At 43.9% G+C, this 144,179-nt stretch overlaps 1 protein-coding gene across 3 annotated transcripts; it reads left to right on the top strand.

The window, feature by feature from the left end:
• Positions 1–1,508: 1,508 nt before the first annotated feature.
• On the top strand, positions 1,509–116,924 carry SHISAL1 (shisa like 1). Of its 3 annotated transcripts, none has more exons than XM_033148299.1 (5): positions 1,509–1,562; positions 50,395–50,497; positions 62,580–62,793; positions 76,587–76,886; positions 116,521–116,924. In XM_033148299.1, coding segments are annotated over exons 1-5 (657 nt in total). In that variant the 5' UTR covers positions 1,509–1,523; the 3' UTR covers positions 116,522–116,924. The 3 variants fall into 3 exon arrangements, with proteins under 3 accessions (XP_033004190.1, XP_033004191.1, XP_033004193.1); XM_033148300.1 differs by lacking the exon at positions 1,509–1,562 and adding an exon at positions 43,084–43,175 and having other exon boundaries at positions 50,398–50,497; XM_033148302.1 differs by lacking the exon at positions 1,509–1,562 and adding an exon at positions 43,105–43,175.
• Positions 116,925–144,179: the final 27,255 nt, after the last annotated feature.

A 144,179-nucleotide genomic window follows, 5' to 3' on the forward strand; every position in this document is an offset into this window, starting at 1 on the left:
GTCGCTTCGAGAACACTGTCCAACCATCTCATCCTCTGTCGTCCCCTTCTCCTTGTGCCCTCCATCTTTCCCAACATCAGGGTCTTTTCTAGGGAGTCTTCTCTTCTCATGAGGTGGCCAAAGTACTGGAGCTTCAACTTCAGGATCTGTCCTTCTAGTGAGCACTCAGGGCTGATTTCCTTGAGAATGGATAGGTTTCATCTTCTTGCAGTCCATGGGACTCTCAAGAGTCTCCTCCAGCACCATAATTCAAAAGCATCCATTCTTCGGCGATCAGCCTACTTTATGGTCCAGCTCTCACTTCCGTACTGGGAAAACCATAGCTTTAACTAAACGGACCTTTGTCGGCAAGGTGATGTCTTTGCTTTTTAAGATGCTGTCTAGGTTTGTCATTGCTTTTCTAGGTTTGTACTTCTGTTCATGCTTCTGACTCAGCGGGTTTTTGAAGATTCCAAGTCCAGGATTATATCTACCTGATGGTTGCCATGCTGTGGTCCTCTAGCCAGCTTTCTTAACTGGGTTATTGCTACCAGATACCAGTCTCTCTCTCTCGCTCCTGGAGGACTCTTTGGAATATACCTCACTTAATCTTGCAGACTGCAGTGCATTCAAAACTGAGAGAGCAAATTTGCTGGCTCATTGTTGGATGTAAAATTTCTTGGTGGCTTCACCTGATAGCCAGTTTCAGTAAGACTTAGGTTTGAAAATGGTTATGGAACCAGATCTGTCTTTGTTGTTGCCTCTTGTTAGATTTGGTGGAGGTTTTTGTTTGTGAGTTGTAAGGGCTACACTATTTGATTAGAGTAGTGAGACGGAGAGTTCAACCCTTGTCTCCATGCCTTGACCGCAATCTACCTTCAAGCTGCTGTTAACTCTGGTGCATAAAATAGCGTGCTTTCTACTGTGAGGCTAATAGTAACTTCAGTGGGATGATTGATAACTATGGCAGAAGAATTGAACATCTGATAAAAGAGAGTTTTTCTCCACCTGTTTCTTTCTCCGGGGCATTGCTACCAGTTCTGTCTATTGAGCATTTATTCTGATGTGTTTGCAGCAAGGTTATACAGTGTTGTATCAAACAATTGCTATACCACACTTTCCAGAGGATTTCCCTTTGCTTTCCTTATTGCAAAAAAAAAAAAATATCCCGTCCCTTTTTAGAAGTAGGTTTGTTGTGCAAGAGTGAACAAATCTACTTTAATTGCACAACCTCAGTATGATTGCATCCCACTTGCAAATTGGCAACAATCTGGAAGCGGCCTAAGTTTAAAACAGGGAAGAAAATGTCAAGGAGAACAGAGTATGTGTTTCGCCACATTTTGCCTGTTTTGGTCCTAAAACAAATTTTGGCAGAAATAGATAAGGAGTGTCTCTTCTCTCTTCTTCTGTTAGAAAGAACCACTGAGTAGAAAACAAGGCGCTAGAGAAGATTTGTTCTGTATTTCTGGACATCGGTTTTTTCGGCTGTCCTAGGAAACTTTTTGTGTCACTTTACCTGCCTCATTCTTGGGTGTGGGGAGAGCATGCTGCTGAAGAAACTAAAAAAGAAGGAAGTGAGCCAGGTATGTTGCTGTATTTATTAATTATTATTATTATTATTATTATTATTCTAGGGGAAAGGTTAGCATGCTTGTTTGCAATCTTTAAAACATTTTTGACTGCTCCTTGTACGTTTGTGTTATGAGTCAATGTTTGCCGTTTTTAATCACTGGTTTCTTGGAGAGCTCATTAGTGGAAACTTGTTTCCATGACAATGTGACCCCTAAGATTGTTCTGGTTATCATTCTGGCTAGGCTCAGTATTCATAGTTGCACAGAAGAATGGGTGACCATTATTATCCTGCTTAGAAGCAACTGTCCCTTCCTGTCTCTGACACACCTCCTGTGTATCTTTTTTTCCTTCCATCTGTATAGAGAGAAGAAAGGTTAGGGTTGAACTTGCCAGTACTGTGCATACATTTTAATCTGTGTGGGTGAAATGAAGATGTGTTAGGCTGTTTAGTGATCTTGCACAGAGTTGAGAAGAGAAATTAAAAAAAACCTTTTGTCCGTTTGCCATTTGCTCTGCTGTGCATCTTGGAGCAGGGGGGGTGAAAGTGAAGGGGACACCTATGAATTTGCACCTGAGTCTACCTGGAGGGCACTGTGGGGCACTATTTGGGCTAGGCAGGGTGGGAAAGGGTCTTCTCCAACACTATGTCAAAGAGAAAACCAACTACCAGACTTTTAGGAGACATCTGAAAGCAGCCCTGTTTAGGGAAGCTTTTAATGTTTAATAGATTATTGTATTTTAACATTCTGTTGGAAGCAGCCCAGAGTGGCTGGGGAAACCCAGCCAGATGGATGGGGTATAAATAATAAATTATTATTATTATTATTATTATTATTATTATTATTATTATTATTATTAACAGAAGGGAGAGGGGGGCTTCAAATAATTGGGCAGAACATCCGTTGTAGATGGTGGCAATGCAGGTTAACTGATTTGGGCATGGGGAGTCCTGAATGCTATTAAAGAACTTAAATGGACACATTTGATTTTTGCCTCACTTTGCAGTTGAACGACAGAGTGAATTTGCGAGTGGAGCAACAGAGTGGGTGTGTGGAACAGGGTGGATTTGCAACAGAGGAAAAGAACTCATTTGCTTGTATCTCTCAATTCCTGGTGGGGATTCAGACCAGAATATCCTCTCAGTGTCCATTCTGACACGGAAGGCCTTGTTTCTCTCCCACCCTTGCACCAACCCTGTGAGGTAGATAAGGCTGAGAGAAGGCAGCTGACCCAAGATTACCCATTGAACTTTGTGGCTGAGTAGGGATTTTGACTCATGGCAGGGGCGTACCCAGGATCAAAACTAGGGGGGGGGGGGGCAAGCCATGGTCATTCAGGTTGTGACATTTCAGCACGGAAAGACGAATGAAACCAAAATTTTAGGAAAATTATATATAATTATAGCAGTGCTTTATTAACGGTAGTTATTACAATTATTTGCTTGATTTTTTTTTTAATTTTTATTCTAGTTACATGTCTTATACCAGGGATGGGCAAAACTCCCAAGAGACTGTGATCTACTTTCAGCCGTGATCTACCCCCATTTCTTGGGGTTCAGCTCAAAGTTGTTGACCTTTTTTGGGAATGAGAAATGCCCCGTTTTTTAGGGGTTTGTTTAGTTTTTAGATTACTGAGCATATTATGTAGACAGCAAACAAAAACAGCTTCAAAAAACAGAAAAACTCCCCCCCCAACAGAAAGCCCCCAAATGGCTGAAAAACTCAGTTTCCTAGGATCCTCAGCCATCGCAACTCGCCATGCAAGGGAACTGTTTCCAAAGCTGCTTTGCAATGATCAGCCGGCGCAACACACACACACACACACACACACACACATACACACACACGCAGTGGCCGGCTGCCGGTCGGCAGAGCTCAATTGTTATTTAGATTTTGGGAGGGGGAGAAAGACCGGTAGTTGAGCTTTTTAGGAGAGCTTTTTTTCCTTTCAGGCTGCCGATAACCATTTAATTATTATTATTATTTGCTTTTGGGGGGGCAGGTGTCCCCTCCTGCCCCCCCTTGGGTACGCCCATGAGTCATGGTCTTCCAGGTCCTAGTGTCAGTTACAGGTAGGTAGCCGTGTTGGTCTGCCATAGTCAAAACAAAACAAAATAAAAAATTCCTTGCAGTAGCACCTTAGAGACCAACTAAGTTTGTTCTTGGTATGAGCTTTCGTGTGCATGCACACTTCTTCAGATCCAGGTCTGACATTCTTACCACTACACCACACTGGCTTAAGAATAGCCTTGCTGCTGGATCAGCCAAGATTAATCTTTCCAGCAGAGGTCAGCCACCTGCCTCTGGAAGGCCACCAGCAGCTCATGAAGAAGGAAGGCCATTGCCTGCAGTTGGCATTTAGGCTTAAAATGAAACAGGGTGGGGTTCTGTTTAGTTATCATGACTATTTGGCCATAATGTAATCGTAAATATAGTTGGAGTTCTTATTACAAAATACACTGAAATAAATATAATTAAGAACTCTGGCCGGAAGTTTCAACCAAAAAGATGCGTTTATACTCGTGTGTAAATACAAATATAGTATCAATCCTGTTAAGAATTACAGTCTTAAATGAAGAAATAGTTTCACATTGAAAAATCCCTTGAAAGTCTTTTAAAAGTTGATGTAAGGGCTTTCTTTATAGAAAGAAGATCTTTTCTGTCTTTTAGTTCCGCTCTTCTTTGAGCCGCATAGAGTCCGTGGTGTACATCCTCGCCTTAGTAAGGACTGTGTAAGTTGATTGGCCGCTGTTTCGTAGTCTTGTTGGAGGTATACGAGGTAAGGAACCAAATACTATGAAAAGCTACTTTGGTATATTTATCAGAATGATACTTTAAAACATTTGTAATTCTTTTGATGTTGCTGAATGATGACCTTTATTAAATCTTATTTAGTGAATGATACTTTAAAACCTTGATACAATTCGCTTGATGCTGTTTTGTCGGAATACACTTCGTGGATCCATAAAGATCCGCGGTCGTTTGTTTGTATTAATGCTTTATTTAAGTACTATTTTTAGTGTCCTTCCGTTCTAAAGTGAAAGTAAAAGTAAACTCAGTGAGCACTTTGCCACTGAAGATCACTCCGTTCAAAAAGTATAGTTCCAGAGGTTTTTGAAGTTATCAATGGACGTTTATTCTGCTTCCCGCCTTTTTGGAGGGCAGCAACAGTGGTTTTATTGGTTAAAATATTGGTTATGATGTCACTCCTGGTAATCAATAAAAGGCTGAGGCTCCCCGCTTTAGGCAGTTAAGTTTTTCTTAGTCAATCTCAGTTTAAGGTCAGTTCCTTTAGGTCAGTTATTGTTCTTCTTTAGTTCTTTCAGTTCAGTCAAGTTTAGTTTAAGGGTTTTTGGGAGCGGGCTGGATGGGTTGGATGGGTTTGATGGTTTTACTTTAGTTAGGGTATAGTTTGCGGAAGATCTTTCGGTAAGGTTTTAGTTAGGCTTCTAGATCTAGCTTAGGGTTAGATCGTTGAAGATTTATCGGTTTAGTTTTATTTAGTTTAGTATCGCGGAAGATTTGGCGGCGCAGGGACTGAGAGTTTAGGGAACCTTAGCATAGGGCTAGGTACAGCAAAAGTAAAGAGCCTATGCGGGTCAGCCAAAGCCATGAAGGGTATCTCGGTGTCTGTCTTTATTGGGGAAAGGGTAAAAGGTTTTTATTTGATTTTTACAAAAAAACGTCAGGGGTTTCATCTTAGTGCTTTAACTTTGCCCTTAGTTCATTTGTTTTCACGCCAGTAACAGTACAGGAGGTCACAAGTAACTTCAAGTTAGATCGAGGCATCCATTTATTTCCGAGGCATCCATTTATTTCCGAGGCATCCATTCATTTTCGAGGCATCCATTCATTTTCGAGGCGTCATCGTTTCCGACTTACTCACGCAACTTCAGGTTATGAGGCTTGGCCGGCGCCCGTGCCGATACGCACGTGGAACGCTGGCCGCATTTCCCCTGCAACTGGTATCCCGTGTGTGGGTGGCCTAGACTCACACACGGGAAGCTCCAGCACCGAACCCCTACACTGTTTAATAATGATCTAATATTATTTGATATTGCCAGCTGAGGAAGGCGTCTACGCCGAAACGGGGCCCTGTCCTGGTCTCCAGTTGTCTCATTATACATCTGACACGCATCGTAGAAGCCCTTACGTCAACTTCTAAAAGACTTTCAAGGGATTTTTCAATGTGAAACTATTTCTTCATTTAAGACTGTAACTCTTAACAGGATTGATACTATATTTGTATTTACACACGAGTATAAACACATCTTTTTGGTTGAAACTTCCGGCCAGAGTTCTTAATTATATTTATTTTAGTTATCATGACTGGCAGCTTACTTACCTTCAATGATCCTGCCTTCGTTGTTCTGCATAACACCTTAGGGTATCACTGACAGCTAAATGTATAATGAGGTAGAAATTAGGGTTGCCTTTTCCTTTCCGGATGTTGCTGCTGTGGCTTTATAATAGAAGCTTGACGCACATGGATTCTGTGGGTGTAAGTTTCCTCTACAAATCTCTCTGCCAGGAAAAGCTTTACACGTTTGATTTCAATATCACGCTGATGTTAAAGACAGAGGAGGAGGAGAAAAATGTAGTAACCCAATCCACTTAAGTGTCATCACCATCATTCTTTATTCGACCGTCAGTCAGGAAAAAAAATACATTTATCCATAAAAAATTAAAACATCTAGACATTTAAGTGTCAAAACCGTTCATGTCCAGTCTGGTTCTACAAGGGGGTGGACTAAGTCTGCTCCATCCCATTTCCACGTGGATCCAGTGTTTACATGGAGGCAGCTGTGTTTTTGCTGTACAATTTCCACTGACAGTTGGAGATTTTAGAAAGGAAATTTAGCAGCAAAAGTGCAGCCCTCAGACTCTCGCATAAGGAAATCCACTTTACTGTGGATTCAGAACTCCTATCCAATCCTGGTCATGATCTGCCCAGATAGGATCAGTTGGGTCTACATTAAAGTTTGCAGTATTCCATAAAACACAATTTGGAAAGATGGAGTAGATTACAATTATCGCTATTGGGGAGAGTATCAATAGTGAAGATGAATGTGTTACCAAAAATGTTGTATTTGTTTCAGACTATACCAATCATAAATAAGGAAAATTGTTTTGAAGAATGGCGAAGAGATATTATTAAATTTATATGGCAAGGAAAGAAGCCCAGGGTAAGGTACAAATTGATGACAGATAGGAAAGACAGAGGAGGATTGGCGCTACCAAATCTGCAGCTATATTACGAGGCGGAATGCCTGGTCCGGATAAGGGAATGGATAAGGTTGGAGAAAACTAGATTGCTGGATTTGGAAAGTTTTAACTGCAGATTTGGATGGCATGCATATTTGAATTATGATAAAGTTAAGGTAAATAAAGAATTTACGCATCATATTATAAGAGGAGCCCTATTTAAAGTATGGAACAAATATAAAAGATATATAGAATGTCAAACACCACTATGGATTTCACCAGTAGAAGCCCTAGTAAGGAAAAAATTGAATACAAGGAAGAATTGGCCAAATTATAAAGTTTGCAGTATTCCTTCCTCATCCCTATGAATAAATCAGAGCAGTATGCCTTGGGTTTGAAAATTACTCTTCCAGTAAACTCAGGTTCATACAAACATGCAGTGAAGGCAATATGTCAGTTCCTGGATTTGAATTGTGACGCTTGAATTCTGCAACATGGCTTACCAAACCATAGTGGAGAGTTCAGAATGGGACTGAGGGGATGCATAGTGAACTGAGACTGGTGTACTTGACAACTCATTTCTAGCACTTCCACGTGCAAATCTCTTTTGGACCCCTTGAGTCTGACTATAGTTGCAATAATCGGAGGACTGATGCAAATGAAACCAAACATCCATATAAGTTCAAAAAAGTTCCTTGCTGCTGAACAGGTTTCATAGTTTGCCTGCCCACACACCTTTGTTGTTGATGGTGTATTGTGGCTCTGAAGGCCCCATACCCCACCAATCCCACCCATTTCTCTTCTGGTAAATGGCCTGATTCAGATGTAACATTATACCATGGTTTTCTTTCGTTTATTTTTTTAAAAAAATCTTCATTCATAAATGATTTAGCAGTATATGCAGACCTGGCCCAGTAATAGTAGTAGTAGTAATAATAATAATAATAATAATAATAATTTATACCCCGCCCATCTGGCTGGGTTTCCCCAGCCACTCTGGGCAGCTTCCAACAGAACATTAAAATGCAATAATCTATTAAACATTAAAAGCCTCCCTAAACAGGGCTGCCTTCAGATGTCTTCTAAAGGTCTGGTAGTTGTTTTTTCCTTTGACATCTGGTTGGAGGGCGTTCCACAGGGCGGGTGCCACTACCGAGAAGGCCCTCTGCCTGGTTCCCTGTAACTTGGCTTCTCGTAGTGAGGGAACCACCAGAAGGCCCCTGGCACTGGACCTCAGTGTCCGGGCAGAATGATGGGGGTGGAGATGCTCCTTCAGGTATCTTCAGCATCTTTGTTGGAAAAATAAGCCATGGTTGTTTGTTGTCTTTCTGATCTTAGCCATGCCGTAGTTTCATGTGTGAGCCTGGAATATGAAAGTTTCATGGCCTTGTTGCTGGAAGATATTAGGGCATGACATAGGTGAGTCTCATGCAAACTCTGCCTTGGCTTGTCTTTAAAATCAGTTTTAAAAAGTACTCCCTTCTGCTTTTGGTCATGCATGTTCATAGAACATCCATACATTTGCAAGTGATCTGTGAAGATGCTCTTAGACAACCACTTTGCATGGATATAAAATGTTTGTGGTTTGTCCGGCAGTCAACCTCTTTCCACTCCAAAACAGTCTACGTTTTGAGTGGCTTGAGAGTTGCAGGTTTTAGTGAAGCTTAAAGCAATGGCACTGAAGAAAATATATCTTTTGGATTTCTAAATGGAACAAATTTGCTAATGAAATCATTAGACAAGTGAGCATAAAAGTCTTGTTGTTTGCACAGAATTACTTTTCAGAACATAATTGCATTCCGATATAAAAGCAATTAAAATGTTAATTTACATTACAAAAGATATTTGGCTTTCAGGTAGCGGCAAAAGAAAAATCTTCCTCCTTGCAAAGCCTGGAAGAAAAATGCTTTAAATCCTGTTGGTGTGGTGTGTCTGTGTGTGTTTAGCGGAGGAGGGGGTTGTTGGTTGGCCATGCCACCGTATTCATTTGTACACCTTTCTGTTATGTGATGTCCCCACCTTAAGACCCAGGTGTGCTTTGGTCAGCCGGAAAGTTTCATTTGCTAATTAAGTAGTGAGTGAAGCCCTAGGCAAGGCCAGGATCCAGCGGGATGGGTAATAAATCGACACCTGGAGCCTGTGAACATCCCAACTGGCTTTTCCTGGGGAAATGGGTGCTAATTGAGGAAAGATTTTTATGTGGAATTTAGGCATAGCATCTCTTTTTCTAGCTCTTTCTGTGTTTTTGCAGCAGCCTGCAAGAGAGAAGGCACGATGTACACAACTGACAAAACAAAATAAAATAAAAAATTCCTTCCAGTAGCACCTTAGAGACCAACTAAGTTTGTTCTTGGTATGAGCTTTTGTGTGCATGCACACTTCTTCAGATACGTGCATGCACACAAAAGCTCATACCAAGAACAAACTTAGTTGGTCTCTAAGGTGCTACTGGAAGGAATTTTTTTATTTTTTATTTTGTTTTGACTATGGCAGACCAACACGGCTACCTACCTGTAACTACAACTGACAAAAAGCGTTGTCCTACAAAGTACTCTAGGAATCTGTAGTTCATTAAGACCCAAAGCATTTCTACCAAAGACTCTTCTTCATCAGGAGCACTACTCTTTTATAAATGTCCACTTGAATAATTTTAGTGATAACAGAAAGCCATGTTATGTAACAAATGTAAGCTAAAAGTGGTGTACAAATGACACAAACACTGCAATCCTAACCCCACTTACCCAAGAGTAAGTGCCGTTGAATTCTGCCTTCTGAGTAGACATGTTTAAGATAAATTAATAATAATAATAATAATAATAATAATAATAATAATAATAATAATAATAATAATTTTATTATTTATACCTCGCCCATCTGGCTTGGTTTCCCCAGCCACTCTGGGCAGCTTCCAACAAAATATTAAAATACAATAATCTATTAAACATTAAAAACTTCCCTAAACAGGGCTGCCTTCAGATGTCTTCTAAAAGTACAGGATTGTCCTGTGCATTCTACTTTAGGTTGCAATCGTATTCACATTTACCTAGGAGTAAACTCTACTGCAAATAGAAAGACCAACTTCTGGTTGTAAATGCGTTGAATGTTCTGTGTTAATACTATTTTTTTTCTTTGAAGTTTGTTCCATTCTATAGGTTTCTTGTTGTTTAGAATCACAATGATTTGAGGTGTGTGGGTTGTTGTTGTTGTTTTTCAGAGTTCTTTTCACTGAAATTATTCAGATGCATATATAGAATTTCATTTTTCATAGTGCTCCATTCTTCCTTAAAAAGATGCTGGGCCAAATAAAACACACATTTTTTCGTGTGCACCCTGGCTTAGAAGCCGCTTCTTTCATTATTTCCTGAATAGCACCCTTGGCATATAGACATTTTTAGGTGAATCTTTTCCCATTATGTGTCACATCAGGAGCTTTTTCTGGTTTTGTATAAGTCTTCTGCAAAGCAATAGAAAAGGGGTCAGTAAAATAGGTGCCACAATGCAAACACAGTCTCTAAGGCAGAGTTTCCAAACTGTGTTCCATGCAGATTGTCTGCAGTGTGCCTCTCATTTGCTGCAGGAGACGGCATATCTAAATATTTCTGTTTCCAGTGCAAGTCTTCGGCACTGGCACTTGCAACACTCTTGAGAAGCAGAGTAGTTCCCCCCCCCCCAATCTCTCCCCACTAAATCTTTTCCTTTTCCTTTCTTTTCTTGCTGGTGTTGCAAGAAGGAAAGACCCATTTGTCCAACTGAACTAGAACTGTCAATACCTACAAACATAATGTATTGCTTCAAAAATGCCTCGGGGGCATTGCGCAATCTTCCCTCAAAGCTCATTCACCCTCTCAGATGAGATCCGAAATGCAATGAATCCGTACAGGATTATGCAAGTTTCTAATATAGTGCTGATCTTTGCTAGCATGTCACATTGGCCCATTTCAAACTAACAGGAAACTATGGCTTAAAGGTAAAGGTAAAGGGACACCTGACTGTTAGGTCCAGTCGTGTCTGACTCTGGGGTTGCGGCGCTCATCTCGCTCTATAGGCCGAGGGAGCCGGCGTTTGTCCGCAGACAGCTTCCGGGTCTTGTCGCCAGCATGACAAAGCCGCTTCTGGCGAACCAGAGCAGCGCACGGAAACGCCGTTTACCTTCCTGCCGGAGCGGTACCTATTTATCTACTTGCACTTTGATGTGCTTTCGAACTGCTAGGTGGAACCGATAAACGGGAGATTTGAACCGCCGACCTTCCGATCGGCAAGCCCTAGGCTCAGTGGTTTAAGACCACAACTCCACCCGCATCCCATGTATATATATATATGAACCTCGGGCTCAAACACTCTGATTCTCCCCACATCAGAGAAGGAGATTGAAAGCTTCCACTTTAAAAAAACTCACCATGGTTCACCATGACATCTGAACCCTGAGCCCCATCTCCTGTTTCAGCCAAAGTTAGTGAGAACAAGCCTGCATCAAACCATGGCTTCAGATCCTGGCTTGTTCTCAAACCATAATTTAAACATGCCAGAAGTCAACAGGATCAGAATTTGGTTTGAAATCTATAACGATTGCCTCCAGCCTTCTCTGGCCCAGGAAAGATGGAAGAAAGCATTGCCTCTGGATTTAAGTCAGGGGTCAGCAAACCTTTTCAGCAGGGGGCCGATCCACTGTCCCTCAGACCTTGTGGGGGGGCCGGACTATTTTTTTTGGGGGGGGGTTAACAAATTCCTATGCCCCACAAGTAACCCAGAGATGCATTTTAAATAAAAGCACACATTCTACTCATGTAAAAACATGCTGATTCCCGGACCGTCCGCAGGCCGGATTGAGAAGGCGATTGGGCCGCATCCGGCCCCCGGGCCTTAGGTTGCCTACCCCTGCCCCAAACTATTATATATCATTAAAACAGAGGTATAGGAGTCTGATGAATTGTCACCTGCAGACTTTTTATAAAAATAAAAACTCCAAATCTCTCTCGTGCACACCTCTATCTTTGTACAAACCTGTTATGAGATGGAGCAGTTACTATTTTTTTAGTCTTCTTTTCTTCCAGCTCTTCTGATGAGTGATAAATAGGGTCGTCTTGACTGAACGTATCAGAGTCTGGCTCCACATTTCTCTCATCTCATCCAAAATAGCCGTGTGCAAGCCAGACTCCATTGAGAATTCTGAAAGCTTTTCCAGAGGCAGCCAGAGTTGTTTATTCCCACTTATCTTCCCTCTCCTTTAACACCTAATTTTCCCTACTCCTCCCCCTACCAGCCCCTAGAGAAAATTAGCTGCTAAAGGGGATGGAAGATGAGCAGAAATAAACAGCTCTGCTTGTTCTAGGAGAACAGGATTCTTTATTAGTCCAAACCTTGCTTGCCTGTGTGGCAAGGTTCTTAAATCACTTGCTTCTTCGCTTTGGGCAGCTTCATAAGTTAGCTCCTTAAAATGTTGTTGTATGTCTAAAATGTGCAAGTGTGCAAACACCTGTTTGGAAATGTGTATGATGCAAGTGACATTATTGAGACTGCAGCCTTTCTCAATCTCAGGTCTCCAGGTGTCGGGCTACAACTCTCATCATCCCTGATCACTGGTCCTGCTAGTTAGGGGTGATGGGAGTTTATGATATTGAATTTTTAATAATGGCTCATCTAATATTGCCAGCTACAGTACTTTGTATCAAGGGACCCAAGGTTGAGAAAGGACAGAGGTTAGATTAGCAACTGCCCCCTGGCTGCACTCCAGTGTAACATGTGAGATGCCTCTTTAAGGCAAATGTAACATCACTAGGACAAGGGTGGCATGATGGAGCAGGGGAGTAGCAAGGGGGGCGGGGGGCAGTTCGCCCCATTTTCCATAATGGAGGGGGAGACAAATTATCAAGGAACAATTGTTTTTTGGGGGAAAAAATTGTTTTTGTTTTTTGTTTTGAAAATGCCTTCTCCGAAGGTCTTATCTTACTGTACTAGGGGTTATATAGCTATACAGTGGTGCCCCGCTAGACGAAAATAATTCGTTCTGCGAAAATTTTCGTCTAGCGGGTTTTTCGTCTTGCGGAGCGGCAATGACAGCCGCGCTCTGCAAAACGGAAAAAAAAGACGAAAATTTTTCGTCTTGCGAGGCAGCCCCATAGACTTTTTCGTCTAGCGGGGCAGCCTTCCGCTAGACGAATGCCTTCGTCTAGCGAGTTTTTCGTCTAGCAAGGCATTCGTCTAGCGGGGCACCACTGTATATGAAATTTCATGCATATCGGTTAATATCTTGTCCCTCCTCCACCAAAATAGCTGTTCGCTTGGCTGTTTTCCTGTGTCATGAAGGCTGGAATTTCAGTTCAGAGAACACTTACTGTTCCCAACCCTAACCCCGTGGAAAGCCCTCTAATTAGACTTTAATTTGATTTTGAGATTTTTTAGGAGGTAATTTAATTATTGTTTGATTTTATACCAATGTTATGTATCTGCTGTTAGCCACCCTGAGCCCGACTTTGGCCAGGGAGGGCGGGATATAAATAAAAGTTTTTTATTATTACTTGTTATTATTACTTTGTAAGAAAATATGAAATAACGTAAAACCATTTGGGGGGGTCAATGGGGGGGTGGACAGGAAATTTTCCGCACCGGGTACCACCTGACCTTCCTATGCCTCGGGGGGGGGGGCTGACAATTTTTTTTTTTGCCCCCGGGTACCAATTTACCTTGCTACGCCCCTGCGATGGGGTGAGCTCCCGTTGCTTGGTCCCTGCTCCTGCCCACCTAGCAGTTCAAAAGCACGTCAGAGTGCAAGTAGATAAATAGGTACCACTCCAGCGGGAAGGTAAACGGCATTTCTGTGCTCTGCTCTGGTTTGCCAGAAGCGGCTTTGTCATGCTGGCCACATGACCCAGAAGCTGTACGCCGGCTCCCTTGGCCAATAAAGTGAGATGAACGCCGCAACCCAAGAGTCGGACATGACTGGATCTAACGGTCAGGGGTCCCTTTACCTTTATCTTTTAACATTACTGCAATGTAGAAATGTTTTTCTAGTCATTTTTCAGCAATTAGTCTCTTAATTTCCAATGCTTTCCAAAATATTCAGGAAGGTATTAAATCTGAATTCCCTACTGCCTTTCATCTTTCCCTGCTAACTTCCACTTCTAAAAAAACAAAACAAAACAAAAAAACCACTCTTTTGTCTTTCAAATTCCTCTGGCATTTTGCTGAAGCCTTAGGCAAAATCAAGAACAAATTCTAGTGCTGAATTGCAAATTGCAATTACAATTGCATGTAATTTCTCACAAACTTTTATTAAAATAAAGAACCGCTATGGGAGGCTACCACTTCACTCTGTAATGTTGTGTAACAAATTTTCTGTGATCTGTACGTAGAAGATTACACACTTCTGATTAAATTTTAAAGATGAAAGTCTTTCCAAATTGCCTTGCTGTGACTCTAACCAACAAGTTCTATCTTGTGTTGGAAACACTGAGTCAGTGTTGGTTTATAAATCTGTATGAAAGTCAGAGACAGGTTAGATGCTGCCTAAATTAAATTGCCTGGTTATTAGAAACAAAGCAAATGCAATCAAGAAAGCCATCTGTTCTATCTGATTTGCTATAATCCCTTTTTACAGTGTAAATGTTATTGATGTTTTTAATCTAAATGTGATATCGCTATTGGCAACAACAACAACAGGCACACAATACAGATGCAGAATTCTGTGGCCCCACAGTGTGTTCAGCATTTGTGTTGGAAATACAAGGAACTATGGATGGTCCCCCCCCCCAACCCCTCTGTATTAGGATATCAAGTCCAATCCAGCTAAGGCCTGTGTTTTTTTGTGGGGCTGCTCCAGTGGTTGGAAAGTTCAGCTGCTATAATTTTGATGGTGTCAGGTCGTTCAGTGGTTGCTCATGAGAAATCAGCCGAACGCAGAACTTCTAAAAACTAAGTTCTTTATTGTGCAGATATTTAAAGTGGAGCAAAAGTTCAAACGTCCATCTCATCCCTCCGCAGCAGTCCGGGAATGAACCCTTCCGGTTCTTGGTCCAGCAAAAAAGGCGCGGGATTCTAAACCCCCGCCTCCCCCTTCCACGTCTTTCCTGTCTGCGAACTCAGGGCGCGGGAAGCTGTCCCCGTTCCCCGCTTTCCCCTTGGTGCTCAGGCTCTGCGATCCCTTCACAGCCCCTGCACCGACTTCCTGCCTCCAACTCCCCCTCCCCACTGGAGGAATGATCGCTTCCTCCTGAGGAGGGGGATGACGAACTGGTGAACAAAGGGGGTGGTTCCCTGTACTGCAAACGGTCCTGGGATGCTACCTGCCGTGGGGAGGGGGGTTTGCTGACAGTTGGGTATAGCTTGGCTTGATATTTTACCTCTTTTGAAAGATCTGTTTTGTCTGCCCTTTTGATTCTGAGCACAGCTTTAGGTGCCGGTGCTTGACAATGAAAGCTCCAGATGGATTGGGGCCCAAATGCCCGGGGGAAGTGAGTCTTCTCATACCAGCCTGTCTTGTGTCTTAAGAGCTTCTACAGAAGCCCTGCTCCAAGCACCCTCTTAATAACAGGCCTTTTCTGTGGCGCTCCCCATACCTTTCGAAACTTGCTCCTCCATGGAGGCACGTCTGGAACTGACCAAGGCATTTTGGATTTTAGCTGCTTTTTAAAACTTTGCCCTGCCGGATCAGACCAAAGTCCACTAACCTGTTTTCACAGTGCTCAGCCAGACGCCTACCTGAGTATAGCAGCACTCTTACACTTCTAATTCCCAGCAAATGGTCTTCTAAGCGAACTGCCTCTCACGCTGCAGGTGGAACATAGGTAGTCCTTATGGCTAGCAGCCATTGACAGCATTATTATTATTATTATTATTATTATCATCATCATCATCATTATTAGCCAACACGAATGTGCCTAAACCTCTTCTAAAGCTATCCAAATTGGTGCCCATCATCGCCTCTTGTAAGAGTAAATTTCATAGTTTAACATCTCGTCTTCTCCCATAACTACTAAGTTTAAGATTTTTTAAAATAAAGAGTTATTCTATCAAAAGCTTTTTGGAAGTTGGAAGTTCATGTTGTCTGTCTATATCAGGGGTCGGCAACCTAAGGCCCATGGGCCACAAGCAGCCCATGGGGGTCGTTTAACCGGCCCATGGGCCCCCGCCATCCACTCGGTCGGCTCCCGTGCACCGCGCTAAACTGGCGGGGAGCAGAGCAGGGACTGCCTTCTGCGACGCTGGCCGGCTTCCCATTGGCTGCAGGAAGCTGTGCACACCCCCTCCTCACCGGAAGGAGTGCCGGAAATAGCGTTTGCGCATGACTGTGCATACGCACTCTGGCCCACCGCGGCGTCTGCGGGAACGTGAACTGGCCCGAGCCACAAAAACTTTGCCGACCCCTGGTCTATATGCTTGTTGACATTCTCAAAGAACTCTAAAAAGCTTTGTGAGAAGCCATGCCTATTCTGTCCCTCCACCCCCTGAGGTTTGGGGCTTTTTATTTGTATCTTGTGTGTTTGTTGGTTGGTTTTAAGTTCAATTTATATGTTAAGCGGATTTGTACGCCACCTTGAAATCTTTTGATGAACACCTGGAATGCCTTTGGTGCAAGAAATCTTTTTTAAAAAAATGTTTCTCCTAATTTCCACAAGGGTAGTGGACATATTAGGATGGATTACCTCTGCAGGTTGATTGATCTACATGTTGGGCTTTAGAGGATTGTTTGACTGACACTGCAGCTTCTGGGGGGGGAGGTTTGGGGGGGGAATAAAAGGAGCACTTTCCGAGGCAGTTTTTAGATAGGGATTAGGATAGGGTTTCGTTTGGCAGATAGGGCTTGATTTGAAATGAGAGATAGGGATTAGGATAGGGTTCGTCTGAGGGAGAATTGGTTCTGATTTGAGTTGAACATCTGCTCTGAGGGGACTATAGAAAGAGGAAAGAGAGCCTTGCAGCTTAGATACGATGACCAGGTTGAGTGTCTAGGGAAGGTGGACAGACCAGAGTTACCTGGAGGGCTGAGTCTCAGCCAGGAGAGGGAGAACCTGTGGGAAGACAGACTCCCTGGGTCTGTTATACTACCATATTTTTCGCTCCATAGGGCGCACCTCATTTTTAGAGGAGGAAACATGAAAAAAAAATATTTTTCTGGTTTTCCTCCTCTAAAAGCCCTTGGTTTTTTTGAGGATCAGCTAAAAGTTTTGCAGCTTTTTTTGCAAAGGGAAAAGCCCTGGTTTTTTGAGGATCAGCTAAAAGTTTTGCAGCTTTTTTGCAAAGGGGGAAAAGCAAAGAGGAAAAGCCCCGTTTTTATGGGGTTCAAGTCACATTTCTGAAAAATCTTAAGGAAAGGGAGCCATTTCTACAGTTTCCAGACAGATAATCTAATCAGCCAGTCACATGTCGCTGGAGAAACCAACAACCTCCCTCTGCAGCACGTTCAACAATGGAGGCCTGGGCAAGGGGGCGGGGCTGAAAGGGAGGAACAGGGGACTCTTATCTCTCTCCCGATCTCCTGCTGAGCGGAGTCCTTTCAACACCCCCATTTCTCTTTGTAAAATAAAAGGCATGATCCTATTTTGGCCCCTGGGCAATTCAGCTCCAGGGACCACTATTCGCCCCATAAGACGCACAGATATTTCCCCTTACTTTTTAGGAGGAAAAAAGTGCGTCTTATGGGGCGAAAAATACGGTAATTGGAATACCTCAGGAGTGGGATTGTTAAGAGAGTGGGTAACTAAGTAAAGGAATAAAAACAAAATAAAAAAATAAAATAAATCCTTCCAGTAGCACCTTAGAGAACAACTAAGTTTGTTCTTGGTATGAGCTTTCGTGTGCATGCACACTTCTTCAGATACCAAGTAAAGGAATGAGAGTGAAGTAATAGAAACCAAGTTAAGCATTTTACCACCTATTCTAGAAACCTGGACACCTACTGAAGTGCACCAGTAGATTTTTTTAGCAACTGAAGTTTAAGAAAAGCTGTGGCATCTTTATATTTAGTTTAAGTAATAAGTTACCTTCTATCTGAAAGAACGCATCTCCTGACACAACTTGGTTTCACCAACCTCTTTTTGTAAATAAAAGTTTTCTTGTTTGATCAATTCCTGCCTGACACCACCGGATTGAAGTTTCCTTTACACAAGACCCCCGCAAGATAGCTTGTGGTAAATTGTAGAAATTCATTTTATTGGCGTACCATGCGGTGGGTCTGCTATATTCAATTGGGGGAGATTAGTGGGCTGAGTCTCTACAGAAGACAATTTGGGTGTAGACATAGAAGCTCCTAGAGTAGCTACCTTTTGCGGCTGAGTGAAAATTCCTTCTCGGTATGTTAGGATTACCTGGTAAGGCAGGTCTGGGAATAAGGGCCAGAGAGCAAGTGGAAGAAGCCCTATAATGAATTCGACCAAACATGACGCAGAGTGTAATTGAAGGCCTATGTCAGTGGTGGCACAGATTATTCCTCTGCATCACCATTGTACCCATGCAGGCTTTTTTCTCCAGAAGAGCTCCCTGAGTTGTGAAATAACTGCTTTGGCCTTATCCTCATAGTTTTGGGTTTTTTAAATCCCCGGCCCACAAATTGGAAAAATACTGTGGCCATTTTAGGAAGTGCTTTGTAGGTAAAATTCCTCACAACCGTACCAAATTGGAGTGCTAAATTGGGATACCAAATCCTCAGTGGTCCAGACCCTCTTAATCTTGCTACATCCGATGAGCTTCAGCTATTGACACTAGAAGAGGCAGACAAATGTGCTTGAGATTGTTCATCCTCAATCTGCCCAATCGTTATTTATCATGACTGATGAAGGTTTGCCCGGGGAATTTATTGAGTGGACTACTGCTAGCGGGTAGCTCTGTGGGTTAAACCGGACTGGATGGCCCTTGAGGTCTCTTCCAACTCTATGATTCTATGATTCTAGGGCTTGCCGATCAGAAGGTTGGCGGTTTGAATCCCCACGACGGGGTGAGCTCCCGTTGCTTAGTCCCAGCTCCTGCCCACCTAGCAGTTTGAAAGCACGTCAAAGTGCAAGTAGATAAATAGGTACCGCTCCGGTGGGAAGGTAAACGGCATTTCCATGCGCTGCTCTGGTTCACCAGAAGCAGCTTAGTCATGCTGGCCACATGACCCGGAAGCTGTACGCCGGCTCCCTCGGCCAGTAACGCAGATGAGCGCCGCAACCCCAGAGTCGGACACGACTGGACCTAATGGTCAGGGGTCCCTTTACCTTTACCTTACTGCTAGTTATCTGTGAATTTGAGAAGGAGAGAGGGAGACCAATACCAATACTGGTATGAGACCACCTTTGAAAGAACCCCACATTGATCCTTTGTGCTGTTAGGTATCAGAGCAAGGAAAAGCCGTTGCACAAAACAAGTTGAAATAGGTCCAAACTGCTTAGTTCTTTCTATGCTCTGACCCAGTATATAAGGAAGGGTAATATGTATTATGTGGTATCATTTCAATTGTTGCAACAAACCTCCGGTCGTCTGAGAAATGATGACTTTCTGCCTTACCTGTCATTACTAATGAGAGAGCTCTGAAGAATGACTGAATGTAATCAGCTGCAACCATTCTCCTGCAACCTAAATTTGAAAAAATAAATAAATCTTTCTGTATACTAATGCAGTCATTCAGCTTGAATTAAGCCTCAGTGTGTGTGTTTTGCATTAAGGCTTTCATTACACTTGATTTCATTATTTGTTCCCTTTTCATGGCTGAAGCACATTAATCAACAGCTTGGCTGTTTCTCTTCCTATTCTTGTTAACTTTCTACCTCTGTGTTTCAATCAGTTGATGTTATTTATGCTACGAACCACCATGAGAACTTCAGATCAAGGGTGGTATACAAATTTAATGATTAATAAATAATAATGACATTCCCTCCCCTCATTTGTGTTTTGCCGCAATATTTAACCTTCCTACAATTATAAAAATCACTTGACTAATCCAATATTAAGGCCAAATGGGCTACAGTTATGTCACGTGTTGTGTAAATGAGGAGTATTTGGTGCTGACTCTAATGTAGTATAAAAATATGATACTGTGTTAAGGCTGTTTGCAGCCTAAGTAGCACAGCAGGATCTTGTGTCTCAAGGACCTGCAGTACAACAACCTCATCAAGGCTCAACATATATTTTGTTCTTTGTTGTTGTTGTTGTTGTTCAGTCGTTCAGTCGTGTCCGACTCTTCGTGACCCCATGGACCAGAGCACGCCAGGCACGCCTATCCTTCACTGCCTCTCGCAGTTTGGCCAAACTCATGTTAGTAGCTTCGAGAACACTGTCCAACCATCTCATCCTCTGTCGTCCCCTTCTCCTTGTGCCCTCCATCTTTCCCAACATCAGGGTCTTTTCCAGGGAGTCTTCTCTTCTCATGAGGTGGCCAAAGTACTGGAGCCTCAACTTCAGGATCTGTCCTTCTAGTGAGCACTCAGGGCTGATTTCTTTGAGAATGGATAGGTTCCAGGCATATCCGCAACCAAGCGTCCTTTCGGCTTTGGCCCAGCCGCTTCATCAGCTCTGGATCTACTTGTACTTGTCCTCCGCTCTTCCCCAGTAGCATGTTGGACGCCTTCCGACCTGAGGGGCTCATCTTCCAGCGTCATATCTTTTATATGCCTGTTGTCTTTGTCCATGGAGTTTTCTTGGCAGGGATACTGGAGTGGGTTGCCAGTTCCTACTCCAGGTGGATCACGTTTGGTCCAAACTCTCTACTATGACCTGTCCATCTTGACCTGTCCATAGCTTCCCTGAGTAATTCAAGCCCCTTCGCCACGACAAGGCAGTGATCCATGAAGGGGTTTTGTTCTATAAAAATAATAATACATGTGACTCAGGATCTCAGTACCCGAAGGACCACCTCTTCTGACATGAACCAGCCCTGACCCTGCCGTCTTCATCAAAGGACCTTCTCTGTGTGCCAAGGGAGTGGTGCATAAGAATGGGCTTCTCAGTGGTGGCTCCCTGTCTGTGAAACACGCCTTGTGCCACCACTGTCAAGTTTTAGGTGCCAGGCTGAGCCATTTTTATTTACCCAGGCTTTTGATGGTTAAGCCAGTCTTCACTGTAGCGCTAACCTTTAATAGGACGGGGAATAACTTTTCCTCCGTGTCGAATAGCTGGGTGAACATTTTTTTTAGGAATCTTTACATGACTTCTTGGTGGTGACCATAACCAGGAAGGCTTCCATTCATGGTCTTGAATGCAATTGCAATCTTGTGCTACTTTGTGTGTGCACTGAGTCTAAGAAATTGAAATAAGAGCTGCTGCTATAGAGATCTAATTGTTGCCTTCTAACACTATCGCACTGTGTTCCTTTTCTGTTCTTGGTGGAATGTAATATCTCTTGCTCCCTGCCCCCTTTTTTAAAGTCAGGTTGTGCTGCTACCATGTGGTGTTAACCAAACAACTTGGTGTCCTAGATTGAGTGTGGGGATAACCAGCATCTGGGACGACCAGTAATTCCCGGAGTTCCTGCTCCCACTGGCCGTGAAAGGGTCCGCTGGTTATGAACCTGAAGGTCCTGAGATTGTTGTTGGGAGTTCTGAAGGTTTCCGAAGGTTCCGGAAGGTTCCGGAAGTTTCCGGATAGGAAAGATAGGCAGAACTAAAGAAGCGGCCAAAACTAAGAAGGCCAAATAAACTTTTTGAAATAAAAGAAATAAAGACTAAGAGACTGCAGTCAATGGTGAAGTTGCGCTCTACTGCTCTGTGCGGCTTGGTTTCTCTTTCGGTTTCTCTCTTGGCTTGTCTCGCGCACTCTCCACACCGCTACAGAGAGCAGGGGCTATTTATTAGGAAGTTGAACATTGTCATAACATTGTCAATAACCAATCACAACGTTGTATCTAGGTGAGTTTCTGGGCGGGAAACTCTTAACTGACCGTTAATGAAGCTTGTCTTGGCGCGATTTGCCCCAAGCGCGGAGGGATCCAGGCAGCAACCTCTGCCGGATCTCCTTGCCTTCCGTGCAATGCACGGAAGGTTACCTTAAAGTGAACAGGTGCAGGAGCACCTTAAAACGTATTCCCACAATTGAGATTTTGCAATCTAGCATAGCAATTAACCTTATTAGGAACTGCTAGTAGACACTCACAGCCAGTGTGCTGTAGTGGTTAAGAGTGGTAGACTCGTAATCTGGTGAACCGGGTTCGCGTCTCTGCTCCTCCACATGCAACTGCTGGGTGACCTTGGGCTAGTCACACTTCTCTGAAGTCTCTCAGCCCCACTCACCTCACAGAGTGTTTGTTGTGGGGGAGGAAGGGAAAGGAGAATGTGAGCCGCTTTGAGACTCCTTCAGGTAGTGAAAAGCGGGATATCAAATCCAAACTCTTCTTCTTCTTCTTCTTCTTCTTCTTCTTCTTCTTCTTCTTCTTCTCCTCCTCCAGGAGTTCCCTGGAAGTTCCACCCTTTTGTTCCCTGAGGCAGGAATTTCCCTCACCACCACAACAACAATTTATTGCTTATAACCCATCCATCTGGGTTGCCCCAGCCACTGTGGGTGGCTCCCAACAGAATATAAGAAACACAGTGAAACGTCAAACACTAAAAATAGTAAGCATATGCTGGTTCATAGGAGCCCAGTTGAGATTGAGTCCGAATTACGGTACATTTTCAGACATCCAGCATTTTGATCCACTTTTCAGAATATTCCCAAAGCAGAGGCTGTGGCGGTTCACTTCACCTGCACAGAACCCCCAGATGTTTGACGGTCCGTCAGTACCTGCACCAACCACTTGTTAATTACACGCTGCCACCAACCAGTATGGTAATTGCTTCACTCACTTCAGTCAGGGATAATGTTGGAACAAACTGTGTTTATTGAAGTTCAGTACATAAGCATGTGGTTTCCGAATGAATAGTTCTTTTTTAAAAAAATCTTTAATAACAGTTCCTATACCGGCCTATACCTACAGCTTCTAATCCATTACAGTTCCCAACTATCTCTCCCTTCCTTTGACCTCACTACCTCTATCTTACCCTCAGGCTATCTCCACTGCCCCCTCTCAGGACTCCCAGTGTGGTGTAGTGGTTAAGAGCGGCAGACTCGTAATCTGGTGAACCGGGTTCGCGTCTCCACTCCTCCACATGCAGCTGCTGGGTGACCTTGGGCTAGTCACACTTCTCTGGAGTCTCTCAGCCCCACTCACCTCACAGAGTGTTTGTTGTGGGGGTGGAAGGGAAAGGAGAATGTGAGCCGCTTTGAGACTCCTTTGGGTAGTGAAAAGCGGGATATCAAATCCAAACTCTTCCTCCTCTTCTTCTTCTTCTTCTCCTCCTTCTTCTTCTCTCAGGACTCCCTCTCAGAACTCTCCCTCCTCTTCCCCCGGGGTGGGTTTATATAGTCCTCCTAACTCCGCCCCCTAAGGTTTTAACTGGCTAATTCCCTTTAACTCCTCCTATGCGGTCCCTAAGTTTGGGTGATTGCCACATAGGCACCAGGATTTGCTTGTCCCTCCTTTTAGACCTCCAAATCAGCAATCTTGTGCTTGGTGAATTTCTTGTCGTAGTGCTGCTGAATTTCTTTTGTGTGTGTGTGGTGTTTTTTGTTGTTGTTGTTTTTTTGAAAAACCAACTCAAGTTTTCATTAACGCTCTTGTTCCCTTTTGTAAAGAAAGTCATTCTCTAGAGGCTAGAATTTATTGTGCTTTTCACATGTGTGCTGACATTTTTGCGATGGCTTTGCAGTATGTTTATATTGTGGTGCGGTTTATGAAAGAGAGAAAGCCAATATTGTGTTTCATATTGAAGAGCAGCAGGGTAAATTCACATCACAGATTATTTGTAGGGCTTTTGTTCAGAAGCATCACGATATGTAGTGCTGCTGGCTGTAACGGTATCAAAATGTAAGTTATGCAGTACCAAGAAATACATTTCCCTTAATTTTGCACGTTCTGTACCTGATGAGAAACTTATTTCATGTTGGGAGCAAAATGTTTAATTCAAATGGCCCAATAGGCATGTGTCTCCACTTCAGACAATGCGCAAATCCAGAATCTTAAGTGGGCTGCTTCAGAATGTGTAAGGTCCTCTGTTCGTTGCTCATGAGTAAGCAGGCAAAACTCCAAGTTTCCTTTAAGAGTTTTAAGAGAGCCAGTGTGGTGTAGTGGTTAAGAGCGGTGGACTTGTAATCTGGGGAACCGGGTTCGTGTCTCCGCTCCTCCACATGCAGCTGCTGGGTGACCTTGGGCTAGTCACACTTCTCTGAAGTCTCTCAGCCCACTCACCTCACAGAGTGTTTGTTGTGGGGGAGGAAGGGAAAGGAGAATGTGAGCTGCTTTGAGACTCCTTCGGGTAGTGATAAAGCAGGATATCAAATCCAAACTCTTCTTATTATTATTATTGTGCAAACTATGTACAGTACAGCGCAGAGCTAATAAGTTCATGTCTGTACCAAGCATCGTCAGAATCCAGGAATGGCCCCTTCCGGTTCTGACCCCAACAAAAGAGCTTCGGTATACGGAAACCCCGCCTCCCATCCTTTCGTTTCACCCCTCAACGCCTTTGGGGCGCCAGAAACTGCGTGTCTCCTTCCTCGCCCCTTGAGTGGGGGGAGTGCAGGGTCTCTCCAGCATCCTCAGAGACTTTTCCCTCCATACCCTGAAAAGCCTGCCCCTCCCCAGTGGATGCCTTGCTGCACCCCTCTGCTGCAAGAGGAGGTGCTCTGTAGCATCCCGAGAGCCCTTCCACCACCTTGCGCTGCGCCAGGGACAGTTCCCTGACAGAATGATTTGGAGTCTGTCCAGTGCAGGGTGGATTTGATTTAAATCACGATTTAAATCACTAGTCAGTAAGGCTTGATTTAAATCACAGTTTTCTACATAAAGAGTAATTCTTGCTGGTATATGCAAGTAGATGAAGATTTTTAGAACAACAACTTTTCATATTAGTTTTTTTTTAATCCCCAGTTTAATAGGTTAATCATTCATATTTGGACAACTTTTCTGTTGTACTTAGGAAGGAGAAAAATAATCATTACCTTAATAATAATAATTTAAATAGATTTATTAGATCCATTCTACTCCAAACAATCAGAAAAATATTGTTTCTATTCTATTCACTGAACTTCTTGAAACTTAACACTGAAGGGGTTGATTCTGTATTCATAGGTTTGTAGAACAATAGGATTAAGGTCTTTTTCTCAACTCTGTTCATGTTATAACATTTTTGCTGTGAAGAAGAGGCATGTGATCTCTGCTGAGTCAAATTCAGTTTTGAGAACTGCAAAAGTGAACCAAGCATCTGTGATAATATCTTGTAGGCCGAGAAACTGCCCAATAATCTTACAAAAACCTCTGGAAGAGCATAAATGACATTGTGAATGGATTAATGGAATTTATTTACCAAAAAAATTAAACATATACAGTCTTATTCTACATAATTAAAAAAACCTAATCTTTATTTCATGATTGAATAACCTTTGGATGGTAATATATTTTCCCCAAAAAGCATTTTATTTTTAAAAATCCGATTTAAATAATAAAAAAATCTGATTTTTTTGATTATTTTTTTAAAAAATCATTGATTTTTATCCACCCTGGTCCAGTGCAAAGCAGGGCTTCCCTGAAACCAGGCTGCTCCAAACGTTTCTGCTCTTCGGAAGACTTATAACATTCAGAGAGGTGGTTTCAGTCTGTCTGTTTAGAAATAGTTAACATTTCACCTCCAAGCTCTTTATTTTTTTAAAAAAACAACAGTGGAAAAGGAAGACTATGGAGGTTGTCTTGTGATTGACAGCTCTAGCTTCCAGCCAGGAAATAACCATGGTTGTGTCTCTTTTTTTTGCTTCCAAACAGTGCTTTTGGCAGACCCTTCTGAATACCTTACTTGTATAACGGACTATTAGGGGAAAGTGGCCGGGGGTTGCAAGTTCTTATTGATGTTCATTAATAAATATTATGGTGCTGGAGGAGACTCTTGAGAATCCCATGGACTGCAAGAAGATCAAACCTATCCATTCTCAAGGAAATCGGCCCTGAGTGCTCACTAGAAGGACAGATCCTGAAGTTGAGGCTCCAGTGCTTTGGCCACCTCATGAGAAGAGAAGACTCCCTAGAAAAGACCCTGATGTTGGGAAAGATGGAGGGCACAAGGAGAAGGGGACGACAGAGGATGAGATGGTTGGACAGTGTTCTCGAAGCTACTAACATGAGTTTGGCCAAACTGCGAGAGGCAGTGAAGGATAGGCGTGCCTGGCGTGCTCTGGTCCATGGGGTCACGAAGAGTCGGACACGACTGAACGACTGAACAACAACAAAATAAATATTAAGAGAAAACACCCTGTTCTGCATAATTCAGCAAATGTAGTTGGCTTAATGGTGCATGTCTAAAAATGTGACACCAACATGAAAAGCTTGGAAAGTTCTGCCCTAAAGTAAGAAACCTGTCTTAGAGAACGGTTCAAGAGTGCATGACTTTTAAAGCTGAGCAGGTCAAGTCTCAGGTGGGCAATAGCTTGAGAGCTGCATGTAAGCTGCTATAATGATCTGGCTATAAGTGCAATACATAAAATTGGCGAGATATGACATATTATTAAAACATTAAACATGTTACACTTTCTCCTGAATATCCTATGGTGTTGGTAGTTCCATAAATATTAGAAATATTCGCTGACTTTCAGCCATATACCCTGAATTTCAGAGACTACATAATTTGGCAGTCAAGAAGAAAGGAAGGTTAAAATTATGTTTCACATATTGGATGGCATGACCTTCCTGTCACTTGAGTTTCCACATTGATATTGGCTATTTTTAGGAATAATAATATCCCATGTTGGTTAATTCACAGATGAATACATATTCAGAGCTTAGTCAGTCTGCTTGAGCTAGAGGCTCTGTCTGTTTTCATGAGCAATGAGCATTGCCTGGATTTCTGAATGACCCTGTTTCATTCATGCAGTGAGCAGCAAATATCCAGTAAGGGAAATCTTATTTGTGCATCGGTAGTTCTTGCCTGTATGTTCTCAGCTGTTTTGTTCTTTGGGGAGCGTGAATTGTTGTGTTCTATAATTGTCAAGAGGATGTGGCAAGGGGGAAAAAAGAAAATTGCAGATGTTCCAATTTGGATTACTTCTTGACTTCCTTGTAAAGGAGTTTATTAGCTCTCCAAAAGTCCTTCAGCCTTGTTTCTTTGTCGGAGCGCAGCTCATACGAGTTTTCATTTGAAGTGGTCCCTTGGAATAAGGTTTTAAGACAGAGAAGTTGATGCAGACATTCTGCCACTTTTCATAAAGGCAACAGCAACAGTAATATAAAAACCGTTAGTAGATAACAGCTTCTTTGTGGCTATCCTGGGAGTCTTGGAGCTGGACCTCACTCATAACTGAAGATCTCTCCTAACTTATGATAGCTCTATCAATTTATTTTCCTTCCAAGTCAGAGCTTTAGTCGTTTACAAAAAACATTCCAAAACCTATTGTTTTTCCTCTTTCTTTCTTTTTTTTGCCAAATCATTTTTATTAGAGTTTCCAATATAACAAAATCACATTGAAACATTCCAAATTACATTCCAAATTATTTATCCAATTATCAATTTAAAAAAAGTTCCAAATCTACCAAATTATTATTTAAATTTATTTCAATCTGATACACCTTCTTCAAGTGAGACTTCTTTTCCATAGTTCAAAACCATGCTGAAGGCAGCTTACAACATGACACGATTTACATAACTAGTTGTAAACAATAAATGAAACACATCAAAAAGTACACAACCAAATTGAAACAATGTTCACATAAATCATAATTAGATCTTTTTTTAAAAGATACAAAATAATAACAAGCACCACCAAACAAAACAACCTAAACGATGCCCCAGCCCAAGAGTGTCTTTCATAGCTTTTGTAGCTGGAGTCAGTCAGGGCCAAAGCTGTCAACCCTCCCTGCTGTTTCCCAATGCTATAATAAGGGAATTTCCCACACAAAAAGGGAAAGGTTGACAGCTATGGCAGGGTCGTGATCCAGCACAGCAGATTTGTGTGTGAAAGCCACTTCAACATACTTGTGTTGCCTTGATGCAACCGCACGTAGTTGGCACATACACCCACATTTCAAATTGCATGCAGATGCAAGACATCAGTTTGCACTATATGCTGTGGCTGAGAGCGCACAATTGCCTCCCCACTGCAATGTATATCCATGGCTGCCATCTTGAGCAATCTGTTGTTAAAACCCTGGTTCAAGTCCAACATGCCACCCATTACGGTGCCACCTTGTCTCTTGTGCAGGAGACCTTCCAGCAGGCTGCACCCAGGACTCAGAGCCCACCATCTGCCCCGAATGCCACCACACATTGCCTCTTGTAGAACGGGGTGCCTGGCCAATACTCACACATGCAAGATGTCCTCCGTCACGCCCAGTTCCTTGCTGATCCCTTCTTTGCGGGGCTCAGGGTCAGGGGCCAGGGAGCCCAGTGCAATCTCGGCCAATGATGATGATGGGAAAGGGATCCTCAGCTCACAGATGTTGGGGGTAGTGATAAGGAGCATAAAATGTACAAGAATGTATATTTAGGTTACTGCCTAAACAACGCAAAATTAAGATGCAGTCCTATATATATAAAAGAAGTAAGTTTTTTGTTCCCTATGGCAAGGAGTGCTAGGATGGGAAGCATCCATGTTATCCACCTTGTCTTAGACACACACCAGTGACCTTGCTTCATTTAGCTCTTAAGGGGGAGAGGGAGAGAGAGAGAGAGAGAGAGAGAGAGAGAGAGAGAGGTTGCGTTGGAAGTAAGCAGGGACACCGCAGGGGCTTGAACCCCGTCCTGGAAACCAGGAGCGCCGACCACCAGCGTCTTTTGCTTTTTTTGGGCCAATGCAACAAGGTGAAAAGCAAAACCTGAGAGAACACTCTGAATACAGAATGTTCTCTCAGGAAAAAAGAAAACCCTTAAGAGTTATGAAGCTGCAGACAGAACACAATCAAGGTTTTATCCCTTGCCAAGCAAGGGATATTCACCTAGATGTGTTTAAGTCACCGAGTGCCATGTTGACTGCCATTAATTTGCAGGGCAGAACAGAGAGACTGGTCCCAGTCTTCAAACTCTGCCTTTATGCTCACCTTTTTGTTCATCCCTCTGAAGTGTGAATCCATGGGCCTGGAAGTTCCTTCTGCTGGTCTGTGAAAAGCAATCTGGACTCATTAGTTTGTCCCCGGCCCTTTCCCACCAATTCCAGAGAAATGTTTTTTGAATACAGCTGTTCTTACTGACCTGACTTCTGCAGGAAGAGGTGGCTTCACCTGAGGGTGGTGGGCTCTTGGACAGAACTGTGAAGAGATCAAGCGGGGGGAAATGGAGAGGCCAGCACAAAAGGATTGTACTGAAAAAGATGACTGAATTGTGGAGTGTGAAGTTCACTTGCCGTCAAGTTTCCTGAAGGCTTGCAAAATTCTATTTCTCGTGTCCCTGAGATGCACCTGGAAGAGACTAGGGTCTTCAGCAGCCCTCCCCTCCAGACACAGGAGCAAAAACAGTCGGTTACCTAAAGCAGCGCAGTCAAGACGCAGGTGTCTCTCAATCCTACACTGCAGATGTTCACTTGATGTATCAAGAGCTCTGACACTGCCTCTTACTTGGCAATGGAGCAGATCTGCTTCCGGCACAGGTAGCTCTGTGAGGTCTGTAAAAAAAGAGATGCTGCAACAAAACAAGGAAGGCTGTCCCACCAAAAGATGTACCTTATTGTGTGGTGGTGGCGGCGGCACAGGATAGGGCCTCCCCTGCAGTGGTGTCCCGACAAGAGAAGTCCCTCCAGGTTGAAGCACGGAGAGCGACTGCATTAGGCTTTTGAGTTCGCAGCTCTTCTGAAAAAGTGATTGAAGAACCAACATGGCTCAATACAAGCTCTTTGGAATATTTAGTTTGCATATTTGATGTATTATTCCATTTAGAGCCTACCTTTTCTCCAACTGGCTCCGGGTGCTTGAATGGTCCCCCTCACTGTGACCTGAAAGAATCTTTGTACAAAGAGTTGCAGGCAGAACACAACAGAGATTTTCTCCTCAGCCAAGCACAAGATACTCACCTATTGGACCTTCAGCCAGAAGACACACAACTGTATTGCTGCTATAATTACGATAGAGCTTTTAGAGATTACTTGTTAGTTATTAGTGCCTATCGCCACTTTTTTTAAATAAAAGCTACGATTGCAGTTGAAGGTAACCCAATGAGAGGAAGCAGTTTGCTACAACAGGTTTTTAAATATATTGCCTTAGGAACAGAAGTACTGGCAAGGATCCAAATTTTAGTATTTCTCTTCCCGTTAAACCTCATAACGGGAAGAGAAATTCAGTAAATGGAAATAGAACGGAAAGGTAATTAGTAGATGTTTGGGAAAAGGAAACAATCTGTGTATATTTTGTGAACATTAGATGTATAAGTTTGAGAGATCAGTTAATATATTATGGAAATTGGATAAGAATGTGAAATTTAAAGATTGATTTAAAGAAGACAGAATATGGAAGATTGGAAGTCAATATTAGATACAGAATATAAATTACTTTATGTAACTACCAGATGTAATTATATGTAATTATATGTGTATATTAAAATCAATAAAAACTATTGGTGAAAAAAAAAAGAAACCGAGCAACTCTCAACCCTATCATGAAAGTTTTCACCAAAAAGCCAATTTGGGTCAAATGAAATTTCTAATAAAGTCTCAGCATTTATGGATCATGTTCCCTGCATTAAACAGACATACCTGTCTGAACCCCAGGCAAAGAAAATTGGGAGCTACATGCCTCCTTTATCTACAGAATTTAAGGGTACAGACCTCTGTTCTAAAATGTTTCACAAATGTGGGTTGTTATCATTATTTTGTGTGGCCCTGCTCTGGTCATTAGTGGAACAATCAGCCACCCCCTTATGTATGAGTCAAAATGGCCAGAGAGTTGGGATTCATAAGATTTCAAATATTTTCTCAGTCATTTCAGCCTTACCATTAGCAGACAAAATTTTCTGCCCTTTATGTACAGGAAAAAATGGTCAAGGCTCATCCTTCCTAATTCTGAATATGTTTGTGCTTAAACGTTTGCTGGACTTTCCCCCCTTCAAAATGGCCGGCAAAATGGTGAAAACCTATACTCACTCCAAGGCCTCTACCAGGCCACCTCTAACCATTGCCATCAGTAGACTCACCCTCAAAATGCCTTATTTGCTTTTTCACACTGAAATCAGCAAGGCAGCTGTTGCAGACAAAGGAAGCAGTTTGATGCATCAGCTTTTAAAGTGGGTATTCTAAATACCCTTAGGAACAGAATTACTGGCGAGGATCCAAAATGCTGGCATGTTTGAAACCTTCTGGATTTATACACATCTGAAGGAACAAAAACTCAACAATATTTTGGTGACCCTCTTCTAGTGAAGGAGCTTATCTCTAGTCCCCAAGAAGCTATCACAAAATGGCTGCAAAGCATTTTTGTCAACAAGGCAACCTGAGCTAACATGGAATTAAATGGAACTTATGTTGTCTTCTGACCCTCTGCTTTGCTCTTTATCACATGCACAGCTTTCTTTCCCCCTGGATCCCCCTACCCTTCTCACTTCTAAGTCTTACCTGTGTTAAAATCTTACCAGTCTTGGTTTTTCCAACTTCTGGAGCGAGGTTCTGGAGCGAGTGGTCCCAGACCAGATCCAGGTGCTCTTTTCTGGATCCATTTCAATCAGGGTTTAGGGCTGCTTTTGGCGCAGAAACTGCCTTGGTCGCCCTGTACGGTGACCTCTGTCGAGAGACAAGGGAAGCCGCTCAGTGACCCGGAGTGCCTTCCATCAGCTTCGGCTGGTGCACCTATCTGGATACGCCCCTCTGGACAGGGATAGCCTGACTACTGTTGTCTATGCTCTGGTGACCCGTTATTAGGTTGTTCTTTTTGCTTTTATTTTGCGTATTTGATATTTTATGTGAACCGCCCTTAGACCTTCGGGTATAGGGCGCTACAGAAATTAAATAAATAATAACAGTAATAATGATAATAATAACTTTAGCAAAAGAAACGGCAGCCTTCTTTTTATAAAATGGCTTCTCTAGTTACCTTTTAAAAGAAAAGCCTTCTATTTTCTGCAATTATTCTTCACTCTGCTTGAAGCAGACTTCATATCCACCTACCCTTTGCTCTGCTCCTTTGTACATCCAAAGACTTGTTGGTCGAAAGGTAAATAAACTTGATTTCGCCCCTCACTCACGTTCCTTCATTTGCCTTAGTTTTCCCTTGCCTTTTCTAGTCATCAGGTGTATCTGCTTTTCTTGATTCTCTTTAAAATCTTCATCTTGGTATTTTTATAAGTTTTCAGTTTAAATTTGGCTAAGCTTTCTTTGAGGGGCTTTCTCAAAGTCCATCATCTGTCCACAATCTACAGTCCCTGTTTTATTATGATTAATTCTTTGTTGGACTTCTATTTTCTTTCAGTTTCCTTTTAATTTAAAATGTATTGCCTCTCCTAACACTTTTTAGGGAGTTACTGAATTAAGCTATCTATCTATCTCTTTATCTATCTATCTATCTATCTATCTATCTATCTAATCTATCTGTCTGTCTGTCTGTCTATCTATCTACAAGCAACATTTACAATTGCCAACTGTGGCGATCACAAGTGAAAATTTGTTGTATCTCTTTTTAAAGTTGTAAATAACAACTTCAGCTCTGACCAGTGAGAGGACTAAAACCAGTATTACAGCCAGGGACAGTCTCACTCACTAGACTCTGGCTCGCTCCTTCCACCACCTGTCAGTCATAATGACACATAAAAAAGTCCCTCGGCGCATTGATACAGTGGATGCAAATGTGTTTGTTTTCAACATAGGATCATTGCGCATGGGTGAGAAATTAGTACCGGCACCACTCCCTAATAACAGGGTTGCTGCGGTGCCAACTTGAATAAAATATGGGGGCGGGGGGGGCAGTAAGCCCTGCCTTACATAGTCACATGACATGGCATACACCATTAAATGGCAATGCCCATCAACATTAGGGGGCAAGGTTCCCAGCCCCCCCAAAAAATTTTGGGGGTGGGGGGGCTTAAGAGGAGTTCGCTCCTAAGCTGGGTTGTGTGTCATTCCTTGATCCATGTCTTTGCTTACTTGGCTATGTGTAGCACCTGCTGTGCCTTTTAATGGCATTTTGCCCATGTATCGCACTGATCTGAGCATTAAAGATTTGGGTAGACACTGCAGCCTGAGTTTGAATTCTTCTTTGAGAGGGAGCCAGGAAACTCTCCTCCTCCACAGTGTGCTTTTTTGGAGGTATTCCTTGTGGGAGGGGCCCCAGGGCCCCAAAATGGATAGCCTATCACTTTAAGAATATGCTAAGAAACTGTTAAAGCTATCTATCTATCTATCTATCTATCTACATACAAGCAACATTAGTCTACTATGGAATAGTACATTTTAGTAGCTAGGCTTAAGCCCTCAGTCATTTTTTTTTCCCTTGGCCATGAACTCACTAGCTGACCTGACGTCAGACACTAGATCCAAGAGATCCACCCTGCAAGCCTATTGTAAGGCTTATAGGTTGAAAGCCGCTTTCTCAGAATGAGAGGACAGAGCCTCCCTGTACTGATCTGAGTGGGGGGATGCGCTCATCATTATTCATTTGCATTTATTTTATTGAAAATCTTTTGGCTCCTCCATCCAAAACGGCTTAGGTTCAAAACGGAAGACACAAAATAGCACAAAATTTAAAACGTAATAAAAACTTAACATTACGTTTCCCCCCCCTTTTTAAAAAATAAGATTTTGTTAAAGCTTTTTCATAGTATAGTAAGATAAAAGAGACTAATCTGAATAAAATCTGAATAAAAACCAAAATAGAGAGAGAAGGGGGAAGGGGAACACAGTCTCTCTCAAAGGGTAGTTCTTAACCCTTGTCTCTCACAGGAAGTGGTGAGCCCTTCCAGCTCTCACCTGGGAGCTTTCCTTTCTTCTACCAGCCTCTCACTCTAGATTCCAATTCTTTTCCAGAACCAGAGAGAACATGGAAGTTCCAGAGCCATGGGTCCTCCCACTCATGACTACCCACCTTAACTGGCCAAGAGGGTGGGCGCATCGGAAGAGCCTGTGGAGCACATCTTATGGTGCAGACTGGATGATATGTTTGACCCAAACTGTTTATAAACACTTCATTTGTGTTATTAGTGACATAATTCATTTATTGAATAATTGAATTAATTCCAGTGAATTAATAATTCATTGGGAACTGGACGGGAACTGGGTCACATTGCTGCTTGGGCAGGCAAAAGAGTCTAAAGTCCAAAAAATGGCACTCGGGTGTGAGGGGGTTGTACCAGCTCAGTCAACCTTCTGTCACCAGCGTTCTCTTTATTCCCTCCCTGCATTTTCCCCTTTTGCCTGTCAACTTTTGAGAGCGCCCATCCTCCTCGCTAACTTTCCCCTTTGTATAGTTTTAGGTTCTGTTGGAAAGTTCTAATCTGTCATTACATGGAACTTCTGCCTTGTCTTGCTTGACAAAAGAATGCAGGTTTTAATTTGTAGTGTCTGGTCCCCTGGTGGCATGCAGTAATTAGTTTTTTTTGTTCTGGAATCGGAGGTGGAAATTTGAAGTCAAGCTAGGAGCTTATTAATTGAAAACTTTGCCTGCTATGCATGTAAGTCAGGGTTGCCACACACAAAGCCTAGCAAGGAGGGGCTGGTTATCTGCATGGATTATTGTTTTTTTTTTTTTAATAAGAATTTATTGGTTTTACAACAAACAACATACAAATATAACACCCACATTAACCCACCCCCAACTAGAAATAAACAAATACACAAATACCAATAATTCTTCTTCTTATGCTGTAAAAAAAAAAAATTCTTGGTCGAATCTTGGTACAGACTTCCCCTGCCTTTTCACCTTCGGTTCCAATCCCAAATATTACTTTAATAACATCTTGTACCATCTTGATCTTAAAAAATCCAAATATCTAAAAATTAAAATCAAAAGCTTCTTTTTAACAAATCTTGTTTCATAATAAACAATATTTTCCCATTCTTAACTTAACATAGATCAGATCCTGTTATAACTTCATATTAATTCCACACAAGATTCTGGTTCTTATCCCCTTATTTTCAATATAAATCATAACAAATATCTTCATTCACTATAACTGCTGTTAGTAACAAAAATTTAGAGTACCTCTTTTCTTTCTCTAAAAACTTAAAGTCTTGACACACCGGTTTCAGGTTACCATAATACATTCTTTTCCTTTATACCTTAATATCGTTCACCCTATCCCCCTTCTGTCCATTTTCTTTGGTCGTCTTGCTCCAGAGCTGCTCCTCAAAGTATCCTTTTTCTTAACATAACCACAGATCCAGACTAAGTCCAAAGTAGTCCTTGCATAGAACATCAGGGTGCGCACCTTTTCCCCCAGCCTCTCCGGTTCATCATCACATTCTTCTTTTATTTGTAGATATAAACATAAAGTTCTCACCTTCACTCCCAAGCTCTCACCTCGGGAGTTAGTTATAACAATTTTCTCCGTCCTGGGTCTGCCACCCCCAAGGGACGATCCATTACTCCGGAGTAGCCATACCTTTTCATCCTGTTGTTCAATCAGCCCCTTCAGTTCTGTGCCAAGGCTCTCCTCCAATGCGGCCATTTCCTGTACAGTCTCCTCTGTGGGATATAACTTTTTTGACATATGACAGTTCAATATTTCCAATTTTCGGTTGAGCAGTTCCAGTCTCAATAAAATAATCCTTTCTTCATGGGTCATTTCACAGTTCGTAACCAAGTCAAAAACAAAGCCGAGCATGGCAGAAGCGGGCATAGGTGTCAAATTGCAGTTTCGGTTCTCAGACTTCTCCATCTTGGCAGTAACTTTCCATTCAGTCAAAGTCTTTCACGGCCATTTTCCCTGAATCCAGGGCGCAAGAACCAAAAATTTTAAAAAGAGATACTGTCCACCAGTTTAGTCCCCAAAGGGGGAATCCATAAGTCTCACTTATCAAATTTTAAATACTTTGTTGCCATCGCTGTAACAGCAGTCTCTTAAGCTGGTTATTTTCTATCTCCCGAAGGGAAAGAGGCAGGCTCCCTTTCCAAATGTCCCCCAGGTCGTCAACAAGGCACAAAAACAGATCCAATCCAATACTCACGACACCGGGATTCTTAAACTCCAACTTTGACAGGTAGAACGTTAACGCACATCGCGGGGGCAACCGCCGCTTCGCGTCCCGGTTGGGGCTTGTCCCCTGAAGCCCGGCTCCGTTTTCCCTTCACCCCCACTCCCCCTTTACAGGGGGAGCGAGGGAAGGGTTCGGAGCCATAGTGGGCATAGCCGGGGAGCCCAGGGTGCGGGACGCTCTTCCCGCACCCCATCGGAGCCCCGCTTAGCGGTAGCGGGGCTCCAACCCTCGGGACGGGCTGGGTCGCCTCGCAGCCGAGGCAACCCACGACCGCTCCGCCATTGCGTCGCCGCCGGAAGTCATCTGCATGGATTATTGAACCATCTTCAAGGCTAGGAACAGCAAGGCTAGGAGAGCCAGTGTGGTGTAGTGGTTAAGAGTGGTAGACTTGTAATCTGGTGAACCGGGTTCGCGTCTCCGCTCCTCCACATGCAGCTGTTGAGTGACCTTGGGCTAGTCACACTTCTTTGAAGTCTCTCAGCCCCACTCACCTCACAGAGTGTTTGTTGTGGGGGAGGAAGGGAAAGGAGAATGTGAGCCGCTTTGAGACTCCTCCGGGTAGTGATAAACCGGGATATCAAATCCATACTCCTCCTCCTCCTCCTCCTCCCCCTCTTCTTCTTCTCCTTCTTCTGGGCTGATTCGCCAGTAGCTGCTACAACAGCAAAGACTGTTCCTTTTGCATTTTGAGGAGTGTCTAGGAATATGGAAGTGATGCGGGTGGCTCTGTGGGTTAAACCACAGAACCTAGGACTTGCCGATCAGAAGGTCGGCGGTTCGAAACCCCGTGATGGGGTGAGCTCCTGTTGCTCGGTCCCTGCTCCTGCCAACCTAGCAGTTCAAAAGCACGTCAAAGTGCAAGTAGATAAATAGGTACCGCTCTGGCGGGAAGGTAAACAGTGTTTCCGTGCGCTGCTCTGGTTCACCAGAAGTGGCTTTGTCATGCTGGGCACATGACCCGGAAGCTGTACGCCGGCTCCCTCAGCCAGTAAAGCAAGATGAGCGCTACAACCCAAGAGTCGTCTGCAACTGGACCTAATGGTCAGGGGTCCCTTTACCTTTACCTTTAAACTTATATCCTTGACGGCTCAGGCAGGAGTTGAACCAATAAAGAAAGTTTTATTTTACAGAACGAAGTGTCAGGAGATAATGTTCTTTCAGGAAACAGTTAACTTATTAATAATTATACTTAATCCAGTGGATGATACAGGCTTCTTAACAAGGTAATATATGCACAGCTTCTTTTAAATGTCAGCTGTTTAATTCAGTTATTAATCCTCAGTTACGGTAGATGTTACAGGTTTCTAGACTAGATGGTAAATGCTCAGTTTATGTCCACTTATTTCACTTCAGTTCCTTAACTTAGTTGTTGTTTAGGTGTTACAGCGTAATACTTTGGTTCTTAAACAAGGAGCTGGTCCTTTCTGTCTGTTTCCCAGCCTTTGATTAGTCGTACTCCTGAGATACCTCTGGCAGTCTAACAGACCCCCACGGCCCCCTTTTTCCTGGTTTGGGAGTCTTCTCTTTCTGGAAGATCTCTCCCCTCCTGACTGGAAGGAGACCCAAGGAGACCGTATCCTCACAGCATCTCCTTCTCCTGGCTCAAACTCAGCCTTCCGGTTAACTCCTGTCTGAATGCTCTACAGCATCTTCCTATCTAAGCTCAGAGACTCCTTTCTCTAGCTGTAGATATTTTCCCACACCGACCAGGACCAACTCTCTTTCTCTCCCTCCTGCTCTCTCTTAAACCATCTCCCCATCAAAATCCTCTCCCAGAAACGGCTCCTTTTATTCTCCTTCCCAAAGTACTAGCTCCGCCCACCCCTATCTGTCTGTCTAGGTAGCCAGTCAGAGAGAGGCTACATCCCAGCTGCATAAAATGAGATGTTTCTACACCCACATCTGTCTCCCCTTCACATAGTCAATCCAGAGGCCTTATCACACATGGAGGGTACATCCAGGCCCTACAAGAACATGGAGCAGGGCCAGGGAAGCGGGTGGTGTAGGGAGAATTCTCAGGGTTGGAGGGCCACATTTGGCTCCCCATCCCTGGTTTCAGGAAATGAGCCAACTTCAGGTTGTGAAATAGAAACACTAACCAGAGTTTTCAGTTCAGACATATCAAGTAACCACAGTTAGCTGAAAAAGGAAGTGAAAAATGTCCATTCTACTCTTCACATGGGACGCGGGTGGGGCTGTGGGTTAAACCACAGAGCCTAGGGCTTGCCGATCAGAAGGTCGGCGGTTCGAATCCCTGCGATGGGGTGAGCTCCCGTTGCTCGGTCCCAGCTCCTGCCCACCTAGCAGTTTGAAAGCACGTCAAAGTGAAAGTAGATAAATAGGTACCATTCCGGCGGGAAGGTAAACAGCGTTTCCGTGCGCTGGTCTGGTTCACCAGAAGCAGCTTAGTCATGCTGGCCACATGAACCAGAAGTTGTACGCCAGCTCCTTCAGCCAATAAAGCGAGATGAGCACCACAACCCCAGAGTCGTCCGCGACTGGACCTAATGGTCAGGGATCCCTTTACCTTTACCTACTCTTCACGCCTGTGGCAGCGGCAGACTGGGAGTGGGGGGTGCCAAGTTCAAGACTCACCCAGGCTCATTCCTTCAGCAATTTACATTTATGCCTGAGCAAAGTCATTTATCTTCATTAAGGCTCAATTCTAACATTACAGGAATGGTGTGGTTTGCTCTTTTCCTCGTGGCTCCATTCTATGCTGCTCCATGTAATTTAATACTATAGTATCTGGTTTTAGTTGTGCTGGTGGGTTTTTTTTCCATTTGATCCCGCACCTCTCCTGTTTTTGCTGTGTATTCTCCATCAGCTCACAAAGTGAGTATGTCAGGGTGTGTGGAGAATATTATTTTCAAACTAGACAGTACCTATTCTGAGGAATAGCCTCCTCAGTTATTCTTCTGTAGAAGTACTGCCTAATTTGAGAAGGATCCCTTCTACTCTTTGACATATTTTGCTTCATGAGTCAATGGAGAATACGCCAGGCCACCCGTCAGTCTGCGTTCTGCCAGCTGCTTAAGACCTTCCAGCTTACTAACTTTGAATGCAACTGATCCTTCCTCTTCTTTTAGAAACCAGATAGAAAATTCTTTCCAGTAGCACCTTAGAGACCAACTGAGTTTGTTCTTGGTGTGAGCTTTCGTGTGCATGCACACTTCTTCAGATACACTGAAACGGAAGTCACCAGACCCTTAAATATAGTGAGGGAGTGGGGAGGGGTATTACTCAGAAGGGTGGTGGGAATGGGTGATCAGCTGATAGGTGTGGAAAACCTGTTGATGACTCTTAACGGCTGCAATTAGTCTTGCAGGGAAAGGCAAGGGGTGAGATGGCTAAAGATAGCTTTGTTAGGTATAATGAGATAATAATCCAATGTCTTTGTTCAGACCAGGTTTCTCCATGGTTTTAAGTTTGGTGATTAGTTTAGAAACCAGTACTGTATCTATTTTTTGTTCTTTTGTGTTTAAATGTCACTCACCCGGCAGATTGTGTGCCACTTGGAGCAATTTTGTTTTAGAAAAGTGTGGCATGAATTTGCCTTAACACTGTCACCATTAGCAGACCCCTATCAGGCACTTTAAGAAGTTCAAACAGTTCAGAACACTTGAGATACATGAACTTGCAAATAATATTATGTTTGCTTGAGCAGCACTTACATTCTATTTCCTAGCTGCAAGTACATTAAAAAAGAAAACACCAGGTGATTACCTCCCAGTACACCTGGTTTGTCTCTGGTGGCAGTGCATGAAACACTTAAACATACTTGTCAGGGAACTGCCCTCGGCACCGTGAGAGGTCTCGCTGATGTACAGAGAGCCCCGACACCTCCTCAGCAGCGATACATCTCCCAGCGGGCACAGCGACTCCTCCTCTGGTGGGGAAGGGCAGGGAACCAGCAGTCCGGAGAGGCAGCAGCTTGAGGATGTTGCTGAGAGCCCCAGCGCCCCCCGCGACATTCGTTTAGAGGGGAGCATGCCACTTCCCTCGCCCCAGTTGCGCAGGGGGGTCAAAAGGAGACAGGGGAGGATAGATAGATATCTTTATTCGGCTATAAGCCCACAACAGGAGTAAAATAAAATAAAATAAAATAAAATAAAATAAAATAAAATAAAATAAAATATATTCAGATTACAAAAACAAACACATTATGAACATCGACACAGCAATTAAAAGACTAATACACCCAGTCATCTCAGTTTTACAGGTAAAATGATGACAATAATATTACAAGGCCATTTAAGCTGGAATTATTGAATAATATATATCAATATTCTTGGAGTGTTCCATGGTGTCTTTTATATGAGATAACTGAAATCAAGAATCTAGCAACCTGTAATGTTCTTTGGGGGATCCCATCTTGCAACAAGCAAGCCAATTGTGTTTCAGAAGGATTAAGACAGGGGAGGAGGCGCCTGGGGATGCCGAAATTCCTTTGTTGGGGTCACAGCCGGAAACCGGCACTCCCGGATTCTGCTAGTGACTAGGACGGTCATGTTTTTCTGTTTCTCCACACTGTAAATAGTCTGAACCAATAAACTGTTGGGACACAGGTGGCGCTGTGGGTCAAACCACAGAGCCTAGGGCTTGCTGATCAGAAGGTCGGCTGTTCGAATCCCCGTGACAGGGTGAGCTCCTGTTGTTCGGTCCCAGCTCCTGCCCACCTAGCAGTTCGAAAGCACGTCAAAGTGCAAGTAGATAAATAGGTACCGCTCCAGTGGGAAGGTAAACGGCGTTTCTGTGCGCTGCTCTGGTTCGCCAGAAGCGGCTTTGTCATGCTGGCCACATGACCTGGAAGCTGTACGCCGGCTCCCTCGGCCAGTAAAGCAAGATGAGTGCCGCAACCCCAGAGTCGGACATGACTGGACTTAATGGTCAGGGCTCCCTTTACCTTTTACAAACTGTTAAAAGACAGTTGGGACTCATGCTTGGTTACTCGTGAGCAACTGCCAGGCAGATCTGACAATACTGTACTAATAAGCATTTCATTAAACTAATGAATGATATCATAGGCTATGAATATATAGACCTTATAATCATTCTGTGATCTGAAAGGAAAGATGAAGAGACATGACCTCAAGGTCACACTCCATCTTGTGTGCATTTTCAGACTGAATCTTGCAGTCAGCGGTAAGGAGTGGATATTTTCATGTTTATGGTTACCGTAAAAAAAACAACTGCCAGATAACTGACTAATTATAAAAGGTCACAGATGAATATCAATTGGATATAAATTTAAGAAAAATTTGCCCTAGTTTATTATTTAAAGCAATTTAATGAGAATCTTTAGTCATATCACTTGTTTTCTTTGCAGTAAACTTTGCTGCCAAAGCCAATAACCTCTCTTGTTGGTCTGATCATGGGATGTCCCTCATTAAATCCATACACTAATAGATTTGTTGTGCTTTAGAAATAAATGTCTTACTAATAGTTGGCAAAAAATAAAACTCTCCAGTCCTCCTCTCTGGTTGCCTTTGGTTGCCTTACTTGGGCCCTCATACTGAGCACACAGCTCCCAAAATGTTGAATCTCTCCCATCACTTTGATCATCCTTTCCTTAAACAACTATATTGGTTTCCTGTTTGCTCCCAGATCCCAACACACTCTACATTTTTAACCTCAACGCCCACCATGGCCTTGCCCCCATGTCTCCCCACTGCATTTGCTTCTCCAGCTCCTCCACTCTCGGCTGAGCAAATGTCTCCTATTCCCCAAAGCTATTCCCCTTGCCACTCCTTTGTACTTGGAACTACCTAGCAGAACAACTTTGTGATGTCAGAGCCACACAAAGTTTATTAAATTTGTGAGGTCCATGCCTTTACACAAAATACCATAAAACATTATTAAAAAGATAAACAATAAAATTATTAAAATAAGTTAAAATTCATGCCGCACTGTCCCAGCAAAGGAGACTACCCAAAAACCCCCACCATTCAGGAAAGAAGATACAACAACAGGTTAGGAGAGCGATGGGAGGGCCCTCACTACATCACCCGTGAACCCTACCCTAGTTTTCATAGCCTTCACCACAAAGACCGCTACCACGTGGGAAATCCGTGGGTCAGCGTCCACCAGCAAAAACCAGCAAAAACTTTACCAGTGTGGTGTAGTGGTTAAGAGCGGTAGACTCGTAATCTGGGGAACCGGGTTCGCGTCTCCGCTCCTCCGCATGCAGCTGCTGGGTGACCTTGGGCTAGTCACACTTCTCTGAAGTCTCTCAGCCCCACTCACCTCACAGAGTGTTTGTTGCGGGGGGAGGAAGGGAAAGGAGAATGTGAGCCGCTTGGAGACTCCTTCGGGTAGTGATAAAGCGGGATATCAAATCCAAACTCTTCTTCTTCTTTACTTGGTCCTCAGAGTTGACTATTGATTTGGGAATAGTTTGTAACATCACATCCCTGAAGGCCGAATAGATGGGACAATACAACATGTAATGTGTGAGATCCTCTTTGGTTCTCATATGACAAGGACATATACGGTGCTCTACCGGGATTTTTGCAAATCTGCCTGACGGATAGGCCGTAGGAATAGTTTGAAACGGGCCATGGTGAAAGCTCTCCGAAGGGTGGGATCGGTGATATTCGCCAAATAATTGGCGCAGGTTTCGACTGTTTTCAGTTGGGGAAACCAGTGGAAGGACCCTGGGTTCTGTATTTTTGTGATGTCTTAACAGGGCGTCTCTCTCCAGGATCCATTCCCGAACTTTGTCCGGGCTCCACAGTAATATTTAGCAATATTTAGCAGAAATGTGTTTTTTAGACCTGCAGATGTTTGTTTATTTATATAAAAAATACATACCACCATATCATAAGAAATATCAAAGTGGTTGTCTATCTATCTATCTATCTATCTATCTATCTATCTATCATCTACCTACCTACAAAATGGCCACAAAAATTAAAATCAGAGACCAACAACTAACAAAAATGTTTTCCAGTAGCACCTAAGAGACCAACTAAGTTGTTCTTGGTATGAGCTTTCGTGTGCATGCACACTTCTTCAGATACACTGAAACAGAAGTCACCAGACCCTTATATATAGTGAGAGGGTGGGGAGGGGTATTACTCAGAAGGGGGGTGGGAATGGGGGATTGGCTGATGGGTGTGGAAAACCTGTTGACGACTTTTAACGACTGCAATTGGTCTTACAGGAAAAAGCAAGGGGTGAGTTGGCCATTAACCATTTGCTGTTGAGTTATTCATTCCCCCCCCCCTTTATTTCATCTCAGGACATTTTTGACCCAGAAATCTGCGGTGTAATTTTTACGGAAGATGCCAAGATGGACTTTGAATACATGAAGAATTCCGAGTCCTCAGTTTGGTACGTTAAAATTAAATCATCTGTAAAAGTGCTGCGTATCTGTAGGAATTAACTTCTTTTCCTGCTAGACACACATTTACTCAGCTTAGATTTCAAACTACACCCAGAACAATACATTCAGGAAGTTTTTAATGTTTATTTTTTCATCATCCTTTTATTAGGTTGGAAACCACCCAGAGTGGCTGGGACAACCCATTCAGATGAGTGGCGTTGAAATAATTGTTATTATTATTATTACTGTTGTTGTTGTTGTTGTTACTATTACTATTATTTCACCAGTAAATTTTTTATTGGTCTGACTGGTAAAAAATTTAAATAGGTCAACAAATGATTGTCTGTGTATGCAGATTGTCTTCAATTTGGCCTAATGTGCCCTATATTCTGTAATTCACCAAGGGATAGATTTCTTTGTTCATTTCAGAGTTTTCTAGAAGTCCAGTCAGATGATTTTAAAATTAAATGGTTGCTGGCCAATTTAGACAGGTTTGTTATCTGAAGAGTTACTTTGTATGAACTTTGGATATGAACATATTTATATGAATATGTTTGGGTCATATTCCAAAACTGTGTTGTTTGTAAAAACAAAATAAAAAAATTCCTTCCAGTAGCACCTTAGAGACCAACTAAGTTTGTTCTTGGTATTAGCTTTCGTGTGCATGCACACTTCTGAAGAAGTTTCTAAGATGCTACTGGAAGGATATATATATATATATATATATATATATATATATATATATATATATATATATATGAATGTCTGAAATTTGGCAGATGTCTGAAAAACTATCCACTATTTGGAATATACCAATGAATCTTGACAGTCAGGTTTAGAAAAAAAAGATGTATCTTAAACATTTAACAAATGTTAATGCAGAGAAGCTTTTGTAACCCAAAACTCATTTAGCCAGATGCAAGAAGTATACACCTCGCTGCATAAATTGGTGTTTATGTGTGCCCATGAGCACATACACACCTTTTTGTTGTTTATGCTTAGACTACCCTTACATGAGAGGGATGCGGGTGGCGCGTGGGTTAAACCACAGAGCCTAGGGCTTGCTGATCAGAAGGTCGACGGTTCAACTCCCTGCGGCGGGGTGAGCTCCCGTTGCTTGGTCCCAGCTCCTGCCCACCTAGCAGTTCGAAAGCACATCAAAGTGCAAGTAGATAAATAGGTACCACTCCGGCGGGAAGGTAAACGGCGTTTCCATGGCCGTGCGCTGCTCTGGTTCGCCAGAAACGGCTTAGTCATGCTGGCCACATGACCTGGAAGCTGTACGCCGGCTCCCTCGGCCAGTAACGCGAGATGAGCGCCGCAACCCCAGAGTCGGACACGACTGGACCTAATGGTCAGGGGTCCCTTTACCTTTACCTTTACCCTTACATGGACTCAGGATGCCTCTAGGAAGGATACATTAATGCAGTGGTGAAGCTGCATGCTCCGGCACCAGGGGCGGAGATCAGGAGGGGGTGTGGCACACTGCCCCGCAGGGCAGGACGCGCATCCCAGTGGCGTGGCACATCACCTGCCGTGGCATGATGTGCGTCCCAGGAGCATGGCATGCCACCCATGGGGTATGGGGTGTGCCCGGGGGCACGGTGCACCGCCTGCGGGGGTGTGGCGCCCGGTGTGGTGGGGGGGGGTGCGTGGCACGTGTCGGGGCGGCCACAATGGTACCCACCTCCCCGATGCCCCCCCCCGTTACTCCACCAGTGCATTGATGGGGGTTTCTTTTAACCCCTTTCTTTCCTGCTGTTTTCCACCCCAAAAAAATAAATCAGTCCAGAGAATATGGGCAAATAAGATTTTAGTGACAAGAAATTCCTGGCCAGGCAGTTTCTAGTTCCTGTGTAAAGACAGAGTTCAATACGTGCCAAAGCACGTTGGAATATCTGCAAAGGAGCACACTAGGGATACAGACATAGCTAACTGTGCAAAGCACATACCCCCCTCTCCTTCAATACAGGTGTTTAGTCAGAAACCCAAGTAGCCTATAGATTGTATATAGATCCTAATATGCCTATAATGAATGATGGAAGGAGAAAGGAGGTGAGCACAGACCCACACGCTAGTCATTTTCTCACCATAACATGAATAAGTGCCATTCCATTTTGTTCTTTAGGAACCGGACCAAAAGTTTCCCTCTTGTTCATTCAGACAATGTCTTTTAATCGTGGCTGCTTGTTCATAGACGCAGCTAACAAGGAGGCCGAACTTATGTAACTAGAGTTGTACCAGTGCTTCCACAGACAGCTAATACAAACTAGCTAATAGGGATTTTTATTCCAGTGTTCTTCAGCCTCAACAGCTGAAATCAAATGACTGATTGATGTTCCTATTTGTTCTAATAGCCATCCCATTCTATGTGGCTTAAAGGCTACAAGCCAATTTCTATAACACTGAAACAAAACAAAGTTGTGTAACACTGAAACTGTAAGCAAAGCTGTGTGGTGCTATATACTTTCATACCCTTTCCCACAAAAAAATAATATGGATTTATATTGATCAAATCTTGTACTTTGTTGTTCCAATAAAGAACAAACAGAATCCATTTTTCAGAAACGTATTATTTTGCTGCCTGCCTACCTCTTACCCTGGTAATAGTTACCAATTTCATCAACTATAAATCAGTAGAAAGTGAAAAAGCATTTTTTCTCAATTTTGGTATGTTGCCATTTTAGCTTCAGCCTGTACATGAACTATCAGTTCAAAACCATCATTTAATACTGTACCCTTAAGATGGCAAATCTACGTTGCAACAGGATCTCTGGGGAGATCTTGACCCATAACATTTTATTTCTGTCAGTGCAGTTTCTCAAAATGTCTTAATCTATAGACAAGCCCATATAATATGAAATGTATTTGTTCCAGATGCCTCGCATCTCCAAAACTGACCACTAAGCCTTGGACAGAACTTGTTTAATCCGGCTGGTATCAAATACCACCTATCTAATATTGTAGAAATGTTTCTTTGAGATTCCCAAACCATGCGTATTTATCCAGTGATACATATCGAATTCCTGTTTTACTTAATAGTTTCCAGATGGTCCTAAATTTGCAATTATTTTATAAATCAGGCGTTATGCGCTATGCAGTTTGGTTATCAGTTGAAATTAATATTTCAAAACTTGGGTGATTCCTTAATGAAACATGAAGCCTTCGTAATATGCCCATTTGGAAATATTGAAGAAGGAGCAGCTGCTCTTGACTCAGGATCCCATTTCACCTGATAAAAGATCTTTACCAATCCTTCCTTTATTATTATCCTAATTTGAGCATTCCATCTCTCTCCTTAAAGCTTCATGTCACCCAATAATAAGACTTTCTTATCACATTCAACATTGTAGTAAATTGTAGTAAGTGGTGATAAACCCAGGCTTTTGCCAGTAGCGGGGGGGGGGGGAATCTGCTGATAGATCATTTTGCTCTTTATCTGGTAAAAATAGTCTTTAACCCATATTTTAGGTGCCCAAGCATGACCATGTTGTAACACTGTTTTATATTCAGGAATGCCAACCACCTATTTTTAATTGCTGATGAAGTATGTTAGATATAATTCCGGATTAATCAATTAAGCATTCAGTGTAAGGAGAATTTTAACAATAGAAACAAAATACAGTGTACTATGTTTATTTTAATAGCCGAGTTTCTTCGTTTCTGAGAAAGTGTTGAATTTTCCAGACTGGATAGATCCTCTTTTACCCTTTGTCTCAGATTAGAGTGATTAAACTCCTGAGTTATCCAAATCCCAATATATCTAGTTGAGATGTTCTTCCATGGAATTAGATGTCTTTGGCAATGTCACACTTAAGATTTTACAGCATATAATACCTTTCTGAAGTTTCGAAATGAATTTTGTACCCAGAGATCTGGCCAAATTCATCTAAGAGTTTCATGACCTTTGCAAACGATCCCTCTGGCAATATTATAAGTTACATAATCTGCATATAAACAGATTTTGAAGTGATTTACATCCTACCCTCAGCCCAGTTATATATACTGTATATATTAGTTCTTAATGTCTGTAATGAAATCTCCAGTAATAGCGGCAATAACAGGCATTCCTGCTAGGTGCCTAGAGTCATAGCTTCAAAGATTCATATTTCACTCATAAAGATGGTTGGATTGGTGTAAATCATTTTAATAGGCAAGAGAATAACTTGGGGTTATTGAAAGCACCTGAGAGAGCTGGAGCAATTAGAAGTGTGCACAGCCCCGCTACCTTGAATGGGTTCAGAAATAGGCTGAGCTTTTTCCCCTCCAAGATGCGGTTATTTCTAACTCAGTTCAAATTCGGCCTGCCCCCTAATCTGCAACATCTACTTTTTTTCTTCACACCCAAATGTCCACAGCAGGGAGCAGCAGCTCCCCCCCCCCACTTCCCCCCCACCTGGCCTGGCATGCTGCAATGCAGAGCTCTTTGCCACAACAAACTTCCCACTATTCTCTGAAGGGTTTGGATGGTGTTGCCACACGTATAGCCCACCTTTTCCTCCAAGGAGCTTTAAGGTGCCAAAGATGGCTTTCTCTTCCCTAAGAGTCAGTGGCCGGCCCAAGGTCGGCCCATGAGTTTCGTGGCTGGGTGGGGATGTGAGGCTATAAGTGTCCTCCTCTCCTAATCTGCCTCTTGATCACCTAGTCCAGAGATGTCCAACTGGTCGATCACCGAGAGGTTTTGGTAGGTCGTGGCCGATCGCTGGCTCCTTTTCCTTTGCAGTTGCAAATGAGCATCCGGCCCTGCCCTCTATTCCATTCTTGCATGAATGCTAGAATGGAAGACGGAGTTTTTGTTGTGATGCTGACTGTTTCCTTAGTGATCTTTCTGTGAGCGAGTTTTTCCCTTTAATAAAGTTCAACATTTTTGTAAGGTAAAGGGTAAAGGGACCCCTGACCATTAGGTCCAGTTGTGTCCGACTCTGGGGTTGCGGCGCTCATCTCACATTACTGGCCGAGGGAGCCGGCGTACAGCTTCTGGGTCATGTGGCCAGCCTGACTAAGCCGCTTCTGGCGAACCAGAGCAGTGCACAGAAACACCGTTTCCCTTCCCACCGGAGCGGTATCTATTTATCTACTTGCACTTTGACGTGCTTTTGAACTGCTAGGTGGGCAGGAGCAGGGACCGAGCAACGGGAGCTCACCTCATGGCAGGGATTCGAACCGCCAACCTTCTGATCGGCAAGCCCTAGGCTCTGTGGTTTAACCCATAGCGCCACCTGCGTCCCTAACATTTCAAAAAATAAAACATTTTTGTATCCCCTCCCTAAAAAACAACTCAACAACACTGACCTGAACCCCCCCCCCCCGAAAAGGGGTAGATCACTGCCAGTTTTTAATTCTGTGAGTAGATTGCAGTCTCTTGGGAGTTGGATGTCCCTGACCTAGTCCATTGGTATTCCTGGGGGTCATGTGGGGTTAGAACTGGGAGCAGCACCAGAATTTGGGTGGTGGTAGGTTTCTGTATCCTCTCACTGTGCAGTCAGGAGACTGTGTTTAAACATTCCAGCACACGTTGTTGGAATCACGGGGAAGGGATGTTGCTGTAGCTGTTTCTTGTTGTTGTTCTTTCTTCTTTGGACTTCTCTCACAGAGAGGAGACATGTTTTCTTTACTCTGCCTTCTTAGTTAGTAATAAAAGTAGCTAGTAGCACATGTCTCTTCCTCATTCCGCTTTTATTTGATTCTGGAAGATATCGGAAAATGGGCCCGGTGTTTAGGCTAAGGCACGTGCCAACAGGTGGTTCCCCTGCATATAATAATAATAATAATAATAATAATAATAATACAGATAATACTACAGGTACCTACTGAGATTATTCCTAACAAAGCAACTACAGAGAGGGAGGTGGAAGTTCTGTGAAAGTTAAAAATCTGGGAAGGAAAAGGCAGGAAATAGAAGGCTGGGGAGTACTAAGATAAGAGAATGGAATGGAAAAAGAAGAAGCTCAAATGAAGCAGAGAAATGGGGAGAAGGTTGTAGCTAAGTTGTAAAGTATCTGCTCTACAGGTTCCCAGAATCAGGGTAAACAACACTGAGTTAGCAGGACCCAATGGTCTGACTCTGCGTAAGGAAGCTTCCAATATAGTGTTAACCTAGCCCAGTTGCCCAAATCTGGGCAGCCTTATTTGCATAGTATGATGATATCTTTGCTGCGTTGCCCAGTTGATATGTGCATTCTTCCTGGCCGCTAGCACCACCGATTGGCCAGGAATCAAAGGAAACACATTTTTACCTGACCTCTTATAGCCTGAAATGCCTAGATTGGTTCCCAACACTATGAGATAACTGGGACCATGAAGTAGAAAATTCTTTCCAGTAGCACCTTAGAGACCAACTGAGTTTGTTCTTGGTTTGAGCTTTCGTGTGCATGCACACTTCTTCAGATACACTCGAAAGCTCATACCAAGAACAAACTCAGTTGGTCTCTAAGGTGCTACTGCAAAGAATTTTCTATTTTGTTTTGACTATGGCAGACCAACACGGCTACCCACCTGTAACTGGGACCATGAAGTTGTCTGCACCAACAATTGAGAATTATCTGAACACACTAGTACAGACCACAGTGCAGATAGAATATACAGTAGGTCAGACCATAGCCTCCTCTAACTGGGATCATTGCCAACAGCATGATGATGATAATGATAATGATAAATATTTATTATATTTATACTTCGCCAATCTGGCTGGGTTTCCCCAGCCACTCTGGGTGGATTACAGCATATATCAAAACATACTAAAACATCAAACATTAAAAACTTCCCTAAACAGGGCTGCCTTCAGATGCCTTCTAAAAGTCAGATAAGTTGTTTATTTCCTTGACATCTGAAGAAGGGTGTTCCACAGGGAGGGTGCCACTACTGAGAAGGCCCTATGCCTGGTTCCCTGTAACTTCGCTTTTCGCAGTAGAAGACCCTTAGAGGAGGACCTGTGTGTCCAGGCTGAACGTTGGAGATGGAGATGCTGCTTTAGGCCGAGGATATGCTTCTGTTCCTGAATGTGCTCTTTAAAGATTCCCTGTCAAATTTATACATATAGCAGCTGAGCATGTTCAGTAGCATTTAAGTGCACAAACCTTACATGTGTAAAAGTTGTTGCAGAATTGTGCCTTGCGGTCTCATCATGCATTACAGTTTGAAGAAAGCATTAAAAAAAATTGATAGTTAAATGAATGCACACATGCAAATCGCTGGTGCCACTTAACTCTGAAATATCATTTTGTTAAGCAGGTAATTCTCAAACGGATTGATGAAAACAAAACGATGACAAGTTGTGGTCTACAATCCTTAAATACGCTGATGGTTGTTTTCTCCTTGCTCTTGCCAGCAGGTAAGCCTTTTGTTTTATTTGGCTTGCGTTTCTTTTTAAATTCTAGAAGAATGCTTCCATTTAGTATTCTGCAGCAGAAACACCTTAAAGAATCTGTAACGACGTTCAGTGGCTGTTCATGAGTGAAGCCAAGACACAGGAACTTCTAAGCTAAGTTCTTTATTGTGCTCAAAAAATGTACAGTGAGAGCAAAAGAAACACGTCCATTCCTGACTAGACAGATCCCAGGAATAACTACTTCCTGTTCCTTGCCCAGCAAAACCAGCGTGGGATCCGATGTGGACCCCTCCCTTCCCTGCTTCTGGGCGTGGGAATCTGATCCTCCCCCCAGCCTTCCCCCCGGCCATAAGGCTGCTTCATCGTCTCGCCTCTACCCCTCCTTCCTGCTTCTGCTGGCGTCTCACCACTTGAGGAATGCAGGGGGGAGGAGGAGGAGGAGGAATCTTCGCCTTGAGAACTCTCCCCGCTGGAATATAATTTAGGAGGATCTCGGTAATTATAATGCTCTTTCGCTTTCTCCAGCAGCCCTGGGGGGGGGTTCCTGACATCCACCCCCCCCTCAAAGCCCCCCTCCTCCCCCGAGGCTCTGGGCTTCACCTGCTGTACTCCCCCCTCGTTTCCCTCTGTTAGTTCGCCTCCCTCCCCCCTGAGGGGCGATACCGGAAAACCCCTAAAATCTTCCTCCTCGTCTTCCGTGGAGGCGAAGATGTCTTGGAAACCCATGGGTAACCCGACCTCCACCTCATTACCCTCCGGGACCTCCTCTTCCCACTCTGACTCCCTTTCTGTGTCGTCCCGCTCCCCACCAGACCGGAAACCCCAAAACTCTTCCTCACTGTCATCCGTGGGAGCAAAGACCTCCTCCCACGAGCCCCTCGCCGGCTTGGGCTTATGTGGAAACAAGGCATGGAACTCATGCACTAGATATTCCTCCGAGATGGTGCCTGCTGGTACCCATGTGTTCTCGGACTCTGGCTCCCCTTCCCATGCCACCAGATACTCCAGTTCACTTCCCCTCCACCTGGAATCCAGGATCTCCGTAACCTCATTGTAGGAATCCTCCTTTTCTAACACCGGTGTTGGTACCTCCTCCCTGGCCTCCCTATGAAACCGGCTCCCTTCCCTATACTTGGACAAGAGGGCACGATGAAACACGGGATGAATCCGCATACTTTCCGGCAGCCTCAAGCGAAAGGTGACTGGATTAACCTGTTGGGTTACCTCAAACGGCCCCAACCTTCGGTGCACCAACTTCTTACACCCCCTCCTGATGGGCAATCCCTGTGACGAGAGCCACACCTTGTCTCCTACCTGAATGCTTTCCCCTTCCCTCCTGTGCCTATCCGCATCCCTCTTGTAGGTCTCCTTGGCCCTCTCCAGCGTTTCAACTAGCTGCTGATGCACCCTCACCATTTCCCCAGCCAGCTCCTGCGCCGCCGGTACCTCCAGGACCTCCTCGTCCCTGCCCGGAAAAGCTCGAGGATGCCGCCCGTAGTTGGCCATAAAAGGGCTCATCCCTGTGGTGACATGCTCTGCGTTGTTGTACGCAAACTCTGCTAGTGGCAACTTGTCCACCCAATCGTTCTGTCTCTGGTTCACGTAACAACGCAGATACTGCTGCAACACCCCATTGGCCCTCTCCGCCTGGCCATTGGTCTGAGGATGCCTGGCCGTGGACAGAGCCACCTCCACCTGCAGCAAGTCCATGAGCTTGCGCCAAAACCTAGAGGTGAATTGCCGTCCACGGTCCGAAACAATCCTCGACGGCAGGCCGTGCAGTCGGAACACGTGCTTGAGAAACAGCTTGGCCGTTTCTTCTGCTGACACTGCCCTCGGGCAAGCTATGAAGTGACACATTTTGGTGAACAAGTCCACCACTACCAACACCGCCGTCTGCCCCTGGGACCTTGGCAAGTCGGTGATGAAATCCACCGAAACTACCTCCCAAGGCCCCCTGGGCGTGGGCAGTGGTTCCAACAGCCCCGCTGGTGCAACTCTCTCCCCCTTGGCCCGTTGACACATTTCACACCCCTGCACATACTCCTTTACATCCTCCCTCACCCCTGGCCACCAAAAGTCCCTGGTTACCAGGTCCATCGTCTTTCGCTGACCAAAGTGACCTGCTGTGGGGGTGTCGTGCAGCTGCTTGAGTACCTTGGCCCGCAACCCCCCATCTGGAACGTACACTGCCCCCTTGCGGAAAAGCAGCCCCTCCCCTTCAGCAAAGTCTCCCTCTGGGCTGCCCTCCTTAAGCTCCTGCAGCTGCTTGCGGGCGAACTCATCGTCCTTGGTCAATCTGGCAATTTCCCCCCTAAGGTCCAAGGTCCCCCCGCAGGCCCACTGCTGCTGACTGAAGACATGTCTCGGTTCCGGGGCTCCTTCGTCTGCCAAGTACTCGGGCTTCCTGGACAGGGCATCCGCCCTGACATTCTGCTCTCCCCGGACGTACTGGATCTTAAAATGGAAACCGGCAAAAAACTCTGCCCATCTGATCTGCCGCTGGTTGAGCACCCTAGCCGTGCGCCAGTACTCCAAGTTCTTGTGGTCTGTGCAGACCTGTATCTGGTGCGTGGCCCCTACCAGAAAGTGCCTCCACTGTTTGAAGGCCGCATAAATGGCAAGCAGCTCCTTGTCCCACACTGTGTAATTGCGCTCAGACTTGTTCAACTTTCTCGAGAAGAAAGCGCACGGTCTCCAATCACCGGCCTTGTCTTGCTGCAAAAGCACGGCACCAATTGCGCGGTCAGAGGCATCTGTCTCCACCCTGAGTGGAGCGTGCGTGTTCACGTGCACCAGCTGCTCCTCCGACGCAAACACCCTCTTCAAACGCTCAAACGCCTTTTGGGCCGCCTCCGACCAGACGAACTTCTTCTTGCCACTCAAACAGTCCGTTATGGGCCCCGCCACCTTGGCAAAGTTGGGAATGAACTTGCGGTAGAAATTGCTGAACCCAAGGAACCGCTGCACATCCTTCTTGTTCCTAGGGCTCTTCCACTCCAGCACCGCCTTCACCTTCTCGCCGTCCATGGCCAACCCCTTGTCGGTTAAACGATAACCCAGGAAGTCCACTTCTCTGGTGTGAAACTGGCATTTCTCGAGCTTGACGTACAGCCTATGCTCCCGCAGCTTCTCCAACACCGCCCTGACGTGACGCACGTGCTCCTCCTCGTTCCTCGAGTAGATCAGGACGTCGTCCAAATAGCAAACACAGTTCCTGTAGAGGAGAGGACCCAGCACGTGATGCATGAAGGCCTGGAAGCAGGGGCTTCCCGCTTGCAAACCGAAGGGCATAACTAAATACTCATAGCTGCCCAGGGGGGTAAACATGGTAGTCTTCCACTCGTCCCCCTCTCGCACTCGTATCAGATTATACGCTCCGCGTAAGTCCAACTTAGTGAAAATCTTGCCCTCGCGCACTCTCGTCAACAAGTCGTCGATGCGGGGCATTGGGAATGTGAGGGGTTGCGTCAAGGAATTCAAAAATCTATAATCCACCACCAGTCTCTTATGGGTGGTGTCTTTCTTGTCCACGAAGAACACAGGACTTCCTCCTACTGCCCGGGACTCCCGTATGAACCCTCGTCTCAGGTTCTTGTCAATGAACTCCTTGAGCTCATCCATCTCCTGATCCGACATGGCATAGAGCTTCCCCGTGGGCAACCTTGCTCCCGGCACCAGGTTGATCTGGCAGTCGTAGGGCCTGTGGGGTGGTAGCCGATCGGCCTCCTTCTCACTGAACACCTCCGCGAATTCTGCGTAGATTTCAGGCAGTACTCCACCCCCACACATCTGGAACGCTGCTGCCAACACCTTGCCATTGTAGTCACTCCTTCCACCCAGACAATGCCCCATGCAATGTGCTGATCCGAAAGTTAGTGACCTCTGGTGCCAGGCCACCACCGGGTCATGCTGGTTGAGCCAGCTCATGCCCAGTACAATGGGCGGCCCTGCTAAGGTGGTGACATTAAAAGCGATTACTTCCTCATGCCTCCCTATTTTCATGCGCATTGGAGGGGTTTGATGGGCAATTTCCCCTCCCAACAACTTCCTTCCATCGATGGTCGTCACCTGCAACGGAAAGTCTAATGGAAGCAGATGCAACTGATGCTCCAAGGCAAAGTCTCTGCTGAAAAAATCTGCACTGGCACCTGAGTCAATTAAGGCTTCCACCTCCACGGGGTGACCGTTGGGAAGCTCTAGCGTCACCTTAACCACAATGCTGGGCTTGGGCGCTTCTGGCCGGGGCACCTTCACTTCCGTTCCGCCTGGCTGCTGGCCCCTCCTTTCTCCAGCCAGGCTGCCTCGTTTCCCTGTGGTTCCACCTTCTCCCCCTCAGGCTGAACGGTTCCTGCCATGCCCTGCCACCCCCTCCTCTGCGGGCATGATCTCGCAAAATGCCCCGTTTGGGAGCAGACATAGCATTTGAGACCCGTCCGAGGCGCCTTGCCTTCAGCCTTGCGCCCCGCTCCAGGCCCCTGGGAAGGCTTCACAGGCGCCCCCCCCAATCTCCATCGGCTCTGGCTGCTGTACTCTGGGCGCATGGCCGGAACTGCCTGGAATACGGTTGCTTAAGAAACGCTCCGCCCTGTGCGATCCCTTCAAACGCGCCCTCTCCTCCAGCCTCACGCCCACGGAGAGAGCGCTCCGCATCAGTTCATTCATGTCCTTCGGCTTAGGACAACGTGCCAACTCGTCCTTCACTTCCTCATTGAGCCCCGCTTCAAATAAGGCTTGGCTCTGTTCGGATGATAAGTCCCAATGCAAGGTATGGCAGAGCATTGAGAATTTTGACCAATAAGCTCTCACGGTCATGGCTCCCTGCTTGAGCGCTAGCAGCTCCTGCCTGGCCACATCTTTCTCGACCGAGGATGTGAACATCGCATCCATAGCATCAAAAAACTGTGTAAGGTCCTGCAGAGCAGCATCCTCTGATGCAATTAAAGGCCTGATCCACGCCCTGGCCTCCGCCTCCAGGTGAGAAATCACAAATGCAACTTTCTCCCCGTCATTGGTGAACTCCGCCTCCTGCAGCTTCAGGGCATACTTTATCTCAGTCTTAAAATTCAAGTAATTCCCGGGGTCCCCACCAAACTTGCTCACCAGCGCCCCCAACTTACGGCCAACCGGTGCCTTCTGCCCCCCCTGGCTCAGCTGCCTGTGTTCCTCCAGACGCGCGCTGAGCCTATCGGCATGGGTCTGTAGCTCACCATTCCTCTGCTGGAGCGCTGCCAGCTGGTTCTCCCTCTCTTCCAGTCGGGCGTTAACCTTCACTGCATAGGCTTCCAAATCCCCCACTCGTTTCTGCAATGCTGCAATCTGCTGGGCCGCCTCTGCCATCCCCTGCTCGTCCGTGCTCATCGTCTGCCGGTAGCAGCCAAAAGATAAGAGGCAAAGGGGAAAAGAAAATAAAACCTCTCACAAACAGCCAGCAGGGATTCCTGGGATGCTGTAACGACGTTCAGTGGCTGTTCATGAGTGAAGCCAAGACACAGGAACTTCTAAGCTAAGTTCTTTATTGTGCTCAAAAAATGTACAGTGAGAGCAAAAGAAACACGTCCATTCCTGACTAGACAGATCCCAGGAATAACTACTTCCTGTTCCTTGCCCAGCAAAACCAGCGTGGGATCCGATGTGGACCCCTCCCTTCCCTGCTTCTGGGCGTGGGAATCTGATCCTCCCCCCAGCCTTCCCCCCGGCCATAAGGCTGCTTCATCGTCTCGCCTCTACCCCTCCTTCCTGCTTCTGCTGGCGTCTCACCACTTGAGGAATGCAGGGGGGAGGAGGAGGAGGAGGAATCTTCGCCTTGAGAACTCTCCCCGCTGGAATATAATTTAGGAGGATCTCGGTAATTATAATGCTCTTTCGCTTTCTCCAGCAGCCCTGGGGGGGGGTTCCTGACAGAATCAGTCCAAGAGTTTTGCAGAGATAAGGATATCTGCTAAGTATCGGAAGAAGTGTGCATGCACACGAAAGCTCATACCAAGAACAAACTTAGTTAGTCTCTAAGCTGCTACTGGAAGGATTTTTTTTATTTTATTTTGTTTTGCTAAATATTGGGTAGTGTTCAGTGGTATTCAACTCAGAGTAGACCCACTGAAGTTAATGGTTACAGTTAATTCCTTCCAGTAGCACCTTAGAGACCAGCTAAGTTTGTTCTTGGTATGAGCTTTCGTGTGCATGCACACTTCTTCAGATACGCTGAAGTTAATGGATACAACTTACTTACATTCCTCAATTTCAGTGGCTTATTAAGCAGGATTCAGAAGGACTAAAATTCAGTAGGATTTTGTTAAATACAGCCTGCTATTTTTGTACACCAGTCAAGCTATACTATAGTCAGACTTATTTCACTTGGTCATGAATGTGAACGGAAAAGTGTCATTAAGTTTAGTCTCATCCAGATAAGCACCAGATGTGCTGGGGAATCTAATTTGTGTCCAGATGTGTATTGGCAGAGAATATACCCGCATATCTTCCTTCCTCTATCTAAAATGGAGTTCTGTTTCGTTCTGTTTCGTTTTGCATGCATTTTATGTTTAGTATTTTGACATAGCCCAAAACTGAGCAGTCAAGTGGTCTGTGAAACTTAATGCAATTCTACTAATGAACTGTTTATAGCATTTCCAACATAGAAACCTAGGTAAGTCAGCCAGTTAATTTCATCACCTGCCTATCTCTTCTTCCTAAAGTTCTTCCCTTTGCCATTTGACACCATAGTTCTATATAACCTGATGGCCCATATAGCAAATATGGCCTCTATCCTGTTGGCTGTGGTGTCATTTGCAGAGTACGGTCCATGAGTGGGCATGGGAAGAATAAAGATGACAGGTGGAACTTCTTGTCCAACCCCATCACTCCATGAGAAGTTGTAGCAGTGGTTCTGAGGAAATCTGGAGCAGGTTGAGATTGACAGGGGTCAAACCCAGGTCTGCTAATATAACTTTCTGGAAGAGTTTAAAAAATACATATTTAGAATGAGGACTTCTGATGTTAAATCCAACTTCTTAGAATACCTGAGCTGCAAATTAACCAAGTAACTAATTAATTTGGACCCAACTGACAACAGGCAGACACTGCACAAGTGTGTAACCCTACCCTCTCCTGTATCAGTAGCACAGCAAGCAAAGCCATCTCTGGAGCTCAGAAACTGCTGCCCACTTCTAATGCCCTATCTTCCAGGGCTGCTGAGACTGTTCAGAGCAGTAACAGCCATTCTCAGTGAAAGACTAGGACAAAATAGGCCTACAGCTTCTCAGTTGGGGTGGTGGTGACTACGCCACCATCTACAGCAGCAATGCCGACCATAGTGTAGTCATGTTCTCTCCCATCCGCTTAATATTAATCCAAATATCTGTAGAATCACAGCAGTAGAAAACGATTGCTCTTCTGATGGAGATACAAAAGACTGGAATTACTTTTCCAAAAATGTTCTACTTCTGACTTTTCAAAAGAAGACTAACTGCCCAATGAAATCTGCCTGAGCTAAAGGGGGGGGGGGAATGCCATTGGATGTTCATATTTTTTTATTTTACAAATCTTATATGAGATCTGGAAAATGGTGATACTTTGCACCTGTCCTTTTTCTAATAGTTTGGAAACTGCTTTACAGGAATCTAATGATGCCATCTGTTATATGAGCACAGCAACTATTTGGCCCCTGTTAGTCATTAGTCTTTACTTTTGCAATGAAATGAAATCTGCATTCTCCTCCCCTCGTGTCCTCTTTGTAGCAGAGTAAAATTGTACGTCGTGTTGCCCAAGGTTTTTACTAATTTAGGATGCAGTCCTAACACCGGGCCAGCACCAGCAGGATTCGATGGAGTGCAGGGGCATTGCAAGGGGGCCCCCGGGTTCCATAATGGAGGGGGTGACAAATTATCAAGGAACAATTTAAAAAAAAAAAAGATTATTAAAAAATAATAATTAATGCCTGCTCCGAAGGTCTTATCTTACTATACTAGGTATTATATATCTATATATGAAATTTCATGCATATCGGTTAATATCTTGACCCTCCTCCACCAAAATAGCTGTTCACTTGGCTGTTTTCCTATGTCATAAAGGCTGAAATTTCATTTCAGAGAATACTTTACTGTTCCCAACCCTAACCCTGTGGAAAGCCATCTAATTAGACTTCAATTTGATTTTGAGATGTTTTTAGGAGGTAATTTAATTATTGTTTGATTTTATACCAGTGTTATGTATCTGATGTTAGCCACCCTGAGCCCGACTTTGGCCGGGGAGGGCGGGATATAAATAAAAGTTTTTTTTTTATTACTTGTTATTATTCCTTTGTAAGAAAATATCAAATAACGTAAAACCATTTTGGGGGGGGATCAATGGAGGGGTGACAAGAAATTTTCTGCACCGGGTACCACCTGACCTTCCCATGCCTCGGGGGGGGGGGGAGTGACAAAAAGTTTTGCCCCCGGGTACCAATTTACCTTGCTACGCCCCTGATGGAGTGGCATAGCCAGTGCAGCATCTACAACCCCAGTGCTCACACCAACTAGGGCAGAAACTGGGGCAGTAGGGAGAGGAGAAATGCCCCTTCACTCCATCAACTCCCAGGCTGGTACAGTGGGGAGACCCAGATTGTTCCCACCCCCCAATTAAATTTTTATTAGTTTTAAGAAAATATAACATACACATCAACAAAAACAAAAACAAACAAATAAACACTTCAATCTTAATACAACTATCAAATTTTCTTATCATTGTAAATTGACTTCCTCACGTCCTCTCTTCCTGCGTTCCTTGAATGTCGTCTTTAGTAATTTCTTTACATTGTTAAAAACATATTTTTATTAGTTGCCTTAACATCTCTTCTTATCTAATATCATTTATTCAAACAGTTATAAACCTTAAATCTATTTTCTAAATCTACAGCCTAACATATCTTTCATCTTATTTCTAATCTCTAATCTTACAATAATCTTTTAAATAAATTTTAAATTTCTTCCACTCTTCTTCCACCGCGTCGTCCCTCTGGTCACTGAAGTTTCCCGGTTAGTTCAGCGAGCTCCATATAGTCCATCATTTTCATCTGCCATTCTTCTGTCATTGGTAACTCCTCTGTCTTCCAGTTTTTAGCTATCAAAATTCTAGCTGCTGCCGTGGCATACATAAAGAAAGTCCTGTCACACTTTGGGATTTCCTGATTTACAATACCAAGTAAGAAGGCGTCTGGTTTTTTTTATGGGGAGACCCAGATTGGACCTGTTGCTGTTAGATGATGGCAGCAGGGTCGCCCCCATCTCTCTTCCTCCTTTCAGATGCCTTGTTTGGGAGTTTTTTGCTGGCTACTGCAAGGGGGTGTGCAGTTTCACCCACAATTTGGGTAGGCACATTGGGGCACTCCTCGCTGTCAGAGCTTCCCTGTTGATGGCATGGCTAGGAAGAAGGGCAGGGTCCCTGTGGGAATGTTAAGGGATGTGGCGGAGGATATATTATTTAAGATATCCTGTCCCAACTTGTGTTTACAAGTTCTATAATATCTGCAGAGTTAACATTCCCTTTTTAGCACACACACAGCGGATAGCTTGCACAGACTCGCTAGAGTCATTAGAAATATTATCCTGGTGTCTTCCCCTTTTAATCCCTCTACACAGTCTTCAGTAAAGTATAAAACTTTTACTCACAAGAAATCATCTGTTCACACAAAGGATCCCAGAGGCAGACTTAAAAGTTACTAAACAGTATACATGTGGTGACTATCTCCTTATGGGAGAAAGTCCCCCTTTTCTTCTCTTGGCCTAGAGCCAAGGGTGCATCTTAGTAATGCTGCTGTTCAGATGGCAATGAGAGAGAAGAAGACTGAAGAGACAAAATGGAGGCCCGGCCTGTGGTTCTTCAAGGAGAGGCCGCACCCATCTCAAGTTACATACAAGGAAGTTTTGTCCCAGTCCAGGAAGGCAGGAAGTTCTGGCTGGAGGACTGAGACAACCTTTATGTCTACTCTAGCAAAAGTTGTGTTTGACTGCTCCTGTCCTTTTTACATCCCACAGTCCTTCCATCCAAATCCCCTCCAGCATGTCAGGTTGGGGGCTGAACTGCTTTGTGTGTTTTTTAAAACACTGCTAGCAGTATCCTGTTCATATTTCATATATATTTTTTCTTGTTGCATGCAGTTGTCATATTTCCTGTTTCTTTCTTTCTTTGTTTGTTTTATTTTTAATTGTTGCCACATGTAAAGCTATTTAGAGCTTACTTTGAGCTGTATTTCAAACTAGAGTACAAGAAGTTGCTGGAGTTTAACAGCAAAATATGTATAGAATCAGCAGCTCTGAAAAGTTGGTTCCTGTTTCCATGGCTGGGCTTTGCCATACCATGCAGAGAGGTGCAGAGTCTGGCCCTTTCCAAATTTTCATTTTTCTGAATATGTTGCAGAGAAACCCTCCCATCCAAGCGTGAGTGTTCCATTCTCAACGGATTGCATATTTTGCCAGGAACATTTGACTTTTGTTCCCAAGGTCAAAAACTACATTGTGAATCAGCAGTTAAATTTCCATCTATAAATAGTTAGGTCTTGTGAGGTCAAAACATGTGCATTCTGTTTTTGATGTACCGGTATATCTGAAATGAGGTGGCCAGGAGAAATAAAGGACAGGTCCCCAGCACCTTCAATAGTGGAGTTTTATCTTACACAAGTAACCTGCTTCACCCTAAAAAAAATCGGCCTTTTTGTTAAATGGAAAGTGGTGGAGAAATACACTGGAAGGTGTGGGGTGACAATTGTTTGACACAACATCATACAACTTCCCCACAAACATGGTGCAAAGAAACAAGGATAAATGTTCCACAAACAGGTCATCTGGAAGCAACCTTGGTATGCTTTGATTTTTAAAAGGAATTTCTAACTGTGGGGACTAATCCTGCGGTTCCAAGCAGGGAGAAACAGATAGGCAGCAGATTTAGAAGATAGATAAGTGATAGTTATAGATGAAGTGATGTTAAGGCTATAAAGTAAGAGAAGTTGATTTGTGTAGTAATTGGTGTTGTTCAGTCGTTCAGTCGTGTCCGACTCTTCGTGACCCCATGGACCAGAGCACGCCAGGTACGCCTATCCTTCACTGCCTCTCGCAGTTTGGCCAAACTCATGTCAGTAGCTTCGAGAACACTGTCCAACCATCCCATCCTCTGTCGTCCCCTTCTCCTTGTGCCCTCCATCTTTCCCAACATCAGGGTCTTCTCTAGGGAGTCTTCTCTTCTCATGAGGTGGCCAAAGTACTTAGAGCCTCAACTTCAGGATCTGTCCTTCCAGTGAGCACTCAGGGCTGATTTCTTTGAGAATGGATAGGTTTGATCTTCTTGCAGTCCATGGGACTCTCAAGAGTCTCCTCCAGCACCACAATTCAAAAGCATCAATATATGTAGTAATATGAGAATATAAAAAGGTAAAGAAATTACTAAAGGTGACTTACAAGGAAAGCAGACAGAGAGGGCGTGAGGAAGTCAATTTACGATGTTATAAAAAGTTGATTAGATAGATGTATTTAGTTGTTTTTGGTAATCTTTTTTTGTTGTGTATTTTGTTGAAATGTGTTTTGTTTGTATGTGTTGTTTGTTTGTATGTTTTTAAAAAGTCAATAAATTTTTTGAAAAATAATAATCCTGGGGTTCCAAGTAAATTAAGGATTGTTTTGATTTCTGGAATATCACTGACGTACACTTTGCTTTCTACGTAAGACCATTAGCCATACACAATGGGGGCTATGCAACTAATCCATAAAGTAAACATATGGAAATCAATGGACTGGAGTTACTTAAGGGTATGATTCCACCAGAGTTAACCACTTTGTCCCATGGATTTCAAAGGGAAAATAAAGTATATGGCTATATCTCTCACATGAAAAATCGATGGCATTTCAAAAGAGTTTAACCTTTGTTAGGATTAAATCCTAACTACGGAAGTTCAGCTTTCAACTTAATTCGTTCCTTAACATTTAGCTAACTTGTGACTTTGTAACAAGCATAAATCACCTTCTGCTGAATTGGTGTTTTAAATAGCTTTTATATTGCAGAATCTATTGTTTTCCTTTTGCAATTCGAGTTGGAAAGAAAATTGCTATTTGCCTTACAGCTCTGTCCACACATTTTCGAGTCTGTGAGCCATATACAGACTACAAAGGCCGCTCCCATTTTGGATTCCACTGTCCGCGTCTTTCTGACAATAAATCGTACATCTTTTGCTGTCACCATAACAACACGGTGTTTAAATACTGCTGTAATGAGACGGAGTTTCAGACTGTTATGCAGATGAACCTAACGGGGAATGCAGATGGATATATGCACAAGTAAGTAATTAAGCTGGAATACTTTCCCTCTCCCCCCTCTTCCCCCAAACGTATCCTGGTGTAAACAAAATTGTACTGGATCTGCAGAAAACAGAAATGTGTTTCCATAATTTAAGAAAAAACAAAGTTGAGAAATACGCGAAGAACACTGGAGAAGGGAATGGCCTTTCTGCACAGCACAAATGTTTTGCAGGACCAATTGTTATTTTAAAATTGTGCCTGCTTTGCATATTAATTACTTGCAATCACTTGCATTTAAACAGCAAGGTGCATTTGATTGTGTGTCTGTGGAGTGCAATCTGCCCCCAGAATTCCTTTTTATATTTTAATCTTAACTCTGTGGCCTGTTTCATTGCCTTGATCCCGTAACTCTCTTTATTTTTGAAAAATGCCTTTCCAAGAAATACTTTTTGAAGAAGTATCAAGATCAAAAGGAAATATTAGACAAATTTTGAAAGCAAGTTTGCGTTTGAGCCAGAACTCCTCAGGACTTAAAGGTAAAGGTAAAGGGACCCCTGTCCGACTCTGGGGTTGCGGCACTCATTTCGCGTTACTGGCTGAGGGAGCCGGCATACAGCTTCCGGGTCACGTGGCCAGCATGACAAAGCCGCTTCTGGTAAACCAGAGCAGTGCACGGAAATGCTGTTTACCTTCCTGCCAGAGCAGTACCTATTTATCTACCGGTACTTGCACTTTGACGTGCTTTTGAACTTCTAAGTTGGTAGGAGCAGGGACCGAGCAATGGGAGCTCACCCCGTTGTGGGGATTCGAACCGCCAACCTTCTGATCAGCCAGCCCTAGGCTCTGTGGTTTAACCCACAGCGCCACCCGCTTCCCCAGGACTTAGTTAGCCCCAAATTTTCTTTTTAGTGCCAGGGGCAAGATGAAGTAGTAATAGTGGCCTGGACTGGAAATTGCGCTTTGCATATGAGAGCTGGCTTGCTCCGTCTCCCCTCTGCTTCTCCAGCACAGCAATGATGAGGAGCTTGGAATTGCCAGCTTCTATTTTTAACTAACCACAGATTGTCATTTCATCCAAACTGTTTTGCCCCCTCCCCGTTCTTCCTCTGGCGCAGCTGCAAGAAGAAAAGATTGGGAGAATCCACTTCCATTTTCAACTTGGCTTCTTTGAACAAGCCATAGTTAAACTAAAGCAGAATTCGTCCCAGTTCAGGCAAAATGATGATCTGTGTGGTTGGTTTAAGGTGGAAGTGAAGGCTGTTCCAGAGGAGGGAAAGGGGAGGAGGCGCTGAGACCAAAGTCTTGTTCACATAACACTAAATAGGGAAAACAAAATAAAAAATAAATAAAATCCTTCCAGTAGCACCTTGGAGACCGACTAAGTTTGTTCTTGGTATGAGCTTTCATGTGCATACTCACTTCTTCTTCTCTACCTGTAACTGGAACTAAAAAGGGACTTCGTGTTGTATTCAAACTCAGGTCCTGGTGCCACTGAGCATGTACAAATTGTTTCCCCCTTGCCACTAAATAACTGGAAGCCGCCCAAATGCTCTCCATTTCACCTCACTTGAAAAGCAGGACCAGCGTTAGAACTGGACCAGGAGCTGTCTGGCAAAACCAGTTGAAAAGTCCTCTTAACCTGGCAAGTGATAGATGTCTGAGGGCTGCATGAATCAGCTGAAGGCTTCAATCTGCTTGACCTCTTGTGTGATCATGGGGTTTCAAGTGCAGTGAGACACGGTACTTACTTGGATGACAAGAGGTTTCTCTGTTCAAATCCCAGAAACGCATGTGTCACTGAAGGAAAATGTTAGGATATTTGTACACGCCGAGCTGCAAAAGCAACAGTGAGGCCGGTGTAATATGTGTCTGTTTTTATCCTGTGAGAAAGCCAGCAGTCCTATATCTGCTTTCTCACACATGTGATGTTATTGTACTTTACTTTCAGTTCTGGCTCGAGAGATGCTAGACGCTTTTATGCACACCTCTGAGTATCTGAGCTGGCTAGCAGAGACATATTCTGCATTTACCTATAATAAATAGTTTAGCCTCATCACTGGCTTGTGTGTGTTGTTCTTCCTGCTGGGGAACAATCACATATGAATGTGCCACCGGACTCTTGTGGCCGGGAATGTACACAAAGGTTGTGTTCCAGGTTCGGGGCAGTCTCACAACTTACCCTGGGTAGGACATTTCCCAACAGAAACATAGTGTGCCTTTTTTTAAAAAAAAAAAAAAGGAAAAACGAGGCACAGCTCATGTTTTATTGGGTAGCAAGACTGGGGAAGGCCGCTGCTTCTCAGAGTTGTTGGTGTTGCCAGTGCTTTTTAGTAGAAAAAGAGGTGGGGATTCTCACCATGAAGCTTTTGTTGACAATCACCCTTTCAGCCTCAGCTGCATCTCCAGTTTACAATACCAGCCGTGGGCTACACTGCAGGGTTGTCTTGAAGCCATTGTTGTTGTTGTTGTTGTTGTTCAGTCGTTCAGTCGTGTCCGACTCTTCGTGACCCCATGGACCAGAGCACGCCAGGCACCCCTATCCTTCACTGCCTCTCGCAGTTTGGCCAAACTCATGTTAGTAGCTTCGAGAACACTGTCCAACCATCTCATCCTCTGTCGTCCCCTTCTCCTTGTGCCCTCCATCTTTCCCAACATTAGGGTCTTTTCCAGGGAGTCTTCTCTTCTCATGAGGTGGCCAAAGTACTGGAGCCTCAACTTCAGGATCTGTCCTTCTAGTGAGCACTCAGGGCTGATTTCCTTGAGAATGGATAGGTTTGATCTTCTTGCAGTCCATGGGACTCTCAAGAGTCTCCTCCAGCACCATAATTCAAAAGCATCATTTAGCTATTGCTCCCTAATTTGCAGCACGGTTGTGATAACTGTACTATGTATTGCATTGGGAAGACCATTTTTAATGCTTAAAAACTTGTATAACATGAAACAAGACCTGAGTTAGAAACAACATGAACTCCTCCTTTTTCCGGGGAGGGGGAGGTCAGTGTGGATACACTGCCTCCCACTTACAACTATGCTGAAATCCTGAATTCCTCTCTGTTGTTGTTTTCCTAATGGCAGCTGCCGCTTGACCCCCCCCCCAGGAAAGTGGGGTGGGAGGGGGGGAATGGCATCAAAAGCCCCATCTCTAGATGATGGAATCATCACTCTGCTTTTAAAATATAATGTCTATGTTGATGGGAACTTTCCTTGCGCTGCCTGCCTAGAGAATCGTGACAGTCACCAAGGGTATTGTTATGGGATGACTTTGCCCCTTTCCCTCCCCATATTTTTTAAAAAAACTTTGCTTATATGGGACTTGAGCGCACTGGAAAGGGGCAGCGCTGGTGAGATCTCAGTCACTCCCATCTTAATTTGAGAGAGGGAAAGAGGGGACCCTTTGTTTAATGGCTGAGGTTACCTTTGGACAGGGAGCAGGGATCTAGATCTGGTGGCCAAAGCCACATCCTCGTCTACCCCACCCCCTAGATGCCAAATTTGACGGGTGGGAAAGGTGGCCCATCTGTCAATCACCTGACAACACAATGTTCCATGCATGCAGTTTGAAATCTAAACCTGTGGACAAAGACACGGTGCTTTCTGCTAGCCCTGTTGACCAGCTTGTTGGCTGCAGTCTTTACCTGCTCCACACCTGGAATCACATAGGACATCAGGTGTGGGGAAGGTGGGTGTGGCTTGGCCATAATTACCAGTAAGTCCACAGGCCAGAGATTCATGGGAATGTTTAGGGATGCAGGAGAGGATATATTGTTTATTATATCCTTTTCCAACTTGTGTTAACAAGTCCCAGAACTTAGCAGAGCTTTCATTCCCCTTTTTAAACACACACAGCGGATAGCTTGCTCAGGTTCTCTAGAACCTCTATAATAATATTGTCCTGCTATTTTCCCCTTCTAATTCCCTCCTAAAATAAGACACGACACAGTCTTCTATAAAAGTATGAAGAGTTTACTTACAAGTATCATCTGTTCACAATCGGATCCCAGAAGGCAGACTTTTAGCTTAGAAAATTTAATATACATTAGATGACTATTCCTTAAGGGCGATAGCTCCTTATTCTCTCTTGGCTGGAGGCCAAGAGAGCATCTTGCCTAAGCACATGTTGCTCCATTGAAAGCAAGTCGAAAAGAGAGAGAGATGGCAGCTAGCCTGTGCTTTTGTTTTACCTGCACAGGTGAGGCCACACCCACCTCCTGTCACATGCAGAGGAAGTCTGTCCCAGCCCAGGAGAAACAGACATCCCCTTTCTATGTCCACTCTAGGGATGTTGTACTTGACTGCTTCCGTGTTTCACATCCCACAAGATTCCCCAACTCTTCTAGGGTGTAGTGCCCTTTACAGTACAAAACAAAAACAGAAACCTTTATGGCGCCAGTGCACAAGTTTCCCTTGGCAGAACAATGGATGTGGGATGGCTTCTCTGGAAAGTCTTGTTCTATAATAATAATAATAATAATAATAATAATAATAATAATAATAATAATTTATTATTTGTACCCCGCCCATCTGGCTGGGTCTCCCCAGCCACTCTGGGCGGCTTCCACCAAACATCAAAATACATTTAAAATATCACAGTTTAAAAACTTCCCTAAACAGGGCTGCCATTAAGCATTCAACCTCTGTCTTCTTGTCCGTGTGACCGAGAGAATGTGAAGTGCAGAAGCAGACGTAGCCAACATGTCATTCAGAACATCTGGAGGGAGCCAACTCCCATCATCATGGGCAAATGGGAGTTGTAGCCCACAACATCTGCAGGGCATCGCATAGGCTGTCTCTGTGTATTGTATATGCCAGGGCTGAGCTGAAATGTGTGTTAATTTTACATTGCATATTTTTGTTAGAAATAGTACTTTTATGCAGAGGGAGGGCAAGGACAATTTGGTTTCAAGGTATTGCCGTGTGGCTAAATCTGAATGGCTGCATGCTGCCATGACATCACCCAACTGGCTTCATGACTCCTCATTGTTTGGATCACACAGTCAGTGAACCCGTCTCTTAATTCATTTTTGAATGCACCAAAACTGCAAGGGGTGGGGATAGGAAAGCAGGAGCAAGATGGTGTGAAAATGCAAAGTTTTGGGAGAGTTTCGAAGAACATTTTATCAGCTGCACCAAAAAGTCTTGGCTGCTCAGTCTTATTCTAATAATACATTCTAACTTTTTTTTTAATTGTTGCAGACATGATGTGCGTTTTCACTGCTAGCTTATTTTCCAACTGTAATTAACTTCATTGTAAACTGAACTGAAGGAAGAGGTCCTTTTGCTGTTAGATCAAACTGTCTGTGCTTCATTAGGCATAATGTATACCTCAGGTGTTCCAGCTAAACGTCCACAGTAATTGCAACTAGGCTTGTCCTTCTCGTCACACAGGAGGAGAAGGGTTTAAAGCAGGCAGTGTAGCCAGTGGTAATTTTAGACCCTGGAGTGGCATTGGATGGGAAGGCCCCATTTGTGTCTTCCACTGCCATTCCATGCACTGCAACTGCTTCAACATCCCTGATACGTTGGAGCTAAGAACAAAGAGCAAACAGTTTGCCAACCTTGGTTTTGTTTTTGTTTATTAAGGAACACTTCCTCTGAGCACGTGCAGTTTAAGAACTTACTTAAATCATAGCACCATCCTGACTACAGGAATAAAACAAGTTTCCTTCTGCTGTCCCGGTGCTAAAGATATTTATTAGGGAATAAGCACCATTTTAGGGACGCAGGTGGCGCTGTGGGTTAAACCAAAGAGCCTAGGGCTTGCTGATCAGAAGGTCAGCAGTTCGAATCCCCGCGACAGGGTGAGCTCCCGTTGCTCGGTCCCTGCTCCTGCCCACCTAGCAGTTCAAAAGCACATCAAAAGTGCAAGTAGATAAATAGGTACCGCTCCAGCGGGAAGGTCAACGGCGTTTCCATGCGCTGCTCTGGATCCATTTCTAAACATTCCGTATAGTGAACTATAAGTTAGAAAGGAAGGATAGAAGAAAATAAGATAGAAGGATTATAAGGAATATTTAGTAGTAAAAAAGAAGGGAAAGACTGATATCCCGGGATGATGACAAGTGGAAGCCAAATGGGCGGGAGAAGTAATGTATAGTAGATACAGACAAGAATATACAGAAGGATGGAAGAATGAAATATCACTAAAGGTTAGTAGAAATTGATTTATGTGATTATTGAATTTTGATACTATTACTTTTTGTTTTGCTTTATTATTTTTAGTATAGAATCGAATTATTTGGAATATATAAATGTATTACTTGATAGTATGTTACTTTTTTATGAAGGAATTCAAATTTGGAACTTTTAATATTTTTTTCTTTATTTTCTCTTTTCTTTTTCTTTCTGTATTTTGATGTAATAAAGTTAATAATTTTTTTTTTAAGTGCAAGTAGATAAATAGGTACTGCTCTGGCGGGAAGGGAAACGGTGTTTCCGTGCTCTGCTCTGGTTTGCCAGAAGCGGCTTTGTCATACTGGCCACATGACCCAGAAGCTGTACACCGGCTCCCTCGGCCAGTAACGCGAGATGAGCACCGCAACCCCAGAGTCAGGCACAAGTGGACCTAATGGTCAGGGGTCCCTTTACCTTTTAAGCACCATTTTATTGTAGGAAAGGTTAAGGAAATGCTGGTATCACCTGATTGCCTCATACATTGGTGGAAACACTGCTGGAAATAGAAGGGAGGCATATGACTCTGAATCTCAGGGCTGTCACATGTGTGTTGGGCAAAAGATTCCTGAATTGCAGGGGGTTGGACTAGATGACCCTCGTGGTCCCTTCCAGCTCTGCAGTTCTGTGATTCAATTAGTGACACTTTCCAGAGAAGGCTTAATTAAGACACACTTCAGTGCCATATACCCAGAAAGGATTCATTTTACTGTGTGAAAGGATAAGCATTTGTTTCCATTGGAGGAACCAAGGCTGCGTTTCTGAGTGAGTTGCTTTTTCTGAATTTGCCTCCTGAGTGGGAAGCAGCCAGCCCAAGTAAGTTGTGCTGGCAACATGGAGCAATTAACTACTAGTGTAAAGTCTCCTGCCATTTAATGGGTGCTGCAGGGCCTCTCTATCACAGAGCTATAGACACGAATGCTTAATTCTCTTTTAAGTGTGGCTTAAGAGCACTTTAACTTTTGACATGGTCACACCCTGGTGGTTTGGTCACATGAATCTAGCCAGAGAAGTTACTGCAGGTGAATTCCCTTAGCTAATTTGCAACATCATGACTGACATCCTGCTTTGATTGTATCGCTCTAGATCTTTCCTACCTTTTAAAATAGAAGAAGAAGCCTTTCCCTAGTTCATAAGTTTCATGCGGTGATAAATTCATTACTACATGCACATTCTTAGAATCTAACGTGAGTAGTGACCATCAAAGCACCTTAGCAGCAAATTGGATTCATTCCACTTTCTGCCTTTTTATTTTACATTTTATTTTGCTTTAAAGTTCTTAATGCTATAAAACTTTGATGAATTATTCATCTGAATTCCTTGCGAGCTTTGCACTTTGGCATATTGTGACTTTCTCTCTCTCGTTCAGCTGTGCCATTTAAAATATTCAGCTGTTTTATGCCCTCATTGGAAACAAGCCATCACTTTTTATTTTCTTGTTTTAATAAACACCACCTTCAGTATTTCTAGGACTGAGGTGTACCCCTATACTGTACGTGGTGTGTAATGAATTTGCAACAGCACTGAGAGGGAGTATATTCCCCTGTCCATGCATTTTGTGAAGCAGTTGAGGCAGAAGTGAAGTCCCTTCACAGCCACTGGGAACTTCAGGATAAGGTCAAGGATGGAAGCCTTTTTATCGCGGTCAGAAATTGATGGGAGCTATGGAAGATGGAAGGCTGGACTGGATGAATCCCAAACCGGAATTAAGATTGCCGGAAAAAATACCAACAACCTCAGATATGCTGATGATACTACCTTGATGGCAGAGAGTGAGGAGGAATTAAAGAACCTTTTAATGAGGGTGAAAGAGGAGAGCGCAAAATATGGTCTGAAGCTCAACATTAAAAAAAACCTAAGATCATGGCCACTGGTCCCATCACCTCCTGGCAAATAGAAGGGAAAGAAATGGAGGCAGTGAGAGATTTCACTTTCTTGGGTTCCATGATCACTGCAGATGGTGACAGCAGTCACGAAATTAGAAGACGCCTGCTTCTTGGGAGAAAAGCAATGACAAACCTAGACAGCATCTTAAAAAGCAAAGACATCACCTTGCCGACAAAGGTCCGTATAGTTAAAGCTATGGTTTTCCCAGTAGTAATGTACGGAAGTGAGAGCTGGACCATCAAGAAGGCTGATCGCTGAAGAATTGATGCTTTTGAATTATGGTGCTGGAGGAGACTCTTGAGAGTCCCATGGACTGCAAGAAGATCAAACCTATCCATTCTCAAGGAAATCGGCCCTGAGTGCTCGCTAGAAGGACAGATCCTGAAGTTGAGGCTCCAGTACTTTGGCCACCTCATGAGAAGAGAAGACTCCCTAGAAAAGACCCTGATGTTGGGAAAGATGGAGGGCACAAGGAGAAGGGGGCGACAGAGGATGAGATGGTTGGACAGTGTTCTCGAAGCTACTAACATGAGTTTGGCCAAACTGCGGGAGGTAGTGAAGGATAGGCGTGCCTGGCGTGCTCTGGTCCATGGGGTCACGAAGAGTCGGACACGACTGAACGACTGAACAACAACAAATGGAAGATGAAAACTGAGTGGCTCTAGCGCAGGGGGCCCAATAAGTCTACAGAGACCCATTTCCTAACTCGCCAAACCCCTTTTCACCCTCGGCAGCCTTTACGGGAAAGGAGAGGGCGTGTCACTTCAGAGCCCCAGTGCTCAGAAGAATTTCACTTTAGTGCTGTGACTGTACAATAAAGTGGTGTCTGTTGATCACGCCATTACTTGACCTGCCAGATCGTACTAAAAGACAGCACTTAATGGAATAAGGAACAAGTATATCCACTTTGCCTTAGTATTTAAACAAAACCTTTTTTGGGCGGGGGACACACACGATTATGTCTGGCTTTTCATTCTTGACTTGTTGAAAGCAGATGTTATTTTAAAGGAACAGATGGAGAGCCCACATACGGCCAATTTAATAAGCTGCCATTTTAAAAAACACTATTCATTTTTCACTAAATGATTTTTAATGAACAAAAATGAGTGCCTTAAAAAGTATGTGTATGGGTAAACAGATGATGCTGATCTAAAGAGGTGCTGATATTTGTGCCATTGGATTTTTGTTAGGCTGTCAAGTGCCATGACTTTTAGCAAGGTAAGGAAGAAATAAAACTTCGTCTGAGAGGGGTCCTGCCTGTCCTTCTTCCTGAGCACTTGGGGTCCCCATTGGTTCACTGTGTAGAAGTTTCGTGAGTGACTTGCCCTTGATACCACTCTGGTTTTTTTCCTTTTTTTCTGAGTAGCAGTGGCTCATGAGTCCCAAAAGAATGATTTCATCAGCATCGCTATCAGTTCCGTCATTTTTCTTCCATCACTAATAGCTTTTTCTTGATTTCTTTTACTCCCCACCCCCCATCCGCCAACCAAAGGAAGTTGTTTGACACAAGCAAGTCACCCATTCTCCCAGAAGTCTTTCTGGTGGCTATGATCCAGCCCTGTTTTACATGTTGCACTACTGACAAACTGAACATGGTCTCTGCTCTGCGAGAGAGTGAGCAGGAGCTCTTCAGATTGTGGAACTGCAGTGAGAAAGGTGGTGGTGCCAGGAGTGTAGAATGGTGTTTGGGAATTATACATTGGATGGTTCAAGACAACATCCACCATAAATTAAGAAGGGGGCATTGCTGCTTCCCACAGATGGTTAATAGAGCTCAGTTGTGGTTGAGGGCTGAATCCTGGGGCTGTTTTTGCCTCTTGTGCAGTATTAAAGATCTAGAATACTGCAGGACATGCCTGCACTTCTCTCCATTGTATGTGAATTTGCTCTTTTTAGCAGTGTAAGTGTTGTAGTGTGGGGATAGTGATTCGGCAAGTGACTTCAGCTCTCTGACATAGCAGGCAGGAGACAGCTTCTTCATGTAACACTCTTTATTCAAGTAAACAAGACTGGGGAACTGAGGAGAGGGAAGCTACATTTATAGGGACAGTAGACTGGCTAGAAAGGATACATTTTGGAGGGAACCATCTCAAGCAATCACAAAGCTGCCTTTTGGTGGGAACCAATAAGACTGAGGATCCAAATGCAGCAACTTGAATGAACCAATAGTATCTGTCCTTCTGGAACAGGAAGGCAGTTACTTTCCCCTAATGTGAATACAGACAATAGTAATACAGATATGATAACCCTTGAATCAATACACAACAGTAAGCATGTAACTGTTCGTAGTGAAAAGCAACATTCTTTTGGTAGTTGCGTTTAGCACAGTGTTTGTGAACTACTGGCCTATTTTTTTTTTAGAGGGGTAGCTGTGTTTGTGCCATAATAAGCCCGTTAGTCTTTGAAATCCCACCAGATATGTTCGCTCTACCCTTCCCTCCCCCTTTTTTGCTTTTTTCTTGTTCAAAATTTTATAATTTATAACAAACTTATTCCATGACTGACAAATCACATATTCCAATATTCACTAAATTTACAGTTTATATCATCATCCACTAAAATAGTAGCTTTAATGTAATGCAGTGCAAATATAAAATACAGTGCTATTAACCTATATCATATATGTAGAAGTTTCATGGTGCAAATTAATTGGTGAAAAAGCCTTAAATAGTTCTAATTAACATTCTATTTTCATGTGCTTAATAAGAATGAACCATAAATTTCCAGGTTGTTCATTTTTTTGACTACCTACCCCCCCCCCCCAAATCAATTTTGTCATGGTGCCAAAAAACCATACTTATTCTGTTGGACTTACAGAAGCATACAATTTAGGTTCTATCAATATTTTGGTAGCAGTCAACACAACTCCAACTAAATTTGGATATTTTGGTTTCACATCTTCTTTAAGATATGAACTAGAGTTCATTTGAATATAGTATCCAATTATTTCTTGTATATGTGCAAGAACTATTGAAAACCTCATAATCTTTTCACACCTCCACCAAAACATAATTTGCGACTTTCTCCCCACGTTTTCAGCATGTTCCATTAACATCTGGATGTGTCTTTGCTGAATGTTGTGGGATTTGATACCAGCTATGTGACATCTTATGGAAGTTTTCTATTACAAGAAGTGATAATGTTACCATGGTGATAAACATTTATTTCCACAACTTGTCTAAGACATTTTTCCCCCTAATCTTTGTCTTAACCTCTTCCTTGTTCTAAACCAGCTAACTATGCAATTCTGGGCTGCATCAATAGGAGTATAGCGTCTAGATCAAGGGAAGTAATAGTACCACTATATTCTGCTCTGGTCAGACCTCACCTGGAATACTGTGTCCAGTTCTGGGCACCACAGTTCAAGAAGGATACTGACAAGCTGGAACGTGTCCAGAGGAGGGCAACCAAAATGGTCAAAGGCCTGGAAACAATGCCTTATGAGGAACGGTTTAGGGAGCTGGGTATGTTTAGCCTGGAGAAGAGAAGGTTAAGGGGTGATATGATAGCCATGTTCAAATATATAAAAGGATGTCATATAGAGGAGGGTGAAAGGTTGTTTTCTGCTGCTCCAGAGAAGCGGACACGGGGCAATGGATTCAAACTACAAGAAAGAAGATTCCACTTAAACATTAGGAAGAACTTCCTGACAGTAAGAGCTGTTCAACAGTGGAATTTGCTGCCAAGGAGTGTGGTGGAGTCTCCTTCTTTGGAGGTCTTTAAGCGGAGGCTTGACAGCCATCTGTCAGGAATGCTTTGGTGGTGTTTCCTGCTTGGCAGGGGATTGGACTGGATGGCCCTTGTGGTCTCTTCCAACTCTATGATTCTATTCCTCCAGCAGGCAGCTTAAAAAGCTGTAATGCTCATGTCCCACATCAGCGCCCAGATCATTAACTGGTACTTCTGTCTCCGGACTCATCAGCTGTGAAGCTGGAAATGCGCTGCTTAACCATTAGTTTATGGCCCAACAGACCCTGGGGGTTTCTCCAATTCCTTTCTCTTTTCTATATAATTGAAGAGCTGAATTTGACAAGCAAATATCTGCTGAAATGGATTCTTTGCAGTGTAAAGCATGTATAATAAACCACTTCAGGTTAAAACCTACTGTACTGTATGTTGGCATGGCCTCATTCTGTTCTGAAACAGGACCAGTGCTCTGCAGATTGCTAGATGAGAATTGAACCATTGTACTTGAAAGAGATGGAATCATTTAAAGGTCTGGTTAAAGTAGAAAATTTGTTCAAAGAGGTTTTTCTTGTCCTTTAATTTTTCCTACTTACTGGAGTAATAAAATTTACATATAAAATGCTTTCCTCTCCCTGTCGTTTAATTCCAATGGTAACTTGTGGCACCCAAATGTAATTTGTGTGACATCCTGAACAGCAAAGGATATTGGGCAGCATAGAAATGAACCAGGCTGGGAGCAGAAAGGCATAATGGTGGATGTATTGACCAAAGCAGAACTATGGAATAAAAATATTTAGTTTCCAGAAAAGTATACTGGCTCCAGCCCCCACCAGACACACAACATATCCTTTTCATTAACACCCACTGAAGTTCACTTTCAACATTGGGTTTTGGAAGCTATCCCTTAGGTTAGTGCTTCTTTAGGCCTCTGCAACCTGAAAGCAAGACCAGAAGGAGTAATTCAGCGCTATCTGTGTTATTCTTAGAACTGAACCACACAACCAGCAGAATCATGTGTTGCAGTTCTTACAGAACTGAGCAATTGCATGCTTGAATGTCTCAATAATAATAATAATAACACACACACACACACACACACACACACACACAAACCCAACCAGTGCAAATTAGATGTCAAGGAAAATGTTTTCCCTGCCATGCTTGTTTTCTGTAGTCTTCAATGGAAATTGGTGTTTTTAAGCAGAGGGCGGCATTTCAACTGCCCTCCGCTTAAATCCGGTGAACCGGGTTCGTGTCTCCGCTCCTCCACATGCAGCTGCTGGGTGACCTTGGGCTAGTCACACTTCTCTGAAGTCTCTCAGCCCCACTCACCTCACAGAGTGTTTGTTGGGGGGGGGGGAGGAAGGGAAAGGAGAATGTGAGCCGCTTGGAGACTCCTTTGGGTAGTGATAAAGCGGGATATCAAATCCAAACTCCTCCTCCTCCTCCTCCTCCTCCTCCTCTTCTTCTTCTTCAACTCACAACTCCCCAACCTGCAGACTGAAGTTGGTTACTGTTATGTATTGAAGTTCTCACCCTAGGCCACTAGGGGTGTGTGTATATAGTTCATTCTGCTGCAGTTTTCACTCAGGTCCGCACATGCAAATGAGGGATTGAAAAGTGACGTTCAGGGATTGGGTAACTACAGAAAGTTGTTACTGTTGCTTTGTAGCTGAGTTCTATATAAGCATCCTGCTGAGCCCTTCAGCTCACTTCTGTTCCAACCTGAGAATAAACAAGAGCTGCTTGGAAATCACTGTGTCGTCTGCTGTGTCCACCCACTACTTAACAGTTACAGTCCAGCAAAAACCTGTTGAGCTTATAACTTGGCTTTTAGAAGCAGCCATGTGTTGGAGTGATTTTGAGCCACAATCTGGTACTTAGACTATGTAAAGAAAATAGGTAGCCCTGTGTGAACATTGGGAGTCCCCGTGTAAGCAGCTTTGAGGTTTGTAAGGGAGAGAGAGGTAAAAATGTGCATTGTGGCAGACAGAAAAATACTTGTATGCATTTTAAAATATTAAGTGGCTGACTGGAGTGGCAAATAGTCGTGGCTCGTTGTTAACCTTTGCTTTTGTCTCTTTTTGCAGTAATTACAGTGCGTTGTTAGGCGTCTGGATCTATGGGTTTTTTGTTGTGGTTTTGCTGGTACTGGACCTTTTGTATTACTCCTCGATGAACTACGATATTTGCAAACTGTACCTGGCAAGATGGGGAATCCAGGGGAAATGGATGAAACCGGAAGCAAGCCGGTGGATTAAACCTGCTCAGGACCCGAGACAAGTACAGGCTCAGTCTCAGCCTACGCCTCAAACACTGCAGGCAGTACATGCTTTAAAGGCAGAAGCTTTAAACCCGCCACTGATGTCTTTTCCGAGCTCAACTGCCTGGTAAGTTTTTAAGGCCATGGTGCCTGTTTTTTTTAACCCCCTTTTTGTATCGTAATGTTTTCAGTTGGCAGCTCTCAAGGAAAGTGTATCATTCATGACAATGAGAGCAGGGTGGTTTTGTTAATACTCTTGATGCCTGTACAATATAGAGAATATAGACCCGCCATCATCACCGGAACTTAGCCAGATCTGTGGACGTATCAGGAACAGGCAGTAGAGTCCTGGGGTGGAGGTGACTGTACCATTTCAGATGAGCAATACTGTTGTTGAATGATTCCCCACATCGATCACCCTGTGCTGGCTTGTGAGCTGTAAGTGTCCACACAGATACATGAAGAATCTGTAAAAACTGGAGGGCAAAGCCGGGCACATAGCTTCCTATTCCTTTCCACATTATCTGTTTGCTGTGGAAACAGTCACATGGAGTCAATCACATGTTGTTGTTGTTGTTGTTGTTGTTGTTGTTCAGTCGTTCAGTCGTGTCCGACTCTTCCTGACCCCATGGACCAGAGCACGCCAGGCACCCCTATCCTCCACTGCCTCCCGCAGTTTGGTCAGACTCATGCCAGTCGCTTCGAGAACACTGTCCAACCATCTCATCCTCTGTCGTCCCCTTCTCCTTGTGCCCTCCATCTTTCCCAACAGCAGGATTTTTTCTAGGGAAGTCTTCTGTTCTCATGAGGTGGCCAAAGTACTGGAGCCTCAGCTTCAGGATCTGTCCTTCCAGTAAGCACTCGGGGCTGATTTCTTTAAGGATGGATAAGTTTGATCTTTTTGCAGTCCGTGGGACTCTCAAGAGTCTCCTCCAGCACCATAATTCAAAAGCATCAATTCTTCGGCGATCAGTCTTCTTTATGGCCCAGCTCTCACTTCCATACATTACTACTGCGAAAACCATAGGAGTCATGGAATACCTATCATTTATTTTGCATCCATAGGTCCCTTTTGAGGGACCTATGGATGAGAGATTTCATGTCTTTTCATAGCTTCTGCAGTGAGAGATTTCACTTTCTTGGGTTCCATGATCACTGCAGATGGTGACAGCAGTCACGAAATTAGAAGACGCCTGCTTCTTGGGAGAAAAGCAATGACAAACCTAGACAGCATCTTAAAAAGCAAAGACATCACCCTGCTGACAAAGGTCCGTATAGTTAAAGCTATGGTTTTCCCAGTAGTAATGTACGGAAGTGAGAGCTGGACCATCAAGAAGGCTGATCGCCGAAGAATTGATGCTTTTGAATTATGGTGCTGGAGGAGACTCTTGAGAGTCCCACGGACTGCAAGAAGATCAAACCTATCCATTCTCAAAGAAATCAGCCCTGAGTGCTCACTAGAAGGACAGATCCTGAAGTTGAGGCTCCAGTACTTTGGCCACCTCATGAGAAGAGAAGACTCCCTGGAAAAGACCCTGATGTTGGGAAAGATGGAGGGCACCAGGAGAAGGGGACGACAGAGGATGAGATGGTTGGACAGTGTTCTCGAAGCTACTAACATGAGTTTGGCCAAACTGCAAGAGGCAGTGAAGGATAGGCATGCCTGGCGTGCTCTGGTCCATGGGGTCACGAAGAGTCGGACACGACTGAACGACTGAACAACAACAAAGGTCCCTTTTCATACTTGCACATAAATATTAGTAAGACAAAGGAGATGGTGTTGGACTTCCGAAGGAAGAGAGGAGAACCTGCCCCGTTGCATATCAGGGGTGTGTGTGGAGAGAGAGTCTCCTCCTTTAAATTCCTGAGAGATTACCTTAGTGAGGACCTCACTTGGAAAATCAGCATAACTCAGGTGGTCAGAAAGGCCCAACAGAGACTCCATTTCCTCAGGGTCTTGCGAAAGAATAATGTTAAACAACAACTGATGAACTCCTTTTACCAGTCCACAATAGAAAGTGTCCTTTCATATTGTATCACAGTGTGGTATGCTGGCCTGACAGCCACGGACAGAAAGTTTCTATAGAGGGTGGTGAATACAGCACATGGTATCACGGGCTGTCCCTTGAGTCCGCTCGGCTAGATGACATCGCAAGGGATCGTTGCCTTAGGAGAACGGGGAAAATTCTCAGGGATGACTCACACCCCGGCCATCACCTCTTTAATCTTCTACCCTCGGGCAGGAGATACAGAATTATAATCAGCCGTACCAACAGGCTAAAAAATAGCTTCTATCCATAGGCTTTTTAACAGAAAATAACATAGCAAAATTGACTTGCGAGGTGGTGTGTTGTTCGATAAGCACAGAGTGCAACGAGACTGAGTGTTTGGGGGGGGGAGGGAGGCTTGTTTAATTTCATTGTACACAGGTTGTACAATGACAATAAAGGTGTTGTTATTATTATTATTATTATTATTATTATTATTATTAATACATATGGCAAGAGACTGAGTTCAAGCTTGGACCGTGGATGCACCAGGGCTGTGATTTGAGCCAACCCATGGTGAAAGATCCTGGAGGAACCTGGCTGGGTCATGTCAGACCCATGCTGGCAGTATTTCTTATTGGGGATAAAAGGGAGATATGGCTGTCATCCCGAAACCTTGGTTTGGCCAGCAGTGTTTGCACAACAAGGTAGAGCTCTGCTGCATGAGCTTATGAAACTCAGTAACTTTTAATATATGAGCTGCAATCTTAACATATGAGCATTCCAACTGTTGTAAAGATTCATTGAATCTTCTGTGTCTCTATCAAAGGGTCAGTGATATTTTTCCAGAAAAAGAGATGCTGGAACTCACCATGAATACCTCCTACATTCTCTTAGAATGGCAATGGTGCCCACCTGAGAGGGGCCGGGACTAAGTTCCTGTGAATTCCCTCTGGGGAAAAAAGGCCTGGAAAGGGTTATAATGGCAACCCAGTTCTGCCATTTCTGGGCTCGGCCTGCAAGAAAAAAAATAGTTCTTTCAGTGCTTTGCAAAATCCAAGATAAGAGGGATATTCTGTCTAATTGACTTGGACGTGTTAAAGGCTCAGAGAACTACTCTCGGGAAATCCTATCCATATATTCCAACAATAGTATAAGCTGGAGCATCTTCCCATAGTATGACTGTCATTTCATACCTTTTAAATTATTGTCTAGCTTGAAATAATGTTGATAATTTCCCCACTGTCATATGTTTTGTCTGAGACATGTACGTGTTAATGGATGAGCATGTGATGCATTTTTCTATGAAACTTTGAGCACTTGGTCTGGGGTTCCCTCTTTTGCTGATTGTACCTGAATTAGCTACTGGTAATAGAAGTGGTTTTTGTAGTGAGTAGCAAGGAAGAACCAGCATTTGCAGTTGCTAAACCCTGCATTTCTAATTTGTGAGTAGAGATTTCTACAAGTTGAAATGTGATGTTCCACAGTGGAGAGAGGCCATGGGTCATTCCTATAAAAGGGGTCTGGTTAAATTTGTCACTTCCCCGATTAAAGGGTTTATGTTTGCACTGTTTTAATGAGAAGTGCATGAGCAAGAGCTCCTAAATACACCAACCCATCACAATAAGTAATATTTTAAGTGGCCTTGTGGTTTTCAAGTGTTGGAAGGAATGAGGAATGTGAGGCGCTGCTTTCCAGTATGGCTATGCAGAAATCTGCTTTCAGATTTTTTTCTTTCCTTTTCTGTTTCCCCACCCCCACCATCTTGTAATGAAGACAAACCCATTCTATCACAGTTTGGCAGAGTTCTCATTCCTTGCCAGCTAATGAGCCTAAGTTCATTATTCCTCATCCTACTCATTATCAAAGCAGAGAGGGAAACTTGCAAAGTTTGTTCTCTGCAGAAATTAGACAAGGGAGTAAGAGGACCCCTAGTGGTGAAGTATAATTCACTTTCTCTCCCCCCCCTCCCCATTTCTTTACATTTAGTTTTTCTGCTTTCTCCTGCAAACTGCAGCATGACAATTATTCTAATAAAAATATAACTATAGAGTATAAGTTTCAGGGTACAAGAAAATGCAGATGTGCATTATTTCTGCTGCCAGTGTGAAAGCTGTGTATTTGGTACTGTATGTCTAACACACAGCAGTCCTTGGTACATATGCTGCATGTGTGAATAATTCTGCCTGACATATGGTTATTTCCAGAAAAGTACCGTATTTTTTCGCTCCATAAGACGCACTTTTTTTCCTCCTAAAAAGTAAAACTTTTAGCTGATCCTCAAAAAAACAGGGCTTTTCCCTTTGCAAAAAAAGCTGCAAAACTTTTAGCCGATCCTCAAAAAAAGGGCTTTTCCCTTTGCAAAAAAAGCTGCAAAAACATTTAGCTGATACTAAAAAAGAAACCAGGACTTTTAGAGGAGGAAAACCAGAAAAATATTTTTATTTTTTTTTTGTTTCCTCCTCTAAAAACGAGGTGCGTCCTATGGTCCGGTGTGCCCTATGGAGCGAAAAATACGGCGTGTTGATCTGAACTGTGAATTGCTATAGTGTTCAAAACAATGAAAGAAATAAGAGTCATGGAGACAACAGAGGGAGTCTGCTCCAAGCTTAGGCTGCATGGACAAAGTTTCCGTTGGATTTACTAGTGGCTTCAGTCACCCATGAGATATGCTGAAATGAGCCACTTGATATCAAAAGAATTCTCCAGAGTTTGAACTTGGAGCACAAGGAAAGAATTCACAGGAGATGGTGGTGTGGAAGTTGCTACTGCAAATTAAGGTTATTCTGTGCAGCCTTTGCATGGGCTCTTGAGGGAAATGCATGGGCTCCCGTAGAAGGAGGTGCAAGAGAACAATGAAAGACAGAGAAAGAGGGAGCTTTCCCAATATTTATCCAAAATAAAAATGGGAAACCTGTACATGAAGCTTACAGTAAGGGAGTGGATACTTGATAGTGTAGCTGGGAAAACTCAGGGAATCTGAGCCGGGGAATCTTAATCTCCGACTCATGGCTTTGAACCCCATGATAGTGAATAGATTCCTGCACTGCAAAGGGTTGAACTAGATGACACTTGTGGTCCGTTCCAACTCTACAGTTTTGTGATTCTATGATTTACCACAGAAATAATGAAGAACCTAAGGGGCTTATTGACCACAATACACTGGTTCTGATGGACACATAACATTAAGCCACGATTTGCATAAACCTTAATTCATAAACCACAGTTTAGTGTTACATGTGAACTCATCCTAGTGCTGCAACTATGGTTTATTAAGTATAGTTTGTTTGGGGGTGGGGAACCATCCATGGTTTGTTGTTGGCTTACTGATCTCGACAACGGTTGAATCTTGTTACATGTGAATCCAGGCAGTCCCTAACTATGGTTGGAGTGTAGTTTGTTTTCTTTGCCTCATCAAAGTCACCTCAGAAAATGCCAGGCAAATGATGAGCTGTAACCAGCTCTGTTCCTGCTTTCCTGCTTGTTGTGTGTTTGGGAGAGACAAACCACAACACTAAACTGTAACTTAGCCCTGCATAGCATGACAGCAGCACGGCCAGTCTTCACTCCAGGGAGCTGCTTGCTTGCTCCAAACTGAATTCCCTGCTCCCACTCCTGCTACACTGGCATGGCCCAGTAAGTTGAGTTTATAGGAAGAAGGGGATTGGATGGTTCTGGTCTGGGTAAGCGAAAGAGCGATGGGTGATGTTAGATGTTGGAACAGCTCATAAAATACATTGCATTATTTCTGGTTTGGGGGAGAGTAGCTTGGCATGTTTACCAAGCTGTTCCAGTGCATGCCTGGGGGAAATCACCCCTTTCTAATTCCATGCAATTTCAATAAGCTTATTTTCATTATCCTTTTGATTGGAGGAGAATCTAAATAGGACCCTTTGTTCTGAGAGGCTCTGTTGTGTTTGCTCTAAACCAGAGCCAATCTGAAATAGATCAATAGCTCTTGTTCTTAGGTAAAGGTAAAGGTACCCCTGACCATTAGGTCCAGTCGTGTCCGACCCTGGGGTTGCGGTGCTCATCTTGCTTTACTGGCCGAGGGAGCCGGCGTACAGCTTCCGGGTCATGTGGCCAGCATGACTAAGCCGCTTCTGGCGAACCAGAGCAGTGCACGGAAACGCCATTTACCTTCCCGCTGGAGCGGTCCCTATTTATCTACTTGCATTTTGACATGCTTTCGAACTGCTAGGTGGGCAGGAGCTGGGACCGAGCAACGGGAGCTCACCCCATGGCGGGGATTCGAACCGCCGACCTTCTGATCACCAAGCCCTAGGCTCTGTGGTTTAACCCACAGCGCCACCTGGGTCCCTAGCTCTTGTTCTTACAGTGGCCTAAATGGAAACTCCAGATCCAAACTGCCCTAACTTTGCAGATGTTCAGAATCTATATCTAGGGACATGTGAGTCTGGTCTGGGACCATAATAAATTCAGTCCAATATATCTAGGGGTTAGAGCTTCCTATTTGGAAAACAAAGAAGGCAATTTGAATCTTGCTGTTGAACTGAAAAATGTTAGATTAATGAAGTGTGGCCCAACCTGTGTAATAACCTTTCAGTCCACACATCTGAAATCTGCCCCTGTTTTCCTCATTACAGTTTCCACAAGATGTGGCTGTGTGCTTCACATGAAGTTGTGAAGTGTTGCGCGATGTACTTGTGTTTATGGTTTAATTGACTTCTCTTTCTGTTTGAGGACTGAGCTTCTCACGATAACTTCTGAAGCGGCCTTATACTGAGCCACGCCACTGGTCCTTCTAGTCAGTACAGCCTGTTTGGACTGCCAGTATCTCTCTCTGTGGCCTCAGGCAAAGTTCTTTCTAAGCTCTGCTTCTGGAAATCCCTTTAATGACAAAGTGCTGAGTCCACCATGCGCTCTGCCACTGAGTAATGAGCCTCAACCCTGCTGAGTCTTTGGGATATTTTGTTTGGTGAAATGGATGAGTTCCACTCCATCAGGCTGCTTTTTAATGTTCTTCCTCTCTGTGTGAATCAGCCAGCAGTGTGACATCAAGTCACCACATAGTGCCAAGAAACAGAACTTCAACTGGGGATATGCAGTGAGAGACCAGCTTGGTTTTTTTTAGTCATATGGAGCAAAATAAGTGAGATGCAATCTGGGAACGAGATGATGGGATACATGAATGTGGTCTTCAAATACCTGAAGAATGGTGATGCATAGGATGCAGCAAACTAGTTTCCTTTTGTTCCAAGTGACAGGACAATTACCTATGAGTGTCAGTTGTAAGGAAGCTGATTTTGCTAAATATATGAAGCAGCATTTCAACAATAAGAGCATTGTAGGCATTGGTGCAGTCCGATTGAGAATGCAGTCTCCTTTATGTTCTATCACTTTATGCTGTTTGTTGTTGTTGTTTTAATTTGATTTTACAACACTTTTGGGTGTCCTTGAAGGTCAAAAACTGGCACATGAATTTTAAAGCAAATGAATAAATCCGTGCAACGTTTTGTTTCGTCCTAGGACCTAAACCTATTTTATCACTTTGAGAACACAAAATGCATTGGCTTGCATTCATACTAATTGAAATCAATGGGATTTAATTAGACATAACCAACTCTTCACATCGATTTCACTGGGGCCTAAGTGTGACTAATAGTTTGATTCTCGGTGCCTGGAACCACCAGAGGCCAGCAGAGAGAATGTGATTTTCCTGAAAAATTGAAAAGCTGCCAGTCCGTCCTGAGGGCAGGAGCCCTGACTCTGCTCCCTCTAGTCCTCACTGGCTGAGATTCTTCAGGGAACTGCACAAAGGTGCTCAGGAACCTTTCTAAGGTCCAAGGCCTCCCTACTCTCACTCGCTTGTGATGGGGAAGAAACGCCCGCCATCTTGATTTGAACTGGAGCAGACCATAGTTTTAGTTTTCCGTTGCAACTTAGCTATTTTGTGTCAGTGCCGGAAGGTTTAAAAATTAAGCACGTGTTCCGGATGCTGCAATCTGCCCATATCTTGAATACTGAAGGTGACTCCCAGAGAGAGAGAGAGAGAGAGAGAGCTTTCTTCTTGGTTGCAATTTCACTCGAGGCAAATGTTTGTTATTGCTAGTGCTTTTTTTCTTTAAAAAATGTTTAGGGGTACTCTCATTTTCCTTTGTTGTTGTTCAGTTGCTCAGTCGTGTCCGACTCTTCGTGACCCCATGGACCAGAGCACGCCAGGCACGCCTATCCTCCACTGCCTCCCGCAGTTTGGCCAAACTCATGCCAGTCGCTTCGAGAACACTGTCCAACCATCTCGTCCTCTGTCGTCCCCTTCTCCTTGTGCCCTCCATCTTTCCCAGCATCAGGGTCTTTTCCAGGGAGTCTTCTCTTCTCATGAGGTGGCCAAAGTACTGGAGCCTCAACTTCAGGATCTGTCCTCCCAGTGAGCACTCAGGGCTGATTTCTTTAAGGATGGATGAGTTTGATCTTTTTGCAGTCCATGGGACTCTCAAGAGTCTCCTCCAGCACTCATTTTCCTACTCATATTGGAATCCTGCCCCTCAATGAGGCCAAACTTGGATTCACAAAATGTTTAGGGGTATGCATACCCCTGCGTTCCCCCCACCCCATAAAAAGCACTGATTATTGCTATTGAAATGGTTTCTATTCATATACAGCTTTTTCAGGGCAGGGCAGGGGTAGGGAACCCTTTTCAATCCAAGGGCTGCATTTGCTTATGGGGAACCTTCCACTTGCCTTGGGCCCATGGTGAGCAAGGCCAGAGAGACCAAAATGGACGGGGCAATAAATATGACTCTCACCTTTCGGATAGTAAGGCTGTACTCCAGCCACACAGAAGCTAGAGGTTTCCACGCACACACATCTCACCATCCAAGCAAGCAAGAGACATTATTACCCCAGTTCAAGGTTACATTCCTGCCGGACAGAAGCACCGAGCCAGGGTGTGTGCTTGGGCTCTCTGCCCAACACGTGGCTAGTAAATGTATTCAATGCCCTTCAATGGATGATGTCCAAAAGTATTGTGGTGGTGGGTGTTCCAACGTGAAGAATTCAATAGCAACCAGCAAACAAGCAGAACAGAACAGTATGTCCGGATTGAATCAACTGTTTCAAAGGTGAATCTTTGTAAGCTGATGATGAAATTAAATATATTACATACAATGAATGACAACAATAATTATTTGGTATGTATTCATTATTTGTCGGGGTTTGGGTGCTGGAGCTCCTCGTGCACGGCCTTGGATTGGTTATGCACGAGGTACCAGTTGCGGGGAAAGTGGCCAGCGTTCCGCGTGCTTTTGAGCACGGTCGCCGGCCAAGCCTCACAGTCTGAAGGATGATGAGTAAGCCAATTGACGACTCCGATGAAGTGTGAGTTCCTAATTGCCTTCTTTAATGAACAGTTGCCTCGTGAAATAAAATATATACCCTGACTCTGAATAGACGGACCAATTTACAGAAAATAAAAATTTTACTTTACTCCCCCCTTTAACCCCAAAGGAAGACAGACACCGGTTGTATCTTTAGTGGCTTCGGCAGAACCCGCGTAGGCTCGTCCCCTAAGCTAAGTTCCCCTAAGCTTAAAGACCCTGCGCGCCCAATCTTCCGCGAGGCTAACTAAATAAACTAAAACCGAAATATCTTCCGCAATTCTAGCCCTAGGCTAAACCTAAAGAAAACCTAACTAAGGCTAAACCGAATGATCTTCCGCGATCTAACTCTAACTAAAGAAAAACCCATCCAACCCGTCCCCCGCTCCTAGCCCCTTAAACTAAACTTGACTTCAACTAAAACCCAACTAAAAGAACATAAGAAGAACGTGCGGTCTCGTGCTACTCCTCCTGCCTAAGCGGGGTGCCTCTGCCTTTTATTAGGGAACAAACGTGACATCATCATTAGTACTTTAACCAATAAAATCACTGTTGCTGCCCTCCAAAAGGGCGGGAAGCAAGTTTAACGCTCATTAACAACTTTGAACATGACCGGATCTACAAAATAAAGGCGGATTAATCTTGTAAGTGAATCACACTATTCATTCATGCTTTCACTTTCACTTTTGCGCGCAATTATACCAAAAGTAGACCTTGAAAAACCCATAAAATAACCAATTAATTATGAATCCATGGCGGATCCGTGAAACGTATTCCGACATATCATCTTTCTTTTTTTGTTTTAAATTAAATTAATTTTGATTTAGTTATAAAAAAAAAATTAGAGATATCATAAGCATTTATCTTGACACAAACATTACCATTTGCTTCGATATAAACCTCGACATGAAAAGGCAAAGCGTCAACAGTGCTGACAGTGTCCACATCAAGACTGTGATATAAACACCAGCAAAACCATCAACATCCACCCCTTTCATAGGAGGAAATACTTGTACAATAATGTAGCAATAAAGTCATGAAAATAACAAACCACTAGCCGAACATAAAAATGATCGATCCGATACACTATAAACCTTCTAGGGCATATAAATACTTCAATATGTAGTGTAACACAACAAATCACCTCATAAACATGTATACTTTCGCGTGCAGCGTAAAACAACAAATTACTCCCCAAACACAAGAGAGGACCTGATACAGGTCCAAAATTAAGAATAACGGATAACGACTGCCCAAACATAAGAGAGGTCCCGATCCGGGACCCAGAATTAAAGTATAACTAGAGCTGGGGCTACATGGCCTACCCAGACCCCTCCCCCATTTTTTTTAAATTTTTTATTTGGAAACTAAGGAAAATGGATAAGGAAACATAAAAGGGTTGTGGCTCTGAGGCTACAGAATCGAGGGAACTTTAGATTCTGGACTTACCACAGCGACCACAGGTAACGGGGAACTAGGGTCCGATTCCAGAGAGGGGATTTAAGCCACCTATGTACAAGTGGTTTTCGCCACAAGAGGGGATTTAAGCTACCTATATAAAGGTGTCCCAGCCAGGATGAGGATTTAAACCATCTACGCAAGGGTTTCCAGCGAAACGAGATGGGAATTAAACCAACTACATAAAGGTCTCCCATCAACAGCAGGAAACAGAGTGAAGGGAAAAGCTGGGAACCTGGTTTACTGCCAAAAGGTAGCATATAGAGGGGTATTCTTCAAAGAAAATAGGGGTACCAAAAGGGTAGGACGCCACCAGACTTGACACATATATCTTGAACAAATCCGAGAATGACCAATTCTTTGACCAAAGGAAATATTTCAAATAAGGCATATAAGTGTTACCACATTTTGAACTACAACTTTTGCAAGCACAACGTGGAGATTTAGGATTATTGAAATAAAACATATATGTATAAATATGTCTATGACTAGAACTGCACAAAGATGATGTTTTTAACCTTACATAAACATTTCCATATCATCAAAGTTGTGACGCTCTAAATGGAAACCATTTCAGAAAAGCTTTGCATATATAAACATCCATATCATTAATTACCAAGCTATATGGAAAACACATGTAATATGCGAGGCGGATATTTCAAGAAGCATACAAAGGCAAATATGCAATTTTTACAAGTACAATATAAAGTACAAGACAGGTTTAGAACTGCAAAATGGTGTTGGAGAGGAGGATGAAGACGATGAATGAGTTGCCGGTCGTCTTCTTCTCCGACTACACATGACCATGTAGAAGAAATAGTCCTGGAACTCAGGAAAAGTTCATGGAGCTCAGGAAAGTACTGAAACATCGAGTTCTGAAGAAACAACGATACCTGTAGAAGAAAGGAGGTTAAGCAAGCAAATCAAGGTGATCTGCTAGTGAGTGCAGGTATGAGAGTAACTGGAACAAATCCAGGCAGCCAGGAACCAGAGGCCGCCCAGAGGCAAACAAAAGGCCTAGGCAGTAGGAGGGTAAGGCAAACTGCCCAGAACTCAACTGGTGCTGTTAGTTGAGCACTTTTGAAGAATTGCTGCATTTGACAGGAAGTTGAGAATTAGCGATAGCTAACAACCAGAGTTAGACATCACGGCTTGTGATGAAAAGGGAGTATCGAATTTCACGCAAAGTTTGTCCAGCGTGTTTCTTGAGTGAAGAATGGAGTTGAGCACACAAACAGGTGTGGGAAATAGGGGTTCTTTTCGCAGAAGTAGGGACAGTCCTCCGCTGAGAAGATTAAGCAACAAGGGGTTGTCGTTGAAGATGCAGGCTGGCAAGTACCACGCAGGGTTACATGACTTGATCTTCAGGTGAAGAGTTCCTTGCGGAAGACAGTACTTCTGAGCACAAGGAGGAACTGCCTGAAGAGCCTGTAGTAGAGTTCTTGGTTGATGCAGGAAAAGATACTCCAGAAGAATACCTGGGGAGATGCGGAGCATATTTGCAACCAGGTAGAGAGCAACAGAAAGCAGGTGAAAAGGGTTTGCGGTTTTGGTTGGAAACAGGTATGCTGCAAGAAGTGATGGCAGCAATCTGTAGGCACGGTGAGTACCATTCAAAACCAGCCAACAGAATGCCCATGCAAAAGACAGCACGGAACATAGCAAGGAGCGTCCCATGGTTGACGATTGGATCACTGAGACAAAGGAAAGTTTCAACGGCGTGAGAGTGCTTGAAGATGCTGCTGAACAGAACTTGTAGACAGGAGAATTCACCTTACCAAGCAGTGAAATTCTCCAGGAGAACTTTGCAATAGGTTTTCTGCAAGGGACAGTTTGAAGACTATCAAGGGAACACTCTAAAGTCAATGACTGTGGAGCTTTATCCATGAGGTACTGATGGAGAGTAAAGAGTTGCATGTGATTCTGGTGTAGCAGCTCTTTGATTAGGGCCTCTGCTGCAGCGAGCTTTTCTGACGTCAGCGCCCATTGGTCGACCCATACAGGGGTCCTTCCTTCCATGTGAGTGGAAGAGCATGTACTGGCGCTGATGCAAAGGCCCACATCAAAAATGCGTATGGACAACAGTTCTTGCTTTAGACAATAAGTCTCTACCCCAAAGGGTGATAGGCACATCCATAACAAGTGGACGGAGCTGCACCATGGAGCCTGAGTCTGACTGGAAGGTAATCGGATGCACGCTCTGGTGGGCGGGTTCGAAACCTCCGACTCCGAAGACTTCCTGGGTGACAGTCGTTGCCCACTGGTCAGGCCAATCTTTTCTGGCGATCACTGTAACATCTGCGCCTGTATCAAGAAGACCCTTGATCTTTCGTCCACCCATTTCTAAGACGAGTGAGGGCGTTCTTCTGTAATCTTGATTAGCGCCATTGCTGTCTGAGGAGGCAAAGAGTCTACAGGAGCTGTAGGCGTAGAAGTAAGCAAATAGAGTCTGGCAATTTCCAAACCTTTTGTTAGGACACAAGGAACAGTTGAAAATCCTGGAATCAGCAACTGCGATGAATCTGTGATTCGAACTAGGCCTGCAGTCAGTGTGACTGTGGCAGGGAGGCGATCCATCCTAGGCAGGATAAGGCAAATCGAGGTGTCTGGGAATGGACCACGAATGGATGTTGGCAATTGCTGAGCAAACCATGGATTTGAAAAGTAACAGTCCTCTGTTAAGAAGAGTGGTATACCTGGGACAGAAGATTCTTCTTGTTCTTCGTTGGCAGTGTTTGAAGATATCTTTTTGGCTTCGGGTTTTTTGCACTGCTGAAGTTGGCAACTCTGAAGCGGCTTGGCGTTGAGTTGGCAAACTTGAGGTTCCTCTGTTGGTAAAAGTTGCTGATGCTGTTGAACCTGCTGGCATTCAGTCAGTTGTGCATCAAACTGGCAGGATGGAACTTCTTCTTTGACACGAGGCAGTAGAAGTTGTTGTTCCTGATAGTTGTTTGGTTGTGGCGGGCTGAGCTTAAAAGCTGGAGGTGACACAAAGGTGTGGACATTGTTAACTGGAGTGATGCTTAAGCTTCCACAAGAGGGAGCTGGCTCACTCACTTGCATTCTTTGGCCACATGGAAAGTGATCATCAGCTGGGTTGCAACTTGAACACTGCTGTTTCATCAAGGGCAAATGTCCTTCAATGACAGATTGACCTTGATTTGAAGATGAATAAAGCTCAGGAGTTGCGAGATTGATCTCAGTAGGATGTCTTCTCAACGTTGAAGGCAATTCTGCGATCAGAGGCTTGACTGTGATTGCTTGCTGTGAAGCAGGATCAACATCAGCAGGAACTGAAGGGCGGTCAGCAGAAGGTGAACTGAATGCTGTGTTCTCTACTGGAACCCTTTGAATAGGTAAGGCAGATGATGAAACCTCTGGAACCTGAATGCTTGATGAGGTCACATCTTTTCTCTGGACATCTGAAGAGTAGATATCTCTCTGGATCACTCTTTTTTCCTGATGACCTGGATAAGGAGTAGCGTTGTTCACCTTTCTGGGATGGTTGACCTTCATGATGTTCTTGAACTTGCACCCTATTGTTTTACCGGGGCCGGGGCGCGGCCCGCAGAACCGTTTCCCTGAACTGGAGATGAGGTAGGTGATGTGTTTTGTGGATTCAAGCGACAATCATTCGCCCAATGAAATCCTTTCTGACAGATGGGACATCTCTCTGGCGGCTTGGCAGAAGGCCTTGGCGTTGTTGTGCACTGCGACCGGAAATGCCCATCGCCTCCACACCCATAGCACTTCTTGACTGGCGTAGAGCTGTCTTGACGTGGCATCTGTACCGCAGCTGCCAAGAGCTGTGCTTTGTAGGAGTGGGTACCGACATTCTGGCAGACGCGTAGCATCTCAGTCAATGTGGCATCTGGACGAGCTGCAACTGCTGTTAGGGCATTCTTGCAGTCATCATTGGCATTTTCAAAGGCAAGTTGTTTTGTCAGCATGTTTCTGGCATGACGATCTTCTATCTGGCGTTCCACTGCAACAATCAGGCGATCCACGAAGTCCCCATAAGGTTCTTTTGGACCTTGCCTAACTGCAGCGAATCCTGATACTGAGCTGGCATCTGTGCGATTGGGTAATCTGCGCCAAGCTTTGACTACGATGTCTGCTATGGTGACGAGTGCAGCATCAGGTATGGCTAGCTGTTGATTGAGATTGGAGTAATGTCCTGATCCTGTGAGCATATCTTCTGTGGCGAGTGGCGTTGCACGTCTGGCTGCTACTTCTTTCCACTCTTGCAGGCACAGAAGAGCATCTGTAGGCGACAGGAAGGTGCGAAGAATCAACTTCCAATCAGATGGCAGAAGTCTACTAGTGGACAGTCCTTCAAGTAAACTTCTAGTATAAGGAGCTTGAAGTCCATTTTCGCGTATGGCTTTTCGCAGTTCACGTAGTGTTTCAAAAGGAATGGCTTGATATCTTGCAGGTTGTCCTCCATTAGCACGAATCACTGGAAAGATGTGCATTGGATCAGCACTAAAGTCTATTTGTCCCAAAGCTGCTTCCAAAGCTTGGGTTCTGCAGATGGGCTGCATTGCTGTTGGATCTGTAGGTGGCATCAGTGAGTTTAAATCTTCTTGATGCTTTCCAAATGATGAGCCACTAGATGGTGCTAAAGAGTCTTTGACATCTGGATGCCTTGAAGATGGCTGACTATGAAGACAAGATGGCTGACTTGAAGTTGGATGAAGACAAGATGGCTGACTTGAAGTTGGATGAAGACAAGATGGGCTGACTTGAAGTTGGAGCATAAGGTTGTTGGCTCTGTACTGCAAGTCCTGGCATCTGGATCATCATTGTTTGGCTTTGCTCTTGTCTTGGAATCTGCATTGGCATTGGAGGTGCTGAGGGTTGGTAAATTGCTGTTGTGCTGCTTGCATTGAAGCTTGGATTGCTGTTGATTGGAAATCAGCTTGCTGCAAAACTGAGCGCTGGCTGAGCGCGGCCTGCAGGGCAGCAGGGTTTGCTGGCAAAAAGGCTGCTTGCTGCTGCTGCTGCTGGATCGCTGTGCAAAAGCGCGGCTTGCGATGAAGGAAGCGGGACCGTTGCTTGGAGCGAGGTCCGCGGCTGCTGCTGACTTGAAATCGCTGGCTGGTAAAAGGGCCTGCGATGACTGCTGAGCGACTGGCGGTGGGGCAGTCCGCGGCGGGGCTTGAAAGGCCGACGGCGTCTGCTGCACCGGCACAGGCGGCAATGAATCGGCAATGACAAATTGGACAAGGGCGAGTGCGTGTACGACAACGGGGCCTGAACTGGCTGCTGCGAGGGGGCCGAAAATGGCACAACCGCAAGCGGCAGCACAGGGGCACTATTAAAAGCAGTATTTCCTAAATTCACTGTTCCATTAAGCAAAACATTCTTGGAGCGATTTGTTGAAAGCAGTTTTCTTACTTTGCTCCATACTAATTGTACAGGAATTCCGATTTTCGGGTTGGCCATAAATTCTAACCCATCCTTTCCCATGAAGCTAAATCTTTCGTTCCCTCCTTAGGGACCCAGGGACAATTTCCCCAATGTTTTAACTAAAAGCTCTACTTCTGATTCAGAGACAGGGTGACCATTTCTTTTCAAAAGGTACAATAAATCTTCACAAATTTTACTTGAGCAGTTGAGAGTGAGGAGCCCATTTTTTAAACACTTTTCCAAAACTTTTCCTCCCCCACCCGTAGGCTTCTACTAGGGGACACCGGTTCTAACCCGTAGGCTTTAACCGAAAAACCTGGCACCCTAGGCTTTAGCCAGAAAACCTCCGCCCCCACCCGTGGGCTTCTACTAGGGGCTACCGGCCCATACCCGTAGGCTTTGACCGAAAAAAACCTGGCACCCGTAGGCTTTAGCCAGAAAACCTTCCCTCCCACCCGTAGGCTTTTTCGGGAGACACCGGCCCTACCCGTAGGCTTTGACCGAAAACCCTGGCACCCGTAGGCTTTTGCCAGACCCTGGCACCCGTAGGCTTTTGCCAGAACCCTTCCCACCCGTAGGCTTTAGGGAAGACCTTACTCTGCCCGTAGGCTTACACTAAACTCCTTGCCGCTCTACCCGGGACCCCTGGGGCAAAATATACTCGCGCGACTTCTATTTACACTACTTTGGGCAAGCGGTGGATTCGCGCTACTGCAGCGAAATCCTGGATAAACCGGGCCGTTATACCTCACCTCTCAATGTCTGTTTCCGAGCCACTTCCGATATGTTGCCTTTAACCGGAGTCTTCGTGGAAGCGATTTTGACTACGCTTTGCCTCAAGAGGGCACCACTTGTCGTGGTTGGGGTGCTGGAGCTCCTCGTGCACGGCCGTTGGATTGGTTATGCACGAGGTACCATTGCGGGGAAAGTGGCCAGCGTTCCGCGTGCCTTTTGAGCACGGTCGCCGGCCAAGCCTCACAGTCTGAAGGATGATGAGTAAGCCAATTGACGACTCCGATGAAGTGTGAGTTCCTAATTGCCTTCTTTAATGAACAGTTGCCTCGTGAATAAAATATTACCCTGACTCTGAATAGACGGACCAATTTACAGAAAATAAAAATTTTACTTTACTCCCCCCTTTAACCCCAAAGGAAGACAGACACCGGTTGTATCTTTAGTGGCTTCGGCAGAACCCGCGTAGGCTCGTCCCTAAGCTAAGTTCCCCTAAGCTTAAAGACCCTGCGCGCCCAATCTTCCGCGAGGCTAACTAAATAAACTAAAACCGAAATATCTTCCGCAATTCTAGCCCTAGGCTAAACCTAAAGAAAACCTAACTAAGGCTAAACCGAATGATCTTCCGCGATCTAACTCTAACTAAAGAAAAACCCATCCAACCCGTCCAGCCCGCTCCTAGCCCCTTAAACTAAACTTGACTTCAACTAAAACCCAACTAAAAGAACATAAGAAGAACGTGCGGTCTCGTGCTACTCCTCCTGCCTAAGCGGGGTGCCTCTGCCGTTTATTAGGGAACAAACGTGACATCATCATTAGTACTTTAACCAATAAAATCACTGTTGCTGCCCTCCAAAAGGGCGGGAAGCAAGTTTAACACGCTCATTAACAACTTTGAACATGACCGGATCTACAAAATAAAGGCGGATAATCTTGTAAGTGAATCACACTATTCTTCATGCTTTCACTTTCACTTTTGCGCGCAATTATACCAAAAGTAGACCTTGAAAAACCCATAAATACCATTAATTATGAATCCATGGCGGATCCGTGAAACGTATTCCGACAATTATTCATTATTTATTCATTATTTGCATGCAGGTTGCTCAGTATTATTTATTTTGTCATTCATTGTATGCAATATATTTAATTTCATCATCAGCTGACGAAGATTCACCTTCAAAACCTGAGATGTTTCTATTGAGTATGGTTGATAAAGAAATACCAAATAAAATAAGAGAAGTCTTCTTATATGCACTGGCAGCGGCTCGAATAGTATGGCAAAAGGATGGAAAGACAAGAATGTGCCAAAATCTTAGATTGGCAATGTAAAATACAGGAATTCGCCGAAATGGCTTTTCTTACAAATAATATAAGAGGAAATTCAAAGCAAAAATTCATTGGAAAATGGGGTGTCTACAAGAGATATGTGTTAAAACACAACAAAAGCTTTGTCTCCATGCCAGCTTTTGAGGAATAAAGGTAACAGGAATAAGTAGGGGAAAAGAAAGTGAAGGTATAACTTTTCCTAGAATGTACTGGATAGTAGGTATAAGATATTCTATTGTGTTGTAAACATTCAAGTTAACATAAGTTGATGCAAAGGGAGTTGACAGGAAGTCAGTGTGGAGGAAGCAGAAGTAAAGTGGGAGAAGAACAAATAGAATATAGTCAATATCATTATCATTATCATTATTATTTTCCTTTGTTATTTTTTGTTTACTTATTTATTGTAATGATTGTATTGTATGCAAAATAGTGAAATCAAAACACAAACAACCGAATACGTTTGTATGTAATCGCATTTATTTTTGTTTTTGAAAATGATTTGATCAATGGCTGGAAGTTTGTAATCTTATTGTGTAATCTTGTTTTGTTAATTAAAACCATGCAATAATTTTTTTAAAAAAAAAATCAAAACAGTTGATTCAATCCGGACATCCTGCCTGATGACTTGTAAATTTTGGGTGACATTCTAACCACTAATACATTTAATACACTAATACAATAATACATTTACTACATTTACTAGCCACGTGTTGCGGCTGTATTTGAGCAGATTATTCTGCATTGCAACACAGGGGTTTGTTTTTGTCCCCATAATACAGGGCAGAGAGGTGACTTTTGCCCTTGACCAACCCAGGCTTTGCCTCTGGCCTTGCTCATCGCTGCATCGACCTCCAAAAGTTTGCCCATGAGGGACTGCAGCCACAGAAAAGCGCCCCTCCCCCTTCCTTGCTCCATGCCAAGTCAATGCAGAATAGGCGCTCAATTATTTCCCATCTTGGTAGTTGAGAGTGCAGGGCGGCAGGGAGGGGAGGTTGTTTTCAAACCTTTCTCTCAAGCGTGATGTTTTCTTATTAGTCTTTAAGAGAACATTTGTGTAAGTAGAAATGCATGCTGTTACATTGTTAACCATCATTTTTTCTGTTTTTGTTCTTATTTGCCTTCTGAAGCATTAAACGGGGATCCTATGTTAGGATCAGGTGAGTGTATCCCACACAGTTGAAACAGTTGTAATCACAACTGTGATGTGACAACACCCCACCCCACCCCCAAAAAACCTGGCTTGCCCCATGTTTCCTCTCCCAGCTCTTCCCTTTTCCCTCTAAAAATCTCTGGCAGTTCAAAGGATTGACATTGCCTTCATGTGATCCTCTTGTTTCTCCCCTCCTAGTGATGCTGCAGTCCTAATCCCACTTACCAGGAAAAAAGCCCCATTGAATTCATTAGGACTCCCTTCTGAGAAGACACTGTTAAAATTTGTGCTGTTAGACATGGCAAGTTTCAGTAACCTTTAAAAAAAAAAATCAGGCACAGAGTTTCTGTTCACCCCATTGATGCCAATGCTCAGGGTCTCGTTGACTTTAGTAGAGTAAAAATGTCTCACAGAAGCTAGAGTTTCCTTTTTCCCCCTTGAACATGTAGCAAGGCATCATTGAGCCATGGTTAGGCACTTTTTACTTAAAATTATTTCAGTGGCAGATATTTAAACGCATGGTTCATTTTCCCATTGAAACCAACACGACTGCAAAGTGCTGGGCTGGATTTTGACCCTAGTTAAAGACAATAATGGCATTTCCTGCATTGCTCCTGAACCAAAGGACCAGGGAAGAGGAAAGCAGCTGTGAGCTCCTCTCCAGAGGCTCATAGGCTCATATGCAGCCTTGCTAAGCTAAAGTCTGGTATAGTTTGTTTTGCGACAAATTATTTCAAGAGGAGATGCTACTTCTAAGTTGAAAAACCAGTACTTCTGTATTATACTTGTCAGCTTATACTGTAGTCTGATTTGGGGAAAGAACTGAATTCATACTTAACAAGTGGCAGGCACTGAATGCAAAATATTCTGGGGAACCCGGACCATGCCATGTCACAAACCCATGACCCAACTTATTGTATAAACAAATCATTCTCCATGCTAAGCCATTTCAAAGGTCAGTGCTTTTAGTTTTTTTCAGTCTTACTACTTTACATAGTCTCTGATTATAGATCTGCTCTGGTTAGTCTCAGCAGCAATAAAACCTTCTCCGTGCAAATATTAAAAACAGCTCATTCATCACTGACTAAAATTTTCAGGGCACGGCACTGCAGCAGTTCTTTCCATACTCGGATTAAAAGAACATACAGATTTCCTCGAAATCATTGCTGGAATTGTAAAAGCATGCTAAATCGCCATGAGTACCGTAATGGGATTTTATTTTCCTTTGAGCTGCCGGCTTCCTTGCCGTGGCACAAAAGGCTTTTGAGATCCCACTTAAGAGACTGTTCTTATAAGATATCTGCAGTGTAGGGGGCCCTGCAGTGCCGGGGTGACACGGAAAGCCCCAGATGATGTGAGAGGTTTGCCTCTTCCCCACAGCAGATTCAATCCATGAGAAAATGGGTCTTGGCAGACCAGGCTGTGTGAACCACATGACCTACTCTTCACCTCCCAAGATGCCAACTGCCCTCAAAGGCAACGAAGGGTGCTGTCCGGTGCTGAAGTAAGAGTCAACTGCCGGTCCAGTCAACTTTTGTGCATGGAATAGGAGGGGGCGCCATTTTGTCCTTTGCCCCAGGCAGCAACACCTCTTGGGCCAGTCCAGGTTATTCCAAAAGTATGGCAAGAAGCAGCTCCCATGCTGTCAGCATAATGTGAGAGCTGAAATTTTCCATTTCAAGAGCAGGTGGCCATGCTGTGTCCCACCACCACCAGGCTGGCACATCCACAGAAAATGAGTCAGAGGCGGCCCTTTTCCATCCCTTTCTCAGAGTGTGTGCCACCTATGTGATGGGCAGAGCAATCCAAAGCTCCAGTCCACTGGAGTGGGTGGCATTGGGTGGAGCAGGTCTTCCACCCAGCACTGCCAGTCTCCACCAGACTCTGCCATCAGGGTAGCTCCACCATCAGGGAAGCCCAATGATGAGGAGCACCCCATGTACCCACCAAAAGGGCAGGTGGGTGGAAGCTACCATTGGTGTCATCCCCACCAGCAGGAGTCAGAGGATGCCCTCCAAAGAGGGCAGGTGACAGCACTGGGCCTGATCTGGGCCTCTGCTGCACCAGTTTGGGAGCTGATGTGGTATACGATCATTTCTTTCCTGCCTCCACCTTCCACCCTGGCTAGCATGTGGAAAACCTATGGGTGTGGTGTTGGCTGAGCTTCAGTCACACACACACACACCCCATAATGTAGGACTTGCCAGATTAATCAGGCGAACAGCACATAATCTCCCCCTCCATCTCATTGGTAGCTCATGTCAGGTGAATAGGGCAATTTGTTACATAATGACTCTGCTTAGCTGATGGCCCTGATGAATGTAATCAGTCGCCCAAATGTCAGATTAGGTCAGAAAATGTTGGAATCATTCTAGTAAAATAATTTCCTACATGCATGCTGTTGCGACTTAATTTGCACAGCCTCGTTTCTTTCTTGTGTCAGGCCAGAGACTTGAAAGTCTTAACAGCATTTTCACACATGAAAGCACCTTTGAGTCTCCCTTGTCCTATTTATTTTAATATCTGATTGCTGTAAATGTGGAAGGGAGGCATTTGTAACAGGAATGATTCTCTGATGATGTGGATTCCATATTCACATTACAACTCAATTGAAGCAAGAGCCACTTTAAGTCTCAGTTATGGAAACACCTGGTTAGTCTTCCATTCCATCTATGAAATAGTTGCTTTAAAGGCATTGACAAGCTTTTCTTACTTTTCCTCTCCCAAAGCAATATATGGAAAAGCAAAGGTGTTCGGAATTGTTGAAGCTTTTTGGTTGTGGCAGCCCACTTTAGTTATTTGTTTGCAGAAAAGATGTCTATGTATAGTCAAAATATTATTACAGCCAGAGGTGTCTGGGATCCGTCATGCATTCTTGGCTGCTCTCTAGCAGACGTGAGTTTTATGGAAGAAGAGGGATGGCTAATTAAGTTCAGCAACCACAACTTTGACTTTGATGCAGCACCATGATTCTAGCAGCAAGTAAATTCACTCACTAATTACAGAATTTCTTTCTCTTTAGTCTGGAAACCATCTGAGTGTTGTGTGATCTGAATCGAGATTCTGTTAGATATGCATCCACAATATACACAAAACGCCGTCCCACTTGGCACCCGTGTGGGATCCATGACTGGATAAGAGGCAGCTCATTTGCTCTGCTCCATGCTGGTTTCTCGGTTCGTCGGCAAGATCATGAGCTCAACAAACCTTACCAGCTGTTGAAATCTAAGGGGAGATTATTTATTGAAGAGAATTAAGCTAGAAATGTACCCATTTGGGGCAGTAAGGCACCAGACCAAGGGACACTCTACTTGGCTAGCATTTTAATTGAAAAGTCTACAGGCACCTCCAACAGGTGTTTCATTGTAGATGTTTACTGCCACATTTTATTAACAAAATAACGGGCCATTGGTGGTAGATTTATTTTGGTATACTTTTCTGTGATGAATCCCCAATGCTACTGTGTTATTGCAGTCCTGGGGGGGCTATGGTAGAGCAAAAGAAGGACATAAATTAAACCAGAACATTTGTGGTATAAAAGTTGTGCGGTTTCAGCAGGAAGTTAGGGACAGAAAATGAAGCAGCGGGACTACTAGGGATGTGAAATAAATAGCCATACCATTGAATACCAGTATTGAAATAACATCGTGATAAGTGTTTCACCAAGGCAATATACCAAAAGGAGGTGAAGACTTAATCGCTTCCCTGGGGGTAGTTCAAAATACCGGTACTTTACAGGTACTTTGCAGATAATTTGCAGGCACAGTGTCTCCAGCTTTGCTTGCTCTCTCCCTTCACCCTCCTAACCAATAAGAAATGGTGATAAGCCCCCCCCCCACAAACCAGCAAACTCTTTCAGCTTCATCATCATCTAATTATGCAGATCCTAACAATCCAGGAGGCACCCCCCATGGCTAGACAATCAAGATCCAGTGGCAAAGTGAAGAAAGAAGTAAACAAAGAACTGGAAAGCTCTTCTAAACTTCTCTTTCTTTCCTCACCCAGCTGGTGAAAAAAGAGGGGGGAAAGTTTTTGTTTTCTGGTGGTATTTATGTTGTTAGGTAAAGGGACCCCTGACCGTTGGATCCAGTCACAGACAACTCTAGGGTTGCAGCGCTCATCTTGCTTTCAGGCCGAGGGAGCAGATGTTTGTCTGCAGACAGCTTCCGGGTCATGTGGCCAGCATGACTAAGCCACTTCTGGCGAACCAGAGCAGCTCACGGAAACGCCATTTGCCTTCTCGCCGGAGCAGTACCTATTTATCTACTTGCACTTTGATGTGCTTTCAACTGCTAGGTGGGCAGGAGCTGGGACCGAGCAACGGGAGCTCACCCCCGTCGCGGGGATTCGAACCGCCCACCTTCTGATCGGCAAGCCCTAGGCTCTGTGGTTTAACCCACAGCGCCAACCTTATGTTGTTGGTTCCCCCTAAATAGCTTTCCTGCATATCACAAAGGTTTTTTAAAAAATGATTTAAAGGAGACTACCTTTTTGCTTGCTTGCCCTCCCTCCTTCCCTTTGATAAAAAGGGAGAGTTTGGTGGGATGAGGGCTTGGGGGGCTTCTGGGGGGGGGATAGAGGAGAGAAGATTTAGCTGGCTGCCTTGTGGCTGAAATGGGAGTTTGAGTACTATGTGAGAATGATGGGGAGGATGTTTTTCGGTAAGTAGTGCAAGCAAATGTGTATCTACCCACAAGCAAGCCCTACTGATGAATTCAGTGAGGTTTACTCCTAGGAAAGTAGAAGTAGGTTTAGTTGAACACCGTGGGGCTTGTGCATGCACAGATTCCATTTGGACCTCTTGAGAGGAGAAGCAGACGCAACTTGACTAGTAAGTCACTTAAACTACTCTTAAATTAGTTGAAAATATATTAAATGTATTATATGGAAGTTTATTTTTTTTTTATTAAATCTACTACTTCCTTACATTTTAAGGCCCTCCAGTGCCGCAAGGCCCTCTGCCGCCATAGATATACACCGTGATGTGATATCGTGATACTTAGCTGGTGATATATCGTGATGCTGAAAATCAGATATCGGCCAGCCCTAGCGACTACCCCTTTAACTTTTGCAATTGCAAAAGTACTGAAACCAGGATCGAGGGAGACTGCCCTGGAGAGCACAATGAGCACAAAATCATTAAGAATGTGCCATAAAAAGGATGCGTGAAGGGGTCCTGACTGAGTACAGCTTTCTATTTACAGGGCCTTGTTTGCTCTGCTTTCCCCAGATAAAGCAAATGCTGACACAGCAAATTAGGTTATGCAAATGGGGGCGAGAGGCTGCTAAATGCCCAGCATATGTGTGTACTGGCAGATTCCTCTTCGATGGAGGAGGAGGAGGAAGCTGGCCAGTTCACAAAGTCTGCTATTTCAAGAAGTCTTTCACACATTTTACTTTTTGTTAGGGAGGAGCTGGGGAGGCAAACAATCTGGCCCCACACCGATAAAAATAGAGAGAATTCTGTAATGCCCATATGCTCATTTTACCCATTTACATTGCACATAAATAAATTTGAAAGGTTCTTTTTTTTGTTTTGTCACTTTGTGTTCGTTTGCTCCATGGAGAAGAACAGCAACAGCTCCTTCTGCTAAGATGGCTCATTAATCTTATAAAAGTGTTGAGTTAGAAAAGATAAAACATTAAAAGATTATCAAATGCCACCTTACTCCTTTCAACCTGTTGTTCCCAGAATACCCATAAATTGGGCTACAGTCTATGTCTCTCTTCATGTGCATATTGGGGGGGGGGGGGCGGATTCATGCTATGAATATCATCACTTCTTTTGGTCATTTGTGGCCCTGTGAATTGTTTCCTCTTCTTTTTATTTAAAAATGCTATCAATGTACATTTGGTTTTGGTTTAAGTCAGGCATGGCCAAACTTGGCCCTCTAGCTTTTTTGGGACTACAATTCCCATCATCCCTGACCACTGGTCCAGTTAGCTAGGGACGATGGGAGTTGTAGTCCCAAAACAGCTGGAGGGCCGAGTTTGCCTATGCCTGGTTTAAGTTCTTTGCCATCAATATTCACAAGAGCCACCATGCATGTGATCAGAGTATGACCCATGCAGTAAGAACTTCATTGTGGCCATAAGAGGCACAAACACACAACTTCTTGCGTGCCAGAATGAGCCTACCTAACACCTCGGGCAGGAATACAATCTCTTTGAATATCAGCTCAGACAAAATGTTTTTCAGTGGAGTCCGTGCACGTGCAAAGGCTCAGGTGAATCCGAATTAAGGATGGGAAGGCAGAAGGCTGCTCACTCAAAAAGTGAATGGGACCCCTCATTGAGTAGCCCAATCAAACACTGAAACTTCTGAAGGCAGAAGTTCCAGGGAATTCTTGGGAGTGCCCAGTCCTTGCTTCCCCAGGGGAAAAAGCTTTCCTTGGGTGCCTGGCAGGGCAGCGGCACACGGTTCCTCTTCTTAAGAGAGCCAGTGTGGTGTAGTGGTTAAGAGCGGTAGACTCGTAATCTGGGGAACCGGGTTCGTGTCTCCGCTCCTCCACATGCAGCTGCTGGGTGACCTTGGGCTACTCACACTTCTCTGAGGTCTCTCAGCCCCACTCACCTCACAGAGTGTTTGTTGTGGGGGGAGGAAGGGGAAGGAGAATGTGAGCCGCTTTGAGACTCCTTCGGGTAGTGAGAAAGCGGGATATCAAATCCAAACTCTTCTTCTTCTTCTTAAGTTACCATTTCACTTACAACCTGGGACCTTGGGGGTTCAACTCCATTCCCGGCGGGAAAATGGCAGGGTCATTTTTCCACCAGGGATTTATGGAAGTTTACGACTCTTGATCCCAGTTGGGAGAAGACACTGCAGCATCGATACATTAGCAGCATTTTATTCACTTTGCTATTATGTGAGTCCCGAAGAACACTACGCTCATTGGCTCCTCTGAGATGCCAACCCTAAGGTCACAGCTGCGGTGGCAAAGTTCTGTGCTGTCGCTATTAAGCTTCGGTCCGCACAATTAGGTGGCTCCTGATCCTTCTTTTGATTTAAGTATTATAATAATCTGAATTGTTGGTTTTTTAATTAATTTCTAAATTTATTCTTTTAAAGCAATAATTATTAATTTTAATGTACTTTAATTTTAATACGGCCAACCCCTTTTAGATCAAATCTCAGATCAATTTTAAATTGCATTTATTATTGATTCTATATGTGTCTTTTTTGTATGCGTGTGTGCTGGTCGTCGACCATAATAAAGTTCTTTCATACTTCAGTTTGGGGTGAAAAAAAATGTGGTGGGGGAGGGAAGAGTCCAACTGGGACCCACCACCAGCTCACCCTTCCTGGCCTCTAACAAACTTTTATCCCTTGGAGGGCAGGACTTAAGGAGAATCTGGTAGGCAGACTCTCTGAGTTGGCCATGTCACCTGCCTCAGTTCCTCTTACAGAAGGCGCCTAATCCGAATCTTGCCCGGCAGGGTCCATTGCTGAAGTGGGAGAGAACATTCTTTGCGTGCAAAAGATCTCGGGTCTAATCCCTGCCATCTCCAGTTTAACAGGATCTTGGGTAACAGGTCTGGAAACAGCATATATCTCAAGCTGGAGGCTTCAGTGAGCTGCCGGCCAGCAAACTTGAAAGTACAGAGCTTAGAAGTCCTGAAGATTTGACTTAAAAGGAGACAGCATGGTAGGTTTTGCAAGGTGATACATAGGAAGAAAGCAGTATTGTCTCCATTAAATACATAAGCAATATATAGCCAGTCAAAATATCCTGAAAGAGTGCTTGCTCTAGAGCAGGCATGTCCAACAGGTAGATCATGATCTACCGGTAGATCACTGGATGTCTGTGGTAGATCACCAGTAGATTAGTGGCTTCCTCCAAAGAAGCTAAAAACTTTGGATCCCCTAAAAAAAGCTCAACATCGCTTTTCTCTTCCCTAAAGAAGCTCAACAACTTTTACGTGAACCCCCCCAAACAGGGCATTCCTTCCTAAAAAATGCTCAACAACTTTGACCTGAACCCCAAAAAAGGGGGTAGATCACTGCCAGTTTTTAACTCTGTGAGTAGATCACAGTCTCTCGGGAGTTGCCCCCCCCCCGGTCTACCACAACAAAACCTATAGCCCATTTTTTGCTTTCAGGCTAGTTCCAGAAAACTCAGAAAAGTACTTTAGGCAAATATACATATACTAACCTTCCTCTTTCCCAAAAAAGCTCAACAACTTTGACCTGAACCCCGAAAAAGGGGGGGTAGATCACTGCCATTTTAAAACTCTGAGTAGATCGCAGTCTCTTGGGAGTTGGCCACCCCTGCTCTAGAGCTCCAAGCCAGTAGCCCCTTTGCCTGGATACATGATTATTCCTTTTTTTTTTTTAATCGCAGTCATCAGTCCTGATCTCAGCTTGTGTCAATCATACATAATTCTGGCAACTTGGATTTGGGTGTTCACAACAGAGACTGAAGAGCACACCAAGAGGTTTATAGTTTTGCAGAAATCCTATTATTAACCTGAGGCTAATCACTTCTCTGATTATGATTACAAATTGGTTCCCATCTTCTGAGGTGACAGTTTAATTTAGTTTTACTCTCAGTCTGCTGTGTTCATTTGCATTGGTGACATTACCCCAAAGCACTCTGGATGGCTTAATTAAAAATGATTTTTGTGAAAGAAAGAAAGAAAGAAAGAAAGAAAGAAAGAAAGAAAGAAAGGAAGGAAGACATATGGATCAGATTTCCAGGTTATATTGAAGGAGATGGGAATAGAAACCTGTTTTGCAATCACTGTCTAATAGCAAGTGTCAGAAAAATTGGTGCAAAATATATTGCTTATTCTGCTTTCTTTCTCATTCAAAAGCACTATGGAAATATACAGAAGCAACCATGAAATGGAAAGACCTACAGATGATTCTACATTAATCTTGTGAGGCTACTGAATGGAATGTTGACCTTGAACCTATGAAAGATGGGTTTTTTCAAATCTCATCTCAATCCAGAGTTGACTTTGGACAAACCATTGTTTTGGCTCCCAGGTCCCCATCTGTGAAATGGGAATAATAATTCACATGCATGATAATATAATTATGCTGCCCCTTTAGGATACCAAAAGCACTAGAAAGTGGGCAATAATCCAATGCACTTTGAACATAAAGAGTTCTCCTGGTTTCCACAGACCATATTGCAGCCACAGGCACATTACCTTCCTGTACTTTAGGGTTCCTTCCTGCAGTGATACCACCAGCAAAAGAAATTGCCTATCTCCAAAAGCATCCCAACCTCCCCCTTGCATTCTGTCCAACTGATAGGGACTATCAATCCTGTACCACTTTCCCTGAAGTAAACCTCACTGAACTCAGCTGACTTACTTGAGCAGTGACATGGCACTGTTAGCTAAGTGATAGCAATTGCAAATACCGGTGTGTGTGTGTGTGTGTGTGTGTGTGTGTGTGTGTGTATATATATATATATATATATATATATATATATATATATATATATATATATATATATATATATGTGTGTGTGTGTGTGTGTGTGTGTGTGTGTGTGTGTATATGTATATATATATATATATATATATGTATATATGTGTATATATATATATATATATATATATATATATATATATATATATATATATATATATATCAAAAAAAGTTGTTCTTCTCAAGAGAGGCCTACCTGGCTCCATTGCTAGAGGATGGGGCAAAAGAGGAGATTTTGTTTCACAAAGGATACATTTATGAAGGTGGCTTGTTAAGAACATTGCTTTCAATATGAGTCTGTGCTGCTTCCGTCGTTTTATTTATTTTTACAGGCAATTCCCCATTTACGCAGGGGATACATTCTGAGGCACTGCGCATTTGAGTGAAATTGTGTACATTGGGAACACCATTGGAAAAGCTGGAAAACACCCTCTGAACCTCTGGAAACCCTTGAAAAGCCCTTTAAAAAAAAACCCCAGAATTCACCAAACTCCACCACAATCGCTCCCTCCAAACACTCCACAGGCCTCAAAGGCTCCATAGGCTCCCGGGATTGTTTTTTGCACCATTTTTGCTGTTTTCACGCTCCTTTAGGGCCATTTTTGCTCCTTTTCATGCCACTTCTGGGTTTGTGGCGATGCGCGCATGCATTGAACACACCTAAATGGGGAGTTGCCTGTATTTTGTTTTTACTTCTTTGACCATGATTTGTGTTCTAATTGATGTTTTCTATAGTATTGTATACTGTTTTGTTTTTAAATGTAAGCCATCTTGCATACCTGGTAGAAAACTGGGCTAGAAATTTGGGGTATGGATTAAAAGAAAACAATGCTTGTGATCAGCTGTGTGGCATTTCTTGCACAGGGAAATGGATCTTACGATGTACTTAGCGGGACTCTCATTCCCACCACCAACAGCCCCCTTACATGGGAGCATTGTGGGTTCAAGCCCCACATTGGATGAAAGGATTCCTTTCCATCCCTACAAAAACATCTGACCAGAAAGATCCACTCTGAGCATAACCATCTGAAAACACAGACTGGGGCTTATATAAATCATGGCCTCTATTTAAGGTTCTGTGGAAACAGAAGTTCTTTGTCAAGAGAACCTGAATACTGTAGCTTGCAGTATATTTCACAAATGAAACACAGTTGTATGAATCTCCTTTTGAATAATTGACCCTGGAAATGTTACTATTTTAAGTATTTCTTTCTGAATTTGCTATGTCTTTGGGAAGTGCATTGAAGCCTTGCCTTGCCAGTCACCATCCCTTTCCGAGTCTCTAGCTGTTGAGCATACGTCTTCAGTCGTAACTTCACCACAAGGCCTTGAAACTTGCATTTTTTTCCCCTCATCGAAAGCTGACACGTTCTGAAAACTAAATTCTGTATTTTCTCTGTCCTCTTCTGGAATGATGGCACAACAAGCCCTGTCAGTAGACAAGAATGATCTGTCTGTTATTTTCCCCATGCAAGTGTAATTATCCAGTCAATTGCAGCCCTAAATTCAATTGCTCAAACGATGGCAGTTGCATGTTAACCAATTACAGCTTCTCTCTTCGCATTTATAAGATCTCATGTACTCAGAATATGCAAGGCTAATATTCAGATCCTGAACTTTATTTGGAAGGAAGTCCTCCTCTCAGGTAAGCAGCAGAACACACTGGCCTTGGGAGGGCAGTTGCCACCCAACCACCCCCAACCTCGTTGTGTGGGGAGGGCCCAGAAGAGCGCCTTTGCCACTGCCACTGTGCCTAGAAATTATCCTCTAAATAAAATGTTTCAGGTTACTTTATAAACTTAAAACTTTTCAACTATTTTTTGAAGACTTTCTAGCTACTGCAGCAAAACAACAGCACAGACCCCCAAGCACCTCACCCAGAATGCTTCACTCTTAGGAAGCCCCCCCCTTCCCCAGAGCAAGCCATGGGGATGGAGTGAGCATTTTGGAGAGCCCCACAAGAGCTGCTTGGTTTGATGGGCCAGCAAGGCAAGCAAGCTACCCCACCAGCAGCAGCTGGGACAGTCATCCCAATTTGCCCAATGCAGTGGTTTTCAAAAAAAATTCCCTCTGGGCCACATTTGCAGAATAGAAATTGGCTCATGCCAAACCAAACATTTTATTGCCAAGAAATACATTGGAAAACACAACTAGGATTGTCTTCAGTATCATTTGACGTTGTTGCTCTCATTTCGAAAAGATATCCATATTTTGTAAATAAATAAAATTCTTTTGATCGTATACTACACTGAATAGTCAGCCAGCAGCACTATTAGAAGTGTGAGCTGGGCATCCAGCGAGCTCGGAGGGAAGAAAGACGGAGAGAGTGGGAAAGAATTGGAGGAGGAGGAAAAGGGAGTGGGGAGTAGAGGGAGGGAGGGAGGGAGGGAGGGAGGGAGGGAGGAAGGAAGGAAGGAAGGAAGGAAGGAAGGAAGGAAGGAAGGAAGGAAGGAAGGAAGGCGGATGGATGGATGGATGGATGGATGGATGGATGGACCAACGGAGGAGGAGTGGAGAGGCAGTTCACCAGCAGACCCAACCCTGATGACCATGGAGGAACTCACTGGTGGCATGTGAAAGGCGACAATAAGCAAACTTTTTCACATGGTCTCTCCCAGCTTCAGAGGCACTAATACAGTTCCTTGCCAAGGGTGCAAGGGTACACCTAGTGTCTGAAGAAGTGTGCATGGACACGAAAGCTCATACCAAGAACAAACTTAGTTGGTCTCTAAGGTGCAACTGGAAGGATTTATTTATTTATTTATTTTATATTTTGTTTTGACTGTGGCAGACCAACACAGCTACCTACCTGTAACTAGGTACACCTCAGTTCTCCTTCACTTCATTTAAACTAAAAGCAGCTGCACGGGGAAGAAATGGTGAAATTCTTTTGCTCTGTACCATTTTCCTACCGAAAACACCCAATGCAGCTGTTTTTTTCCCCTTCCCAAAGCTGCTATTAGCGGGGGGGGGGACGGGACACAACTGGAGGGAGGCAATTTTCAGCAGAAAAACAGCACAGGGGAAAGGGTTAAACCCTCCCCATTCAAAATCCACAGGGTGTGGGTGGAAGCTGCTGTTTATGAGAGCGAGCAAGACAGAGACAGAAGCACAGAGAGACAGAGGGCAATGGAAAGAAGGGGAACCCAATTCATGGAATTCAAAGACACGTTTTAAACCCCCAGGTGTATTTTGACCTGTGTCTCTCCACCTCCCTCACATTTTCTGATGCACCTGAACATCTGATGTTCTGCTTACAATAAATCTGGCAACCGTTTAAAAGCAGTTGCCTCGTGTTTTGTTTGGTTGTTTTAATTTGATAGCAAATCTGGAAATCGGCCCAGCGATCTTCTAAAGCAAGCTGCAACAACAGAATTTTCAAAAGGGAAACATTAGTCATTCAAGGCTCTTCAAAGATGACTAGATTGGTTAATTTCAGTTTCACGTTGCATTTGAAAAGGTGAAGCAGAAGCTGATGGTCGCTCTTAATTTAAATTTGTAAATGCAAGTGAAACAGGCAGGCAGCCTCCTCATCTTGTGCAGACTCTGCTTCTGAAGAGGGTGGTTGTGCTGCTCCCCTCGACCAGCCAGCCCCATCATCACTAACCTTTGGCTATGCTGGCAGGTGTGTGTGTGTTCCCCTTAAGATCTAGAAAAGACCTGAACACTAATGGCTTTATATATGCATTTGAAAATATTGTTTTCATTTCTTCCCCTTCATTTGTGCTGAAAAGTTGGATTCTAAAGACAGCAAGCAGTCTGGGTTTTTTTCCCTCCCCCTTAAATTATTTTACGAAGCATCATGTACTGGTGAAACTCGAAAAATTAGAATATCGTGGAAAAGTCCATTTATGGAAGCAATTGTTTTCATTAGCTACTGGAGTTTAATATATGAGATAGACTCATGATTTGCAAAGCGAGATATGTCAAACCTTTGTTAGTTGTAATTGTGATGATTAGGGCGTACAGCTGATGAAAACCCCAAAGTTGAAATTGTTAATTTGGGGTTCTCATCAGCTGTACGCCATAATCATCACAATTATAACAAATAAAGGCTTGACATACCTCACTTTGCATGTCATGAGTCTATTGCATATATTAGTTTCACCTTTTAAGTTGAGTTACTGAAAGAAATGAACCTTTCCACGATATTCTAATTTTTCGAGTTTCACCTGTACATTGATGCTGCTGTAAATATCATTGATAATTGCTCCTCTCCAGCTTCAGCTTTTTCCTACCTTCAGCCTCATTCACAGGGGTGGTTATCAGTCACAGCCAACAAAAGTTGGTTAAATCACTGCAAACAATATACAGTGACGGCTTCAGTTCTACTCGCATACTGTCATGCTTGTGCTGGTTGGAACAGTACCTTGGAATAGGAGTAGAGATGTTTTGGCCACGATTCTGATGGAATAAGTTTGGCCTAAGGGTTTTGATTACTATTTTATTGTTTTTATTATAATTTCTGTGGCTCTTTTTTCAGGATTATCTACAGCTAGCCCAAAATAGTCATGGAGGTTCTGCATCCATTATATAAACAAAGTCCTTCAGTTTGGGCCAGTTCTCCAATCTGATAATTGTGCAGTTAGACAGTTTGTTCCAAAATTTAGAGTTAGAAAAGCAAACATTTGTAAATAATACGATTTTTTTAAAATGCCAGTATTCTTCAAATTTGGGTCCTCAGATATTATTGGACCACAGCTCCCATCATCCCCGATCATTGGCTAAACTAGCTGGGGACAATGGAAGTTGTAGTCCAACATCTGGGGACCCAAGGTTGAAGAACACAGAAGATGGTCCACAGGGGTGGCCAACTCCCAACAGACTGTGATCTACTCAGAGTTTAAAAATGGCAGTGATCTACCCCCTTTTTCGGGGTTCAGGTCAAAGTTGTTGAGCTTTTTTTAGGAAAGAGGAAGGCCCATTTTGGGGGGGGGAGGGTTAAGGTCAAAGTTGTTGAGTTTTTTCAGGGAGGAGGTAAAATGTTGAGCTTTTTTAGGGGAGCCACAGTTGTTCAGCTTCTTTGGGGGGAGACAATGATCTACCAGCGATCTACTGTAGACGTCCATTGATCTACCAGTAGATCATGATCTACCTGTTGGACATGCCTGGACTATTACAAGTGGGATTTGCTCCTTTCCAGCTTTCCAGCCACTCCATTTCACACACACACACACACCCCGGCAATAGTCAGTCAGTTTTCCATGCCCACTGAGCATGCAGTTTAGGGACTGGGGGGTGGATTATACAGTGGTACCTCGAGTTACAAACGCTTCAGGTTACAAACTTCGCTAATCTGGAAGAGTTACCTCAAATTGAGAACTTTGCCCCAGGATGAGAATGGAAACCGTGTGCCGGCGGCGGCAGCAAGAGGCCCCATTAGCGAAAGTATGCCTCTAGTTAAGAACAGTTTCAGGTTAAGAACGGACCTCCGGAACGAATTAAGTTCGTAACTAGAGGTACCACTGTACTTCTTCGAACTGGCAAGCCACCAAGGCGCCTCCTACTGTCTTGTGCGTGGTTGGTACTGGTTTGGCTACATAAGGGTAGACACTCAGAAAATGACTTTGCTGTCGATGTATACAATTTCACAGAGCGCATTTGAAGGATTGTAGGTTTGATATAGAAGCAGTGTCAAGTGAAACCGCTGGGGTAGCTGGCAGTAGCTTTCCTTGACTAACATTAAAGCCTGGTTTTGATACTTGCCCGCCTTAATGAGCAAACCAGCTAAGAGTCCAAAAGAAGGCCCTTTTGCACACCCATGCTTGACAGCATGCTCTCTTAAAGCCTCTAGTATTTTGTGAGCACACTCTGTTCTGGTTTAATTGGTTTCTCAGTGCGAACTCAAAATCTGGCGTAGAAGCACTCCAAAAATGCTAAAAGGACACCTGTTTTAACAGGTTCTTTTTGATGAACACATTTTGAAAAATCTGTAATAATCTTCATTGCTATGCAGGACCAGTGGATAATTATTTGTTCTTAATTTGTTTTCGTTTGATAACATCCCGAGGTCTCCTGTGACAGAAAACCCTATTTACTAAACACGGTGCCAACACATTATTTGCATCAAGAGCTGACATCCTGTCACATCAAAGACTTATGCCTCATAAGGGCCGCACCACCTTCCACTGCACGTTCACATCAATGGATGCCCCTCCTTATAAATTCTCCTTATAAAAGCTAGACATTTGGGTCAAGGGTTCTAGTCTAGACGTCTCTTTGACATGTTCATTTTCAACGTGTAAGGTTTATGTGGGTTAATACAGTCAAGTCAGCACATTTGTTGTTGTTGTTCAGTCGTTCAGTCGTGTCCGACTCTTTGTGACCCCATGGACCAGAGCACGCCAGGCACGCCTATCCTTCACTGCCTCCCACAGTTTGGCCAAACTCATGCCAGTCGCTTCGAGAACACTGTCCAACCACCTCATCCTCTGTCGTCCCCTTCTCCTTGTGCCCTCCATCTTTCCCAACATCAGGGTCTTCTCTAGGGAGTCTTCTCTTCTCATGAGGTGGCCAAAGTACTGGAGCCTCAACTTCAGGATCTGTCCTTCCAGTGAGCACTCAGGGCTGATTTCCTTGAGAATGGATAGGTTTGATCTTTTTGCAGTCCATGGGACTCTCAAGAGTCTCCTCCAGCACCATAATTCAAAAGCATCAATTCTTCGGCAGTCAGCCTTCTTTATGGTCCAGCTCTCACTTCCGTACATTACTACTGGGAAAACCATAGCTTTAACTATATGGACCTTTGTCGGCAAGGAGATGTCTTTGCTTTTTAAGATGCTGTCTAGGTTTGTCATTGCTTTTCTCCCAAGAAGCAGGCGTCTTCTAATTTCGTGACTGTCAGCACATAATACCTGTAAATTGATGTGATACAATCCAGGTTTATACAGAGTCAAACCATTGGGCCATCCAGCCGAGGGTTGTCCACACTCGCTGGCAGCAGCCTCCCAGAGATTCAGGCAGGACATATTCCCAGCCCTATCTGAAGATGCTGGGGATTGAATCTCATCCCTTCTGCATGCAAAGCTGATGTTCTACGTTGAGCTGCATCCTTTTCCCACTTCGAATTGCGGTTGTGTGCTCCCTTGGTCTTCTGGATTTGCACATAGGCCACCAGAGAAAGTAACATGGGCCCATAATAATTTGGTAGTTGAGCCCAAAACAAGCTCTGCTTTCTCTCTGGCTGAACCAAGGGTCAAAAATGAATGCCAATGATAGGTTGATTACAGTGATCAGCTTTTTAGCATGCTTCAATTTGTGAAATACTCAGAAACCTTCCTGCAGGCACTCCCAAAGGTTGTGAAGGAGTCACTGCAGTCATCTTGCTGACTCAACATTATTTCTATCATTGGAGCAGTTCAAGCCATTATTTGCACCAAAATTCATTGCTGTAAAAGGATTATGAACAACAAGCTTGCAAAATTTCCCAATAGCAGAATTTGCCATTGAGGACAGAACTGAATATTGAGTGTCTCTTTGCTCTCTGATCCTCATGCTGTGCACACCAAGTAAAGCAGTGTGTGATGTCACCGTGCTTTGCATCTCCCTGTCCCTGGCAGCCAATGATACAGGGAAAATATGGCACATTAAACCACATCGCACATGCTGTGGGATTCATTATGAGTGAAATATGGCAAAGCAACACAGAATGTCCAGTTCCTTCCATCAAGCTAACATGGTGGCCACTGTGTTCCCAGTGTGTATATCTGTTTTATTGAAGAGTCAAGCATAATCAGTGTTAAAGAAAGCTCTTAGAATAAGTATATGGGCTCCAGTTCAGCTGAGGTTAGTCATGACAATTGTTGCATTCCTAAGCATAGTTAGTAGGCACTGGTAAGCTCTACAGAATGCAATGGTTCTTGCTCTTGAGGAAGCGTGTTGGGGATTGCACCGTGTATCTCATTAAAGCCAATGAGAGCCACGTTAGTTGTGACTAATTTGTTCCACTGGTTTGAACAGGACTCTTTGGTGCCTAACATTAGCTAGGTTTGGACCATTGTCGGGATGATACATCAGGAATATATGGTGAATATTCTGTTGTGATATTATTACAAGCCGAGCTGCAAATGCCTCAGCAGCGAGGCTCACATGACTATTGTGTCTGTTTTCATCCTGTGGGAAAGCCACTGGTCCTACCAGCTTTCCCACACACATGATGTTTTGTACTGTACTGTTGTCTTTTACTTTCAGTTCTGGCTCGAGAGATGCTAGACGCTTTATGCACAGCTCTGACTATCTGAGCTGGCTAGCAGAAACATATTCTGCAATTTACCTACAATAAAGTAGTTTTAGCCTAAATGGCTTGTGTGTGTTGTGCTTCACGCTGGAGAGCAATTTCATATTATTAATGTGCCCCTGGACTCGAGTAGCCAGGAGGGCACGCAGGCTTCGTCCCTTCCTGGGGGTCAGTCTCACAACTTGCCCCCGCGGGACGTATCACAACATATTCAAGATCAGAACCCCATTCTTCATGGTTAGCAGGGCCAGGGAAACATGCTTTGAATGCCAATCTAGAAAACCATTTGTTGACTTTTTTTCACCGTCACAGAGCTGCACTTGTGGTGAGTCAGAGGGGTATGAGGAGCTATGCTAGATGAGTATAAAATTATGCATGTGTGGAGAAAGTGGATAGAGAGAACGCTAGAACTCAGGGACACCCAATGAAGCTGAATGTTGGAACACCCAGAAGAAAGTACTTCTGCACACATCACATAGTAAAAACTGTGGAATTTGCTCCAACAAGAGGCAGTGATGCCCAACACCTTGGAAGACCTCAAAAGAGGAGAATGCAGCTGTGTTTGGGTCCTGCTTTCGGGCTTCCCATAAGCATCTGCAAGAACAGGATGCCGGTCATTACTCTGATCAATCTGGCTCTTCTTAGGTTGGCCAGGGTTTCAAATTCCCTGTGGTTAACCATTGCCGTAGCAGAAGAACGTGCACATCCTCAAATTAGGCTGCTCAGTTGAAGACATCTTGGATTAGCCAGTGAGTGTATGAGAGCATTGTGGGCTCAGCTTCACTCTGGTACTAAGAAAAGAAACTCTGAAGTTCAGATTATGGTCAGAGCATCTGGTTCTGGTTGGTAGGTCTTTCGGTTCCAGTAAAAAAAACCAAAGTAGATCCGACAAACAAGGCGTCTTCTCACCCCCATCGTAAACTCTGCCTGCTTCTTCAGGGTGCTGTGCCCCTCCCTGATCCTCACTCCCAAAAGCCAATCATTTTGATGGGACCTGAATAATTTATCCCACATTGAGGGGACGTGATTGATAGTTCCTATAAAACCATTTATATTTCTACAGCAAAACATCTTCCCTGTCAACAGAATGCTAAACTCATTGCCAGCCTAGACTGTCTAAGAAATTGCGCGGGGGGGGGGGACACACACACCAGCTCTTCTTTCCAAGCTGTAATGACTTCAGACAAATGATAAGCTTCCTGGATTTACTAGTTCTCCTGGTATTCATTTCCCATTTCATTTCCCTTCAATCTTGCTACACTTTCATATTTTTCAATCTGCAGCAGACGTTTGTCCTCTGGTTTTGTATTTCAGGCGAAGAAAACAATTATTTTGCTCCCTTAGCTCACCTTCTGAAATGTCATTATGTTAGAACAGGAGCTGGCAACCTTTATGCCCCTGAGCTGTTTGGAAGGCTGGGGGGGAGTGCCGTTTACAAGACAGGACACATAGTTATTCCCTTGATTTTATCATTGCTACAAGCCTGCAAGGTAGATTAGGTTGAGAGATAGTGACTGGCCCAGTGACATTCGTGGTCGAGTGGCAATTGGAACCCTAACTGGCACACCACAGTGGCTCTCCTCCCCCTTAACAATCTCTAGTCAGAGGTCATCTTCAGCTGGACAAGCCTGAAGAGCCATGGAGCTGTCCACGGTATGGTGCTGAAAGCTGGTCACTGGAACTTGGGATTTCACAGCAACATGTACAATGCATACTGTATGAGAACACAAACTGGGTAGTTGCTTCAGTTCTGTCTCAGACTAAATCTGAATTTTGGGAGAGCTGTCTCTCTGTAATGTTTTATTTTCAATTTTTATTGTGTTTGCTTTTTGCAATAAATATTTACTTAGTTTTGCAATATGAATTAAGCTGAATGTGTCATTGTCGTTTTGCTACATCCATAGCACCTTTTGCCTGGCTGAGTTTATTCCTACTTAAACATTTTACTTGAGTGGGGTGTTGTGAGAACAAGCAGAACAGGGGAGGTAAATGCTAAGGCTCTGTCTTCTGCAGCCCAATCCTCTGTGTATTTATGCAGAAATCATACCTGCTGAGTTTAATGTGGTTTGTTTCCATGTAAGTATGGATATAGCTGCACCTTCAGAGGATGTAGCACCATTTATTTGTCCTCAGATTTTCAGCACTGGGAAGTGCTGAAATAATTAAACAAAAGAGGATAATATAAACAGCTGTTAATGTTACCAAAATGTCATAAAGTGTCACTTTCAGGTGACAACAGTTGTGACTTGCAGATCTTGTTATGCACCAAGCCGAACAAAATCCAAGATCCATGTGCTACCCGCCATTTTTGCATTCCCAGCAGGCAGCAAGCATAAGTTTATTAAGATCGTGGTGATCTGTGCCTGTACAGCTGCACAAACAGTAGAGTTCTGGTGTAATTAACTTTATTGCTGAGTGCATATCAGTACATCAACTACAATTTGCACAGGAAGGAGCACAATAGGTGTACTGACATTCACTCAGTAATGGGAACTGTAGTTCCAGAATTCCATTTTGTTAATGTGTCTAGGCACGTGGAAAACATACATTTTGAAATATGCTTTGAAAAAAATCTGAGTTTAGGGTTTTGTTCTGGTTTTTTTTTTTTCTCTTAAGCATATTGGATGTAAATTATGCTGGCCATGATGTGTTTGCTATATATGTCTATATTTTCCAGAAAAATATTTTGATGTGCCTCAAGATGGGAGAGGTAAGATTACAGTCCAAGAAGAGCGGCGGCTTCAGTCCCAGAAGGGGGGAGAAATCTTGAGTGAATGATGAAAGAAAATGACCCAACCAAGAGGTGGCGTGTAGTCTACTGGAGAGCCTGGAGAGAACCATCACTGTGTCAAGTGGGTGGCAAGGAGAAATGGATGTGAGAAAATGGCATGCAAGCAATCCCTGTGAAGAACATTGCTTATTGGGGAGAGACAAAGCTATTGTGGGGGGTGCTTATTGAAGTGAAAAACAAGTTGCTCTAGTCGAAATCCAAGCTGACAAAAGGCATAGACTACAGATATGAACCTTTGGTAGATATGCTTTATTTGCCTCCCCCATCCATTAAATTGGTATTTGAGCCGACTCTTCAGCGTCAAAATAACGAATGCGGCTTTTCCCCAAAGTTCTCTAGTGAGTGTTGTCACAATATGGTAGATAATAGTTCAGTTTGAATTATTTTTCTCTTATTCCCCCCCACACACACACACACACACATGTGAGCCCTTTTTCGGAGCCAGAAGGAAGGACAGCAATCATTTTAGATTATGTAATCTTACCATTTTTCTCCATGACAAGATGTCAATCATCAACGTCGTGTTCCTGAGCACACCAAGTGGCCTCTATTGCCTGTTCAGATAAGGAATTAAGGGGGAGGCAAGACCTCTTCCTTCTTGACCCCAGGTTGGGGGGGGGGAGAGGATCTAAGACAAATAGCACCACTTGTAATAATTTAAAGCAATAAAATAGTTGCCCTCTGATAAATGAGGTTCATAGTCCAATTCCTTTGTTTTTAAGGTACTATTTGCCCTTTAACTGGCCTTAGGAATTACTTCCCCCTCAAGAAACTTGATGACAGCCTTCCAAACCAGGACAACCAAGATGCTCTTGCTAAGGAGTGTGGCAATGGTCAGATATTGTGCATTCTGAAGCATCTTGCGTGTTTAATGGAAGGGGATATAATGTGAAGCTATGACAGAGTTTTATACGTCGTTCTTACAAAACTCCATTAGGCACCATGACTTAACGTACAGCAAAGCACACGCTGTTGCTAGTTGACAATTCAGCATCAGGAAAACACTCTTTATGTTTGCTCAATTATTATTAGGTCTTCTCTGGAGATGCCTTTTCAAAAGGAACGCGTTTCACTTTGTGCTTTTATATTTGGGAGGGAAATATCGGTTGTTTCCCTGCAGAAATATAGCGGACAGAAGGAGGAGGTTGCATAACCAGCGATCGCACACACACAAATGGAAAAGTCCACAAACATTATCTTTGTAATATTGGTTAGTCCAGGATACAATATTTAGAAAACTGCCTTATGCTTCATCAGAATAGTGATCTATCTAGTATGGCATATCAAACTCCGTGCAAGAGTATACCCAGCTGAGCTACCCAACAGCCTTTAACTGGAAACCAGAGGCCAGCAGCCGAAGATTTGGCTGATTATTTCCAGTCAGTTTCTGATTCCTCACCTCTGCCGCTCCTGGCCACGTTGACTGTTCCTCTCTGCCTCTTCCCACTCGTAAGCACCTCCTCCTGCCATTCCCCTAGACCACTCCCTCTCCAAGTCCCCATCCTTAATTCCCACTTCCCCATAGCTATGGCCCACACTACGCCTGTTCCACATTTCCAATGCCTTTCTGCCAACCTAGTATTCAAGCAGCTCAGCCCAATCACTGCAGTACAGGGATTGAACCCAGAACCTTATACATGCAGTGTATGTTGTCAGTTGCTGAACTATAGTCCAACCCAAGCGCCATGGGGGGCCTGTTTTTCTCTTGACAGGGTGACTCCTAGGGAAGCATGTGATACAACAAGAGAGCACAGTTCCTCCAGCTTTCTTAGGGGCACCACATCTGCTGTTGCCCTAGACATGTAGCAGCTCAGACATGAGCCACGTTCCCCTCGCAGTCAGCCAGTTCTTAAGGGGGCCTGAGTTTGCAGGTCCTTGGTACAGCCTTTCAGGCTGGGTGTTTTATTTCCACAGCCGTCGATGTAGCGTTCTGATGGATAGAGTTGACAAAGGCTTTCAAATCACCACTGCCTCTGAGCTTTTCTAGAAAGGGTTCCCCCCCCCCCCAACACATCTGAAGCACTTTAATGAAAGGTGTGGGATAAGAATAGAAAACGCTCTCTCAAAAAAAGGCATGAATATTTTAAGCATTAGGATATGCAACATTGTGTAGTCAAGAGCAAAATCTACATGGGGGGGGGGGATTCTGTGCCCTGGTTTGCCTTGATAATCCTGTTTATCTTCTTTGCTGTGAAGGTGATATACCTCTGGTTTTGGAGCAAACCCACTTCCACTTCTCATCCCATCAGAAATCCTGTCTACCCACTATAATCCTGTGCCGAGGAGAATAAACATGTATACCTTTAACTGATGGGTAGAAGAGGGGATTTTGTCATGCAAAAGTCACAGCTGATGGGAGCTGTGGTCCAAAACACCCAGAGGGCACCAGGTTGGCAAAGGTTGTGTTAGAAGGTCAGATACCCTGCTGTTCTTTGCCCTCAGATTCTGAGGGAAGGAGCAGTTCTGCATTCTTCATAACCACAACAGCAGCTTAGCCTTTCAATGGATCTGTCACAACATGCATAGTATTAACACAACATAGCATCTCATTGCTATACAGAAGGGCAGCCCTGAGTTACATGACAAATTCAGCCATGTATTATCGATAATTCCCTCTTGACCCCCCCATTTGTAGACCCAGACGCCAAAACGTGGGGTCTGTCAAGCCTCTGGTGGGATACAATACAGTGTTGTGGGATGCAAATTCTGCTGGCATTGATGGGCACAAAGTTACCATTTGTCAGTTGATGCTTCTTCAGAATTCAGGCTTAATTTCAGTTAGAACATATTCTCTTTTTGAATTGGTTTAGGTGTTGCCCACTCCAAAGCAGTCTTCTTGTATCCATTCTCCTGGAACACGTCAAACTGAGCCAAGTAGCTGGCTGTATAGCTGCAGTTGCCGGCAACTGGTCCCACGTGAGCACAGTAGCCTTAGATGCAGATCCGCATCCTCTTTCGCATCCTAGGATATGTTCAGCCAGTTCTTAATAAGGCTGCAATGAGCTACCACAGTGAAGGTGCACTGCTGACTTAAACTGGGTCTCCGAACTATCCTTGTTAAGCAACATAATTTTCTCCAATAAACTCCCAAGTCACCGCTTTTCATTTGGATCAGCATTAGAATGGAACCACTGAGAGAGCAAAACACAGAAAATGCCACTCCAGGCTTCTATACACTGGGTTAAAACCATTTTCCAACTGGGATTGTCCCTCTGTGCCAAATTTCACAAGCCTCCTACCTCTCCAGCCATGTTGTGCTGCATGGATCAGACACTATAATGATGATAATAACAATAATTTATTATTTATACCCCGTCCATCTGGCTGGGTTTCCCCAGCCACTCTGGGCGGCTTCCAACAGAATATTAAAATACAATAGTCTATTAAACATTAAAAGCTTCCCTATATATATGTAGTGAATTTCCTTGCCCCCACTCCACATCATTGGCAACTGTGGTCGGGGCCGAGGACACTTATGGCTGAGAAGATAGGCTTGAAAACACACAGGTTGTATCTGCTGAAATCTCAGAAGCCAGAGGAGTGGCTGAATAAGACTGTTGGAAGTGGTGGGCTTCAGGGCTCTGCCAAGGTTATTTCCACATCCCAGGTCTAGGAAAACCATAATCCAGTATGTGAAATGGAATAAATGATATAAAGTATTCAGGAGATTGTATAATTTGTGCAGGTCACAGAATTGGAATCGCCTGGGTGCATATTTAAAAAAAAAATTAATAGTATGAGTTCACACAGATATAAGAATAAAGCCTAATCAGACTATAAAGAGAGAAAACAATTAAGATTTCATTCACCAGGCAATATTACATTTCGATTTAAGCAGTGTTTTCAGCAAATATAATTTACCTTGACAGATTTACATTGAACCAAGTTACTTTCTGTACATATTCATTCACCTGGATTTCTTCCAAACTAATCCTAAACTGTACATGGAGTTTTGTTTTGTTTTTTTATAAAAAAATAAAAAAATCTACTTTCAGTGTGATGTTGAAATTGTCACAGAGATCTTTGTAAAAAAAGCTTGTGTTTCTGAAGGAATTTGTATTAGATAATGGTTTGTGTGACTCACTGTATTTATTTCCCTTTGGGAACTGTGTGTTTCTAATGAGCAGTTTTATGCTTCTAGTTTGTGAACGTTGTAAATGAAATGTGTTTTCTGACCCTCCATAAGGAATAGATTGATATTTGATAGATACTAACTGGTTGAGATTTTCATATTGCCTAAAATATTTGCATATGTTGATAAAAAAACCCATATTGTAATAGAACAGTTTGCCAATGGTCAGTGATAATAAAACAAAAAAGCTCTTTATTTTAGCTGAATGTTGGATCTGACTGAGACTAACAGTTAACCTGGCCTTAAATTCAGTGTTGTATTTCCATAAGTGGATCATCATCCCACATCATTTGCTGTTTGTAATGTTTCAGAGTAACCATCAATAAAAACAAAATATATATCAAAAGCTCCAATGTAACATGGGACTCGAAATCCAAATTTCAGAGGACGGCTACAGTAGATCCACTTCCTGGCACGTGTTTCCAACACTGTGGTTCGAATTTCAGTAGATCTACTCCAGGGATGCAAATCCTCTTGTTGTTGTTGTTGTTGTTCAGTCGTTCAGTCGTGTCCGACTCTTCGTGACCCCATGGACCAGAGCACGCCAGGCACGCCTATCCTTCACTGCCTCTCGCAGTTTGGCCAAACTCATGTTAGTAGCTTCGAGAACACTGTCCAACCATCTCATCCTCTGTCGTCCCCTTCTCCTTGTGCCCTCCATCTTTCCCAACATCAGGGTCTTTTCCAGGGAGTCTTCTCTTCTCATGAGGTGGCCAAAGTACTTCAGGATCTGTCTTTCCAGTGAGCACTCAGGGCTGATTTCTTTGAGAATGCATAGGTTTGATCTTGATCAAACCTCCTCTTGTTACTCCGTGTTTAAAATTTCAAAGCTGCAATTGTTGATTTATTCACTGACTCTTAACTCACCGATTCCAAGGGAAGTGGTTTGGAAACTGAACAGCTGAAGTATAGATTGTAAACTCCTTTAATTCCCTCCCTCCCTCTCTCACATGCACACACTTGGACAGCAAAAGAGTAAAAGTATACTCTAATACATAAAAAAAGAAAAGCCAGCAAGATCTGATCAGGTTTAATGATAAGCAAGAGAATAAAAAACCTCTTGCATAATCAACATCAGTACTATACAACATTAAGGACTGGTGCTTTGAATAAATGGGACTTAGGTGCATTTCTAGTGCTAATGCTCACAGCCTAAGAGGAAGTAAAACTGTTTCTAGGCTCCAGCGTTTACGTTGAAGGGCTGTTTTTTCCATATCTAGTATTTAAACTCCTGCACAGAGAAAACTGTGCAGAGAAGAGATTTCACCTTGTCTTCCACTTAATAGTTTCCTGGGTTCAGAGAGGTTTGCTTCTTTCCCACAGGGAAGCAATTGCACCGTGTGAGCCCCTCACAGGTGCTCTGAAATAATGTAACTAAAAGGGGGGGAGGACTCTAAATCAAAAGTTATTCGTAATCAGATTTTTTAAAAATGCATCATCGCCTTCTTAAATAACTGCAGATTTGAACCAATGAGTCAACAGCTAAGTGCTAAGATCTAGCAAACATCTCATGGTGTTACTGAAAAGCAACAGCAAGCAGTCTCCGAGGAGTTCTTGAGTGGAGGAAAAATCATCCTGGTTTTCATCCCTAGAGCGAAACGTAGCAACTAGAGACAGCAACCTCTGTCTTCGGAAATAAAAGTTTTTTTAATCTCTGAAGAGACCAAACGCCAGGGGGATTCTTGCAGACATCAAACGGTTACTTGATTTGAATAGAGATTTACTTGTTTAAAAGGTCTTAAGATTTTGCTGTTTGGTTGGATCACAAGAGACCTCTGAAAGGTCACAGCTCGGTGGTACAACATCTGATTTGCATGAAGAGAGTTCTAGGTTCAATCCTGCCATCTCCGGCTTTGGTTGGGAAAGACACCTGCTTGCCTTTTATGCTGAGTTTTATGTTCCTACCCAACCAAATCCAGCACTCTGTTCCGAACAGCAACCAGCCAGATGCTTCTGGGTGCCCACAAGCAGCAATTGATGGAGATGACTGTCCTCCGATGTTCATCACAAACATCTGGTACTCATTCACAGATCATTCACAGTCTTTGTCCATAGCCATGGGAGTAGAAGCATAGCAAGCCTATCTTCCATGAACTTCTCAAAGCTATACAAGTGTCAGGGACTGTACTGAAGAGGAATGGTGTGGATCGCCTCCCCCCTTCCTGAACCTTCCCAAGAAGAGGAGAACAGTATAGATTTAGAACAGTGGTTTGCAGAAGGTCACAGTTTCAGAGGCTGCAGAGGGGAGAAGCTGGAAAATATTGGGAGAGAAGCAGGAAGGAGAAGCACCAGGGGAGAGACAGCTGACAGACTCAGTGTCTTCGGGAAGCATGCCTCACCCCCCTTCTCCCAGGACCCAGTGTGCATTAATAGTAGTAGAACAGAAAGTTCAGAGGCAGAAAGCACAGATCAGCCGGTGCAGGAGTGACGTAGAAAAGGAGAGATGGAGGCATGAGGCTTTACTCAGAACAACACCATTATCTGAGAGTCAGTACCATCCATCTCTCTCTGTGAATTATTGAATAAAATACCATGGTAAGAACTTCCTGTTTTCCCATTTCTGGCTGCCAGCTGTGAGGGAGGGGGAGCGGGTTCCCTGAAGCCTGTCAACAAGCAAATACAATAAACTATGAGCATGGAATTTAAGCAACCTTACAACAAATACAGAAGGATATTTCAGTTCCTCTGTGCGTTTCAGGTCCCATGTGTGTGTGTGTGTAAATAAATAAGTTAGTTTGCTTGCTTGCTTGCTTGCTTGCTTGCCACCCATCTGACTCTGTTGCCCCAGCCACTCTGCGCGGCTTCCAACAAATTAAACACAGTAAAACATCAAACATTAAAAACTTACCTAAATAGAACTGCCTTCAGAAGTCTTCTAAAAGTCAGATAGTTCTTTATCTGCTTGACATCTGACAGGAAGGTGTTCCACAGGGAGGGTGCCACTACTGAGAAGACCCTCTGCCTGGTTCCCTGTAATCTCACTTCTCGCAGTGAGGGAACCGCCAGAAGGCCCTCAGAGGAGGACCTCAGTTGTCTGGACTGAGCAATGGGGGTGGAGACGCTCCTTCAAATATACTGGGCTGAAGCCATTTAGGGGCTCAAAGGTCAGCACCAACACATTGAATTATGTGCAGAAATATACTGGGAGCCAATGTAGGTGTTTCAGGACCGGTGTTATACATACATGCCAATTTTAGTTTGGACATCATGCATCAGATGAGCCATAATAGCTATCTTAGTTTTTGTTAAAGACTCGTTGTTAAAGAATTTAGCATAAAGAACTTAGGGGTTTCGAACATGAGAAATATAGGGGAAATAAAAATATTTTTTTTACCTAGCATCACATATTAAGATTAAGAATAGGGTATTGATATTTAATCAGCAACAATTAACCCTCACTGGAGAAATGGCTCTTGTGACAAAACATCTAGATAGCTGAACCTCCTGCAGTAGGTGAAACTCCTGCAAGAGAGCGTCAGGAACTCAAATCAAGCAAAAAAAAAAAAAAAATGAATCACGTGGCTGAAGGATGCCCTTACTTCCTACGGTTTTTAACATCAATCACAGCCCAACTTAATATTCCCTGCATATGGTGGAGCACAGAGCTAACACAGTGGCATCAGAGAGGGCGTCACTTGACCAGTTTCTGCCCTTTTGTCCACTTGACAATCTTTCCTAAGAACTAAGCACAACACAGCAGAGTGTTCCAAGGGCCCAAAATCAAACATCTTGAAGAATGCGGATGTGTCTCTACCTTTTGAAATGATCAAAGGTAGACAGAGAGCTGTAAAACAGATTGATCCACGGGGCAGACTGTCATACATGCCAGCATTTTCAAGGCAATACAGTGTTTCTAGTCTTCAAAACCCCTCTCTCTCTTCTCTCTCTCTCTCTCTCAAATGAAATAAAATAAAATAAAATCCCTTCCAGTTCTCAGCATTTGGAGGACCACAGGTTCCCTGAGCTATAGACTTGGGGCGCAGTCCTGCTTTTCTTGAACTGAAAAATCTGGTTACAGGTAGGTAGCCGTGTTGGTCTGCCATAGTCAAAACAAAATAAAATAAAAAATTCCTTCCAGTAGCACCTTAGAGACCAACTAAGTTTGTTCTTGGTATGAGCTTTCGTGTGCATGCACACTTCTTCAGAATGCACACACATAATTTTAATAACAAATAGGGAAATAAGGCCACAAAAAGTTCCTGGCCCAGTTCAGAATAGTGTGGATGGAGCGCCATCTAAACGAGCCCATCTAAACCAGCGTCCTGTTCTCACAATGGCCAGCCTGCAAGCAGGACTTGAACACAACAGCACTCAAACTGTTTAATGAAAATAAATTTCAACTTGTAGACATTTCCTTGCCTATTCAAAGACCTGATTCTTGCTGACCCTTGGTGTCTTGCCTGGAGTCGTATGGTAGATCCAGAACCAGTGGGAAGACAGGACTATTTCAGATTAAGGAGCCAGCGATCCACTAAACAAGCAGTACATCATGTTGTAAATGGACTGTACCACTTCACACTACGGGTATGGTATTGCATGTGTCAATGCTCCACATCTGACCCCCCCCCCTCCAAAAAAAATTCCATATAAATAGAAAACTAGCATGTCAGAGAGAAGACTAGACCAGAATTATTTCTCTGTCTCCTAACTTTCTATGTAGAGGGAATTATGCTGGCACATTCAGCTGTCTGATCCCTCACCTGCAATACAGTCCAGGAACAATTTCACCCCGTCTTCCAAGTTCGCAACAACATATAGAGTGCAATAACCCAACCCCTGGAGTTGTGTGGATGGAATTTGCAGCGGCAAACTGATGCCAAAGCTGTACTATTACAAAGTCCAGGAGTAGAAAAGAAGGTGGTTTTGCTCCCTGCTTTGATTTGAGTCCTTCAGTTACAAGGGCACCTGTTGATGTGTAGTGGAAGAAGAAAGAGCTGCAGAAGGAAGGATGAAAGGTGAGGCGGAGGTGGCCTTGTGCACTTCTGCAGATTTCAAATGCTGGGGAACCAGGCTGGGAGCTGCCGGAAACAAAGGCAGACCGACTATGAAGAGGGAAATATTTTCAAACTTCGGATAGGAGAAAGAGGGGGAGAGAGAAACCCTTTTTAGAAATGGGGGGGAGCCACATGGAAGATGCAGTGGATATGATTTCTTTTCCTTTTTCTGACAAGCTGAGTGAGACACAGCTGAACAAAGACAAACCCATTTCTCTGGAATAAAAAAATATCAGCAGGGGGTTGCTGAACAGAACCATTTCACCTTGGATGGATTGTATAGAGAGATGCTACACGTATTGTGATCTAGACACAAATTGCTCCCTAGAGCTTGAGGGGTTTATTTTACCATCACAAAATAGCGAATTATGCTAACAAAGAAAAATGTGAAGGGGAAGAGGAAATTTGGCTTCTTCTGCTATCTTGCTATAGTTTTGAGGAAAGTGACTATTGCTGCCTCATTTTGCTTAATCTAAGAGAGCTGATGTGCAGAAACATTGCAGACTCGCCTTTTCCCCAAGCAGGGAGAAGTTCCAGGGATGGTGCTGATTCAGGGATCGTTTCTTTCAGACGGAGAGATCTCTGGAGACTTACAACATTTTCATATATTTTCTTTACCATTAGAAGAGGCAAACAGCTTAAGCCTTTCCAATCAGGAATCCCCTTATCATCAGATCCCCTGAGAGAGACAGCCCAGCAGCAAAATAGACTTTTGCCTTCATGAAGGTTTCTCTCTCCTCCTTCTCCTCAAAACACCAGCTTTGTTTTGCATTCCTTCTCATGCACACACAGCAACTTTACACTCTTCCTTCGGTGGGAAGACCTCCCTTTTTCCAAAATGGGTCACAGGAGAGTGCTCAACATTTTCCTAACCCACCTCAGCATTTGGAGGGAAAGGGCAGGGTGGTTGAAATGGGGTGGAGGATGGAAAACTGGAGGGGGGGGGGACAAGTTATACCCTTGCTTCTTTTCAGTCAGTCTGGGAACCAGGTAAAAAAAAATGCAATGGTTCTCCTAAACAGAGGCAGAATGAGAAGTCTTTTGTGAGCCATGACAAGTATCTCTATCTCAGGCTGCACTTCTTCTCTGAATCTCCAACCTACAGAAATTACATTAATGATGAAAGTAATATCCACAAGTGTAAAGAATTTCTTCACTGCTACATTCTAAATGAATTAATTTCTAAGCACAGTGAGAAACCCAAAGTTCATAATATTAATGGAACTGATACTTTTGGCATTTGTTGTTGTTGTTCAGTCGTTCAGTCATGTCCGACTCTTCGTGACCCCATGGACCAGAGCACACCAGGCACACCTATCCTTCACTGCCTCCCACAGTTTGGCCAAACTCATGTTAGTAGCTTCGAGAACACTGTCCAACCATCTCATCCTCTGTCGTCCCCTTCTCCTTGTGCCCTCCATCTTTCCCAACATCAGGGTCTTTTCCAGGGAGTCTTCTCTTCTCATGAGGTGGAGCCTCAACTTCAGGATCTGTCCTTCTAGTGAGCACTCAGGGCTGATTTCCTTGAGAATGGATAGGTTTGATCTTCTTGCAGTCCATGGGACTCTCAAGAGTCTCCTCCAGCACCATAATTCAAAAGCATCAATTCAAAAGCATAATTCAAAAGCATCAATTCTACTTTTGGCATACATGAAAGCAAAAATCAGAGGAAATTTCCTCAACTTGTAGTTTTTACAACCTGTAGTGTACTTTCAGCCCATCAATAGTAGGTTCCTCAACCCCTGTGGCGGTTACTGCAGAAGGAATATGTATTTCACTTGTGCGTCTGATTATTTGACACGGCCTTCACAACGTCTCAGTTGGAGCTACAAGTAAAACACACACACGAAATGTTCCCAAATGCAGAAAGCTGCAGATGAATTCAGAAGAATGAACGCACGGTTTCTTTTCTTTAGCAAACCTGGAAATGCTGAATCAGTCACTAGTTTAATTTTGCACGACTTGTGACACACCGAAGCTCGCCAACCACATATTTTGCCTGTGTTTTTGAGGTTCCCAGCAGGATGCAAAAATAGAAAATCGATCAGTCCCCTGCTGGGCTGCTATGAATGGCTGGTGCACTGCATTCAGTTTGGGAGGGGGCAATTTGCAATCTGGGCAGGCCTGAAAGTGGGGAAGAAAAACCACCTTTCTACTTACAACTGCCTATCAGCCAATGTGGAGCCCACCTGCATGTCATTCTGTTGCTCCTAATTTGACAAAAGTCAGCAATGAACTCATTTCACCCTCAGAGGCTAAAATTATTAGATAAGGATGCAAACTAACACAAAACAAAAATCCATGGGAAAGCTAGGAAATTACTGGGGCCCCTAATGATAATTACAGGAAAACTAGTGGAAAGCATAATTAGAGACAGACACCCTGCCGACAAAGGTCCGTATAGTTAAAGCTATGGTCTTCCCAGTAGTAATGTATGGAAGTGAGAGCTGGACCATCAAGAAGGCTGATCGCCGAAGAATTGATGCTTTTGAATTATGGTGCTGGAGGAGACTCTTGAGAGTCCCAAGAAGATCAAACCTATCCATTCTCAAAGAAATCAGCCCTGAGTGCTCACTAGAAGGACAGGTCCTGAAGTTGAGGCTCCAGTACTTTGGCCACCTCATGAGAAGGGAAGACTCCCTGGAAAAGACCCTGATGTTGGGAAAGATGGAGGGCACAAGGAGAAGGGGACGACAGAGGATGAGATGGTTGGACAGTGTTCTCAAAGCTACTAACATGAGTTTGGCCAAACTGCGAGAGGCAGTGAAGGATAGGCGTGCTCTGGTCCATGGGATCACGAAGAGTCGGACACGACTGAACGACTGAACAACAACAACAATTAAGCATTAACCACTTGCCCTCCAGATATTTGTAGGACTACAGCTCCCATCAACCTCCCATGTGGTAATGGGAGTTCGAGTCTAACAATATCTTGAGGGCACCATATTGCCCCCCCCCCCCAGGATCTGAATGAAAAAGCCATTCTAGGAGCCAGAGTACTCATACTTTGAGGAAGAATCAGCACGGCTTCTGCAAAGCCTTGCCAATTTTGGGGAGTTTTTGCGAAAGTTGGCTAACACGTAGATAGAGGTGATCTGGTGGACATTGTAGATGCAGACTCTCAAAAAAGCTTTTGCAAAGTCTCTCAACAGGGGCTCCTAAGTCTCTTATGCCATGGCATATAGAATCCTAGAGTTGGAAGAGACCCCAAGGGCCATCCAGTCCAACCCCCTGCCAAGCAGGAAACACCATCAAAGCATTCCTGACAGATGGCTGTCAAGCCTCCGCTTAAAGACCTCCAAAGAAGGAGACTCCACCACACTCCTTGGCAGCAAATCCCACTGTCGAACAGCTCTGTCGAATACTGTTGAATATGAGGGCAGGTAGCTGGTTAAAGAGGAGCAAGCAGGAATAAATGCACAGTTCTTCTCTCAATGAATGAAAAAATTGGAAGTCCTTGGGGAATTCAGGAAATCAAATAGAAAGGTTGCAAGGACTCAGGCCAGGATGAAAATAAACAATAGTTTCCTCTATTTTTGTTGTTTATGAAACAATTTCCAGTTGCGATGATTTTTAACTCCAGGGCAAGACCTTGTTTCATTTATTCTTCATCAGCTGTCATTTCTTAGTTTTATGGTCAGCTAAAAATCATTGCAACTGGAATTTGTTTCATACTTTAAACAACAAAAATAGAGGAAACCATTGTTTATTTTCGTCCTGGCCTGAGTCCTTGCAACTTCTCTCAATGAAAGCAGCAGGGTGCACCAAAGATCTGCAGTGGAGCTGATACTTTTTAACTTATTCATAAATCATGCAGAGTCAAGGATAAGCAAGGAGATGACAGAGTTTGGAAGTGACAAAATTATTTAGGGTTTTTTGGGTGTTTTTTTTACTGTTTCATCACTTGTTGTTTGCTGCCCTCCTGGGTTCCCTTGGGAGGAAGGGCGGGATATGAATTAAACAAATAAATAATAAAATTATGCATAAAATTACTGATGACATTATGTGTTAAGAATATACAATGTATGTGATGCCTGTGACTATGGGCTTATCCACACCTTCCTCTTGTCCCTCTGCTCTCCCCTTCCCCCAAGGAAAACCACACGTTAGCTCTCAATTGGAGCAAACTGCAATTCACGTTTACTCCAGATTGACATTCGCTCCAGTTTAGCACTAGAGAGTGGGTTTTCCATGGGAAACAAGCAGGGCAGGGGGGAAATGGCTCTGATGCCAGCCTAGAAAGTGCAGATCAAGAGGAAAAGCACTTGGACCCATGCTTTCTAGGCTCAGGACAAGTGGAAATGTGGATTAGCCTATGTACAAACACCCAATTTGTGTGGCCTGGCCTCTCCTTTCCTGGTATGGAAGAACCATATGAATCTGGCATAAATGTGTCCAGTTATGTGTAGATCTATTTGTATAGACAGCATTAGCACCACATGTTACCTCAGATACAGAGCATGGGCGCGTGTGCACATACCCAAACCACTATGCGTGAACCAGCCTCCGTGACATATTTTCATTAAAAGCAAAGGCTAGCAGAACCATTTCCCTTATCCCAGTAGACATATGTGTCCCAGATTTAAGTCTTTTTATCTCTCTCTTAATGTTGCTCTTGGCTTTCAGAGACTCACAATTTCCCCCTAGAAATCATCACCACCACCACACCGGCTCACATTCCTTTGCCTTTCAAGAAGGGGCAAAGATCACCTCATTGTTCCACCATGCCATGGGTGGGACTTGTTGTCCACTTCACTAATCTTTTTTTATGGGACGAACCTGGATTGCTCGCAAAGACACGGTGTTTGTTTAGAAAAGGAAAGAGAGATATGGCCCTCAGCTTGTTGCCACAGACCCTTGGGCTTGCCGATTGGAAGGTTGGCGGTTCGAATCCCCGCGACGGGGTGAGCTCCCGTTGCCCTGTCCCAGGTCCTTCAACCTAGCAGTTCAAAGGCACCCCAGTGCAAGTAGATAAATAGGTACCGCTGCGGCAGGAAGGTAAACGGTGTTTCCATGCACTCTGGTTTCCATCATGGTATTCCGTTGCACTAGAAGCAGTTTAGTCATTTTCCATCCAAAAGAAATGAATACTGTATATATATATATATATATATAGAGAGAGAGAGAGAGAGAGAGAGAGAGAGAGAGCGCATAAAAAATAAAAATACAACTGTTGAAGTTGAAATTGTAAAACCATTAGGCATCCTGGCCACATGACCCGGAAAGCTGTCTTTGGACAAACGTTGGCTCCCTTGGCCTGAAAGCAAGATGAGTGCCGCACCCCATAGTCGCCTTTGACTGGATTTAACTGTCCTGGGGTTGTTTACCTTACACGAACTCAGCACAATCAAGCCAAAAGGGAAACATTTTTTGATCCACGTGATTAAAAGAGCTGAAACAAATTCAAAATTCGGCAAATGTTCCACTATTGCAATTTAGCTTATGAAAACTGACAACAAAATTCATGGTCTCTCCCAGATTTCTCAAAACAAAATAAAAAAATCCCTTCCAGTAGCACCTTAGAGACCAACTAAGTTTGTTCTTGGCATGAGCTTTCGTGTGCATGCACACTTCTTCAGATACGTATCTTCAGGTATCTGAAGAAGTGTGCATGCACACAAATGCTCATACCAAGAACAAACTTAGTTGGTCTCGAAGGTGCTACTGGAAGGATTTTTTTTTTCTTTTGTTTTGACTATGGCAGACCAACACGGCTACCTACCTGTAACCAGATTTTTCAGTTCAAGAAAAGCAGGACTGCGCCCAAAGTCTATAGCTCAGGGAACCTGTGGTCCTCCAAATACTGAGAATTATAGGTCCCATCATCCATGACCATTGATCCTGGAGGCTGCGACTGACGACAGTTGGGGTCCAACAATATTTAGGGGGCCATAGGTTCTCCATGCCTGCTATACTCACGTGTAACATTTTGTTAAACGTTTCCCAAATGCCACTGGAAATCAGCTGCAAGCATATCTGCTTACTTCCCCCAAGTATAATAATTATTACGCCAACCAGCCTACTTTGTTGGCTACTCCCTTGTTTGGTTTTACGATTCTGCTGGCATTGTAAACAGCACCATAAGTGGGGAAAGTGGGGTGAACTTTATCCATTCTTTTCTGCCCACTGCTTGGAAGGTTTTTCTTCACAGACCCAGACTGATAATACTTGGCAAAAGTTCACCCAAAACAACTGAAAAGCAGGCAAGTGGTTGGTTTTCTCCAGGAATATAAATTCGCATCAGAAAAAAAGCCCTTTGATTCCAACAGTTTTCAGAAAACCCAATTTATCTTTCCAGCTCGTGGGTGTTTCCCCTAATATCATTCTGGAGCTGAGTGGGTGAGCTCTCTCTTCATCATGCCTTTATTACCCTGCAGAGACCTGGCATTCTGCGCATCAGTAAAAGAAGCAAAAATGGCTTTTAAAATTGTTTTTTTGGGGGGAAAGGCCACTTATAAAGTGGCAACAGTTCAAAGAAAAGCTGCAGAATGAGCCACCTCAGGAAGGCAGCAGGGCAAGGCAAAATACTCCTGCACATTAATTAGCACTATCACAACGTTTGATAATTAATTGTACTTTCTCCATTATAAATGTTACTGTGTCTGAGAACTCAGTTCAAAGAGGATTACTAGCATCTCATAAGATGCCACATCTCAGTAGCGTCTGATCAACTAAAGCTCCCAAGCACAACTCAGTATTTACTAAAAAAATAAGTTTTCGATGCAACTTACTCCCTGTTAGGTGTGCATAACATTGGAGCCTGGGGGATAATTAGCAAATGCAAATTTTAATATTTCAAGGGAATGCTTGCATATCTATTGCTGCTACTGAGCATCTCCTGTGCTCCTGTCCTAAGAGTATGAACAACAAAGCACCAAACAAGTCATAGAATCATAGAGTTGGAAGAGACCCCAAGGGCCATCCAGTCCAACCCCCTGCCAAGCAGGAAACACCACCAAAGCATTCCTGACAGATGGCTGTCAAGCCTCCGCTTAAAGACCTCCAAAGAAGGAGACTCCACCACACTCCTTGGCAGCAAATTCCACTGTCGGACAGCTCTCACTGTCAGGAAGTTCTTCCTAATGTTTAGGGGGAATCTTCTTTCTTGTAGTTTGAATCCATTGCCCCGTGTCCACTTCTCTGGAGCAGCAGAAAACAACCTTTCTCCCTCCTCCATATGACATCCTTTTATATATTTGAACATGGCTATCATATCACCCCTCAACCTTCCCTTCTCCAAGCTAAACATACGCAGCTCCCTAAGCCGTTCCTCATAAGGCATTGTTTCCAGGCCTTTGACCATTTTGGTTGCCCTCCTCTGGACACATTCCAGCTTGTCAGTATCCTTCTTGAACTGTGGTGCCCAGAACTGGACACAGTACTCCAGGTGAGGTCTGACCAGAGCGGAATACAGTAGTACTATTACTTCCCTTGATCTAGACGCTATATTCCTATTGATGCAGCCCAGAATTGCATTGGCGTTTTTTAGCTGCTGCATCACACTGTTGACTCATGTCAAGTTTGTGGTCTACCAAGACTCCTAGATCCTTTTCACATGCACTGCTCTCCAGCCTAGTGTCACCCATCCTGTATTTGTGCCTTTCATTTTTTATTTTTTTTTGCCCAAGTGTAGTACTTTACATTTCTCCCTGTTAAGAAGTCTTTCCTAATATCTATCAGAATTTATTTAAACTAGAGTATATCAGTTGATCTGACTCTATTCTTACCTTAATCAAGACCATGAATTTCTTTCCCACTACTGGTAATGAATTAGTTGCAAAAGTGAGGAAAGTTGTGTTAGACCACCCATTATAAATGCTGAGCATAGTCATACCTGGTGTACATTTGAGCCTTGCCTAGAAATATCCCAAGTCCACTTTTTGTTTGTTTCTGCCCATATTGCTTACAATATGCCTTCTTTTGTTAAATTTGCAATTATGTAAATCTTTTCATGTTGTAGCCTCATTGAGCATAGTTTTGACTGTGGAAAGGCAGCATTCGAATTAATTGATGATGATATGTACCTGACAACCCAGGACAGGTCTTCATGCACCTCGATGAAGAATAATCTAGACCTCAAAGGTGTGTGCCACAATAAATCTGCTGAAATAAATATAATTAAGAACTCTGGCCAGAAGTTTCAACCAAAAAGATGCGTTTACTCATAAGTAAATACAACTATAGTGTTAATCCTGTTAAGAATTGCAGTCTTAAATGAAAAAATAATTTCACGTTGAAAAATCTCTTGAAAGTCTTTTAGAAATTGATGCAAGGGCTTCTACGATGCGTGTCAGATGTATAATGAGACAACTGGAGACCAGGGAGACCAGGACAGGGCCCCGTTTCGGCGTACATACCTTCCTCAGATTGTTTTTTATGAGAGAAGTGTATAAAATATATATGGTTTCTATTTCTTTGATTCTTGAGAAGATGTAGCGTCTTAGAGAAAGTTTTCCTGTGTTTTCTATGCGTTTCCTACTTGTGGGTGAGTTTGTTGTCTTATATAAATCTGCTAGCATTTATGTTGCCTCAAGACTCTCTTTGTTGTTTCATCTAATGGTGAGGAAAACCAAGCTGTTGTTTATTAAGTGACCTTACATGTCCTTCAATAACTCATAAAGGCAGTTAGACTTGTGACTTGGGAACGGCTGCCCGGATCATATAACCCCAGTCCTAAAGGATAGTCACTGGCTCCCAGGACATTTCTGAGCACACTTCAAAGTGTTGGTGCTGACCTTTAAAGCCCTAAATGGCCTTGACCCGGTATACCTGAAGAAGCGTCTTCACCCCCATCATCCGGTCTGGACACTGAGGTCCACCTCTGAGCATCTTCTGGCAGTTCCCTCACTGCAAAAAAGTGAGGTTGCAGGGAACCAGGCAGAGTGCCTTCTCGGTAGTGGTGTCCTCCCTGTGGAAAGCCCTCCCATCAAATGTCAAGGAGGTAAAGAATTACGCAACTTTTAGAAGACATCTGAAGGCAGCCCTGGATCAGGAAGCTTTTAATGTTTATGTTTTACTATGTAAGTTGCCCAGAGTGGCTGGGGAAACCCAGCCGGATGGATGGGATATAAATAATAAAATTGTTGTCGTTTTCGTCATCGTCAGGCTGAGGGTGGGAGGAGGTGCAGAGGCGTCGGAATTTCCGGGCATGCGTAGTGGATCCGGCCGGCGCTGCTGCGAGCCGGCGAGCGAGTGGTGGGTCGGGCAGCCCCACGACCCGCTGCTCGCTCACCAGCTCGCCACGAGCGGCAGGTCATGGGGCTGCTCCGTCTGAAAGAAGCACAGGCGGGGTGCCAGGCAGCGGGGGAGGGGCCGGGGAGTGTCACCCCCCTCCCCTGGAACCCAGGGCAGAGCGCCCCCTACGCCCCGCCCTTCCTATGCCACCGAGGAGGTGCTAAGGTGCTCTAATGCTCTACTTAAGCTCCATTTAGGTACTGGTGGTGGTAGTAGTAGTAGTAGGACGCAGGTGGCGCTGTGGGTTAAACCACAGAGCCTAGGGCTTGCTGATCAGAAGGTCGGTGGTTCGGATCCCTGCGACAGGGTGAGCTCCCGATTTTCGGTCCCAGCTCCTGCCCCCCTAGCAGTTCAAAGGCATGTCAAGTGCAGGTAGATAAATAGGTACCGCTCCAGCGGGAAGGTAGATGGCATTTCCATGCGCTGCTCTGGTTCGCCAAAAGCGGCTTAGTCATGCTGGCCACATGACCCGGAAGCTGTACGCCGGCTCCCTCGGCCAATAAAGCGAGATGAGCGCCGCAACCCCAGAGTCGTTTGCGACTGGACCTAATGGTCAGGGGTACCTTAGTAGTACATTTATTTCAGTTTAAACTGAATGAGAATGATGGAAGATGGTTATTCAATTGCAAATTATTTGTCCTGGCCAAATATGAAGAACTAAAAGGAATAAACGAGATAGAGAGAGAGGAGAAGTGGAAATTATTCAAAGAATATATGAATTTGTATGTTGAGAAGGCCAATCTCTTAGTAGAGTATTAAAGACCTAAATAATAGAACTTAATGATAAAGAAGAGATAATAGAGCATGCAGATGGAGGAAAAGAAGATATTAATACAGTAAGGAGTAGACTGAGAAGTAACAAGGGGTAGGGGGGGTGGGTAACTATAGAGGGTGGGGTACGAGGAGGGAAATTAAGGGAGATATAAGATATATGTTTGTGCTTTGTTAATGTTTAGTTAATCTATGTACTTATGCTATGTATCTTTGCTATTTTCATGTATTTTTGTAATCTTTATTATTATTATTATTATTATTATTATTTTCTTTGTAAACTTTGAACTTAAATAAAGTCTATTTTATTTATAAAAAAAAAAGCAAATTATTTGTCCTGGCTTTTTGTTTTTCATGTCTTCAGGCTGTTCCAAACATATTATTAAATATATATATATTAGGTTTGATGAATAAATAGAAAATGTATGCACAATGCATCTGCTGTGTGTGATGAAGTGTGAGTCCCACACAAGCAGCAGACTTACAGTATTCAAGTCAATGTACACTCACTGGCTCGCTCATAGAAGTGTGTTGCCGGGACTGGAGCCCAGGAAAGAAAAGCCTTCAGCAAATGGAGAAGGAAGTATAGGAGACAGAGAGGTATGGAGACCAGAGGCCCATACAAGGCAGCCACTGAATTTAGGTGTCACTAAGAAAAGCAATGACAAACCTAGACAGCATCTTAAAAAGCAAAGACATCACCTTGCTGACAAAGGTCCATATAGTTAAAGCTATGGTTTTCCCAGTAGTAATGTACGGAAGTGAGAGCTGGACCATAAAGAAGGCTGATCGCCGAAGAATTGATGCTTTTGAATTATGGTGCTGGAGGAGACTCTTGAGAGTCCCATGGACTGCAAGAAGATCAAACCTATCCATTCTCAAAGAAATCAGCCCTGAGTGCTCACTAGAAGGACAGATCCTGAAGTTGAGGCTCCAGTACTTTGGCCACCTCATGAGAAGAGAAGACTCCCTAGAAAAGACCCTGATGTTGGGAAAGATGGAGGGCACAAGGAGAAGGGGACGACAGAGGATGAGATGGTTGGACAGTGTTCTCGAAGCTACTAACATGAGTTTGGCCAAACTGCGAGAGGCAGTGAAGGATAGGCGTGCCTGGCGTGCTCTGGTCCTTGGGGTCACGAAGAGTCGGACACGACTGAACGACTGAACAACAACAAAGAAAAGCAATGACAAACCTAGACAGCATCTTAAAAAGCAAAGACATCACCTTGCCGACAAAGGTCCATATAGTTAAAGCTATGGTTTTCCCAGTAGTAATGTACGGAAGTGAGAGCTGGACCATAAAGAAGGCTGATCGCCGAAGAATTGATGCTTTTGAATTATGGTGCTGGAGGAGACTCTTGAGAGTCCAATGGACTGCAAGAAGATCAAACCTATCCATTCTCAAAGAAATCAGCCCTGAGTGCTCACTAGAAGGACAGATCCTGAAGTTGAGGCTCCAGTACTTTGGCCACCTCATGAGAAGAGAAGACTCCCTAGAAAAGACCCTGATGTTGGGAAAGATGGAGGGCACAAGGAGAAGGGGACGACAGAGGATGAGATGGTTGGACAGTGTTCTCGAAGCTACTAACATGAGTTTGGCCAAACTGCGAGAGGCAGTGAAGGATAGGCGTGCCTGGCGTGCTCTGGTCCATGGGGTCACGAAGAGTCGGACACGACTGAACGACTGAACAACAACAAACTTGGGCCATTTAATGTTTCAATAATGCTTTGATGCCATCATAACACTGGAGACGGCCAGGAAAGAAACATCCTGTTCTTAAAGGTTAAATCCTGAGAGGGCATTAGTGAGACTCAACAGTGTTCCCACAAGGAATCACGAGCCCAGCTTAACAGATATGTGATGCAGATGGCATCCGATTCATGCCAGGCAAATGTCAGATTCACCATCCAAGAGAATCACTAAATTCTGATCCCCAGACAAATTTCCAAGGCATCCAACTTAATTAAGTTCACTAACTCAAGCAATCTTTGCTTTATGGTGCCAATAAGGGCCTCAGATCCGTTCATTCCACTCACATAGCACAACGCGGGAAGGATAACAAAGGAAGATCAAACAGGAAAATAAGCAAGAACAGGAAAAAATGCAGTATGAAGGCAAACATTTGCAGCCATTCATGATCAAAGGAATAAAGAATAAAGACAGTTCCCTTCATCTGAAAGAGAGCATTTTCAATATACAATCATGTCCCTCAATCCCGTTGTGTTTGGGCAGGACAGAAAAAGACTGCGCGGAAGACGGCACAGTCACCTATTTCATTTTATCTGAATGCCATAGGCAAACGCTTCTTCCAGGTTCAGCGCACCCGGACACCCACCTGGAATGCAATGTAAGGAGAAAGAAAAACAACACCAGGAGCTAGTCTTATCTAGGGAAGATGAGCAATAAAAGATTTACAAGTGCAAGAATTCCCAAAGCTTTAGGAATTCTGCTGCAGCCTTTTGAAAATCGTGGTTCTGAAAGATTGGCCTTGGAGAGAACGTCCCTTGGAGGCTCCTTTCCTTGTCTCTTTCTCTCAGAGCAGCAAGCAATGTTGAGTAAGCAGGACATGATGCTGGGCTCATCCGGAGCTCACCCAGACTTCCTTTTTGTGTTGCACTTCCCAGGCACAGATCTGCTCTTTAAAGCTCTGTGTCCGAATGCTGCTTTCCCACGTTTTACTGCTGATTCGGAGCAAATGGCGATCGCAGAAAACCCGTTTGCTCCAGTTCATCAGTGAAATGCAGGATTTTCCAGGGAAAGCGCTGGGACCAAAAACAAAACAAAACACCACTTGAACATGGAGTTTTAAAGCCCAGACCTGTACATAGAAACATGACACAGAAGGAAGTCTGGGGGCTTCCCCACATTTACCTTTAACCCCACTCTTTCCAGGCATGGTCCGTGTTTAAAAGCTCTGTGTCCAAGCATTCTGTATGTGTGTGTGTCTTTGCCCTGGCACTTTCCCCGTGAAAAGCCACACTTTGGTGCCCAACCAGGGCAAACATCCATCCGAGTTTTCTGTGGATTGCCATTTGCTCCAATTCAACTTTAAATAGCAGTTTTTCATGGGGAAAGCTCCAAAGCAAAAACGGGGGTGCTCCGACACAGAGCTTTAAAGCGCGGACTGTGCCTGGGAAAAGTGGAGGAAGGGGAAGTGTGGATGAACCCATTGTTACATCACACGTTTCTTTTGCTACATGTTGCAGTAGAGAAAGGAAACGCGGTGGTGGCAGCTGTTCCTCTGGTCCTCTCTTACACTGCATGGAGAAAGTGCTCTGTAAGGTAAAAGGCTAACCCCAGACACCACCTTGACTTGCAGTAGGCTACTGTACCTGTCCCTCTCTGGCTGCTTTCCCCCTCCAACACCTCCCCTAACCCAACCAAGGAACCCAGAACTATTTGCTGCATTGAGTAAGGAAAAGTAGTTGAGAGGAGTGCAAGGGAAAGTGGCAGGTGGGAAGAGGGTTAAGCACAGCTATCCCATATCAGTCAAGACCTATAAAGCCCTACGCATAAAGCCCCTTGTACACCAAGGAAGGATTAAACTGAGAGCACATGCACTGTTATTGCTATCTAAATCTGAAACACATTGACGGGCCATGGGGATTATAGGAATGCAAAAAAAGAAAGACAGAAATTAGACCTCACAAGCTGAACGTCAGCCTGCAGGATAGCATGGATCTGTGCCCTAATGAAAGTCACGATCTGACCACATAAGTCAGCAAAACCTGCTTCAAATTTTTATTCTCAGGGTTGATTGTTTTCATATTACAGCCTCCTTTTTTCTTAATTTTTTTTTTGTTAAGTGGACCACCCTTGGGTTAAAGAAATGGATGCAATATGAGAACGATTCCTCTGAGAATAACCTGTCCTTCTCCTCACCTGCAACCTCTCCAATAAAAGCCCATGAAACAGTCAATAAATAAATGTCAGCGTCACCTTTTCAAACAAAGGCTTGCCAAGACAAAAGCCAACACCATTCTGCTTTTGAATGAGCCACAGACCATCAATCCCACCTGCAATGAAGCCTCTTTCCCAATGTGTCGCTGAGGGAATCAAGATAAATATCATTAAATACCACCATTCCTTTTTCTCATGGCAAGCCCCAGAGACATAAGAGACGTCCATTCAGAATTAATCTGCTGCACAGAGTAAGAAGCAGCAGGAGCTTTGAGATAGGAGATTTAATAGCAATGCCGGGGATCGGTGATACCTGGCTGCCTCAAGCACAGTCAGGAAAAAGGAGATGAAAATGGTACCCAAGGCCCTTTTAACGCAGCATCTTGTTTGCAAAACTGGGCAACCAAATGCCTTCAAGGAGTCTGTGGGAAGGCATCAATAGGAGTATAGCATCTAGATCAAGGGAAGTAATAGTACCACTGTATTCCGCTCTGGTCAGACCTCACCTGGAATACTGTGTCCAGTTCTGGGCACCACAGTTCAAGAAGGATACTGGCAAGCTGGAACGTGTCCAGAGGAGGGCAACCAAAATGGTCAAAGGCCTGGAAACGATGCCTTATGAGGAACGGCTTAGGGAGCTGGGTATGTTTAGCCTGGAGAAGAGAAGGTTAAGGGGTGATATGATAGCCTTGTTCAAATATATAAAAGGATGTCATATATAGGAGGGAGAACGGTTGTTTTCTGCTGCTCCAGAGAAGCGGGCACGGGGCAATGGATTCAAACTACAAGAAAGAAGATTCCACCTAAACATTAGGAAGAACTTCCTGACAATAAGAGCTGTTTGACAGTGGAATTTGCTGCCAAGGAGTGTGGTGGAGTCTCCTTCTTTGGAGGTCTTTAAGCGGAGGCTTGACAGCCATCTGTCAGGAATGCTTTGATGGTGTTTCCTGCTTGGCAGGGGGTTGGACTGGATGGCCCTTGGGGTCTCTTCCAACTCTATGATTCTATGAAGGCAACACACACACAACCCTCTCCTGCTGCTTGTCTGCACCGTGCAGCGTTCAGAGGGGATCAAGCCTCTGACTAGGGAGCTTCCATTTAGCTGTCAGGGGTGGTGGCTGTAGGCTGTAGGCAGACCAGGTGTTTGTCTCACCTCTCTTTGAAAAGGCATCTAAGCTAGCAGCTATGCTGGGGAAGTGAATTCCAGGAATTCATTTTCCTTGAATGAGCCTTTCCTTTTGCCCAGTCTGAGCATATCATTCATCCATTTCATTTGATAAGCCCAAACACTAGTATTAAAGAGCATGTAATATATGATGTGGGTGGTGCTGTGGGTTAAACCACAGAGCCTAGGGCTTGCTGATCAGAAGGTCGGTGGTTCGAATCCCCGCGACGGGGTGAGCTCCCATTGCTCGGTCCCTGCAGTTCGAAAGCACGTCAAAGTGCAAGTAGATAAATAGGTACCACTCCAGTGGGAAGGTAAACGGCGTTTCTGTGCGCTGCTCTGGTTCGCCAGAAGTGGCTTAGTCATGCTGGCCACATGACCCGGAAGCTGTACGCTGGCTCCCTTGGCCAGTAAAGTGAGATGAGCACCACAACCCCAGAGTTGGACATAATGGTCAGAGGTCCCTTTACCTTTAATATATGCCTTTAAGGACAGTGATTAAAATATTGTCATATTCTGTGGTGCTGTTCACCCCCCCTTTCTCTCTCTGAAATAATTAAGCATGTTTTCAAAAGGATACTTTAAAATTTCAGCAATCTGCTTGCTCGGAGGCTTACAAGGCAACCCTAACCATGTCTGCCCCAAAGTCCTGTTGAATTCAGTGGGACTTACTCTCAGGCAAGTAGGGTTAGGATGGCAGCCATGGTGGGGCAGTAGATTGGGCACAATAACCCCATTACAATTACAATTCCTCGTTGCACATATATGCCAACAACCTACAAATGGATGGATCTGTCCATTTCAGATTATTTTAGCAACTAGCTCAAACCTCTTTCCATGATCACTGCAGATGGTGACAGCAGTCATGAAATTAGAAGACGCCTGCTTCTTGGGAGAAAAGCAATGACAAACCTAGACAGCATCTTAAAAAGCAAAGACATCACCTTGTCAACAAAGGTCCGTATAGTTAAAGCTATGGTTTTCCCAGTAGTAATGTACGGAAGTGAGAGCTGGACCATCAAGAAGGCTGATCGCTGAAGAATTGATGCTTTTGAATTATGGTGCCAGAGGAGACTCTTGAGAGTCCCATGGACTGCAAGAAGATCAAACCTATCCATTCTCAAAGAAATCAGCCCTGAGTGCTCACTAGAAGGACAGATCCTGAAGTTGAGGCTCCAGTACTTTGGCCACCTCATGAGAAGAGAAGACTCCCTAGAAAAGACCCTGATGTTGGGAAAGATGGAGGGCACAAGGAGAAGGGGACGACAGAGGATGAGATGGTTGGACAGTGTTCTCGAAGCTACTAACATGAGTTTGGCCAAACTGCGGGAGGCAGTGAAGGATAGGTGTGCCTGGCATGCTCTGGTCCATGGGGTCACGAAGAGTCGGACACGACTGAACGACTGAACAACAAAGATCAAACCTCTTTACACACCGAGCTTCTCACGTAGACTCAGGGAGAGCAAAGGCTTGGTTCCCTAGTCTTTCCCAAGGTGAGCTAAACCTGGCACATTAATATGCATGAAGTATATTAAGTATACTTAAGCATGTTGTTTCTATGAGGTTGGCTACCCCACATTTTCAAGATGAAAATGAGCCACAGAGGCTGGATTAGAAGCAACAAACTAGTGTGCTGCTCCCAGCTACAGTATATAAAAAACTGAAACTAGTTAATTCTTCTTAGCTTCCATTCCACCTCCCCAATACAAGCATTTCTAAATCACTTTAGTTCCTGCTCACATTGCAATCCTTGTACTGTCTGCATTGGACTTTGTTACTCTAGTGGTAATCCAGTAGTAATGTATGGAAGTGAGAGCCGGACCATAAAGAAGGCTGATCGCCGAAGAATTGATGCTTTTGAATTATGGTGCTGGAGGAGACTCTTGAGAGTCCCATGGGCTGCAAGAAGATCAAACCTATCCATTCTCAAGGAAATCGGCCCTGAGTGCTCACTGGAAGGACAGATCCTGATGTTGAGGCTCCAGTACTTTGGCCACCTCATGAGAAGAGAAGACTCCCTGGAAAAGACCCTTGTGTTGGGAAAGATGGAGGGCACAAGGAGAAGGGGACGACAGAGGATGAGATGGTTGGACAGTGTTCTCGAAGCTACCAACGTGAGTCTGACCAAACTGTGAGAGGCAGTGGAGGATAGGCGTGCCTGGCGTGCTCTGGTCCATGGGGTCACGAAGAGTCGGACACGACTGAACGACTGAACAACAACAACAACAACTCTAGTGCAGGGGTAGCAGGGAGCCTGAGGCTTTCCGGACATAGCTGGACTCCCAACTTTTATCATCGCCACCCAGCATGGCCAGTGGTCAGGGCAACAGATTCCTCTTCGTTGCTTTGGTTGTGCAAAAGCTGCCCCAGAGATGCTCGTTCCTGTGCTTCGTGGCTTCCCAAGTTTCTAGAGGCCTGATGCCTCGGCTTCTAGACCCTTGAATGGGGCACACGGCAGCTAGATGCAAAAAAAGGACAGAGCTCCTGCAGCATTTTTGATAGTTATATAAATGGTGGGATTTCAGCATGAACTTGGAAGGCGTCAACAATTATAGGCTGTAGGAGGAGATCTGGGAGACCAAATGGGAAAGGTAGGACAGAACACCTGCATGGGTTATGTAGAAGTGGGAAGTTCAGCAAAAGATGCTAAATTTCTCACTCTCCAAGTTGACCTCCATGCATTATGGTGACAAGATGAAAATGGGAGAGAACTATTTGGGTAGAAGTTGAAACATTGACAGTTTGCTGTGTGGGGGTGAGAACAGCTTCACCTGATGAAATTCCCTTTTTTGCCCAACTAGTAAGAAAGCAGACTTGCTCCCCATCCTTACATGCCAAAGCTGCCACAATAACTTCTTTTACACATGGGAATCCCGAGATCCTTTTTATCAGCTCACACCTAACAAATCTCCTATGCATCAAGTTAGCCTTTCCTCCTTTTACCATGCACATTAAAGTCCACCACCTCTCACTTGAGACATGCAAGTCCCTTTAAAATAATATGAAATAAAATTATTATTAGATAACAGAATGAAGTACCTTGGCAACACAACTGCCGCCTGTCCCCAGATTCAGAAAGCAGAGGCTTCTTTTTCCAGGGCAGAGAGCTCTCCCCACCCCATCAATTCTTGCTGTTTGTAATAAAATGAACTTTTATTGTTTAACCCTTCACAGTTTATTGCTTCTGGTGGCATAGCAGCTAAACAGATACTAATTTTGCTTGGTGGTTAAGAGACTAGGTGTGAAATCGAAGATATATTTCATTTAATGCACTAAGACCACCCACAGGCCCACAGGCAGTAGTGGTGGGCTGATACTTTTCAGGATTGCAACAGGGGGAATTAACGC

Source organism: Lacerta agilis, chromosome 5, assembly GCF_009819535.1.
Source record: "Lacerta agilis isolate rLacAgi1 chromosome 5, rLacAgi1.pri, whole genome shotgun sequence".
Classification (NCBI taxonomy): domain Eukaryota; kingdom Metazoa; phylum Chordata; class Lepidosauria; order Squamata; family Lacertidae; genus Lacerta; species Lacerta agilis.

Coding starts and splice junctions, on each gene's coding strand:
- SHISAL1 (XM_033148299.1), top strand. CDS start 1,524: ATGCTGCTGAAGAAACTAAAAAAGAAGGAAGTGAGCCAG. Junction 50,498..62,579: donor CTCCTTGCTCTTGCCAGCAG/GTAAGCCTTTTG, acceptor TTTGCCTTACAG/CTCTGTCCACACATTTTCGA. Junction 62,794..76,586: donor GCAGATGGATATATGCACAA/GTAAGTAATTAA, acceptor CTCTTTTTGCAG/TAATTACAGTGCGTTGTTAG.